We start from the raw sequence: 144179 nt of genomic DNA, 5'->3' as shown, positions 1-144179 counted from the left end.
CATGGGCACTCTACAACAATAGGCGCTCTACAACAAAGGTAGAGCGCCCATTCACGTGCGTGTAACCGGCGCTCGTAGAGTATGACGTCACTGCAACTTTCTCATGCTGCGCGTTCATAAACATCCCGGCGGTCAAACCTCTCCAGTGTTCACTTAGGACTCCTTCCCCTTTTCTCCCCGTATGCATGCGTTCTTCTCGAAAAAACTCGATCCCAGAGTGATGAAATGTTCGGGACTCTTTCCCTCTCGCTCCTTCGATGTCGAGAAAAGAACACCAACGTGGCTCAAACGTTACACGCATCGATCGATCCACCCCCACGGGAGGAGAGCGCCTCGCGAGTGACTACAGCGTTCCGTTAAGCGCAGACTCCGGCAGGCCAACCCCTATTGTCTCCCGCTGATAGCCTACAGCTCTTTCCGGTGTCCCGACGCATCCCCTTCTTCCCCAAACCATTCCCCGGCGTGCCCGCGTGATCGAGCAAAAGGCTCGCTTGTTTGCGCTCGCTTGCGACGACGTCGTGTTGTGTGTGACGAGGAACGCAAGGCGGAGTGTGGGCCAAAGTGTTTCAGCGTGGCGTCTCTCTATCGTATACTGTGCGGTACATGTGTGTGTACTCTTCTGGCAATGAGAGAGAATAGAGAGAGAGTGGTTAGGAAGTGTAGTAAGAGGGTTTCGTAGAACAAGAGGTCGTACAAGCGAGAAAGGCCCGGGGCCGATCAAAGATTAAGTCCCGACCCTGGCTGGCTTCACGGGAATTGCTTCAATATGTTCCCCCCGGTTCGTTCCCCAGGGTGATAGGCCGAGCAGACGTTGACTGGCTCGTCGAAGTCGAGGCGACTGCGCCAACGGTCGAGTTAGACACAGCTAACAGAAAGGAGAAGTACGCGGCCAAAACACTCCTTGTCCGAAGAGCCTGCCGCTGTCAACAGAGCTGCGCAGCCTGTGGACGCGTCCTTCGATTGTAGACGATGGTGTGTGCAGAGGAGTTTGTTGTGCGTGGCTGGGAAGACGCGTGGAAGGTGGCGGTGGCTTGGCCACGTACTGTACATAACGAGACTGTCTTGAGGTGGTGCTTTTTTTTTTCGACAGTGGCCCGATGGCGGTCCTCTGACGCGGCGACGAAGAGGGATGACGCGCCCCGTCTCACTGTTTGAGTGCATGGAGTGCGTGTAAACAGCGCAAACAAATGTTCGGAGAAATGGAAGCAGACAGTTGACAGTTTATGGCTGCAGGAACTATATATGGCTGATTTTGTGACAGCGCAGCTCATTTAGCTAGGCGCAGCTGATTTAACTTGGCAGAGCTCCAGGAAGGGGGGGGGGGGTACAATCTCGGGTGAGTAGCCGAGACTGAAAGCGGGTGTGTACACGTGCTAAGCAAATCCTAGCATAGAGTAGCCCCATATACTTCAGTATAGCAAGCGGCTGAGAAAGGATAGATAAGAGGAGGTGGATTCATTCGAGGGAGAGAAGGAGAAAAAAGGAGGGGAAAGGTTCTAATATGGATATCATTGTACATCAAGAGTGTGAGAAAGGATAGTTATGGGAGCAGGACTGATGTTACGAGAAGGAGGGGAAGGGGGCAGGATAAATCATAGCATACCTTTTTATCATAGAGCAGCAAGAAGGAATAGGGAAGTGAGGGCCAGGAGGAGGGGAGGCGTGTTTCGGCCTCTATTTCCCGACCTTCTTTTGCGGTGGCCTGTCCGCGATTTTCAAGTATGAGGAAAAAAATGGAGCACAGCATAGCTATGTAGGATATACATTAAGGGGGAAACGGCAGCGAGAGCAAGGAGCGTTAATGTAAGGGTGACGACGGAGGAAATGAGCAAAGGGAGAGGGTAAAGCACAGCACTGTCTAGTGCAGCAAAGGGTGGGAAAGAGAATGGAAAGGGAGGAGGAGAAATAAAAGGAGGATGAGAAGGCCGCCACCTCCGCTGTTGCATCAGTTTTGGCATCAGTTTTGGCGTAAGTGCCCCAGCTGCCTTTTTTTTCTGCTTGTATCTCTATCCTCTCTCCGACCCTTTTTCCCCACCCCTGTACAGGGTAGCAAACCAGTTCTTCTAGGTTAACCTCCCGGTCTCTTCCTTTTAGTTAGTTCTCTCTCTCTCTCTCTCTCTCTCTCTCTCTTGAATATGATGTGGTGAAGTTGTCGGCGCGTTCCCAGTAGTAAATTTTGTCACCAACCCGCAAGTTTTCTCAAAATTGCCAGTCTCGGCATCCCGCATGTTTGGCTCTCTCTCTCTTTCCCTCTGTGGAGCCAAGCGCTACCGAGAATATAACAAGAAAACTTTGTCTGAAGATCCTCAGTAGCACAAGTTTCGCAATGACTACCTCTGAAACCCATAGATTATCAAACCTGAATTTCCACGCCGTCCACGACTTTAGGAGTCGTGTCAGGTGCTGAAGACACAAGAGGTACTCTCCACTGTAATCTTAGTGTTCCGGTTCAAGGTAAAATCGTAGTGTGATGCGCCTTCACCTCTGACCCTCGCACCCCTTTTCTGGAACAAATTTTGTAACATTGCGAACTTTTCAGTACTACGCACATGAGAAAGCACGACATACAAAAAAAATGCCAGTGACTAATTTCTCCACGTGTATGTGTATAATCATTCATTCATTCATTCATTCATTCATTCTTTCTTTCTTTCTTTCTTTCTTTCTTTCTTTCTTTCTTTCATTCATTCATTATTTATTTATTTACTTTATTTATTTGATACCCACAGCGCCATAAGGCATTAAAGTGGGGAGAATACAACATGATTTTAAGACAGAACACAAGCTCAATTTGCGGCAAGTACAGCACAGCCTTTCCAGATAGTATTTCTTAATTTATTTATCTATTTATTTATTTATTCATTCATTATAGCTTTCATTCGTCTCTCACTTTCTCTATGTTCTTTATTTCTTGCATATTCTTGTATTGGCTTGTGAAGAAAAGAATGGAAGAGGCAATGAAAACGCATACTATCACGTACTGGAAGCACAACGTAAGACATACTGAGAAGCTCGTGCTCTGTAATATTTGAGCAAGTAGAACATAGCTACCGCTCCGGTTGTATCACGCGCAAAGATCTCACACCCAGCTGCTCACCGGGCGCCGTCAGAACAACGAAGCGCCGACACACAAAATCCACCGCCTTATTCCCCGCCTTCCGCACATTTGCATTCCGCAAAACATTCCTTCCCGGCACACCTTTAAAAGGACAAACACACTCACAGCAAACGACTCGTTCTGCCTTAGTCGCTCAGATCTCGTCGAAAAGTATGCACACTACAAAAGCACCTGCAAGAGCAAATACGCACCCCCCCCCCCCCCACCCCGCATTAAAAATTTCAAGCGCCAACGGCTGCCCCTAACGACATTTACGCATGCCTTCTGGCAAAAAAAAAAAAAACACGCGAAGAAAACGCCGAACCACAAAAGCATGAAACCCTGAATAAACTTCCCAACGCAAAATGCGCATCAGGGTTGTTATACCGGTAGTGTCTCTCGCGTCTCTGGGCTAAATCGTAGAAGAAAGCAAGAAAGAAAGAAAGAAAGAAAGGAAGAAAGAGAGAAAGAAAGAAAGAAACAAAGAAAGAAAGAAACAAAGAAAGAAAGAAACAAGCAAAGAAAGAAAGAAACAACGAAAGGAAGAAAGAAAGCTTACCCTAGCAAGACGAACATCCGCAAACTCGAGTGCTCCCTCGTACCCGCCTCCTACGTCTTAATCGGAACTCAATGGCTCCAAATTGCGTCCGGCCCGGCGCCTCTTCCAATGGGTCTTTGCCGGGCCCATCGTTTAAGCCTCACACAGCACACCACGTTTATTACGCCACGCGTAGAAAAAAAAACCCGCGTGCAAGATTGTTACGCGCTGGTACAAACCTTCTTACTTGTACAACCGCGTCGCTTCTTGCGCCATCATTCTTTCAAAGCGAGTCTAGTTCCACGGATCTCCGCTAGAGGGCGAGCGGGCCACGCACTTCGCCGTGCGTCACAAGCAACTCGTTTTTCGCGCTGTATGCAGTCTACTAATGCGCCTGGCTTTGTTTCTTTTTCTCAACAGCGTAGTCCTTCAATGAAGTGACGAACGGTGCTTCAATAAGGCGCGTCTCTAGCTAAATCATCCCCGCCCGGCCACACACGAATACATCGGCACGCTATCTGCCTATTTGCGTGCGGGCGCGTGGGTAAGCGTGGGCCCGTGCTGATTGATTTAGCCGCAGCCAAATGCGTACGCTCATAGTTGAACCTTTTCTTTCCTCGTTTTTTTTTTTTGGCGTTAAGTTTTGGGTATTGCCTTCTTTTTATCTTTATTTTATTTATTTATTTTTTTCAATTTACTCCTCGTACGGCTGTTCCCAGTGTGTACCTCGAATCATTTGTTTGATTCGAGCGTCGTTACGCATTCAAAGAAATACCGGAGAAGAAGATAAAGCTATGCTAAAAAAAGCACAAGAAAACACAAAGTGCACCGTATTCTTGGAGTGGGTGGAAACGTATTTCATGATGCGTTGCTACAAAATGCATCTTATGGAAGGCGATGTGTGCGTTGAAAGGGAGTTTTTTTTTTCTTCTTTATTAAATGTATATAAGGAGAAATTGGTGACATTAGATATGTATACTACAAGAAGAAGTTGGGGCGAACGTGTAAAGTCGGCTACTCCTCTTCTCTTGCGTAATAGTTGCTGTCGGAAGGATGTGAACAAACGCAAAACTACTCAAGTGTAGACGTGCGCTCATGCACTATGGTACCACTTGTTCCATAAAAGAAAGGTAAAGGTGAACTTTAAGACAAAACAAAACCAAGAAATGAGTTCGAAAAGGTAAATATAGTAATTTCAATGTTAGCATGAAGAAAGTGATGTCAACGAAAAGATAAAGTGCTTTTCACAAGGACCGAAAGTGCTACCTTCGAATAACGCGTCACGCGTTGTTCTAACAACTCAGCTTCAGTGGTGGTCATCTTCCTGCCCAATTAATTGGGTACATATGCGCACTTGATTCGGTCGAAAATTACCAGTAAGTCAGGCATTGTGGAACAAAGTAACTGACGATGCCTATATAGGCAGAAATCTACAGTGGATCCACAGCCACCAAGTCCTCCAAAAAGAAGGCGATGGAGTCCCGATAAAGAAGCATGTGAAGCAGGGAGACACGATCTATTCGATTCTGTCCACCGTGTGTTTGATTGATTGATTTGTGGGGTTTAACGTCCCAAAACCACCATATGATTATGAGAGACGCCGTAGTGGAGGGCTCCGGAAATTTCGACCACCTGGGGTTCTTTAACGTGCGCCCAAATCCACCGTGTGTTTACAGGAGGCTTTCAGAGACCTACACTGGGAAGAGTTATAGGATGAGAGTTATTGGAAAGTATTTTAGGAGCCCGCGACTCACTTATGACATTGCCTTGATGAGTATCTCAGGGGAGAAGTTACGGCTTATGATTGCTGAACTGGACACGGAGAGGAGAAGAATAGGTCTGAGAATGAAGTGACCCAAGATGGAGGCGGCGGAATGTCAACCCCATACATTGACGTAAGGTGGAGGGGCGGGCGGCCGCTGCGACTCGGTTGGGGGAGGAAGAGGGGGAAGACAACTTTATGCATTGAGCTTAGGGGTAGAGGCGCTGCACTGAAATCCCCCCCCCCCTTTTTTTTTGAAGGGAAACCCTGTAACAATATCGTCTGGGGTTTAACGATATGATTCTGAGAAACGGCGTAGTGGATGGAGAGCTCCGGAAATTTGGACCACCTCGGGTAGTTAACGTGCTCCATAATCTAGGTACACAGGCCTGAAACATTTTCATTACACGGGCCTCAGACAGACAGACAGACAGACAGACAGACAGACAGACAGACAGACAGACAGACAGACAGACAGACAGACAGACAGACAGACAGACAGACAGACAGACAGACAGACAGACAGACAGACAGACAGACAGGCAGGCAGGCAGACAGACAGACGGCCAGACAGACAGACAGACAGACAGACAGACAGACAGACAGACAGACAGACAGACAGACAGACAGACAGGCAGCCGGCCAGACAGACAGACAGACAGACAGACAGACAGACAGCCGGCCGGCCAGACAGACAGACAGACAGACAGACAGACAGACAGACAGACAGACAGACAGACAGACACAGACAGACAGACAGACAGACAGACAGACAGACAGACAGCCGGCCAGACAGACAGACAGACACACACACACAGACAGACAGACAGCCGGCCAGACAGACAGACAGACAGACAGACAGACAGACAGATCGATAGATAGATAGATAGATAGATAGATAGATAGATAGATAGATAGATAGATAGATAGATAGATAGATAGATAGATAGATAGATAGATAGATAGATAGATAGATAGACAGGCAGACAGACAGACAGACAGACAGACAGACAGACGCACGGGCGGAAACAAGAACGAATGGTTTGACGGACGCTTCACCCCATTCATCATCATTAACACCATGGATATTCTGTGATGTTTTCTTTAAAGCACATTTTCATGATTCAGGAAACCTGATATAAGCGCTTCACCGGAAGTGCTTGATAAACAACAGTGTCCATCGCTGCTCGAAATAGTTGCTCATGCTACAGCAAAAAAAAAAAACTGTTTACGGAATACAATATTCAACAGACGCAAAAAAATGAATCGTAGATTACTGCATCATTTTGACGAGGCGTCTTCTTGCTCTAGTTGCTAAACAAGAATCGGTGTGCGTATACGAATATAAAGACTCAGCATTTCAACAAGCTGAGATTCAAACTACAGAAAACGTGAAGAAAGCAATGTTCCGGAGTTCCATGGCACTCACTTGTAAGCGCTTCAGTTCCAGGAAGAGTATGTAGGTTTGCGGCCAACAGCTGAATCACTAAAACGTGCACGTACACAACTTTAAAAGTGCCATTGCACTGAAACGCTCGTCAGATTGTGAAATGCTCGTCAGATTCATTGGGACGGCTTTAAGCTCTCCCATAGTAGAGTGCCCGGTACTCTAAATCGTTACCCCCTTTTTCTAGTCCCCCCCCCCCCCCCCGAATGTGCAAGGTTTAACTGTTCGTTTTCTTCTTCGAGCTGTTGTTCCGCGATCCACGGGACTGTTTTCAGCTCTCTCATAGTAGAGTACTAAGTACTCTAAATCGTTAACCACTTAATCTAAACATATATGTTTCCTCTGCTACATCGGATAAGAAACTTAATGCTTATGCCTCTCAACGCAAAACTATGTAGTCATACTGGGGGAGGAGGCTTTCCTCCGACACTGGTCTACGCCATTCATTGTTGTAAAAAACAACAGATTGTCCATGCCTTTCCTCTCCTATTGAGGAGGTGGGCTAGAGCTTATATACCACTGTGAAATTACAGTGTGTATTTATCTTTTCTGCTTTAGAAACATGTCTTTTTTGTGCAATATTGTTCTTGAGCGCGAGAGCAAACTGTCCTCACAGGTGAATGCAAACCACCAGCCTACTGTTTATATAGCCTTATTGTTTAAGTTGAATCATCTCGATGGTCATGAATGTCCTGTCTTTGTTTTACAATTTTTGCATTGTACATTACTGCATACGCAAATAAGTTCTTTTCGCTGTATATAACAGCTTGCATTGTACATACGCATTGATCACCATTGTCCATTTTTCTGTGTGCACATAAGCTACGCAAGATATATCCGGAAATAAAATTCTCTCAAACCATATTGTTCTCTAGGACGAAATATTGTTCTTTAGCAAGAGAGCAAATTTTCCTCACAGGTGAATGCAAAAACGTCGCCTTGCACTGTGAGTGCCCCCCCCCCCCCTTGTTTGTGCATATAGCCTACTGTTTATATAAGTGTACTCATATCGATGTTCACGAATGTTCTGTCCTTGTACAATTTTTGCAGTGTACATCACTGCATACACAAGTAAGTTATTTTCGCTGTATATAACAGCTTGCACTGTACATAGACATAATCATCATTGTCCATCTTTCTGTGTGCACATAAGCTATGTAAGGCATATCTGGAAATAAAATTCCCCTAAACCCTGGACGACATTCAGTACCAAGTATACTCTCGTTCGTTAACCACGTTCACCAAACGAAGCCAAGCAATCCGAATCTACGCGACCCATCACACTTCTCCATGTTGATTATAAACTCTCTCGTTCACGTTCTGGTACGCCGCATAAGTCCGTCTCTTCCATCACTCGTAGCTGCCCACCAAGTCTGTTTCATTTCGGGCCGCGACATTCCCTAACTCACGCGTGACTTAATACAGTACACCACTGCACAGTACACCCAGGGGTTGTTGGTTACCTTATATCAGGAAAAGGCTTTTGACTTCGTTGAACATGGCTATTTGTTCAACGTCTTACGAGCATTCGGTTTTCCTCACAAGTTAGCCCGCCTTGTGCATGCTATATATGATGAGAGCCGCCCATTCCAGGTTACTCGAGGAGCACCGTCATGGTTATCCTCTCTCCCGCAATCCTATTCATCCTAGCCGTAGAACACTTTATTAAGAGCTATCGAACGAGATTCACAGATTCACGGCTTAACTCTCTCTGGTCGCCCTGAAGCAAAAGTAACTGCCTACGCCGATGATATTACTCAGTACATACACAATGAACACTCACTGCAGCACGTCCCGAACACCTTTTCCCAGCATGGCGTGCTTTCCAGTGCTCGCTTTATTTATCAAAAACTCAGAATTTCTTTATTGGAAACACAACTGATTGTCTTAACAAAATGTATACCTTCGCAGTCGTTCCCCATTTTGGAGATACTAGGTGTCACTTACAACGCTTAGTATCTGGGCATGTGTTATACAAGCTCCAGCACAAAACATATATATATATGCTGCTAAGCTCTTATATTCCCCCTTTTAGAACGCCGGTACTTGTTGCAATCGGTTTATTTCGTAGAATTTCGGTACTTGTGTCACACCGTCAAACTCCCCTCTACGCATAACAGAAAGTTCAGAGTTTAATCAGCTCGTTATTTTGGTCTGGTGGTACAGAATTATTATCGCACCACACGTTAGCGCAACTACGCAACCGAGGAGGCTTTGGCTTCCGACGCGGCCGTCTCAGATGCATCTTGTCCCTCAGCACTCTATTGCGTGTTTTAAATAACGATGGTACGCCTGTACAGACACACACGTTACCACCTGTAGGTACATCTTATACACGTGTCTTAGTGCCCGATGGTGTTATCGACTGTGGTCCACGATATAACCATTAACCGACTGTGTATCGTGCCCAGCTGACCTTCCATCGGCGTCTACACACAACATGCCCTGGAATCGATGTAGCCGAAGCGAAAGTGGAGGACACAATGGCCGCCCTTGTGAAGCCTTTGGTACTCCGACACTGTCATGCGGTCATGAGTCGCCCGTGGAACCACATGGTCATAGCAGCCTTACCAGGTCATCTTAGTGACTTCGTTTTGTGATGGGGCAGGAACTTCCTCCCCCCTTGCGATCGGCTAGAACCAGGTGATATCAAGAAGGATAAAAAAATTATTTTTAATCCTCCTTGGGTGATACGCGTGTCCACTAACCCCAACTGCGTCAGGGTTTAAACCAGCTGGCATGCGAAGATCGATTCTGGCGTGCGGCCCATGCGGGTTATCGTGGGCAGCAGGTCCGAGAGTTCGTGTCCGGCGGCCAGTCCCCACGGAGGCGTTTCGCGGCACTCTTAGTGGTTGCCGGCCTGTTGAGCCTTTGGCGTAACCACTGCGAAGCCGTCGCTGGGAATGGCCGTCGACGTGCTTTATGGCCAATATCAGGGCGCATGGGCCGCGAGATGCTCGCGTTCCTCTCAGGGGAGGTCTTCTTGGGAGAGTGCGAGTTCTGCGCCATTGTTCATGTCCTTTTGTCCACGTTGAGCACAAACGGATCAAACTTATTTTCGGCCGGCATGGTGCTAGGGTCCACCCTCAGGTCGCAGTACATGTCATTGTCGCCTTGCCCTTTTGAACTGTGTTCGCCACCTTGGTACCTCATGTCTTGGTGATTCTACGACCACGTTAGTGTATGCTGTGGAAGAGTATGTGTACCTACTCGTTTACCCATTTTACGCACTTAAGCCATACCCTATAGTGCAATTGTGGGTTATATGAATTTGTTATTATGCTGATACGACTTCTATTGTTCGTTATATGTTAACATGTTAGTTTTCGTGCTGTGGTGATGTGATTTACAATTGAGAAAAACGTGAATGTATTCTTGACCGATGATTCATCACGCATGATTTATGCTCTGTACATAGTCTAAATAAACTTTTTTCTAAACAATAGAGTACCATTAAACACATTTTCTAAACACACATTGATTCATCCTAGTGTGAGGTCCACCGAATGGCTTTATGCTCTCCCATAGTAAAGTACCAAGTACTTTAAATAATTAATGACTTTTTCGAAACGCCTCATTTATTTTGCATATTTTCTCTCCTTTTGTGGCGATGTTAATGTACAGCCTATGCAGGGACAGCATATTGCTCTCCAATATATAGTACAGAGTGTTTCGTGCTCTAAATCATTGAACACTTGTCTAAACACATATCTAAATTGTTGAACACTTTTTCTAAACACATCTGTACATTTTAACGATGGCTCATGCTCTCCTATAGTAGAGTACCAAGAACTCTAAATCGTTAAACACTTTTTCTAAAAAAACTTTTAGTCTGTATTCGTGGGAACAGGGACTGCTTACTGCTCTCCCATAGTAGAGTATACTTCGTACTCTAATCTTCAAACATTTGTTCTAAAAAACTGAGTCAGCATATTGATGGCCAATGGCTCTCCCGTAGGAGTACCCAAGGTACTCTAAATCATGAACTAATTCGCCAAACACACAAAATGTCATAAGCTGCCAACTGGCGCAGCAATCCCAATAATAAGCACCGGCATTAAGTCACATAGCCTCCCAAAACCACGACGACCGCCGTAGTGGAAGGCTCTGGAAATGTTGACCACGTGGGTTTATTCACGATGATCATATGAGATATTTTTGTGCGATCTTTAGGTTGGAGCCACGCGGTCACTCACGTTACCGGCACGGCTTAATGGACTTCATATGGCGTCATGATGACGTCACACGTCACCAAAATTCGTGAGTAGCATGAACACGTCATTACACGGCATCGTCACTTGATCGAAGCTGCATTGATCATGGAGGCACTGCAAAATATGATGAGGCGAAGAAAGCTTGCAATGCCCCCGACCTCGGTGGCCGTCCAAAACCACGTTAACAGGGTCGTGACTCGTAAGTGCCTTACTGCACCCCATTGCGTGTCTTACTGGTGGCGCCATCTGCCCTTTGGTTTCGTCACTTTTATGTTAATAAACGAGGCCTCTGAGACGAGCCAGCGATGCCGCAACCTCTGCAGGCTTGGATACCTGTTTTCCCCACTTTATAATTACCTTGTCACCTTTATAGATATCCTTTCAAAGATAAGTGACTACATCTTCCACGCCTAGTGTGTCCAGTATTCTCCACAATTCCTCTTGAACCACGCTATCGTACGCTCCCTTGATATCAGCTCCCTTGACGAAGCTCCTTAAAGTGCCACCTGTTCATCCCTCGTAGTAGCCGTAGTGCGTAATCAGTCCTACGCTTTGACCTGCAAGGTGGTGCCGGTGGGAGATTTCCCCTGTGAATTGTTGAACATTAAAAAATTCGCAGCGTGCGCGTTAACTAAAAGCCGATTTCTCCTGTCTCTCATTCCCAATATAAGCAGCCATCGGCATATACATTAAGCACTATCTGACAAGGAAGGGTTGCTAGGTTATACTCGCTGGGTGTAACCTCTTTGATTTTAGAAAGGTTTAGCCAGCGTTTGGCTGCAGTGCCATGAATACAGTGAACTAGTATATACCATGAACTCAAGGTGGTTAAAGGTGCATGGGAAGTAGACCTTAAGCGCAAGCCGTAAGAAAGTGTACGTGTGCCATCTCTCGTTTAGTCCTTGGAATGTCCGTTGGATGGCGGTGCTTCTAATGCGGAATATATCAGGAAAATATGCGAGATGGTGGTACACGGAGTCACGGTTGACTAGATGGACGAACGGACAGACAGGCAGATGCATGGATGGACGCACGGATGGCTGCATGAACGGATGGACGCACAAAGTTGACGGATGCAGGAACGGACGCATGGATGGACGTGCATACGCACGAACAGACGCACGCATGGACGGGCGAATGGACGCGCGGACGGAAGCAAAAAATGTCCGCAGTTTCCCGAGTGGGAACACTTGTTAGCATGCGGAGCATATATATTGAACTGCGATAAATGTGGTTTGGAATTTGCGACTTGCCTGTGTGTTATGAGTGAACACGAGTGAACACGCACGCACGTATGCTGCGAAAGACGATGTTTATTGATGAGACGCATTGGGTATTTTGAGCAAGATGGATTTATGGCCCGTAAAGTGAAGGGTCAGTGGGTCTGGTTGCAGCGGTCGAAGGTCGAAATTTGCAAAGGCGTGGTCGATGCACGTCTCGCGAACCGTGGTCGAATGATGTTTGCCGTCGTGCGTTGCTCGTTTCAGCGAGTGCCGCGACTCCATGTAGTCGACCACCCAATCGTCATTGATGACGTCGACGTTGAAATCGCGAACTACCACGAAGGGTCGTCGTTGCGGTCGTTGTTTTAGTTATTCTTCCACGGCTTCGTCGACGTACTTCTCCACGGTGGCACGCGATAGGTTGGGCACGGGGTACATCGTCATGACGTCGACTCCGCAGACGCCAGCGACGCAGTGCTCGCCGTTGGCGCGTTGTTGAACGCCGGGCCGCAGTTGGAGGTCTTCGACGGAGTCGACGTCGTCACGCTTGACGTAAATTCCCACGCCGCCCACAGGTCATTCAGCTCGGCCTTGTCCACGGACGAAGTGTATTCGAAATTGCTTGTGGTTCTGCCAACAAATTGGCTGACGCTATTGGAAGGGACGTCAGTGAGTGTGTTTGATTTGTGGGGTTTAACGTCCCAAAACCATCATATGATTATGAGAGACGCCGTAGTGGAGGGCTCCGGAGTAAGTGTGTTTGCGGATTCGTTAGCATACATTTTCACCAGCGACATCGGACGTGGAGCGACTGCATAAACCAACCGACGAAGGACGGCACGCCTCGAGACTCCGTTATTTATAGCGAGCGCCGGCCCCGGCCTGCGCATGCGCGCGTTAGCATACAGCTGGCGTACGTAAAACTAAAGGTCGCGCTGCACGCGGAGGGGAGAAGCGAGAGCAGCGCGCGCTGTGTTGAGAGGAGGAAGGAATGCACAGATGGCTGGCGGAGGAGGAGGGGAGGCTGCGGACGGCAACGGCGCATGACTAGCCCGTAGTATAACATGCTCCGCATGTAAAACGAATGAACGGACGGATGCTTCGCCCCACTCTCTATCATTCGTCCCGTGGATATGCTGCCATTTTTTTTTTTCTTTCATCGCATTGGCCTATACTCTCTGTTAACAGACTCCCTCCTTCCTTTATGCCGGGAATCGGACCTTCCAACTATATACAGTGCTCCTGCAGAAGCGCAGCCCTTCATTTGTTCCGTGCAATGTTCATTGACCACCGTCCCAACAATAATTAAGACATGGGGACGTAGAATCCCGAATTGCTTCAGTAAAATATCAGATTGGCGTACTAAAAAGAGCTGATTGCCAACAAGACCATTATTGAGGTAGTATTAGTTGTTGGAAAACAGCGCATAAGAATGCGCATAAGACCAGCGCACCTTTGAAGGTCTTACTTGTCAACAGTCGCATTTCGCCCATGTAAGTTGTTCGTGAGCCTTGCTCTTTCTAATACTGTTTTCAGCACATTTCTTGCACTGTAAATCACTGCATACTCGAATAAGGTATTTTCGCTGTACATAACAGCTTGCACTCTACATACACATGATCATCATTGTCCATCTTTCTGTGTGCACATAAGCTATGCAAGACATATCTGGAAATAAAATTCTCTTAAACCAGTCTAGACTTGGAGTGACGGCCCAGTGCTATTCCATAGTTGAGCACGGAGTGCTCGAAATCGTTATACATTTTTTTTCTAAACACAGTCATTTGTGTATCAGAGGCACACGGGACAGCCTATAGTGCTCTCTCATAGTAGAGTACCATGTACTCTAAATCGCTCACTAGTTTTTTTTCTTCTTGTTTGCGCTAAAAAATATGATGTCTGGGACACATAACTCGCCTGAGAGGAAGTTTTTTTTTTTTTTGAACGCCTTTCGTAGGAAGGCGGGATAGGATCAATATATCGACTGAGAAGGAAAAAAAAGACTGCTTTAGGTCGTCTTAGGTGAGAGTGCATAAGATAACCTTTGAGGAAGGAGGAAAGAAATAAGCGGAGGGACAAGGAGGTTAGCCATTTTTCAGACCGACTGGCTACCCTGTGCAGGGAAAGAGGGTAAGGGGAATGAAAGATGATAGAAAAGGGAGAGAATACAAAGGATAGCGAAACAGAGGAAAAATAAATAGTATGCGACACTAAAGTCTGTATCTCCGGCCAGTTTCCGAAATAAAAACTTAATAAAGCTTTCAAAGTCTTCTGGGCGGAGGTTGGAGTCGGCCGATAACCCACAATTCTTTGTTCCGACAAAGGGCTATCATCTAATCTAACTAGGGCTTCGGTAAGTTCTTAATTGTCTTGAGGCATTGAAACGGGTACACGCACACAGAATATGGGCGATTGTTTCGTCACTGCTGCCGTTAATTCACGTAGCGGTGATGGCCGTTCCAATAGGAACCTTAGAGCTTCTCTTTATCGCTGAAGAGATACGTCAGAGATGTTAGTGCGTTCGCATGAACGCCCACACCACATAGATTCAAGCTCCCGGTTGTTCTTACAAATCGAAACATTGTGCGGGGAGATTTGATGCTGCTTAGTACGCTAAACCCGTAACTTCGCTATATCCACGTTCTCTGCAAAGGCAGCTGCTACAAGAGTGGTAATTCCGCAACTCTTGCTTATTTCGCGCGCTTTCATCTCTCGACTCTACCCGCATTATCGAACTAACGCGAGCTCGATTAGAGAAGATCCAGAGCAGCTGATTTCGCCATATCTATGTTCGCTTCAGTGGGGGACGCCGCAAAAGTGCTTGTCCTGCGACACATACGCAGGCCCTACACTTTCATCTTCCCCCTCCTCAATCTTCCCGATATCCCTACATTACGAATTAACGCGAGTTCCTTTCCGGAAAGTCAGGTGCTGCTAACTTCGCTATAGCCGTCTCTTCGCAACATCCATGCTCGCCGCTAGGTGAATGCTAACCCTACCACACGTGTGCAAACTGTGCGCCCGGATTACACCGTCACTCCTACACATTAGGGAGTTTTAGAACACCGTTTGCAAGCGCTGAGGGCGTTGCGGGCGTAGCGGGCGCCATATGAGATTTAGAATAGCGTGTGCCCTGCTGCAAACTGCAACGCACGATCGCAGTGACACCGCAGCCTCGAAACCAGCGCTTGCGGGCCGCATGCGGGCCGCGATCGCCGCACGCAATTTTCTGCGTGCGGTCAGCGAACGCAAACGGCGACTCGCGTTAAGACGCATGCGCAGTGGCAGCGACCGTACCGTAAGTGCTCGCGGTGCGCTATTCTAAAACTCCCTATTATCACGCTAACGCATACGGATTCGGGGAAGAGCCGGTGCAGCTGACTTCGGTACAACCGAAAATTCGCTATACGTGGGTTCAGCCAGCGTCCGCACTTGCTCTTCGGTAACGCACCGCCTGTGTGATCAGACGCTTCCGTGTCTTTAACTTCGCGCACGAAGGAAAATGGCGTTTGGGGGAACATTGAGCGCCCATCCATAAACCACAACATTTGGGAAACACACGCCATTTATCCCGTTTTTTTCAATCTCTCCCGTTTTTTACAGCAAGCTCTTTTCTTTTTCTCCGTACGTAACCATCCAGAGTTTAGGTGTATCAGCCCGAACATCGTTGCCAAAGAACAGTATACACGTGGCATGCGTGTTTTCCCTCCATACATCTGCCAAATACTTCCCTCTATAGAAACCACTCGTGGATCACATCCCCTCCCTCCTCTACCTCCTGCTCTGCGTATCATACGTTCACGTCGACCGGTGAGTGATTTGGCAGGCATGCGAGCACGCACATATCCACCGCTCCTTTCCGCATGATGGCAGCTCTGTGTATCCCTAAAATTTAGTTTCCCGCTGCAAGGGTATACGGGGATTTCGACACCTGGTAATTAGGGAGGAGCTGCTGTGTGCCTCAGTTAAAAAAAAAAACAAAAACAAAAGTATTTTTGCTTTATTTTTTTTTCTCATTTCCCACTTCAATCTCTCTCTCCACTAAACACTCCCTTAAAGATTTTATAACACGCACCTCTTGTCTGTGAGCCCGTGTTTTTGTATCAGTAAAAACAACGACATATTAAAGCTTCCCTTCGTAGGTGTCGTCCCTATACAGCTACCTACGTATACCTATTATACCTATATATATATATATATATATATATATATATATATATATATATATATATATATATATATATATATATATATATATTCATGGTGGAAAGCGATTAGGCTGGAATAATGGATTGGACTGGCTCCCTAATTACCCCCCTTCAGCAGAACGCCGAAATGCATATCGGGAATAGATTACGGGACGGGTAATTGTTTTCGTATAGAGAGCGGTCTTTGAAACACCTCATCTGGGTTTTGGAGGTGGAGATGGTGTCCCGTGAAGAAACAAATCCCCAGGTTTAAGCACGCTACGCAGCACTTTACTGTGTCTGCTCGCGCTATCGCCGTTATACTCATGCTCAGTTATTATGCCTTTTTTATTTTTTCGAAGGCCATTGTTTATCGTCTTCTTTTTTTACATCATAGGAGGGGTCGGCGTGGAGTTCTTCAGAAAAGGCGGTTTATAATGTTTTTTTTTATTTTGTCCTAATTCGTGTGGCTTGATTTTTTCTTTGTTAGTTGAAGAGACGGTTGAAGATACAAGCTAACGCACCACGTTACGTTTTTCGTCCGTATGGCTCTAGTGGTCTTTTTTTTTTTGTTCATGAATAAAAATAGGAATAAGAATTTGTCTACGCATCTGACCCTCCTCAGCTACCGCCTGCTTAATAACAGCAATTGTTGGATGTTTACGTTGCTAAACGACGGTATCCTATGAGAGACGCTACGGCTCCACGAAGGGTTCAGGAAGTTTCCAGTATCTGTATGTCTTTACAGTGCTTTAACAGGCTCTAAAACACACGGGCCTCTATAGTAGTAGTTCGCAAACGTCGAAATGCTGATGCTGCTGCCGGAATTCCTGTCCACGACCGCTACCTGCTTCAGAGTATTGTACCGCAGTTGTGGAGAACATTTCAAACATATGTAATTTACGCGACTGCGCGATCTTTCAGTCGAGGATTCATTCTAGTCTAACCTAATTAGCTACACAGACGTTGCCCGATTGCGGGTATGTGCCACAGGTGATAGACATTTTATATCGACCCAGGAAGGGCGAGAACACACATCGGGCAACTTTAACGCTTGAGCGTTCAGAAAAAAAGCTGCAAGCGTTGACCGGACGAATGAAAACAATAAATGTCAGCGTCCCAGCAGGAATCAAACCCGAGCATTCTGAGTGACCATGGAGTATTCTACCACAGAGCCACGCCCCGCCTCGGATATACTTCTCAAATAGGCCCTATAGTGCCTATTTGAGAAGTTACACGAACACTATATGTAGTGTTCGTGTAACGTCAATTGCGGTTGCAGTACCGGCTATCTGATTTTATAAGCATTACGTATATACTGCTAATTACAGCCGTCACGTCGGGTTAACGCAAATTGTAGTTAGCCGCCATCCGCTGAAGCTGATTGGTGCAGCAGTGATGAGGGGTATGCCAACCTCGCGCGCCCCAGCGCAGACACCCGGCGCTTCACATCAGCTGACCGCTTCTGGTGTTGCTCATGTCCCTGCAGCTGTAGGCACTGTTACGCAATGGTAAACAACTGATAACATAAAACATAACGGGGTTGTTCAACGTATATGTGTGTGTGTGCCGCAATTTGCACAATCATTTAGCACCACTTCATAACGTCTCACTCGATGAAAAAAATAAATAAAATAAAACACATTTATCTTCCCTCCGCATGCTTCGCATAACATCGATTCCAGAGGTACGTGGGATCTACCACATTTTTTTTCTCTGGCCCTCTTTTTTCGCTTTTGCAATGTACTGCATTAGGTACTGCGAAAATAAATTTTGCTTGATTGATTGATTGATTGATTGATTGATTGATTGATTGATGTTTTGATTGATTCATTCATTGATCGACATGAGAGCTCCACCTTTCGTTCTTGTCATTTCATTGTCCTTACCCTCCCCCCTTCCCCACATCGAAAGCTTGATGTGCCCAAGGTGGTGCAGCAGTGGCAGCCAATCTTTCATTATTTCCCGTGATGACGTCATGTGATGTCACTTTTCGTTGTCTTGCACAACTGCCAGATGCTACCCAGTTAGCAAGAAAATAATCATCACAAAATAAGCCCAAGGCAAGCTGCGTAACTTTCGCGCGAAAGCCTAAAGAAGCTGATTGAATTCAAGGAATTTTGTTATTCTTGAACAGATATCTTTCATTATAAAAGATAAATGTCACTGAATCAAACGAGCTAGTTACAAAAATAACTTTAATCACTTTGTAAGCGTAAATATGCGCTATAATATGAACGCAAAGACACATTTACGTATTAGCACAGTTTCTACTATAGAGCACTGTCTTTACTTCGTTGAATGCACCTTTGCCAGAGTACGATTAACGTTGCTTGTTGATTTTTCGAACGTACGTTTCCGCAAACACTTATCTACTCGAAAGTATTCCACAAAATCACTAATCGTTCGCGTGATGATCACTAATATAACCATATTTCCTGGGAAAATGTGAAGAGGCCCGAAAACACCTGACAAGTGTCTGGAAAACTCTACAAGTGATTCGGCGACAAAACAAGCCTAAATCCACTTATTTCAAGCGGAACTGGCAACATTAGTTACTTGTGATGTCACAAGATTTCGTGAAACGTGATTCCAACATTACGTCATACGGTGACGTGAACACACAATTATTATTCCTTTGTAACGTGTCGTAGAGGTTGAGGAGATGAAGATGCTATAGTTACAAAAATAGGGCCTTTTTTTGTCCTCAACCAGTCAAGCATGATGCGAAAAAACACAAAAATTTATTCGAATTTTATAATCACGACGACGTCGACATGCGAGAATGTGCGTTGAGTTTTCATAAAAAGAGCTGTAATTAGAACAGGAATATAGTTGTAGCTGTTATATTTCTACAAAAAGGCCGATAACGTATAGGCACAGTCACTATAAGCTATTCCTCGCGCACTGCCATGCTTCCAACCAAGCAAGGCCAAACATATATTGCGTTCTTTCTCTGTTTCTCTCACCCAGAGGGCTCCGACCCTTCCACAAAAGAGTGACAATAAACATAACCGCGACTTATCTGTAGCATGCGGCTCCCTTTACTTGCGAAAACAAAAAGAAATAACCAAGAAATGAAGAAAGTAGACCCGCGCTCCAAACTGGAAGTGACATCACTAAGCTACCAAATTTCCTACTGCGTGCCACTTAAAGGAATAGGAAAAGGCGGGAAGGGGGGGGGAAGGGGTAATTGCTCCCAATCGAACACCTTCTAGGGCACCACCGGTGTTTAGGTCGCGAAACAAGCTCGCCAGTCGGGCACGAGCGGGTCGTGAAAGTAAAACAGACACCACAGTGCGCATTCGTGATGGCGGGTTGCGGTGCCACGCTGTGCGAACCCGTGTCAGCGCTTAATATGCCCGTGGACTTGCAAATGATACTCGCTGACACGACATGGCGAGCCCGATATAGAGCACATGTAACAACCACGCAGCACTTGTATACTGTTGCCGGGTGCAGCCGAGACGGTATAGTACGAAAAACGCGTTTGAATGGTCTCTCTCTCTCTCTCTCTCTCTCTCTGTCTGTCTGTCTGTCTGTCTGTCTGTCTGTCTGTCTGTCTGTCTGTCTATCTATCTATCTATCTATCTATCTATCTATCTATCTATCTATCTATCTATCTATCTATCTATCTATCTATCTATCTATCTATCTATCTATCTATCTATCTATCTATCTATCTATCTGTCCATCTGTCCATCTGTCTGTGTTTGTGTATGTTTGAGCATCCGTGTGTGTTCTGTGTATCTGTGTGCCTGTCCAGTATACGGACGTTTGTTTGTGTGTGCATCTGTCTGGGTATCTGTGTCTGCCTTTCTGTCCGTCTGTTTGTGCATGCGAGTGTTTGTGTGCGCGCCTGTCTGTGTATCTCAGTGTGTGTGTGTGTGTGTGTGTGTGTGTCTGTGCGCGTGCGTGCGTGTGTCTGTGCGCGTGCGTGCGTGTGTGTGTGTGCGCGCGCGCGCGTTTGTGTGTGTCTGTATCAGCGTGTGTCTGTCTGCATGTGCCCGTGCTTTAGTGCATACGAATGTATAAACGCGTGCACGTGTGTTAAGTGAGTGTACAAAGCGCAAACGGCTCGAGTTGTAATACTCGCGCGGGCAAACTGTGCCCGATGCACGCGTATTATAATGGCCCGCTTAAACACGGTTCTCAAGCAAACCTCTCCACCCTCAACCAGCCCGGTGTTGAAAACACGCGATGAGCCTTTGCCGTGACCACCGGGCTCTGGAAGTGTAAAAGAGCAAGATGTAGATGGTTTGCGAGACGGGGTGGTGGTGGGGGAATGAAAAACAGAGGGGGCGTATCGCTACTGCACACATTGTTTGAGGCCTGCTGCAGATCCATTCATTCAATGCTTCTCGAAGAAATGGGAAAAAAAGATACTAAAACGGTTGGTAATGGATTCTAATCACCACTTTCATATATAGAGCGCACGCCGACACCTGAGATGTATAAACACAGTAAGGGGCGTAACATGTGTGCACCGAGAATCGTTTTCGGCTGCCTGGCGTCACTGTTCCATAGATACGGTTATAAGGGGAATTCATTTCGCTTCGGAAACCTTTTTTTTTTTTTGTAAGCACTTGAACGGGGTGTAAAGAATGGGTGTGCATATAAATAATCGCCTATTCAGGTTCCTATCGGGTGCACGTTCTCTATCCGGTTTTCGACAGACAGACCATGTGTGATAGCCCGGGTACTTGGTGCGGCTTTACCCCGAGCTATTATACCCATACATGATGCTCAGCATGGAGTCGTACGGCATACCGTATTGAACTGAAAATGATTATACCCCTACAAAGTGAAAAGAAAAACGAACTTTATTGGCGTTTCGGTACTTGTACAGATTTATCGATCACAATGCAATGTACGCCAATGAACGTGCATAATGCGAGCATAAAAAGGCAACGGTGCTACGTTACCTGTGTTGTGTAGATGGGACCTGTGCAGGCTTTCAAACCTCAGAACTGTTTTTTTTTCTAGATTGGTTAGTTACCGCAATTTTTCGTAAGTGCCACACAGCACTTGAAGAGACGTGTTCCATCCAACTCTTGACTATGAACAAACTGCATTGTCACAACGTTAACCTCGTCTACCAGAAGTTCTGTATCCCTTGTATAGAATTTGAGGTAATGACAAGGACACCCAACAATTGAAGGTTTTCAGGTGAAAATGAAGCCAGACAGCCAATTGTTACTATGTACGTGTAAATAAACTTCTAAGAAATATTTCCAGATAAGACGAGCGGGTTAAGGGGAGACAGAAAGTTTGGTGAGCAGATGAGATTAAGAGGTTTGCGGGTATAAAGTGACAGCAGCAAGCACAGGACCGAGTTGACTGGTGGAACATCGGAGAGGCCTTTGTCCTGCAGAGGACGTAGTCAAGATGCTGATGATGGTGATGATGATGATGATGTTGTTGTTGTTGATGAAGATGATGATGATGACAGTGGAAATAAGTTCAGGAAGTGATCTCATGTAACACATGCATCCCCTCCCCCGCGCTGGCAACCGGGTTTGTGACGCCATGCTCTCCATGGAGCAGAGCCGTCGTCTTCAGCTGAAGTATCAGCCACGGCGAAGCGTTCAATTCCAAGTCGAAGAAAGCCGTAATAGCTTGAATGCATGAGCAGCAAACCAGGGATCAACGTCCTTTATCGAAATGCAGACGCTGCAGCACAGCAAGCAGCTTATGTCCCGGCTTACAAGGCATCCAGTGTTGCCCGACAGACATAACACTTGGGTGCTCATAAAAAGGTTCACTTATAAACTAAATGCCCAGACTCGCTCGCTGGATTTCGTGCGGACTGGTTGTGCCCCCACGATCTGCGACGACAGCGCAGCTCTGGGCGACTGGGTTGGTCCTATACGCCACCTCCTGACGCCGGCAAGAGCTCTCGCTGAGTGGTGCCCCGTCCTCGGACTCCTGCGACCGTGTCCATCTTTCCTATCTCCTCTTTACTTCCGTCGTTCGCTGTCCCTGGGCCTCGCTCTCTCCTTCTCCTATCTATTTATACCTTTTAATCCTATCCTTTTAATCCCTCCTTACCCCCATTCCTTGTGAGCTACTGTTGAGGTGTCGCACTCTGATGCAGACAGTTACGGGGCTCACTTTTCCCTTATTTTCCCTTTAAGAATCACATAAGAAAGAACTAAGTGCCCGACCGAACGCGCCGAAATTTCGCCAGCCTGTCTGTGTATGCGCTCAAGGATTAACACACGTAACGCAGATTACGATCGGAAATTGGGTGTCAAGGCACGTTTATGCGAGTCGTAACTATAAGCCGTATATACATCCACTATTTGCATGCACCGTCTGAACGCTAGCTATGAGAGCCTACACTGACGTATCGGTTCTTTTGTCTCATGTTATCCTAATTTTTCTCTGTTACCGAATTGCTGTTGTCTTAAGATGGCGCTTCATACCTCCATCTCTCATCGTAACTACGCCAGTCTGCTTCGAACAAAACAATAAAATGACGTACTCACACCAAGGTAGGCACCCACCACCACATCTCCACGAAAAAGAAGGGGGAAAAAAGCGGGAGAGGGAAGAATTTGCGTCCACAAACGTTTTAGGCATCACGCTCGTGCGTTGTGTTCATATACGTGTACCTGGCCCGGCAGCAAGTGGGCGTGGCGACGGTACTCGTTTACACGAGTCGTGAGATCACGCGCCCTTGCCTAAAAGTAGAAAAAAATAAAAATAAAATAAAGGAAAGCTGCTTTAACGAACAAACAACACGACGAACTCGGAAATTGAAACCGAGCGTTGGGGAAACAGTGGCAGCCCTCTTGGCGCTCTGCTCCGCTGGCAACATGCACGCCCTCACACGTGATCGCCCGAAATATCGCGCTCGTTTCTTTCTTTACTTTGTTCCTTTTATGTGTGTGCGTGTGTGTGTGTAGTCGGTGGCGGCTTGTTGGATAGAAGAACGCCCAGCTGACTCACACGCGCGGGATCTTCGCCCAGTTTATTGAATATATAGCGCCGCTAGTCACGCTACGTGACGAGCGTTTTGTGCGGCGAGGGAATGCGTAATCATGCCGTATAGTGTGTATATATCGTAGCTTTACATGCCGCTCGCCCAGCGCCCGCATATTTGATTGATTTGTGGGGTTTAACGTCCCAAAACCACCATATGATTATGAGAGACGCCGTAGTGGAGGGCTCCGGAAATTTAGACCACCTGGGGTTCTTTAACGTGCGCCCAAATCTGAGCACACGGGCCTACAGCATTTCCGCCTCCATCGGAAATGCAGCCGCCGCAGCCGGGATTCGAGCCCGCGACCTGCGAGTCAGCAGCCGAGTACCTTAGCCACTAGACCACCGCGGCGGGGCAGCGCCCGCATATTTAAGGAGTACAGAACCATTTTAGACTGCATTCTCGTAAGGTTTATGCATTACTTACGGGTGACTATGCACTATCATCATCATCGTCATCAACATCCTCCTCATCATCATCGGTATCGTCACCATCAGTATCATCATCATCATCATCATCATCATCGGTATCATCATCATCATCATCTACAGTATCATCATCATCAGTATCATCATCAGTATCATCATCATCATCCTCACTACGTCCACTGCAGGTTTTCTCCCATGTTCTCTCATGTTCCGGCCTCTCCCATGTTCCGCCAGTCAACTCGGTCCTGTGCTTGCTGCTGCCAATTCATATCCGCAAACATCTTAATCTCATCTGCTAGTACAGTATACTGTGCAATAGCAGAGTATAGCAGTGCTATAGTACAGTATCCTAGCAACGAAAAACGGCAGACGATTTCGTTTGCTGCTCGTTGTCACGCTACTGTTGGCTTCAGGTGTACTTGATTGCCCCGTTTCGTCCCCACGCATGTTGATGGCGTATGACGAAAATAATTAAATAAATAAAAGGTGCTCTACGAGCGCTCTTCTGAATGGTATTTCGTATTGCGTGTGACAGTGAGGACCCGTCTCTCGAGTCTGTTCCCTTCTTTTTTTTTTTTTGGGGGGGGGGGGGGGATCAGCGGAGAGCCCCACCGCGGTGGTCTAGTGGCTAAGGTACTCGGCTGCTAGCCCGAAGGTGGCGGGATCGAATCCCGGCTGCGGCGGCTGTGTTTCCGATGGAGGCAGGAATGTTGTAGGCCCGTGTGCTCAGATTTGGGTGCACGTTAAAGAACCACAGGTGATCGCAATTTCCGGAGCCCTCCACTACGGCGCTTCTCACAATCATATGGTGGTTTTGCGACGTGAAACATCACATATCAATCAATTAGGAGCAGCTCAGAATTATATATTTCACGCGTCAAAAACTAAAAAATATACACTCGTAACACTCGTAAATGTCACTCGTAACAATATTAAGAGCATGCACAGTTTCAGAATACTAATAAAATAGTTTCCATAGTGAAGAAAAGCGTTTCGCCTTTGTAGATCGAGTGTATACTGCGCCAAAATGAAGGTTTGGATGAACTCAGATTCCTGACTGAAACCAAAAAAAAAGGGGGAAGGCGTAGTTTTCAACGTTTGCTAGGAATAATTCCTACCAACAACGCCGAGAACCAGCGCATCACGATGGAATTAAGAATGCATGGGATACTTGCTCCAAGTATGTTCTTACATGTTTTCAGTACTATATAACAGCAAACGCGCGACATTGAGAAGGTAATATAAGCGCTGACCAGCGGTCGCCTGCAGCTTGTAGTTACATGTGGCCACGCGAATGAAACAGCTGTTGCTGTTAGTAAAAAGAATACGATAAAATTACGGGGGTATTCAGTCGGGACCCTAGTCAAGCCGCTGGTGCGGCTTGCAGTCCCGTCCCCTCCTTTTTGACAAAGGAAATAAAGACGAGCTTCGATTTCAACTTCAGTAGTAAACGTCCAATTAATAACAACTTGAACTTAGACTGAGAGACGTGAGAACGTGCTGTAATTAAAAGTGCAAAGCTCGATTTTTTTTTTTGCGTAATGGAAACCATCCTTTCAAATTGGTCACTCGCTTGTCTGCCAACCAACACTCGCCGCACCAATCGACTGACTTCGTTTCCCATATCTCTGAATGTATACCCGCACAGTCCGCGCGTGGCATGTATACAGTCGCCAGCAAGCTTAATTCAAACGCTCCGCAGCACGTCTTGAAGCGGTTTGATTGACGCCAGTGAATCGTAGCTCTGGTTTCCGTCGCCGAGCTGCATGCCGATATACCATTCAAGCACAGCGAGGTGTTATCTCGCCAACAGCGCCCTGCAGCGCATCACATCGGGCATCAATCGAACCAGTCCAGGCGATACTGCGGAGCGTTCTAGTTATTTTGATGCTGACTGTACGTTGACTTTTTTTCGCCCTAGATGTCTCCTGAAACGCGAGAATTGACCATGGGTAAGACAATCATCATTATTTGATGTCGTCACCGTATCACGTCAGCACGACGTCACAGACCACCAAAATTTGTGACGTCCCCATGACATCACTTAACGTGACTGAGCATAAGTGATCACTGACGTGCTCTCTAGTTTAAATATGGAGCGATCACGGAGGCAGCTCAGACGCCAATTGAGGCGGAAAAAGCTTGCAGTGCTTCCGATCTTTGAGGCAATGCCAAACGAGCAGAAAGCTTTCGGAGGGTTTCAGGAGCGGATTAAGAAAGAACCACTCAGAAGAAAGAGCAAATTGGTTTCGCCTTCGACTCGTCTTCGGCGAATGAATAAGAAACCTTGTGAATGTGCTTTCTTTTTTACAGCAGTGCACTTACGGCATTAAGGCACTTTTCAACGTTCCAAGACCAAAATAAGTGTGACTAGCTTTTTTTTTTTTCTTGTCGAATGTGAAAGCCAGAGAAGAAGCCGTTTCTCGAGAAGAAAAAGAAATAAGCGAACGATTTTAGAGCTCGACATGGCTGGATGATGCACGCAACGTATAAAACACGGGGCGCGTTTTGATAGTTCTCGGGCCGTCACGCAAAGGTGTAACCCGATATCGCCGAGGAAGGGCCCCGTCTCTTCCACGAACAAACCGCGAAGCTCGGAGAATCAGATCCCCGAAGAACGGCTCCGGGGAGCAAAAATAAGCTTTCATTCTTCTCTCTTCCAGACGTCTACACGGCGAGACCTCTCGGAGACCTCTCGTTTCGAAAACGACCACGTGTTCCTCCACCCTCCTCCTCTCGGCATTTCTCAGCTGTCAATCAAGTGGTGTACGTCGCGGTGTCATCCTGTCTGCGGAGACGCGCGCGCAGTTTTCCTACCGGCGTTGTCATATCTTGCATGCGCACTCCTGTCAACCTCCTGTACCAGCTTCGTGGAAGCTCTTTTTTTTTTTTTTCTTTTAGGGGTCGCATTCATCTGGTCTTACGACGCCTAGATATTCGCCGAAAAGAAGCCCCCGCGGTGACATCCCCGCGATGCCGCCCCTTCTTTAGATGCGTAGGACGAGCATTTGGTCCTATTGTGACGTCCAAGATAGGTAAGAAGGTGTGTTCGACCTCAGCCGCGCACGTATTGTCGGGAATGAAGCGTAGAGAGACGTATAGAGAGATGAAAGGAGACGAACATAAACAAAATGGCGGGAACAAGAGAGAGGTTCCCGTTTGTGCTGAGAGGTTATCGTGTTCTCGTTAGACTTACTCTTCGGGCGCGACAAAAGGCACCGCCGCCGCCATGAACGGGGAGTGGAGTGCATTAATCCGTAGGCATCTCCATTGCGGTGGCGGATATGGGGTCCCGTGTGGAGGTCCTGCCTAGTGAGGCTTTGGGAATGGCTAGATTGTGAGTGTGCGAGTCATCCTGCATTCTTGCGAGACGCGGTCGCCGGTTCTCGTAGATGAAATGGAAACAGCTTTTCCTTCGTTCTGTTCATATATAGGGTGGCTGTTCTAGCTAACTAGCACCTGTAAAATCGTTGTGCGATCTGGGCACTCAGCAAGCTTGGGCCTGGAATATTTCGTGCATTCAAAAGAAAATCTAGGAAAACAATAAACAATGTAATTACTTAGCATACATGAAGTAATCCGTCGTTGCTGAAAAAGCTTTACAGCTTTTCTATTGAGTATTTTGTTAGTCACAATTCTAAAAAATAATGAACCAATCTTGGTTATAGAACCAATCCAGACTATTGGCCGTTATGTTGGCATTAAAGAAGTATTCCAACATATCTGAACAAGCGCTGCCACTTTCGCATTCAAGATTTGCTGCTGAGTTACGTATTTAAAAAATAATTCAGCAATATTTGTTGATTACCCCACTAGGAGTATTGGAAAAAATACCCTGGCATGCTTTGTACGGTTCAGAACAATGTAGAACCAATTAAATATTCGTTGGGCTTGTGTTATTTATGTTTTTTAATACCCGGCACAAGTTGGCTGTTACAGATTTATAGTCGTTAGTGAGAATTTCTGGGCTTACATGTTTGGCTTATCAAATCTTCCCTTTGTAGTGTACAGGCAGCTGTGGGCTGACTGTGTTATGACCGAATTTTCGCAGATTGTATTTTTTTCTCTTCAACTTTTGTTGTCACAATGTCGTACTTTTATAACACGTCGACCTTGAAGCATGCATTCGCATTTATCGTTTATTACATAATTTTGCGTATAATGATATTCCTGTGTTACATTTAGCACAGTTGTAATAAATCAGTTAATTGTTTTGCACTATTGTATCATACGACGTTTATTTTGTGTAATATGTTGCGTTGTTGTCTCTTAAGTGTGATGGTCCCACTTTCACGAGAAACTCAATTTGTTGCATTACTGTTCGCACTGTTGGATTGTATATTTTTAATTTTATATAACCCTTGACATTGTTTTCTGCCTAATTTGACCACCAATCGACACCTTGAAGTACAACTTTGAGGCTTTTTCTTTAGTGTGAACATCATCGTAGAATCCTGATATTCAAAATTAAAAAAAAAAATGCTCTGGCGGCACAGAGCACCAACAGCGGTTTTGGGCAGCCATCCATGTTCCTTTTTTGCTTGTCTTTCTCTTTCTGTATTTGCCCATTTCTTTTCTATCTCTATTTTGTCGATGTCCCTTTCTATTTTTTTTTCTATTTCGCGTTGTACTTTTCTTATTTTTCTTTCTTTCCCCTCTCTTTCTGTAAGTCTTGCTTTCTCTTTCAATATATATCTATCACCTTTTCCCTCTCTTCACTTTTCTTTGTTTCCCCTCTTCTGTATTGATTTCTGTTCTATACCTTTCCCTATGTTTCCATGGTTCTTTAGGGGCGAAGCTCCTTATGGCGTGGCTTGTGCGTCCCTCGTAGTATGTAACCACCAGTGGCACATACCCGAAATAGCGGTTCTTGCGATTTTGACCTCCAAAGTGGTTCCGGTGAGAGATTTCTTCTGTGCGTTGTTGAACAATAAAAGATAGTGCTCAATGCACATGTTAATGGCTGCTAAGGGGGAATGAGAGACAGGAGCATTCGGCCTTTAGGTAACGCGCACGCTGCGATCCCCATTAGCAGCTATTGGCATGTACATTGAGCACGATCTGACAAGAAAGGGTTGCTACGTTATACTCGCTGGGCGTAACCTCCTTGGTTTTAGAAAGGTGTAGCGAGCATCGGGCCGCAGTGCCATGAATACAGTGAACTAGTATATACCATGAACTCGAGATGGTTAAAGGTGGGAAGTAAACCCGAAGCGCAAGCCGTAAGAAAGTGTGCATGTGCCACCTCCCGTTTAGTCCTTGAAATGTCCGCTGGATGGCGGTGCTTCTATATGGAGAATATATGATGAAAAGATGCGAGATGGTGGTACTTGGAGTGCTGAATAGATGGACGAATGGACACACAGACAGATGCATGGATGGACGCATGAACGGACGCAGTCGCGGATGCATGGACGAACGCAGGGACGGACGCACGAACAGACGCACGCACGGACGGGTGGATGGACGCATGGACGGTTACACAGACGTACGCAGGAACGAACGGAAAAAAGAACGAATGGACGGACGAATGCTTCGCCCCACTCCCCATCATTCACTCCGTGGATATGCTGCCATTTTTTTCCCCCTTTTCGTGCCTTTCCTCTCTTTCTCCCATTTCTTTCTGTTTCTCTCTCTCTTTCTGTCAGTGATCGCTCTCTCACTCATCCACGTTATAGAACTCCACGGCTCACGAATTGGCGCCATGGTGTAGAGGCGCCGCCGGAGTTGCTATTCTGGACATTCTCGAATCTCTCCATGTTGTCAGATTCCGCCATTGATCGATGCTAATTGGCCAAGGTAAGCTGCTACGACCTCTCTGATTGGCTTAAAATTCCGCCACTACGTAATTCGACAATATGGCGGAATTAGACAGTGTCCAGATTAGCAACCCTGGGGCGCGTGTTCGGGCCGCGAAAAGGCGCGTTCGCATGTGTATGTCGATACTCGCGAAAAGCGAATTGGTGGGGTTTGCTGCGTCTAAACGGTATGTAATAAGCGTTGGGGTTTAACGTCCCGATGCCTTGATATGATTATGAGAGATGCTGTAGTGGAGCACTGCGAAAACTTGAAGGGAATCGAAAATATGCGGCAGCCACTGCCAGGATTCAACACCAGCTGCACGGTCAAGCACTCTGGCACCATAACTACTGGACCAAAGCGGCGGGTGCGCTTCAACAGATTCGTTTTTGTAACTATTCTAACCACCAGATTGTAGAGGTCGCGACCTTAGGGACGACGTCGGGGCAAACTGAACTTCTGACGAAGATAGAAGCCGAAAGGATGAAGATGGTAGCGACAAGGCCAAGAGCTCACTAACGGCAACGATTTTTGTTCTCCGCAGCATAATATATGCCCTTTGGAAAACAAGAAAAAATAAAACATGACGACAAACGTTCCTTTACGGCGCATGCACCAAGATTGCAGTTAGTGGTTAAGATATCCAAGACCTTTCTATACAACAACTATACGGAAGCTATGCTTACGATGAGTCACTGCATCTGCGAATCACGTGGGCCTCGAGTAATCTCTCCGGCGCATTGATTCTTGTATCTTTTCAGAACACATGTTTGACGATCATGTGGCGCAATCACAAGTCGCACAATACAACGCATTGCACAGCAAATACGTTCTATTCTTTACGATTCCCGCATGTTTTCACCATGATCAGTTATTCTATGAGAACTGTTCGCCCGGTGCTTCCCTTTCCGCAAGATAGCGTTACGTCGTACACCATTTCCGATCGGCATTCGACGAAACGCAGTGCCTGCTTCTTGTAGAAGATTGACGTTCGCTTTGCCATGAAACCTATACTAGTTCTTTTTGGTTCCTGTTTTTGCTGGGTGCGAGACAGAATAAAGACCGAGACTGAATTGAGCTGCAGCCTTTTTTAGTAGATTGGATATACGCGTATACGACTGTAATTATTCCATTTAATGGCATTAGGCTTGTTCACGGTTTTTTTTTTTTTCGCAGGAATTTCTTTCGCATTTATGGCTAACCTTCGTGTCCCTCTAATTTTCGTCTCCGCCTCTTTCAGAAGCACAGTCAGAACAAAATAGGTGTGGGAAATGCGGCCTTTTTCAAATACAAACCTGCGCAAAAAAAAAAAACTAACCCAAATTCGGTGTGAGCAGTATCAGTTGAGGGCATTCCTAAGCGTTGATAATGCAATACCCCTCTTGGGGTACAACCTTTGATTTAGCTGGCGAAGACGCTAATAAATTATTTTTTTTTTTGAGTGGGGCGAGTACGTCTAGTACAGGCGTACGTGGAGCACGGTCAGCTAGGCCGAGTAGCCTGAGGCGACCATCGTTGGACTCGTGCGTTAACAATGTAAATCCCTTCGATGTTGATTCAAATGACTTCAGGATGAACTTCACTTGTGCTGGTGCATCGGAAGACGCGGAGCACTCTAAAATAATCAAAATCTTGCCAGCATAAAGAAAGACCCACACAGTAGGACTACCCGCGAAGATGATGGCCAATTCTTTGTGACGTCTTGTCAACAAGTTGCTTTTGACCGAAGGAAGGCAGGTGCCGATACGCCCATCTGTGATCGGGGCAAAGTAATCCCCTTGAATGTATATGCGTATAAAAATTATTTCCTTGGACTTCAACAGTCAAAGGAATATTTTTGTGTCTGTCATAGTAGCATTCTGAAAACTCACCCTTCCGCAGCTTTCTATGCTTTCTTCAACAACGTTTGTGAGCACTTCGAGTCGTAAGGAAAAATAAAGATCCTTGATGTCTATCGAAAATTCACTCACTTCTGCACAGGACTTCGGTGTCAGACGTATTCCGAGAGTTGAGCTGGGCTTCGAGCCATGAAGGGCTCACCTGGGGTGAGCAACGTCAAGAAGATCTGCCGAAATCGTCCGACGTGACGTTTGCCGCGTTCCTCGTTCAGCGATTGTATGAAGGAAAAGGGTTTCGACCGATAAAAATGGTCTCACGCATAACTCTTTGGCATTCTCGACAGACGACGCAAGTCTTTCGAGATCGCTTCTATACTCACTGCTTCAGTGCATCATTTCTGATGTGCCTCAGTGCATGTATACAGTCGACAGCAAAAGTTGGCGGGATGTGCAGAGTGTAGCGGAGCGGCGGCAAACTGCATTGCTGCGCCGTCTACAGTGACACGGCATCGTACGCAGCCTCGGGGACTGCGAATGCTGCATTTAATCTCAGAAGCCATGGCTGATAACCTCAAGAAAATGGTGCAGGTCAGGGTAGGTGGCGCAGCAATGCAGTTTCCCGTGGCGGCGCGCACTACACATCTCGCAAACTTTTACTATCGATACATGCAGGGTGGGAATGAGAGTGTGCTGCCTTTCGTCGCTTTTTCACTCTATCCACTTGGAAGACGCCACAACGAAGCCACCTTATTTACCTGAGAACAGCCATTTTCAGTCAGCTTCAGCGAGTGTAGGAGTGACATGGCTTATACCTTTGTTGCCTTGTTCTTACCCGTTCTGTTAGAGAGGTCATCTGCAGCTTCTAAGATGCATCTTTCAGCTTCCTTTGGCGAGTTCCTTCACCCCACTGTCCTTTTTTTGGCGAGTACATATTTTGCTATGGCGAAATAGATTCGTTGCTAGTCAGCGCGTGCGCTTGTTGCTTCGTTCTGTGTTTTGTCATATAGCGCTGTTTTCAGGAGTTCTCGATAATCTATGCTACGGATAGGTTTCAGTGGCCCATTAATGGGCTCTTCAGATTAACGTTTCCTATCTTGCACATGTCGATTAATCTGCAGAAAACGAAAGTAATGCACAACAACCTCGGAAGAGAACAGCGCTTCGAGATAGGTAGCAGTGCACTGGAAGTCGTAAACGAGTGCGCCTACTTAGGACAGGTAGTAACCGCGGAGCCGAACCACGAGATTGAACTAGAAGAATAAGTATGGGGTGGACAACATTCGGCAAGCATTCTCAAATCATGACTGGTAGATTCCCACTATCCCTCAAGAGGTATAGGCATATACCAGCTGCATCTTGCCGGTACTTACCTGCGGAGCAGAAACCTGGAGGCTTACAAAGAGGGTTCAGCTTAAACTGAAGACGACGCAGCGAGCGATGGAAAGGAAAACATAGGTGTAACCTTAAGAGGCAAGAAGAGAGAGGAGTGGGCCAGGCCGTTTGCCAGGGTTAAGGATATCATAGCTGGAGGAATCCAGAAGAAGAAATGGACATGGGCCGGCCACGTAGCGCGGAGGCAGGATGACCGCTGGTCATTAACCCCCGTATTCACAAACGCTCCTCGACTCGACTTCCACCCTTCACTTGACAGAGTTGAGCAATGCGCCACCGCTCGGCTGAAAATGACGCTGCGCTACTCAAGAATCGCAGCAGATTATCGCTGATATGCAGTGACTTGCCGTGCCCAGAGAAGGCGCTCCCATCGACTTTCTCAAATGAAGGTGAAGCGTTGAGTGAAGGGACGTTCTAGAATACGGGGGTAAGAGTAACCGACTGGATTCCCAGAGAAGGCAAGTGGGTGAGGGGGACACAGAAAGTTCGGTGGGCAGATGATATTGGGAAGTTTGCGGGCATAATTGGCAGCAAAGCACAGGACCAAGTTGACTGGAAGAACATGAGGGAAGCCTTTGTCCTGCAGTGGGCGTAGTCCGGCTGATGATTATCTCGAAGAAATAAACGAAAAGTGCTACGTTGGGCATATACACGTGATAACGATTGGGTTGGTGCATTCGACATTTGCTGACCTCATATCAGTTAATACCTGGAGATGTAAAACTAACATGCGTTTAAAGGGCAAGGTGCTAGCGCCCGTGTACGGCTTGCCTGTATCTGTGCAAAGGGTGACGTGGTTCGACGCGATTAGAACCAAGTTTATCGCGTGACGTAGCTCCTTTTGGCTCGGCACCACCATCAGCGCCAAAGTCGCGCGCGCTCCTCACGTGAACGGTGCAAAGACGATGAGGACGGCTTAAAAGCGCGGCTCAGAACGGCTTTTGTGTCGCAACAGTCGTTGACGGGGCAGAATCTCTACAATGCGCGGGAGACCTTCGCCGAGTGCGGTGGTGCCACTGCTGGCGTCCTGGTGCCTCCTCGCGACTGCACTGGCGAAGCCAGATACACGTTATGATGTGAAGAAGGACATCATCTTCGAAATTACTTACCCCGAGAGTCTGAGGTACACGTTTCGGGCCAGGCCGGCGCTCGAGTTTGGCACGCCGTTCGTAAACAAGTTATCGCACGTGGGCCTGGTGGTGTCCGAGCCGCTGCACGGATGCGACAACCTCATCAACCGTCTCGAGATCCGGAACAACGTGGTGTTCGTCCAGCGCGGCGTCTGTTCGTTCCTCACCAAGTGCGTGGAGGTGCAACGCAACGGAGGGCTGGCCGTCATCGTGGCAGGCAGCGATCTGGGCAACGGCTTCGGTTACGTGGAAATGACGAACGACGGCACGCGGCGCAACTGCAGCATACCTGCGGTGTTCCTGCTGGGCAGGGACGGCTACATGATCCGCGAGGGCCTCCAGTTGCTCGGCCTTCGACGCGCGATCGTCAACATGCCGCTCAACTTTAGCGACGGGACAGTGGTTCACCGGCTCCGTCAGCCGCCGTGGCTTGATTGGGAGCCTGAGTGGTGGAAAGTTATTCTCGATGTCCTGCAAGGCAAGTATTAGCGCGCGGCGGACAACTCCCACGTCGGGACAGTCGGACCAAGCCGATGTGGGCCGCTTCGCGGCCCTGCGGCACGGAGATAGAGTTGGCCCACTGGAAGGAAGTTCCGAATGGCCGCCTCCCACATGGCCGAACACTTGTGTCGGGACTATTGTGCGTTGCCCTGCGCTCCAAGAGCACGTGCGCTAGCCGGACTACGTGCCTTGGTTTGTCTGGTGATGATAAACGCCCCTGCGCACCAAGATTGCCCATAGAACTCGTGCGCCCACGTGCGTTTTTTTTTTACTTTAGCGACGCCACGACGGACGATGGGCACACGTAACGCGACACTTCGACTCAGCTTAAGTGTCAAAAACATGCTCAAAGCCATGTGCCGCAGTTTTATTTGAACTGTCACTTTGGAAGGAATCATCCGCATTCGCTGCCATGGCCCTGTCTGGCATCCTGACAGCATGGCATGCCAACGCCCCATCACGTGGACACATTTTAATGTTTGTGAACCCTTTTCTTGCCTTTTTTTTTCAACGTGACAATAAAACACAAGTGATTTCATTTATTGACTGCTTCATTGATCCACTGATCTGCTTTAGTTTGTACTAAATATCCATGCGAACAAAGTGGCCATCAGTGAACGAAGCTTTTAAATTCAATGGGATAGAAAACGCTCGTACAAAGGCCTCCGATCGATGTTCCGACGAGAGGCAGTAACGAAAACACATTTGGTTCGCTTAAAGGAAACACTTTTTATTTAAATAATAATTATCGTATAACATCTATTTCTCTTCTTTCTTCTTCTGCCCCGCCTTCGTTTTCCTTCATTCCTCGATTTGCGAGTCGCCATTTTGTCACACACACTGGCACACGCGACACACCACGAAGTGAGATGTCACTTAATATACAGAAAAAAAAACGGACACACGAAGTTCAAGACAACAGTTCATCACCGCCGTAGAAAAAAAAAGCAGAGCAAAAAAAGAAGTAAAATTGCAGCGAAATCCAGCATTGACGAAGCACCCGACTCAAAGTACACTCTTGTACAGCGAGTGACATTAATTATGAACCCTTGGAAAAACATTGGCAAATTTCATTTGGTAAATTTGCGCGTACCTCCACGGGACTCTGTTTCGAGAGTCCATTCGATTGCAGCTCCACTTTTCTCTAAAGAAGGCCGTGTTACACCTTTCACAGTTTCTGGTACTACAGTGCATTGAGACCTTCGCAGCAGCACATTCGCGCGGTGTGCACATGCGCTAAGGCAGCATATAATTGAAACCGTTCACGCGCTTTGTATCTTATCGCAGGGAAACTCAAGCCTCGCCCAAGGTGCCGTATACCATGCAAAAGGAAGATTCCTGAAGACGGTTGTATTCTCAAGGACACGGCAGTTATATTTATCCGAGGCGTAACAACTCAAGACAATTACGATTCACTGAGGAAACCTGAGCCGGTCCATATCTTGAAAAGTGAAAATCACACCGCTCCAACGAAATCCCGTGAACGATCAAATACCACGGAAGCGACCATCGGCTGGGACGATTGTCTCCGAGATCGGTACACCCGCACGTACCACAGCATGGATCTCTGAAGACACACTTTAAGCACTATAGCAGTCACTGACAACGAGAGGGGAACACGGTGCCAGGGTCTCCGAGTGTGGACTGTATAGTATACATGTTGTTGAAGCCAGTACGCTCTTTATGAGCAGTATATGTGTACAGTAAAGCTCAATTAGACAGTAATTTACGTAACATAACTACATAGTTCTGGCTATATGTTACAATGCTTTACCTTGTATTTGAATTAGCTTGTATTTGCTTGAATTGTATTGAATTATCTTGTATTTTTTCACGTTAGTACCTTGAGCGCTCCACAAACAATTGTTAACAGAATCAAATAGTCACGAGAAAAACGAATAGTAAATATTGTCGACGTCTCTTCTGACAGGATGGGCAAAACAAAAGCTATAACAAAAGCTGAGACGTACTTTGCTAACAAAGGTGTACCCAATCCACCTGTCAAGCTGTTGATGCATTAGGCTCATTGCCAGATTATCTGAAATGTTTAAGCGAATGCAGTGCGACATTTTCATCGCGACTGTGGCACGGAACTCTAATGAACTTACAGAGAAAGAAATGGCGCCATGAAGGAGGTGCAACTTAATGCACAGTATAAGTCGGTTATCTTAAAGGCCATGCACTTACATGCTGGGAACTACCAAATTCAGTAGTGGACGCCAGCAACACGTCATGGACGCCGTATTTTCGACACCACCTATAAGGTATAACCCACATGCAAGGGAACAAATCGAAACTAGTGCAGCGAAAATAATTGAAACTTCCGCAGAGGATAACTAGCAAACTTCAGTGGATCGTATATACGGGTTCGAAATGTCCGGTGGCGTGGCGTCGCTGGATGACGTCACAAATGCTTCCATACGTGACACTGATTGACCTGAAACCACGCCCCCTTACATGTACTGCCACCTCGTGTAGGCAAACGACAGCGTCGCGCGAGGGAGTTATTTACAGGGCGATATAAAGTCTCATTTCAACGCATTTTTCTTAAAACCGCCAATCACCTATGTTCTACACGCAACTATATTTACACGTGGTGGTGCTTGCGCTGTGTGATCAATTAGTGCCACGCGTCGCGTCATAACATATACGCCCGAGCTTTACACCCACTATCGCAAATCGTGAACCTCATGCCCTGTTTCAGCGTCTTAAAACAGCTGCAAACAAAAAAAAAAGCAAGAACGTTCCGGCCTTACGGCACATGTAATGTGAGTTAGCAACAAACGACACAGAGTGAAATAAACTGAAATGCAGCGCAAGCAGCTATTTAGCTGTCGTCGGAGTTATCGAATGTTCAATGGCGGCAAAGCCTGCAGGCATTAAAGGCTCGTTCACACCGAAGGCGGGGCGGCCGAAGCGCCAAGGCGGCAACTCAGAAAGCGGAACGCGCTCGCCGCTTCGGAAATCCAGACTTCGTTCGCTTGCACGTGACCTCCCACTGGTACAGTGGAACTCAACCGAATTCACAAAACGCGCGCCTGCATAACTTGGATCCCGATCTGCAGCTTCGTCTTCCCTCAAGGATATCTCGGGCTGAGCAGACTCTTCCATGCCGCCTGTGGCTTGGAGTGGCCTTCACAAACGCATACTCCTATCTCATTGGAATGGCCAGCTCTTCTACATGCACTCACTGCAGCTGCGAAGAAACCATCACGCACCTTCTATGTGAGTGGACCTACTTCAACACACTAAGACAAGAACTGATTGCAGCTCTGGATAGACTGGATGATCGGCCTTCGTCGCAACAAAGGATTCTGGGTCATTTGCCGAGCCCATCCTCAGCCAAGAAGGCTTTGAAAGCTTTTCTGCGCTTTTTGCGGACAACTGGCCTCAGAGACCGAATTTAGTGTCTTATACTCTTTGATGTTGCCTTTCCTTTGTCGCTACTTTTTTTGTAATTTCTCTCTCTCTCTCTTCGCAACATTTCTTATTTATTATCTTTTATTCCCCTCACCCCTTTCTCCAGCACATGGTAGCCAGCCGGTCTAAGAACTGGCTAAGCTCCCTGTCCTTCCACTTAAACTTTCCTCCTCCTCCTCCTCCTCTTTGCCGCGCCGCCTTCGGTGTGAATGTGCCTTAACGGTCAACCATTAGAACCGTTTTAACGATCTATATCTTCCGGATAGAAGAAAACGCTTGCTAATTTTAGACATTCCATTGTCATATTGGTATCGCGTTTTGAGCACACCTAATTCGAAAACAACTAGCCAATAACTAACGCGATTTCTCGGGGATCGGCAGACTTTCGAGAGAGCTGCTTTCAGAAAATTTTCAGACATCAGTCCATTAAACATGCTACGCCTTGATCATTGAAGCTCTTTACGAATAATTACCAAAAAAAAAAAGTGGCACGCACGAACGTTTAAAAGACTTTTTTTTTTTATTGAATCATGTCTCTTTAGCGGGCGTAAACTGGTTCAGCAATACAGTGGCCTCGAAAAATAAAACGTAATCATCACCGTTATTTTGACGTCAAGGTGCTATCGAAGGCTCTGCTGTCACACTCGTCCTACGTGGCTTCTAAACTTTTGGCGAAGACTGCATATTGCAAATTCAATTTTATTCCACCCAACGAACCGCAAGCAAGCAAAGCTGTATTCTGACGCTTTGTAAGCATCTATAGAGTATTACAACATCGCCTCACAGCCGACAGCCAATGTATACGCTTATCTATAAAAAATCTTCTGTACAGACACGGCAAGGCCGCTTAGCAACACATTATCCGTGTTTATTGCACTTATCCTATCTGCACTACATAATTTATTGATAAAAAAACAAAAACAAAGGGACAGCATGAGATATGCATTCTCTTCTATTAACCTTGTCATTTTCGCGAAGAACAAAAATGCTCATTCGCTGACATGAGTTAATGTATTCATACCTTCCTAAAACCGGAAATAATCTTTTGGTAAATAATTTTTTTCCTGGGGAAAGTATTCAGATTGCTACGGTGACGATATTACTCCGCTGGTCATTTATCACTTGTGCTAATCTTATCGAGTTTCAAAGCAGGTCCTAAAACCCGCGCACCCCTGCAGACAAAAAAAATTGAAAAACATTATTATAATGAAAGATTTACTTATCAGCACCATCCCCTCCCCGTTCCCACCGGTTCGCATGTTCACTGCAATATAGCGAAACTTTGATACAGATCACAAAAACAAAAACACATTAAATCGGCACGTGCATCACGCGCACAAACACACACTTACGCAAGCAGTTCATTACATCGCAAAACAGCACTCACTGTTCAAAGTTGGCGCTAAAGCTTCGCAACAAGGTTCGCAGGCAAGCGTTCGACGGTGCGGGTGGCCTGCGTGGTTTCGTCGTAAATGTCCACAGAGTCACAAGCCTTTCAAGAGATTGAAAACAAAATCCATTTTAAAGGAACCCTGAAGCAAAAACAATAAACCAGGTCGGACTGATAAAGTGTTCCTCGAAAACTATTTCATCCTTGACTTTGGCATGGTGTAATCGTTAGCAGGTGGGACAACATAAGCCAAAGTTAGAACTTTTTTCATCTCGCGCCAAAATCTCACCGCCTGATTGGCAATGTGACACCTCAGATTTTAGAAGTCCATGTGTTTTCTTAGTTTGGCCATACTGCGTAATATAAGTCCTTCAAAACTCGTTAGTCAAGTCCCTGGCTCCGACAAAAGAAAATGTAATTGATTTATACCGTTAAACAATGCCGTAGGCAGAAGCAGATGGTGTTGAAATGTGTGACGTCACGACAAGTTGCGCGAATTTCGCGGTGGCGTCACCACTTGTTCTGCCTCTTGTCACCTTACCACAAACAGTGGTGATGACGGCAAAAAATAATTCTCTAATAGGAGGAAAGCCTATTTTCTCTTTGGTGTCCCTTTTAATACAGTGCCGCAGGAATTCAGCACGAGAAACTAAAGTTTTCAAGAAGCCCAGAACTCCTGTGAGGCCTTCTGACAAACATTCTGAACAATCGTTCAGCCTCAAACAAACAAACAAAAAAACAAACGAAGAAAATTGCGGCGATTTCCAAAACATTGTCGGCTCCGAGAAGAGGTGCCGCCTTCGTAAACAGACGTGCTGAATTTACACCGGTGTTTTCTTCGGGTGGAAAGTGATCCAGAATCACAGGTATGTAATTGATCCCAAATTACCTAATCAAACTGAATGTGATACAAGATCACTACTCGGCCCTCGGACGAATTCGTCGAAATATTTAAGAAAGAACATTTTAAATAGCATACTTGACAAGAGATGTGCACTTCGGGTATTCAAAAAAAAAAAAAAACTTGCTATATTACCTTATTTCACGCACAAAAAACCCCGAGAACCACTCGGAATCAACTGGCAACACTGGCACCGTAATATATGTGGGATCAGGGCCACCCACAGCGCAAAATACATAGTGTACATAAGAACTTCATGACTATACACGGAAGCCACATAGATTATGATGTGTTGACAAATCGCATCTCGCAAAGTTGCCTTGTTTTTTTTTTTTCATCGGTGGGAGAGGACAACGTTGCCAGGTGTTCCATCGTCCGAGATGTACAAGAAGATGTAGGCTCTTAAGCGGCGAATGTAGGTCTCTTTTCTAAAACCGCTTTCACACAATGACAAGCATGTAGCGTGTTCGCGACAGCTACCGCGTGGATATACACGCACATACAGAGCTGACTGCCTTCACTCCTTGCAAGACTGTTCCTTCCTGTGCGTTGTCCAGCGTAGGCGAAGCGTCTGCGTGTTCACCACTTTCACTTTTGTTCAGTAATAAAATAAAAAGAACAAACGGGATTGCAGATAAGTCGCTTGTCCGGTGAAGCTCCAACGCGAACAGATACACGTCACACGCACGTTTGCTGTCGTCCCACTTTCTAGGGTGCCCGAAAACCGTGACGTCACTCCTGTACACGACTCACGTCTCCGGGAAGATGGGGACGGTGCGATCCTGCTTCATGAGGGGCGAAGGGTGCTACAGATATCACAGCACAGAAGACAAAGACAGGCAGGACCACTCCGAGACTGTGTAGCAGTCCAGAACGCAGAGCCGCTGTTCTCTCGCTCAAGTCAGTCCGCTGTCATGTACTCGGGATAGTAGAACTTTTTTAGAGTATGAAGGTGTTGGTGTGAGGACAGGCAGGGCCGCTTTAATGCTGTGTGACAGTCTAGGACGCAGGCTGATGTCCTGGTGGTCTCAGCCCCAACGTCTGCTGTCATGCACCTTGGATAGTACCATCTTCTGCATTCTAAGCCTGTGGTGAGGGGATTGATCATCTGGGTAAGTACACGTGCAGCCGCATATAACACAGGCGCAGAGAAAAGAAGTCAGCGTAGTAGCCTTCCAGCTGTCCTCGTCTTCTGTCCAGGCTTCTGGTCTCGCTGTAACGACCTGTACGACATGCGTGCGCTGTGAGGACTTCTCACAAGTATATGCGTGTTCGCCGGCATCTCCAACCAATGACTTGTCTCGGATTTCACTTCTCTTCGTCCGACACCGGCTCCGGCGTGGAGGACACGACGTCAACCTTCTCTTCGACCTCGTCCGTCGTCTCGGTCACGGCCGCCTGCTTCTTTAGCAGTTGCTGCTGCTGATGCTGCTCCTGAAGGAACTGCTGCTGCTGATGCGCCGCGGCGGCCGCATAGAACGCCGTCGGCGGCGGCGGCAGGGACATGAACAGATACTGAAGGTACTGCTCGAACGACGGCAAGGCGTCGGCGAGCGGTACGGCCGTCGTGGTAAGCGGCAGTCCTCCGGTCGGGATGGGGACCCCCGGTGCAGCGGGTCCGCCGACGAGGCAGCTGGGGTTCAGCGCGAGCCCACCGCCCGCCCCTGCCATCAGGGCGGGCGGGGCCTCATGTCATTGGGGCCCTTGGCGAGGACTCGGACTCCGGCTAGACTCGGACGTTGTGGACAGCGGCGTCGGAGAGCTCGGAGCTGCCGAGCTGTCGCCGTAGCTGCCGCAGCTGTTGTCGTCGCCGACCCCTGCTGGAGACTTCGGGCCACCACTGATGGACCTCCGGTTGTTGTCCGCGGTCGCGGAGGAAGTGGAAGAGGTCCGATGGTGATGGTGTCCAGTTCCGCCTCCATTTCCTCCACCGCTTGCAGCTGCCGAGGAGCTCTGGTGGTGGTGCGAGCCTCCGGAACCGGCAGTGCCGTTCTTGCTTCCGTGGTGGTTCCGATTGGAGCCGGTCGAGCTGGTGCTGCTCGAGCTGCCGTAGCCCTGCTGGGCGAGCTGCTGTTGCTGTTGCATTTGCTGCTGAAGCAACCTGCGATAAAAATAAAGAAAAAAATGAAGCGTCAGCAAGCTAGTGAGTGCTTGGGGCGGCAACAAAATAATGCACTATTATCACGAGTTTCGAGCAGGCTAGCATAACACAGGAGTACATGATAAGTACACCTCATGTACAAACACGTACGTCAGAATAACGAAACACCCTACAATATACACATCCCACCAGTATATAGGCCTGCTGGGAATCGGGTGTAGTAAGCAGGTATATCCGAGATATCTGGTAAATGAAGGATAGGGATTAAGTTTGGAAGAACTGCTGGTATTTTACTTACGAGAACCATGCCATGAATATAAAGTGCGCTTTATAGAGGCCACACCACACTACCCAGCCTTATTTATTTGCACCTCAACCTGAGTAAATGAATGCTAGTCTATCTTACTCACATCGAAATGAGGCCGCCGAGGCAGAGCTAGGACTCCCGACGAGTGTCGAGTACCGGGACATATATACAACGCTATATGTTTACATTTCAGTCTGTTAAGCCACCGCGGCTGGTTATTGTAGAAAACTTAACTAAAAGAAGTATGGGGCTGCATTATATCATGTCCTTTCAACGACTTCCATCTCTTAAGTGGGTGTTGTTTCGATAATGAACTTAAATTCGTGCTTATTTGTTTTGTACTATTCAGTTAGTTTGGCTCACTCCACCACTATTTGCTTCGGAGAAACTGCAGATCAAACCGTTTCATTTCTGTTTTCCCAATTATCTTGTTCCGGGAAGCGAAGCTAAATCGAAAATTTACGCGATTCCCCGTCTGAAAGGCTATATGAGCCACCAGTAATCGAACACTCTCAGCACGCTCTGCAGTCACAGAATTACCATACCCAATGAGATCAGCGCGTATCTCGCTCCTACCATTTAATCCCTCGTTTCCCGCTTCACCTCGCAACAAAATTAGGCCCACACGAACTCACACTTGAATGTATATACCACGCAAGTTTCCCACCGCAGAAACACCGCCGCGGGACCATGCCCACAGATAACCAATCATTCATGCGCGCACTCAATCAATGGGTTCGCGCCCCGCCGCGGTGGTCTAGTGGCAAAGGTACTCGGCTGCTGACCCGCAGGTCGCGGGTTCCAATCGCGGCTGCGGCGGCTGCATTTCCGATGGAGGCGGAAATGGTGTAGGCCCGTGTGCTCAGATTTGGGTGCACGTTAAAGAACCCCCAGGTGGTCGAAATTTCCGGAGCCCTCCACTACGGCGTCTCTCATAATCATATGGTGGTTTTGGGACGTTAAACCCCACATATCAATCAATCAATCAATCAATCAATCAATCAATCAATCAATCAATCAATCAATGGCTTCGCTAATCTTGATGCTCAGCAAGAGCTGTGCGTACGCCTGCGACAGTTGCGCGGGGTCCGCGCCACGAAACTACAAGACTGGCTGGAAAGTTCAGCTGCTCATTTGCGTGACCGGCTCGGCTCGTCCATTTGGTCTTGTTTTTTTTGTTTGTTTCCTCTTTCCATGACAGGTCTCACGCATGCACACACACGCGTATATCATTTAGCCGTTCCTTTTCCGCAGCTTTCTGTGTCTATACGCGAGCACGGCTGCTACCAAACACAGACGCAGAGCGCGTCCAGCGATTACGCAGATCGGCGAGTGCGATAGGGCACGCGCCACAGATTGCCTCTTCTTCCCCCCCCCTTCCTCTCCCCCCCTTCCTCTTCCACCCCGGTCGGTTTCCGGGTTTCCGCACGATGGATACACCTGCGTTCCGAGGTCGCAGGCGTTCAGTTCTTAACGTGCATATACCTGGACGGGAAGTATATAAGCTCCTATCTACCTGGGGTATCTACCCGAATGCCACATGTGTATACGCGACCTCGGTGTTCACAGACTGCGAACCATTGTAAAGCTGCGCCTACTCATCAACTGCTCACATCCACTGCGCACCTTTCATTCCCCCCCTTTTTTTTTTGGTCAAGAGAGCACAACATTGAAATGGTACGCCTCCTGATGCTGTGTACCACTCCGGTATCGTCAACTTCAATATAATCATGGCAGTAAGTGTCGGGGTCCCATAACCACTATATAGTTATTAGAGACGCCGTAGCGGAGGACATCATCATCATCATCATCATCATCCTCACTACGTCCACTGCAGGACAAAGGCCTCTCCCATGTTCCGCCAGTTAACCCGGTCCTGTGCTTGCTGCTGCCCATTTATACCCGCAAACTTCTTAATCTCATCTGCCCACCTAACCTTCTGTCTCCCCGTAGCGGAGGTAGTAGTAGTGCAAAACTTTATTATATACATAAGCCGGACAAGCAAGAACTCCAGTGCCCCGAGGAATATACAGGGTGAAGAGCGTAGTCTGACGAGATGGTGCCCCTGTTTCAGGGCCCCACTGGGACGAGCCATCCACTCAGCTCTGTGGACCAGTCGCAGCTAATCCACCAGGGCTGGACTCGACACTAGCGCCTCCTATTCCTCCCATGTGCCATTGGTGTCGTGTTCTTCGTCGTGCTCTGCCCACTCCCACGTGATGTGAAAGGTTACGGAAATTTCGATGCCCTGAGATCGTTTGACGTGTGCCCAAAATGCAAGCACACAGGCCTCTACCTTTTCGTCTCCAACGAAGTGCGGTCACCACGGCCGGGATTAAACCCTTATAACCCGCCAAATTCCGGGTCAACAATCAAGCAACACAGCCGTGTCTGGTATCATTGGATCACCGCCTCTGGTAGTATCATCAACTTCAGAGCAAAGACCGACCATATAAACATTGCACACATTGTGGACAGTCCACTCTCAATGTGAAAACCCATTGGTAACCTTTTTGTAGACAGTATATAGAAAAGAGTAATCAGAAAACTTTAGTATGACTCTGTGCTGATCTGCTGCAAAAGCGGCAGTCTCATCACAACGAGAGACACCACCTCCGCAATAACAAGTTTATTATCTTAGTGAACAATTTAATTGCTGGGTTAAGATTGAAAGAATTGATGCTGACGTTGTTAGAAGACGTAGCCAAAAGTAGCCGGAAATCGCCTTCAAAAGAACTATATAGCCAACGTCGGCCATATTCAGCCAACGTATAACCCAGTTAGCCAGGACTATATAGCCGACGTGAGCAATCCTTCAGCCATCGTTGGCGACCACAAGCCAGCATTATTACTTATTAACCATATTTCGGCTAACGACATAGGTAATTAGCCATCGTAAGCCAGCATTAGCCAACACTAGCCAAGCTTGGGGCAACACTGTAGCGGCCGGGCACCAGTTAGTCAATCATGAACACATGTCGCAACAGCTATACCCAATAGCACCTATGTGATCTTCAACAGCGCCCATATAGTCCGTGCATCAGAGCCTTTATTGCTCATTTTATTTTCCCTCCTCCCTAAACCGCATTTATATTCTCCTTTTTGATTCCTTGTAGCCCGCAGGGCATGCATCCAGGCTTGTTTATCGTCCATCTCTTCGTCATCTCTCTCTTAAGTTCTTCCTCCATAGCCTTCAAAACCATTCAGGCACCAGAGGACAAGGAGGCAACGGGAAAAGTAGACACCACAGCGAGCTAACCATACCTTTGCATTGTTAACGTCTCTCTTCGGTACTGAGTTGCTGATGTCATGTATGTTTTAATCCCAAAGCACTCATAAACGGCAGGACAAAGTCTAGTTTACTATATGCAAACTTGTAACTGACGTTGCCCCCATTTTGGCAGTGTCACTCGTCGTCATGAATGAAGTGCACACAGAATCTACATTACAAACAAAACACACACACACGATATATTCATCAATCACTGTTATCTGTTACAAGTAGGCCCTAACGGAAAAATTCAAGTAGACCACATTAAAGAATAAATGTACTCTCCATGCCGGCCCTGCAGAAGTGCATGCTATCGTTGCAGGTCAAAACCCCCGTGCTGCAAATATACTCAGAAGGCTGCGCGGGTGCCATACAGGCAAGGTTGCATGCGCAGCTTTTCAATTTCGGCAACGGGTATACGCTGTTGCGCTTTACGACACGCGCAAGTATAAAGGTAAGCAAGACGCATTTCCCTACAAATCGGAGAGTAACTGTTACCTCCCAAACGCAAGTGGAATGCTTATCAAGAATTATTAGTTATTATATATAGATGCACAGAGAGAAAGAAAGTTCATACTTTCATAGCAAGCGTAAAGATGAATGTTAACCAGCAATAATATATTGCCTAACTATCACCTATTTTTAACAAACGCAAGAGTGACGCTCATCAAGAGTCGATGTAGACCATCATTCTCCCTGGTACATGCGCAGTAGCACGAGGCTCGGGACAATGCATCTCTTTAATGCGCAACTGTCTTCGAGCTTCGTATAATTGAACGCAAATCCCGATTTCACCTTCTCTAATCTCTCTGCGTGTGATTACTTCTGAAAAACAAGAGGAACACTCTTAACGAACAACGTGCGATCAAAACAAATATAACAGACGAGAATAAAAACAAAAAAACAAACCAACAAAAGGAGGAGTGAATTTCGGTGGGCGGGTCACTGGGACTTCCGGCCGGAAATCCTCTGCAGAAGCCGAGATTGTCATCACGTCGACGAGGCGGGCACGGCCGTATAGTGTGTAGTGAGACCGTGCGCTCATACGCGGCTCTGCGTGCGCGCTTGTGTGGTCACGTGACTACACACGGCGCACCATTGTGTGTGCCGCGCATTGTTTGCAGTCGCTCACACGTCACGCAAGTCGCCATCGTCGCTTCTGAGAGATTATCTGCGCATATTTTATGCGCGCGAATCTTTTTTTTTTTTTCTCCCGAATCGCGACGTCGCCAAAGTGTGATGGTGAACTTAGTGACGCTGCAACGACGTATCGTGATTCGGGGCTTTCATTCTCCACCCTTTTACGTCAGTTCTCTTTGTTGGTGACAATGGCATCATATTGGTCTCTACTAAGTGGTGGCTCCTGGCGCCGGACAAACGAAGAGCAAGAAAGATGGCACAGGAGAAAGTGGGAATCCTTCAAAGTAACGAGATTGACTATATTCCAAATTACTGTCATACCATAACCCTGAGTTGAATGCCAGGACATATCATTGCCAGGACATCAACATGAATGCGAGGACATCAACACGATCCTATTGTCTCCTCAGTGCTGTGAGTTGTGACTACCTAAAGTCGTAAGGCAAATGAGTCATCTTACGCAAGCATTCGAAACCAGGTCTGACATAATAGATAAGAAAGAAAAAGCGCGGCATTTAGCGGAGGCAGAAAAAAAAATCTTGAAGGATGATTACATTAGACAGACAGACAGACAGACAGACAGACAGACAGACAGACAGACAGACAGACAGACAGACAGACAGACAGACAGACAGACAGACAGACAGACAGACAGACAGACAGACAGACAGACAGACAGACAGACAGACAGACAGATAGATAGATAGATAGATAGATAGATAGATAGATAGATAGATAGATAGATAGATAGATAGATAGATAGATAGATAGATAGATAGATAGATAGACAGACAGACAGACAGACAGACAGACAGACAGACAGACAGACAGACAGACAGACAGACAGACAGACAGACAGACAGACAGACAGACAGACAGACAGACAGACAGACAGACAGACAGATAGATAGATAGATAGATAGATAGATAGATAGATAGATAGATAGATAGATAGATAGATAGATAGATAGATAGATAGATAGATAGATAGACAGACAGACAGACAGACAGACAGACAGACAGACAGACAGACAGACAGACAGACAGACAGACAGACAGACAGACAGACAGACAGACAGACAGATAGATAGATAGATAGATAGATAGATAGATAGATAGATAGATAGATAGATAGATAGATAGATAGATAGATAGATAGATAGATAGATAGATAGATAGATAGATAGATAGATCTACCCGCGTTACAAAATGGGGCAGAAACGAGCCTCGTGACCAAGCCGCTGGCTCACGACTATGTAGCACCATCAACTGCTGACAGGTACTCGCGGCCGTAGAGTTCCCCACAAAATTTACTATAGAGCACACTCATGTGCTTCGATGGGAACTCTTATGGGAACCACCATGAAAATGATGTGTGCTTTGTGGATTTTCGTGGTCTTTGCACTCGCGGTTTCGAACACACTTGTAGCTTCTTTCATTGTTGTGTTTTGTCTCTAAGTTCGGACGAAAGATTGGATCATTATCAACGTCGTAAGCTGATTCGATTTTGCAAGCCAAAAAGGGTCGAGCTTCATGGTCGAGTGGGAGAACAGAACGTTTTGCCGAACTTCGTCTAACGACAAAGCGATTCAGGGTTGTACATGCAAGTTTCAGGGCTGCACGTGTGGTTGTAGGCCATACGGAGCCAAGCGGCGCCAAAAGAACGAAGCTTGGGCAAACGAACGTACTACCCATCATTCACATGCTGACTGAAGCGCCATGCGCTGCTGCTGCTCCCGCAGACACTAGCGCCAGAGTTGCCTCCGTGTAATATTAGGGGCGCAAAAGCGATGTACACGGACGGCGTACAAAAGGCCACCCGGTCCAACGTTACTGACCCGGCATACATGTACGGCCCCGGGGGGCATTTGCCGCAGCGTTATAGGGAGACGGGAGCGCCGAGAGGTTGTACGGTCGCTCACTCATGGCCGCCTCTATAGATATATTACGAGTGGTCGTCGGCGGCGGCGCTGGCTGCGGCCAGTCAGGCGTGAAGGCACACATTATACGTGCAAACGTGAGCTCGATCGCGCGTCGCGTTTCCGAGAAGAAAGGGAAATGACCCCTGGAGACATTGTCTATAGATGCCCCATCCACCCATACTCACACACACACACACACCCTTTGAACTTAGCTCTTGACTCAATAGCCTGCTGTATCGCATGCACGCGTAGAAGACGCCTCGGGCTGTGGACAGCGGATGCTCTCGCCACTGCAGCCGGGCTGAGCATGTGAGCTCTTATGTACAGCCGCCGGTAATACGGATTGCGTGAAATGGACGGAGTGTTGTTTGCCGTGAACTGCGTGGGTACGTAGGTATATATGAAGAGTCCGGGAGCTGGGTTCGTTCGATATAGGTGTAATCTGCGACGTGGAAACGCACGCACACAGATAGAAAGAGAGAGAGAGAGAGAAACAATGACAATGACAAAAAAGACGAGAAAAAAAATAAAGCGTTTTACATCGTCCCGCCAGAGGACAGCAGCTGGTCCTGATGGGATAACGTGGCCCTAAGAGATCTGGGCCTGCAGTGGCCACAAATACATTGTCAAAATTATTTATTGATGCATGGACAACAGAATGCCTTCCACCCTCCTGGAAAGTTCCAAGGGTGGTCCCAATTCTCAGACCCGGCAAAAAACCTTTAACATAGATTATTTTCCGACCCGTCAGCCTGACTAGCTGTCTGCGTAAACTTATGGAAAAGATCTACGCTAGACTTCAGTTGTATGGAACGTACGAATGTGCTTCCAGAAAGTATGGCAGGCTTCCGTAGGCGCCGGTGCATTATGGATGCCATTCTAGACCTTGCCACTTATGTAGATAATGAGACGAGCTGTGGAATAATCGCTGTTGGAGTATTTCTGGAAATAAAGAGAGTATTTGACACAACCAGCCACGTTCATGTACTACACGGTTTAATGCAGTTGGGAATAGTTAGCCGTACACTATAGATGGATTGCCGAATTCTTAAGAGACGGCAAAATCTTCACTGACACAGCTGACAGCAAAAGTAAAGAGCATGAAGTTACTCAAGGAGTTCTGCAGGTTTGTGTGCTTAGCCCATTTTTACTTATTTGCGTTAAGGACTGAATTATCCCATATCCTACCAGACAATTTGAAATATTCACCATACGCAGATGATCGGAGCATTTGGGGATCAGAAACGGTTTTCCACGCAGTTAAGCAGAAGCTTCAAGATAGTCTGACAATAAATAATGTCTTTTCCCAGAGCAGAGCCACGATTCTTTCTCACGGTAAAACAGCTGTACTTGCATTCACAAGAAAATGCCTTAAGAAATTCGACATTGAGATAGACTCTCAGTGCTTACAACTTGTGCGACAGAACAAACATTTAGGGTTTATTTTAGACAAACGTCTGTCATGGGCTTCACAGATAAATATCATTAGAGGAAAAAGTCAACTTCCTAATCAATATTTTACGTCGACTGGCCGATGTGATACGGAGTAGTACATGTTCTTTTTTTATTGCGTGTAGATTAAGCAATCATTCGACAAAGAATAGCTTATTCTGCCCCGGTTTTACATGGAACATCCAGTAACTTGGAGGAGAGGATTCAAGGATTGCTAGCCAAAAGCCTTCATATGTCTTGGTGTACCGCGAGCTTCTGCAACTCATAGGTAATTGCGGAGTCTCGTAAACTGACTTTCCATGCTCTGAGATTCACAGAAACTTGTCGACATTTTCGGTTGGCAACTCAACACTCTAATCACACTCAGGAGAGATCTGCTGCACGGATACATAAAAACATAGCAAAATTCAAAAGTTTACCGCGTACGCACGAGTATACTGGCCTCTGTGTGCATCCCATCTACCTTGGCAACTCTCTTTTGCAGATATTACAACTTCGACTCCGGGATGAACTTGCGAGAATAATGTTCCCATAATTGAAATAAAGCAAAATAAGCTTTATTGCATCTTTATATCAAATACGAATACTATATTCACGTGTACACCGACGGATCATGTCTGAATCAAAGCTCTACATCAGCATTCTTTATACCTGCATACGAAGAGAAAAAAAAAGTTTAAGCTGAGCCGTTTCACAACATCCACAACGGCAGAGCTTTGTGCAATACTCTATGCTTTACGCTTCATGCATGTGTTTACAGTCAGGTCCTCTTCGATGGGTAGTTATCAGTGACTCCCAATTCACATTAGTTTGTTTAAAAAGAATCACCTTAGGCAACAAAGCTTTAGCATGCTTCCAAATAAAATACAGAGTGACTTATGCTACAGCGAAAGATTTAAACCACACGATAATGTTCCAGTGGGTACCAAGCTCCCGCGAAATCACAGGAAACGACATAGCTTATCGCATGGCATATCAAGAGCATGATGAGAATAATGTATCACTGCTACCTTTATCGATGAGCGGTGCGCCATTCCTAATACATAAGCTGAGCTGCCAATTGTCCAAAGAAAGTTGGTTCGAAAATGGTGCGCTAAACTCCCAGTTACGTAGCAATGATCTCGGTGTAGGATTTAATAATCCATTAAAGGGTAGCCGACCACTAGAAACAGTCATCCACAGGCTTTGACTATATAGGCCCGGCCTATATACTCGAAGGCCTTCCTGTATAGAATAAGAAAAGGTGGAAGCTAGTCCAACCTGCTCATCTGGAGAAGCTGAAGAAGACATTGAGCACATTCTTCCATACAGTGTAAGATTTATGATGGGCCTCAAAGGAAACGTTTTACGAAAACTAGCGAAAATCTTGGGCCCATCCAAAGCGAAACCTACAAGCTGCGCGTGCAGTAGTTCACTTTCTGGAGGAAACAGAAATATCTCAAAAGTACTGAACAAAAAAAAAAGAAAACGTATTCGCGTTATTGTTAACCTGCAAGTTTCACTACAGTATTCATGTGTTTCACTACAATATCTTCGTGAAATCCTCTGTGCAAACAGTTCAGTATTTATTAAACTGCTCCCAAAGGGACATGATCGCCTTTGACAATCTCAGAAAGCTTTCATGTTTTGTGTAGACATTTCAATTGAGTGATTACTCGTGTTTTTCACCCTAATTCTGTGCGTAGTGGAGCGATTTCTGTATTGGAAAACTTGGGCAAAGTGCGTAAGTGTTTTGCGATGTACATATATGGTATACAGCCATGTTTTTTTCATCTGATATGCGATGAGGACTGTTCTCCAAAAGAATACGAGTAGTCGGCACTATGGATTGACCCCAAGCTATCCTTATAAATATTTGATAAAACAAAAAAAGCGTTTTATAAACGCTTGCCCAGGCAGTTTTTTTTCTTATTTTCTTTATTATTCTTTTGAAGACCATGCAAGTCCGAGCTATTTCACCTTCTCGCTCTCCTTTTTCTTTTTAACATGGTTGACTCCGCCATGATGAATCAGTCCTTACGGTGCTCCGCTGCTGATACAATGGTCGCGGGTTCGATTCCGACTGCAGTGGCTGCGTTCCGACGGATGGGAAACGCTGCACCGACCCGTGTACAATACGCGATGTCAGGCCGCGTTAAAGAACGCCAGTATGGCCGAAATTTTCGGGGTCCTCCACTGCGGCGTGCCTCATAATGATATCGTGGTTCTGGCAAGTATAAAGACCCCGGATATCACTTCTGTAACAGGGTATACAGTGTCGACTTCTTGAACCAAACGCAGCTTAATGATATGTGGGGTTAAAGTCCCAAACTCACAATATCATTATGAGAGACGCCGTAGTGGAGGGCTCCGGAAATTTCGACCACATGGGGTTCTTTAACGTGCACCCAAATCTGAGCACACGGGCCTACAACACATCCGTCTCCATCGAAAATGCAGCTTGTGCAGCTCAAGAAGAAGCCTTCCTTAGCTATGCACTAATTGTGCCTTCACCCAATTTAACCTCTTTACAATTATATCCTGTATCCTACACTAAAGTTGAAGATTACAAATAATGTCCTTGATACCTTCCTTGGCTTCCAACAAGACCACTGGCGGACTCCCCTTCTTTCCTTAAGTGCTTTGTGTGTCATGCGAATGGCATTTCTTGTTCTTGTCACGTTTCCTTAGTTCAACTAAAATAAATGGAAGTTCCAACTACAATTGCGGTCCTCGAGAAAAAAAAAAGAAAACCCGCAGAGGGAGTGATGTAACGGGCGCACTATTAATTTATCCCTGTTTGTTCTTTGGCTTGGAGCCCAAACGGAGCGCCTGCACACGAGCGATACACCACGCGTCCATTATATAGCAAGGCAGAGCAGTTAACCCGAATTATCCGTTCGCGCGAGCGTGGCCGCTGATTTGCAAGCGTAATGCGAAAAGCCGGCAACTTATACAGCGGTCGGGGAGGCGGCTCCCTCGCAAAAACCCCGAACGTTCAATTGGATTGCGGAGCTGGTGTTATAGGATATAACAGGTTCAACACACACGAGGCCAACTGCGTAATGAGATTTGTGGCAGGTGGGGATGAGAAGGCGGAATTTTTGCGTATATGGTGCTTGAAACGCCGCGGACTGACTGCGGTCTACCGACAAGGCTTCGAAATGCGATAATAAAGAAGATCTGAACAGGTCAGTAAAATACAGCCACGGGGTAAAAGCCATGTATAGAGTTTCATACATACGAGAGAGACTGGAGACTGCGAGAGAGAGAGAGAGAAACGAGAAAAAAGGAAGGCAGGGAGGTTAACCAGATGCTAGTCTCCGGTATGCTACCCTACACTGGGGTTGGGGAATAAGGGGTTGAAAGAGAAAGGGAGAGTTAAAAAATCAATAAGAGAAAAACACCGACACACACGCACACACGAAATCAGTCCACCCAGAGGCGTTCTGACAGGCCAGTAGTTCGCAAGAAGCCCAGTAGCGCTTGCACGGCTTTCTTCTGTGAAGATGACTGGAGACTGCGAGATAGACTATATACAAGTACATGCAGATTTCACGAGTTGGTGCACAATAAAAACGTATTGCTATTGCTAAAAAGGTTTTAGCACTATATGGTACATGTGAAAGTTGCAACGCACTGTGCTTAAGCCATCCTGGGAATGACGGATAATGCATTTGCGTAAACTTCGCTTCATTTCAGCTGGGTGCGATCAGCATGCACTTTGTCTCAAGACAAAAATCAGCGAGACTATAGAGAGATTCCTCATCACCATCTGAACCCTCTCAGCAGAACAAATCGAATAAGTTCACGAAGTTCCGAACGAGCAGTTTTTTTTTTACCCGATACAAAACGCAAGAACACCACAGTAACCAAAAGCTGTAGGGGTTCGTCGTTTATTTATTTTTATTTATTATACCCTCAGGGCCAGAGGCATTACAGAGGGGAGTGGAGTTTGAAGCCACGAGCGCGAAGACGAGGTAAGTTTATACCATACTCTCCATAAGGTCCTGCTTAAAGGCATAGATATACCCAGGAAGCCGGACGAAGAATGTCCCGTTTCCTGGCTATAGCTAACACCTTAGCATCATTCACATGACAGCTTAACGATCGTGGCGCCACATTTCTCTCTCGAAATAATCGTAGGAAACTCTATATGCTATAACTGCATTTCCCTACGAATTCGGTGCAATGCAAGTGTTAAATGAAAACACCAGTCAATTTCAACCCGAATATTTAGGAACGACACTGAAAACAAAATCATTACTATAGACACTTTCAAGGTTTACAAACACGGCCCCTTTATGACTTCCGGTTTTGTCCACCGATGTGCTTTAATAGCATTCGTGGATAACAAGAGCTTTAGAAAATAGCCCTCTGATTTTCTACACTTTCGTTTCCTTATTCGGCCAAATATATTCAAATACATGTTCTTTTCAGCTACATAAAGTGATAAAACGTTATCTTGTACTTAACGCACGTTTCTTTTATGTTAAAAACAAAAGAAAGAGTTTCCTTACGCTTGAAAAGAAATCGAAAACGTATTTTCAGTTTCGACGTTAGGAGCTGGTAAGTGAGGCGACCGGAAGTTTCTTTGGGTACAACGCTTGTGACCTTGAAACCGTCTTAACATCGTGCCGTTGACTTTGAAGTGTGGCAGCTTGGGCTAGTTCGTATGGCATGACGATAGTTATAGCGCGAGAACAAAACGACGACGCAGAGACAAGAAGCGCTCGTGTCTTTCGTGTCCTTCTTGTCTCTGTGTCGTCGTTTTGTTCTCGCGCTATAACTATCGTCTTGACTTTGAGTGCTGTGCGCTTTTCAAGAACGAAAGAGACGTGCTCAGTGTCTGAAACATTCACATTGCTGTGTAGCAACGAGGCAAAAACGCGCGGAAATATACTCCTATACCCTTTTGCGATAGTCACGGCAACGCGTCCCATATGCGGAGCCTTTTTATATTCGTCGTGAGGATGTGCGCGCCCCTTCTGGTATACATTTGGGAGAGACTGTGCTCCGAAAGCTTCATAGGCATGGGTGTATGTATATAAACGCTTGCGTTAGGTCAACTCCGGCATCTCGTAAGAAGTGTGCGTTTGTTGAACTCGGGTGAGAGCTTTATAGTAGAACTGCGAAAAATACCCCACTTTCCACAGCGAGTGTACGCTTCCGACTAAGCTGTCCTTTTTTTTTTTTTCAGAGGTTAGAGTAATGCCACGAGAATTGTTAGATATGACGTTCGTTGTTGTTCTGGTGGCTACATATAGTGTATACATATATGAACACATAGTTCCGCAGATATATGTGCCCTATAGCTCCGCCGATTTACTGAAGAAGTGCAAGATTTAACATTACACTTCATCAACTATACCTACTTTTAGGCAGGAAAAATCGATCTCACAGTCACGACCGATGGTAGCAGAGAAGGCATCCAAACCCGCCTGTATGTGTCTATACAGTTCGTGCCTATAGACAAGCCTACAGGAGAAGGCTTGTAAGAGGTGTGTTCTCTCGTGACGGAGATACGCCACCACAGAAACCGCGTTTCACTTCTATATGCTTCCAAAGCCAGCCAGCGCCCTCTCGCGCCGCACACTGGTGCGCTAATCCAATTTAAAAGGAACGACAAACTGTGGAAGCGAAAGAAATTCGTGAATCGAAGGTACTCGCCGGCTCGGTTCGCGTAGGTGAGTCGCGCAGGATCCAAGCACCGCTTGTACATAGAGAGAGAGGCACACGGCGAGTCATGTATATGGCCACATAGAAAAAGAGAGAGACTACTGGAAAAAACGGAGACAGAGTTGAACCCTATACGGGTTGACATGGCCTGTAACGGCAGGTTTCTGTAGCTCGCACGGGTATAGACCGTGCGGTATATATAGACCCGCTCCTGTTTCCTCCGGGCGCTTAATTTTCGAGCAAACAGCGCGCTTGGGTTCGCTGCCGATGAGGACTATATATATGCAGAGGCAGGCGAGCAAGCCGCCAAATCCCGTTAGCGACACGGGACGCGTATTTCCATGGAAAAACCAAAACGCGGAGTGTCTACGCTGGGACGCTCCCCTTCCCCAACCCTATACTCGCTTCCATACTACTCTCCTTGCCATCGCACTTCCCCCCAATCCTGCCCTTCTTTCCAACGCCAGTTACCCGATCTCAAGCGCCAATGCCGTACCCCCTTCAGCGCGAGCGTCTAACTCATTTGCATGTGTGATGGGAGTGGAACGGCTCCGCAGGGAGCCTGTCTTCACTCGTTAAGCGTATATCTGCGGTGTAGGCTAACATTTCCCAGCGGGTAACTTTTTATTATTATTTTTTTTACTTTTCTGTTTTCGTCGTTGTTAAAAGGAGTTGAAAAGCTGTTTGAAAAGGAGTTCATTGAGGTCCGTTGTTTCAGCCGTCGTGCGGTGTCGTTTTCTTCGGCAATCCACCCGGTGCGGTGCTGTGAATGATTTTTTTTAGCATGTGGCGAAAAAAAAAATTGGCCGCGTATCTGCGTTGTTAACTACAAATGTCGTCGAACGACGACAGTCTCTTCTGCCGGCTTTCTTTCGAGCAATAACATCGCATTTTCAGCACAGCCTAAGAAACACTAGGGTCTTTAGAATCACGTATATATACATTTTTTAGCAAAAGAACACACCGCCTAATACTTACGTGTTGATACTGCGTCCCAGATATGTGCAATACCTACTTTTTGATCGATAATGTTCACACGTATGAACGCAGCCACCAGTTAAAGAGGGCTGGGCATTCAACAAGGCTTAAACTTGGGCCGGTCGGCTAGATTGTGTCACAGAACGATAGAATACCCAGCGCACGCGGCAACAAGACAATGCAATTATTCTCAAAGACAGGGCGAGCGAACCCGAGACAAGACAGCACAGACGCCGAACAAGTGGAAAGGCACGCAACGTCTGAAAAGAAAGAAGGCACGAGAACTTATCTGCGCAAGTTCGGTCATTCAATAAACGAGCCTATATAACCGGCACGAGCGTAAATGCATGTCGGGAAGAGTCGTGTACACTGGCACACCTCATGCATTTCATTTGCTTTTTCTTTCTCTCCATCTCTCTCTTTTACTTTGACGGACTTGCTGCACAAAACCTTCGTGTTTCTCATACACACCACGGTGCTTCGCACCAAACGTCGCTCCTAGGACGCGGGTGCGATCCCGGTCGCGACAGTCGCATGTCAATGAAGGCGATGCGCAATATAGGCCCGCGCGTCGCTAACGCTTTAGCGCAAAGAAACATGAAGACGTGAAAAAGAAAACGCGAGGACGCAGCGCTGTTGCGACTGAAGTTCATTTCACGTGGTCACAGCACAAATACCACCGCACGAAGATGTATAGGAAAGAGCGTCAGAATCATCACCACAGCATCCATATATCGCTTAACACCAACTGCACGTAAGAAAACCACAGGTGGTCGAAATAATGCGCAGTCTCTCGTAGCCCCGCGTGTGCTGCCGAATGTGCTGTTTCTCTCTTCCCTCTCTGCTCTCTTTCATCTCCCCCATCCCTCTCCCATGCGCAGGGTAGCAAACCGGCTGCCTATAGGCTGGTTAATCTCCTTGCCTTTCTTTTCCCTCTATTTTCCTTCCTTCCTTCCTCTCGTAGCCCGAGTTCTTACGAACCGTAACCACACAACCGTACAAACCATGACCAAACATTGCTCCTGTTAAACGGCAGCTGCAAACCAGCAAAGCTAGTATTTGCCATTACCAGGTAAGGGATGCGCGCGCCACGAGATCAGCTTTCGAACGCCAAACATCCAATAACCTATACGTATATAAGAACAAGAAAAGCCGTGTCCGTATTTGGTCGTCGACAGAAAAACGATCGATTCAGCTCGCGCGCCAGCATTTCGTGTTGCACACGTCGTATACCGATTCCGCGGCTATTGCCCGCCAACTGCGGAGGTGTGCCGCCTCAAATACGGGGCCTCCCGTCTTTCGCTATATACGTCTCCCGCAGGTGCGAATTTGCCGCGAGGAAACACAACACGCCGAGACCAAAGACTGTGAAAATGCGAAGGGGAGATGGGGGGCTTGTGGTATAGTCGGCGGTGAAGGCCGGGACGACCATTTCTCACGCGCCATGATACCGACACGAACCATGAATCCTCGGCGATGGCGTCCTAAGTTATACACTGCATACCTGCAGGCACGACGTGCTTTCGCACGGATACGAATCGCGAAGTAAATGAAGACGTTAGCAGGTGCTAGCAGTTTGTGCCATGCGTGGTATATATACGAACCTGCCTGAGATGGGATGCTGCTCGAGAGAGGTGTATATATGCAAAGACCACGGATGGAATTGCTGATCGTTTATCCTTGGCGAGTGACTGGTCGCGATCTTCGCGGCTTGCACAGTACGCACGCGTGGGTATGTGTGCGTTCGTGATGTGGCCTCATAGGGAATATATATATATCAGATAAACCAGTCACCGCGTAACCGTTATACTACTCCCAGATGCTGGCCCTTGCGCGATAGACGTACTTATAGCTGCTTCAATACACATTGCTTCAGTTGGCCAATCCAATTGACCGAAAGAAGTAAAATCAAGCATCTTATACAGAATTTGACATCGCGAAGACTCTTCAAACAGCGGAGCTGGTGACATCGCATTGCCATATCATCACTTGGCTTTGCGATAAACTGGTTTTGTCCCCATTTGCATTGTTTAACCAGTCTTGGCGACGTCAAGCCAGTGATGCTGCTTGAAATTTCAAATTAAAAAAGAGAAGAACGCTTTGCAAATTCCCAAGTACGTTCAGCGAAAGCCTGTATATAACCATTCGAATGATCATTCGACGTCTTTGTGTGTGTGTGTGTGTGTGTGCGTGTGTGCGTATGTGTGTGTGTGTGTGTGTGTGTGCGTGTGTGCGTGTGTGTGTGTGTGTGTGCGCGCGTGTGTGTGTGTGTGCGCGCGTGTGTGTGTGTGTGCGCGCGTGTGTGTGTGTGTGTGTGTGTGTGTGTGTGTGTGTTTGTGTGCGACTTTCAGTGGAAAGAGAACAAGCGTTCGCCGAACACACATTACAATTTAAAAAGCGTCTTTCAACGTGCACACCGTGCCATCACGTGATTGCTGAGAGAGTGCAAGAATTAGAGACCCCAGTTAGAACCGTCCCAAGGTACGGACGGAGGGACAGACGGACGCGAGTATGAGACATCAAAGGTTTTCGCCTTAATAAAGTTTAGTGAACCGGATATGAGTAGTGGGACTTGTTAGATTGTCGTGACCCACACTAAGAACTGCGTTAAACTCCACAGGGATAAACCTCGACCTGAAAGAGCTTTGATTTTCGAAGAAGCGGCAAATAGAAGATGGTTCTCGCCTTCGAGTAGTCTCGAATGAATGCGTAAGGGACCTCGCGAATTTTTTTTTTCCATAAATGGTTATACGCGTATCAACGAGGTAAATTGGCAAACCCAGTAAGAGGTGCACGTGGTTATCCTCGCGTGATTTACGCGATGGCAAGCGCCCACCGCTTCCAATTCGGAGTCGACTCCAACCCGCTTGCTGCTATAGGCTCTGTATATAGGTCGGTGGTTCGCTATCCCATCGTGGCAGTCGCAATCCGATGGGAGCGATGTTCGAAAATGGTGGCCCTGCACTTAGACCACTCTCTTAATTAGGCCCTGGTTAAGTGCTGGCTATATCCAAGAAACCGGAAGAAAATTGCCTGGTTTTCTGGCTATGTCCTGCACTTCAAGCGGGACCTGCTGAAGAGTGTTAAAGTGAACCGGAAAGTAGTCAGGTAGTCAAACTCTACACAGGTAAAGTCGAACCCAGACATACCGAGCGTGAAGGGACCACAAAAGAGCTTTATATATAGATAATTTTATATATATAATAAACTACATGCCGAAATCATGTTGGAGGGCATAGACCGTTTTCATAATGCACAAGAGCGCTTCCCTGCGCTGGACATCCGCCCAACTAACGTGGGCACCTGTGGTGCTTCCAGCGGAGAGGGGGTCCGAGGTGCACGCGCTGGGGCTTTTATATAATACACGTTTATAACGGAAAGAGACGAGTCAACATTTTCCGCGTCGTATAGTACAAGCAATCTGCAATTCAACACGCCATTTGAAACAGTGACTAGCCGCCATTAAAAGGGTAACTGCATCGCTGGAAAGCTATACCTGTACAATTCTGAAAATGGTCTAAAGTGTAAGACGTATCCAATATTTCGATATATGTGGTTTGCTACATGCAAATTTAACTTTCCCTCGTTACCTCAATAGAGCATGACGTGGGCCTCATAATCAAAGCGTACTTCTGGCACGCATTACAATGCTGAATTTTCGGAGTCGCTTCCAAGACGTGCTAAAACAGACAACGCCTTTACGTTAGCGGCTACCTTGAAAAAGAGCCTCTCGTAAGTGAATATATCGATCGGTCGGAGCCACCCACGTCGAGTTGATCGAGCACCCGAGGCGGTAGCCCGTATACACCTGGTCTTGCACATTATCGGTCCGTATTGTGACACGTTTCCGGGGACTGCCTTAACGCTTAAGATGCCTAGCAAAGCAGCGGAGGTCCGTTTTACGCGTCTCGGCACGTGTTGGGAATGATTTACCAAGTGATAGTGGTCATTAAGTCCCACTCTAAGGCCGAAGACTCTGAGGCTTTAGATAATTAAATCGGCACGTTTAACGTTTGTCCAAGTGTGGTACATTAGATTTGAAATAGTCATGCCTGAGAGGCACACTCACACACATACAATCGTCGAACCACTTCTGAATAATAATAATAATAATAATAATAATAATAATAATAATAATAATAATAATAATAACAGCTGCAAACATGATAACATTAGTGGTGATCTATATAGAAGGCTAAGCACGCGAGGGCGTGGGTTGGCTTCCTGGTTACGACATTTGCCTATTTTGATGGGTGCAAAATGCGAGACGGCCTGGAGATGTACAGTATGGTTCAGTGTGAAAGGTAACACTGCATTCAGCACTGTTCATATTACCGGCACTCCGACAGCAAACGGATAAAAAAAACAATGTTCAGGCACAGTAATAGTTTGTCAAAAGAAGCCAAATCGTCAATGACCGGCAATATTGCGCAAACTTAAGCCGCCACGCTTTTGCAGGAGGGTCAAAAGAGGGGGAGGACGCAATGCGCACAAGTGTTCCCTTTAATAGTGGGCCCGTCTGTACATAAAGATTTTTTTCGTGGTTAAAAGACAAACCATGTGGCCAAAGGTAATACACAGACTCTTACTTAACGACATGACTGATGATGACGTACCTCAAAAGGACGTACCTCATTATGGTTTGAAGATGAAGTTACCGAATTCATTTACTCAGTTCCCGGGCCGACTTCGCGAAAATTCAACTCACACAGGTTCTAATTCTTAACAAGAACAATTGGTGAGTGGGACTTGCCGCCGGAAGTGGTTCTCGCTGCTTCGAGTTTTTGAAAGACACCATTAATATTTTTAACCACCAACAGCAAGTGTTCTTCGCCGTCTAACATAGTAATGCATTGAATTCTGAGAACTTGTACGAGTATTTCTAGGTTCTAGTGGGTGAATTTATACCAAACATTGCAAAAAGTTATATTCATAAACGTAAGTCGAATAATTTCAATTTTCTTTTTCGGTACTCTGTTTTGACGTCTCACTTGGACCTGAAATGCATGCCCTCATCATCAAATAAATAAATATGAAATATGTCGAAATTTCATTTTTCTTTGGAATTCGCTGATTATTCTTATAGAAAGCCACAAGCGCAGGGAGCCCATTGAGTCAAAACATGGCTACATGGGTCGAGAGTTGTCAGGTCACATTTTCAGCGCGTCGTTATAAACATACAGCTGCACACGTGCCCAGCCCACTACACCACCTGCCACTTTCCTCCCAAAGTCACGTGGTCACGCCGTTCCAGTCTCGATTTCAAGGCCCCCATAGTTCTCTGTGCGATCCGCAATAACACTCTCGTACCGAGAACATTGAGACATCCCGTAGAGTGGTGCTTCCTTCTCCCTCTCTCTTTTTATACATACATAGCACCGAGCCATGCCGTGAGAGGTCGTTACGTGCAGAGGAGTCCATTACTCTTGGGTTGCCTTCGTGCCTCTCTTTCCGACGGCCTGGTGAGAAGACGATGATACCGGAGGGCCTCCCACGGCGACATGATATATGCCCGCACTCGAGGCGTCAGAGGACGTGAGAAGGAATCGCTTTCATAGAAGGTGTCCAGCTGCTTATACACCGTTTCGCATTCACCGGATGCAAGGCTATTGAAGCTATGCAAGATGTTCGGTCTGCAAATCGTGCGGACTCGCTTGTTGTATTCCGTACTCAACGGTTTAGTCGTCCACAATCTCCCATAGGCGCCGGCTTATACGCCAGCACCTGTGGGAGATTGTTATGGGAGATCGGCGAGAGCTATAGCTCTCGCCGATCGGCATTTATAGTCCGCGGTCTCCTGACACCGTTTAGCTCTCGTCTATCGGTTGCCCTTCCAGGGACTCCTTCGACCACGATCGAATATTTTATTTTCTCTCAATCTTTGCTTCTCTCTCTATCCCCTTTAATATCTCCTTATTTAATGCCCTCGTGAGGTATACTGCTGAGGTGTCACACTTTGTTGCAGACGGTTGCGAAGCTAAACGTGTTTTCTTTGCAATTTTCCTATTAAAGATCACTGCCCCCCCCCCCCCCCCCACCACATATCGTTCATGTCTACGCCTCTCACACTAAGAGTTCATCCTTGTAAACGTGGCCTCCCCGATTGGCTCCAGCTGTGCACTATCGGAAGCGATCGCGGAGGTCACGGTACGTAAACGGAGACGCTAACCGATGCAGAACAACTTATTGACAATCGTATACGAACAGCGGGAGTTTGTTTACTTCTAAGGAACGAAGCATCGCCGTGTATACTCCCCTCTAAAAGCAAAAAAAAAAGCATATTACGGGTGGTTCGCACTATATACTTTTGGGTGTGAACGCACTTACAGCGCTAGAAGTACTTGCTAACTTTCGTAGCATATATACACCACCTGGTTGCTTTAAATACGATCGCGAAATGTAGAAAAGGACAACTGCAAGACACGCTCCGCTTCTGTGGTTTGGTGGCTAAGGTACTCGGCTGCTAACCCACAGGTCGCGGGATCGTATTTAGGCTGCGGCGGCTGCATTTCCGATGGAGGCGGAAATGTTGTAGGCCCGTGTGCTCAGATTACAGTGCACGTTAAAGAACCCCCAGGTGGTCGAAATTTCCGAAGGCCTCCACTACAACATCTTTCATTATCATATGGTGGTTTTGGGACGTTAAACTCCACATATCAATCAATAAATCAATCAATTATTCAATTAATCAATAAAAAAACTGCGAAACACGGAAAAGCGCTTGCCACCAACTAAAAGTTTAATCGTGCCTTATATAGTTCTCCTTGCCTGCGTTGCGCGCTCGTATATCAAGCAATCAAGAATAGCCAAATCGTCCAATCAGCCATTTAACAAGTTATATATAACACCTGACGTATGAAACGAACCTAATGAGCAATCGAATGAATGAATGAAGAGAAAGCAGCACGTACGTGCAGGTTATATACGAGTGTATTCGGGTAGGAGCATAACAAATTGTCTACACTACACCTGTCTCCGGTGTGTAATAGAGTAGCCCATGGCGAGAGGCCCGGCAGTCACCGCGCCGATTGGGGTGGTGTTTAAGAAAAAAAAAAAAGGTGTGCGATCGTGGTGCGCAACTAACTGCGTGGCGACTTGATTTCGCGGCTGAGACGTTATCCGGGTGCCGACAGAACTACTTGCGGGAAACGAGTGTATATATAGGAAACAGGATGTAACTGCGTTGAGAAGTTATTGGGCGGGGCAGTGTATAGGCTGGAGGCGTCCTTGCATATCAGGAAACGGGACGTAATCTACAGGGCTGACGTCACAGTTGCCAGATTAAACCCAGCTCGCAAGCAACACAAGCCCCACAATATAAGCCCCTTAATCAATCGGCGCGACTTACGCGAAAAGAGTCCTAGGGAAGCAAAGGTTTAACGAATTTTTCTATAGCTGAAAATATGTTTAATTATAACAAAACAAGTCACTAAAATAGAAAAGGGAGTCTGAAAAGTGCTTCAATTATTTCGTACGGCCAAGATATGCGCAACTATGAACGGAATCACATATTTGCTTCTTAAATTTTCTCCAGGGTATACAGTATCTTCATTCGGTTTAATACACGGTTGCCAGTGTATGATTATTATTACTTATTCCCCCAAACTATGTTTGACTTACATTAAACTACCCATGGTCATCGACAAACGCACTATTGCTGAACGTGGTGATCACCAAAATGCCCATAGTTGGTAGGAAAATACAAAGAGGCACCCACAAAAAGCGACAAACGACTAGAGAAGCGACTCCTCGAAAAAAGAAGTCCGAATCTGGGAACTTGGGCTGACACCCATGCATGCAGTGGCATCTTGTGTTCGCTGTTTAATTTAAAGCCACGCTGTAAAATATAGCGTATTATACAGTGACGTGCTTATCTGTCATACGTGATTACGAACAAATGCATTGAAGATCGAACTTCCGCCGACATAAAAAATTGTTGAGATTTTATGCCCAAAATAACGATACGATTATGAGAAACACCATACATAAAGGAGGGCTCCGGAAATTTCGACCACCTTGTGCTATTTAAGGTGCACCGAATTCTAATGCCATCTTTGACCGATCGTTCCCGAGCGCTCGAGAGTGCTCTCCTGAGGGAGAGTGAGATTGCGTCTTTTGCATTCCTCAACATCTCTCCTTCTCTCTCAGAAGAGAGCGTTCTGAAACGACCAGTCAAAGGTGGCATAAGTTCACGCACCTCTAGCATTCCGCCACCACGAATATGGGCCTGCCCCAGCCGGGATTCGATCCAGCGACCTCCAAGTCAGCAGTCAAACATCACAGCCACTAGACTGCAGTGGCTGGTGGATGTCCGCCGAATATAAGCCCGCGAAATCACACCACAGATAGTCTTACATGATTGCTATAGAGACAGTACCGATGGAGGGCGGGAAAGTTAATCAGGCGCACGTTCGGTTTGCTACCCTTCATTGGGAAAGGGGGAGTAAGAGAGAAGAGAGAGTCTAGCGAGGGTGAGCGAGAGAGAGCACTGCATGCGTAAACCACTCGCACACCAAGTCCGCAGGTTGCTTCGAACACCTGTGCACTTCCTGTACACCGTATAGCGATAACGACTCGCGACTTTCTGCGCCATCGAAGAACAAGGCCACGTAAGCTGGGCCAGTGTCGTGTATAGACACCGCCTGGTCACTGCAATGGGTCATTAGGCATTTCGCGCGCCGGGCATTTAACTCCCTTCGCCGCAATAGCAACAGTGTTTCTTCGTTCTCCGTATGGCGAAAGGCGCGTATACGTATACGAAAGGCGGAAAAAGCAAGATCAGGGATGAGAGATAGGGGGTTGCGTGCGGTCTTCCGTTTAAGCTTTTTGTGCTCTCAAAGACCGAGCGACGAAGCTGACAGAACTGTCGTGCATGCGTGCTTTTGTATTATATAGGCTGGCCACCACGAAGCCGCCTTTGCAACCGCTGTGATAGATCCTTCACAGCGGTTGGCAACTCTGCGGGGCTGTGCGCACTTGACGTCGCTTAAAACCTCGATGGAGGCCATAAAGGCAGCGCGAAAGCGGTGCCTGATCAAAAGGTATACATGCCCCTACACATATGACCGTCGCGGCTATACCCGTGGGTATACCATAATATGCATATGTTGATTGATTGATTGATTGATTGATTGATTGATTGCACGTTTATTATCATTTATCACATGAAGTTTACAAACACTGATTGGACCCATAGCCTGAGGCTAGTGTAGGGTCCAATGAGAAAAGTAAAGGACAGAAGCGGGAAATATCAATTACACATAATACATATGTAGCTATACAGACACTGTAAATATACACATATACAGAGTAGAGAAGTCTTTCTCTTCTTAAACAATCTGGTCACACCAAACAAAACTGCATGTGCGCATACAAAAAGAGAGTCCATTGTGTGTTGAGAGTCCATTCGTGTGTGTATATGCATGCATTTCCTCGCAGACGCGCGTCCAGTTCTTCGAACACATTGCTACGCACGGGAACGCTTCACATGGACGGCATGTATAGATTCCCTGACCACCGCGAAAAAAAACACAAGTGGTTTCGTCGTCTGATGCGCGCAACGTGTGAGGCATACGGGTTCGTAATTATGCACGAGGAGTTTAAGTATAAACGCGGTTAGTATAGCGGATTATGTATATGGCAGCGATGCAGCCACAGGGACACTCAATGAGGGTAAAGAGCTAACCTGTAAAGCAACACTGTTATACAGACAGTCGACACCAGGAGCGAGTAGCGATTGTATGTTAATCGTGTGGTGAATATATTACTTGAAACACTTTGCCACGTGCATGCCTCGGATTCGGTCCGTTGCTAACCAGTGAGATTCAAGGCTTCAATTTAAAAAAAATAATAATAAACGAAGAGAGCTGGCGTGTGCACGTAGTAGACGCACAGTATGCTAAGCAATTGGCGCGCTAAACAATAACTATAATCGTTTAGAAGAAGGAGAGGTAGATAACTGCCTGTTTCAGTAGCCGGACCTTTAGGCAGCTGAAATATTTATTCCAAATGAACAAAGAGTGATGCAGACTTAAAACTTGTAAGCAATACTAACAACGAGCCAGGGACGTATCCCAGATGTTATTAATAAGAAAAAAGCGACAGGAGGGGGGGGGGGGGGGGAGGATCCCACTCGTGCAGATAGTTGAATGCGTGTGAATGTATGTAAGTACGCCTAATGCAAATATATACGGGATCTCCCACGTAATTTGAGGCAGAGTTTAAAAATATGGCCGAACACGTAATTACGACGCGACCAAGCGCATGTTGCTCACCGTTGCCAGGAGTTAGACTATTTCTTGTGCTCTCAAGTATTGTTTAATTAGAAACGAAGATAGATAAAAACTTTCAATGAGACAGTTGTACATCGGTTTGCAAAACGTCCGATTAGACAGTTTTGAACTTCGTATCTCTTAGGCATTAGTGTTTTTCTGCTGATTGCAAATCCATCTTCGTTCCTTCAAAAGTTAGCTAATGAAACATATCTAATAAAACGATATTTGAGAGCGCAAAAGATAATGTAACTAACTCCAGGCAACAGTGAGTAACATGCATTTGGTCGCGCCATAGTTACGTGTACCGGCATATTTCTAAACTCTGGCTCAAGTTACGTGGTACACCCTGTATAATAATGCAAAACAAAATATTGAGCAGGAGGATTTCACTCGGTAAATGGAACATCTTAGTAAGTATGACAGCACCTTTGTAAGTATGAAGCTACGTAATACGAGAATGTAAGAGTGCGCGTCACACTCGAAATTCAAACGTTAATGATGTATTCTTCACAAACATATTCAGCAGACACCTTCGTATACTTCCCCATTGGCGTTTATTCAAGGTGTGAAACCTGCAAGGCAACACTTACTGTTTAGAACTCATACTAATCGTTGGGGCATCGCGTCCCGAATCCACGAAATGGTTGATAGACGCAGAAATGTATATAGGTTCGTAAATTTCGACCAACTGCATGGAGTTCTTTAACGTGCACTTAAATCTATAAGCACAGGAGCCTCTAGCTTTAAGCTCTATCGAAAAGCGGTTGCTGCGGCCGGGATTCGAACCCGAAACCTTCGGGTCAGCAATCAAGCGTTCTAACCACTACACCATCGTGGCAGATAATTAAGATTCATAATCGACGCGGAGTAGTATACGACAAGGGCTAAGAATGTGTATGTGTCGTCCTCTCAATCCCTGTGGTGTTGCGCTACTGCGCGGAAATTATGTATTTAAAGGTACCACCCTGTTTAAAGCTTGGAATAATTTATACTTCGTGTACATTTATCAAATCTCTCTAATGCCCGGTTCATGGCCACCGTTCTGCGCATCATCGTCGCGCGTAAAACCACGACGTATAATCGGTATGCAGCGACTTCACGAACGTGTTGGGCATACAGCTTTAAGAAAAAACCACGACAGCTTTTCTCGTACGCGGTGACCGGAAGCGGCAATGATTGAACCAACGTTTTTTTTTCTTTTTTTTTTCTTTTTTTTTAAAGGAATCGTGAGTCCGGGTTGCGCCGGAGTCATTTGCACAAGCGGCTCCGCGCCGAAAAACGCCCGCCCCCACGGGGCGCCGTCGTCGACCGTTGGCGCGCGCTTCTGCCCGACGCGCCGCCTGCCGCCGCCCACGGTCGAGCGCCGCTGAATATGCCGAAGACACCGCCACTCCACTCTTTCGTTTTCCGGCTCCCGCCTCGGAGTGGTATAGATTACGAGAGCGGAGGGGCAGCACAACGCCATTCACATTCTCCGAATGAAATGAATTGAATTAGAGATGCGAGGGGGATAAAGATCGAGATGTTAACGGCCAGATAAAACACAATCGAGTTTGCCGCCCTGCACTGCGAAAGAGGTAAGAGGAGAGAGAAGAGAAAGAAAATAACGAGAGTGGGAGAGCCAGAAAGTATAGATGTCGAGGAACAGAGGGAGATAATTAAAACGCAAAAACACACACGCACGCACACACACGCACACTTGCGCACGCATACACGCACACGCCTACGTCACTAGTTCGACCGTTCCGGTATTCCAATGTCGATTGCTCTGAAAGCAGCTAGTCGTTGAGACGCGCGAACACTGTTGTGCGCGGCTTTCTCTCAGGGCAGAAATACACACGCGCAAACTTTACACATAAGTGGGGGCTTCGCTTGCGTCTTAAATCAACATTTTGCGGTAGCGACAAAGCCCTCAAGTTACTCGTAAACATTAGTTACATACCAGTTTATAGCGATACCTTGTAGTTCTGCTCCGCCAACGCACAGCACTCTTCAAGGAACACCAATAATCATTGCGACTTCTTATCATAACAGAAATGTTGTTCCAAAAGTGATAGTAGCTATTCTGTTGTGTATCTGCTGACATTTTCTTTATGTCTATGCATATGCAGTTAAGACAATAATATGTTACTCGGGAACATTGAAAAAATGAGCACGGTATAAATGAGTGAACGAGTTAAAGCGTCCTTATTGTCACACTTCGCCCTGGCTGAGGGGGAAGGGACAATTAGGTGGCATGCATAAGCTCGGTTTTAGTCACGAACGCCATATATCGACCGCAAAACAACCTTGAGGATGACGTCATGAGATGGTGACGATGACGATTCAAACCCACATACGCTGTCGTTCATAGTCGGTGTGCGAGTCTTACACGAGGTGGAGTATAGTGTTTGTCTGATGTCCTCATGCTATTGTATTCGGCAGGGCGGATAACAGCAAGCTGACTGCTTATAACGAGCGCGTCTTGATGGCGAAGTGCGTCTCCATGTATGTGCCGTCTCTCTGTGACATAGTGAGCCGATGCCCGGCAGGATGCAAAGAAGAATCTGCTGATGCTGGACCGTGATGCTTCTTCAGACCATTCGTGTGTTTAGAAAAAGTGGCTAACTGGATAGAGTACTTCGTACTCTACTATAAAGCCGTCACATGGGCCTAAACGCCGTTGGATATAAAAACTGAGCGGGCAGCCTGTGTTGAGAAAAAGTAGTTGACGATTTAGAGTACTTTGTACTGTACTATAGGCCTCACGCTTGATGAGGTCACATCGACTAAGGGAAAATTACGGTCATTTTAGCCTGCAATCTGAGCAACCCAGCGATTAGTTAGCGTGACCCATATAAGCACAAAAAAGGGTGCGTGTTATCCTGCAAGAATACCAAACCACGTACACTCGACGACTATGCCCCATGGAGGCCACACATTTTCGGTCCCCGCATTTAAAGCGAACCGCCTTTCGCGATACCCTCCTATACCAGTCGCCTTATGCTTTCATCCTTTATCCCCGGATGGGCTCCGTCTCCACTCCCGTTTCAATGAAGTCCGTTTCACGCGATACGAATCCTGCAAAGAAGGACAGCGTATACAGTAGAGGAAGAGGTGCAGTAGCAGTCTTGCAGACTGTTTTGTCACCGGGTTTATCGTTTAACCATATCCTGCCGTGACACAAAACGGACTCGTCCCGCGAGTCACAGCTTCCTCGAGCAAGATGGCGGCGACCGAGGAAGCGCTTCCACGTTTTTGAGCGCCACGCACGCGATACATCTATGCGCGGTGCATAAACCTCGCACGCGCGCCCATTGACGCCCGCGTTATAATACGCCGGTTCCGTGCGCGAGAGGGCGCGACAGTGCGGGAAGTGTGCGATTATGATACGCGTCAGCGCAAAGGGGGCGTCCAAGTCACGGCAGCCGGCTGTCCTGTTAGAAGCCAAACCCAACCAAGCTTGTAGATAACGCTGCCCTTTCTTTCTTTCTTTCTTTCTTTCTTTCTTTCTTTCTTTCTTTCTTTCTTTCTTTCTTTCTTTCTTTCTTTCTTTCTTTCTTTCTTTCTTTTTTGCTTGCTTACTTGCTTGCTAGCTTGCTTTGTTCAGCCCATGTTACGTGCGTCTAGAAAACCAGCTCAGCACATTGTGACGTGAGGAAATGCGAACTGTAAAATCCTCCAAAATCCACGCGTTATATGTTCAAGGAAGTACAACTGCTCACGTCGTTCAAAAATTTGACGCTATAGCCAAGAGAACACTTAAAACCGACGACGTCTGGAAAATAAAAATCTAGCGCAAAGCAACACTGTACAGACAAAAAAAACACCGGAGTAGTGCTAGCCACGTGTTCTTGGTCTGTCCTTGAGTTGCGTAGCGCTACGTCTTTTTTTTTTTTCAGAAGCCACGAAACAACAAGCCAAAGAAAACGTCTGGCGGATACCAGCGGTCGTATTCGTCCCTCTTGACTGGTGTCAAACGTTTGCTCCGCCTGAAGACTTATGCATTACCATCAAGCCCATCTTCATATTGAGCATATAGGGCTGTATAGAGGACTGGTTGTCGCGTAAACTCGGGATTTCGACGGTGTAAAAAAGTACGAACAGGAGCAAGATAGGGTACGTTGTATATCACTCGGAGAAGCCCTAGATTGTCCTACAGTGGACGTCAAACATGTTACCTTAATAATAACTTGTCGTTGGCTGAGTTGGTGATTACATAACATGGTGTCTTCAGAGCTAATTAAGACGAATACAAGTCAGAGACAGGCGCTGTCCTGTCCTGTAGCGCCTGTCCTACCTCTAACATACGGTCATATGTTGGAGTTGACGATGGTGATTATGCCTCTTGCAAAAATCTTAAGCCCTTTCGGGAGTTCTTACACTGAACTTTCAAGCGATTCATTCAACGTTCCGTTCAGAGCATATTGAGATTCCCTTTATTCTATACGCTGAAATTCGGTAAAAATTCACTATGACCGAGATGTGTGCACAGGCTACCCAGTGCACAAAGCCCCGAACTTAACGCGAGCGAATCTACCCATTACGGCTTTCAAAGGGTCCAACCGAAAAATGCCCCCCCCCCTCCGACGTTTCTGGATAAACTTCCAGATCCTTCTTCAGATGTAATGTAACAGCGGAGGCGTCAAAGCGTCCAAACAGACAGGCAACGCTGCCAAAATGTTAGGCGTTGCGAAAACTACTTACACGATGACTTTTCATATTTATTTATATTTATTTATTTATTTATACTGTAACCCCCACTTGAGGGTCATTACAGGGAGGAATATAAACACAAAACAAAAACAATACACAATGACAAAACAGACATTACGTTTCATGTTGCCGGTAGTACAATTCTAGCGAACACTCAAACGCTTTGACATTTGCGCTAGTAACAGCGTACTCTGGAAGTCTATTCCACACTTCTGTACTATACGGAAAAAAAGAATTTTTAAAGCCATCCAGACGCGCCCAAAAAGGCCTTATTGGGTGACTATGGTTCAACCGAGCTCCTCGTTTGGGTGCAGGTTGTATGTATGTGTCTTTATTTATTTTCATTTCGCCTCTTATAATTTGAAACAGGAGTTTTAACCTTTGCTTTTCGCGGCGCACTTGCAGGGGTTCTAGCGCACATGATTTCAACAAATTTGTGACGGATTCTGTCCTCCGGTACCGCGAGCAAATGAAGCGCACTGCTAGCCTTTGAATTTTTTTCTATTTTATCTCTCAGTGACTGCTGATGAGGACTCCATACAGAAGACGCATACTCCAAAATAGGGCGAACAAATGTCTTATATAAAGTAATTTGACATCTCTAGGGGCATGTTCGAGTTTTTTCCTGAAGTAAAACAACTTCCTGTAGGCCTTTGAACACACCTCCTCAACATGAGTGTGCCACCCCAAATCGCTGGTAATAGTCACCCCCAGGTATTTAAAGCTGTGTGTTCTGGTCAGAAGGCTATTTCCGATTTTATAATCATATGCGAGTACGGATTTTTTCTTGGTTATATGGGTGAACGTAGTCTTTGAAAAGTTAATTTCCATCCCCCACTGGGCGCACCAATTATGCAAGGCTTGCAGACAGCGATTAATTTTGATTTGGTCGTTTGCGTTAGTTACAGGAGCGTAAATTAAACAATCGTCTGCATCTTGATATATATCAAGATGCAAACAAACTACAAGATAATCAATCGCGTCTCCATTTCCTATATACAAACTGATATACAAACAGAATGGCATTCTTACATAATATATATTTTTTTCGTATAAGGGGAAGGGACAACTGCATAAATTTCAGGAGAAGAAAACATCAAGTAAACGCTATGCGAGCTGCAAACACATATGCATCTCTGACCATGCAGCTGCAGCTTGGTGCACAGACACGCTAGAAATCGGTTCCAAGCGTTCTAACTTCTTCCTCCTTTCTACTCGAGTCATTTTTATTGCTTTCTAGTGCGCAAAAAAAAAAGCACTATCCGGGTCTCACTCTGAGCAGGATTACACGGTTCCAACGACGCTCTCATGCGATGATCACTTCAAAAACACCTTCGTTTCTTCCTCCTTGTACACCGCTGAGAACACAATACACCCCGCAGAATGAACTGCGCAAGCGGTGCGGTGCGGTGGGCGCACGCACTCGGTGCGACCCTGAACCGCCCCCACGCCGCATCAGCTGCTATAGCGTGGCCTTCCGCGAGGACACGCAACAATATCACGAACACGCGCATAGCGTATACGCACATATAACGCCACGTGAAGTGGCGCTGCAGGAGACACCGACGACGAAAGCCCGATAACGAGACATCGCAAGAAGCGTGATACAGCAACCGTATACTCCTATCAGATACGTAACACAAACGTTATAGTCGGCATTCACAAAGCTCGGCGCTAAAGTCGCGAATACGTATATACACTTGGAGCTATATAGCCGCGCAATTCACGGCATTGCAGTAAGGCGGTAAGTTGGGCCAGTCGGTTAGGATCCATCGTGAACTTATTTACAGCGCAACACCAGAAAACACAGACAGAGAAGGAGCAAAAGAGAAAGATTGATTGTTGATTGATATCTGGGGTTTAACGTCCCAAAACCACCGTATGATTATGAGAGACGCCGTAGTGGAGGGCTCCGGAAATTTAGACCACCTGGGGTTTCTTAACGTGCACTCAAATCTGAGCACACGGGCCTACAACATTTCCGCCTCCATCGGAAATGAAGCCGCCGCAGCCGGGATTCAATCCCGCGACCTGCGGGTCAGCAGCCGAGTACCTTGGCCACTAGATGATTTGGGCGCACGTTAAAGAACCCCAGGTGGTCGAAATTTCCGAAGCCCTCCACTACGGCGTCTCTCATAATCATATGGTGGTTTTGGGACGTTAAACCCCACAAATCAATCAATCAATCTTAGCCACTAGACCACCGCGGTGGGGGCAAGAGAGAAAGAAAAGACGGCGCTTTTCGCCGTCTTTTGTTTCCCCTTTGCTCCTTCCCTGTCTGTGTTTTTTGGTGTTGTGCTGCAAATAAGTTCATGGCATTGCTGCAAGCATGAACCAGAAAAGCGCGTTGAACGAGCATGACGCCTTCATGAATTCGACTTACTTCAACACCAGGGCTCCGTCGTATAGTGTGTCCGAAGGCCGGTTACACAAACAGCATTCGATGTGTTGCACGTTCGACGAAGACAAGTTTTAGCACTGAAACTGTCGTTCACGTGAATGTCCTTGCGATCGTCGTCATCGCTGTTGCTCGTTTCATCCTACTGAGGTGTTGACGAGGACATATGTGGGACATATGTGGGACATAGGTGGGACATAGGTGGGAACAGAGTATACGATGCAGAAGAAATGTACTTTAAGATGACTCTAACTTGAGCTCGTAAGTATACATTTCTTTTGCACCGAGCTCTGTTCCCTCCTATATCCTCCTCAACAACTATAGTGTGTTCAGTTCTTCTCGTTCGTGCTATACGTGCAATGCATGGCAAGCGCGAAGTCCTGTCTGTCTATATTTTCCGGTTTAGCCACGCCGATTCCTGTTATGATGCCTTGCCAACAAGCTCAAGTTCAAATATTATTAATGTGTTGACCAGTGCGTTATATTCGTCAAATCATCTGAACCCCCTATACTAATTTTGTTTCGTGTCAAGTTGATGTGAATGATCACGAGAGCACCCAGACGTATAGGCGGATGGATAGATAGATAGATAGATAGATAGATAGATAGATAGATAGATAGATAGATAGATAGATAGATAGATAGATAGATAGATAGATAGATAGATAGATAGATAGATAGATAGATAGATAGATAGATAGATAGATAGATAGATAGATAGATAGATAGATAGATAGATAGATAGATAGATAGATAGATAGATAGATAGATAGATACCAGAAGTGCTTGCAGTATAGGCAAAGAAATGCTTCGCATTTAATAACATCACCCGCGCGGTTTCTCCCGGAATGGCCTCTCTGAAAACTTTCGAAAGACTGCTTAACAATATTAGCCGCGCCCGTGTCTAAGCATATACCAAAACTCCTTTAGGGCAACGCACATGCTAGAAGTTACCGCGCTATGCGATCAAAACGACCGTGCGGAAAAAAAAGTATACTACGGCAGTTTCGAGGCACCTGCATGGAATTCACCGAGTAACTAATTCAGCGCAGCGCACTCTTTGGACCGCTTGCGAGAACTTCCGAGACCACGTACGTTGCGTTCGCGCGAAAGATGGAGCACAGGGTCTTAACCGCGGGAACACTACAGAAAGCCGTTTCTCGTGGAAACACGCTAATTGAAGCGCACTGGTTTATCAATAGCACGCCACATATTAGAATCGGTAGCGAGTTCGGTGCAGTGTGCGGTCATACAGAAGTCCACGCTTCACGACGATTTCACCCTGCTGATCGTCGCGCTTGTGCGTACTGTAGTCTCCTTGCCGGCGCACATAATTAGATGACGAGGAATTCCAGAGGTCCATCGCTATAGTGCAGGCACTCGCGCTTCAGAGTGAAGCAACTGGGCAACTTGTTCAGTGTCTCCTTCACATCGCAAAAGCCTGGCCACGCGCATAAACTGTTCGCTTCGGACTAATATGGCCGAAAATAAGAGACCGCGGAATAAAAGAGTCCTAGTTCCTTATACAGACCTGTCAGTCAAGTACCCGCGGTTCGCCAAGGACCTCTTCACGATCTGCGGGCACGCTCGCATGGGTTCACAGGCCCACTTCCGAGAAACTTCTCTAGTACCGTACAGCCTCCTTTCCTCTTTCGACGTCGCCTCCCTCCCGTTGTATCCTCCCACTCTCTTCTCTATTTTATCCGGACCCCTCATTCTGCAACCGCCCGCCGTCGCGAAGAATTTTGCGCATCGCTCGACTATACGCGCTCCCAGTTCAGCGACGAGTGTCCAGGAGCTCCGCCGTGCAGGAACCGTCGGAATTCTCAATTGCGCCACTTGGCGGTCACTTCGAGTACTCCGGGTACGAGGACTCGGGAGAAATTATGCGCGCAATTTCGAGAGAAAAAAAGAAGGCGTATATAAGCCTCCGCATAGCGTTCCTCGCCGAAGTTTCTCAAAGTCTGTTGTTGAGACCGCAACATACTTACATTCGCCTTTTCTGTGATGTTTTGATTTAAATACACGTTTACTGACCTATATCGACGTATCCTTAACGAAAATCATGCAGACTCTTTCTTCGCGAAATGTCTTAATAAACTTGTTTAATAGTGTCCTAATACCCTACTTGTCTATTATGGTGTCCTAATATCTTTGTCTAAAAGTGTCAGAGTATTTGACGCGTACAACAGTGTCCTAACATCTCGATTGTCTAACATTGTCCTAACATTTACCTTATCGAACACTCTCCTAATATATTAGTTGTCTAACAATGTTCCAATATCGAACTTGCCTGAAATTGGCCTGAAAAATCAATGCAGCCTAAAATAGACTTTACATTTAACTTTTCTAGCATTGTCCGAACATAGCTTGCACATGACTGGGCGCATGTAGCCGCCCGTTTATTCATGGGCTTAGCCTCCAATTTTCTTCGATGGGGCGGAGGGAGGGGGGAACAGAGCACCCAAAACCACGACCATGGCTACCTCGCCACTACGTTTGAAAAAATCATGTGCACAATTCTTTAGCTCGCTCTTAATACCTTTCAACTGCAGTACAGCCGTTGTCTTTGGAGGCAAAGTGATTAGCAAATATTCAGGCTCTGATGAATAAAACAGTTTCAATATGCCTGGCAAGTATACTTTGTGGGTGGCTTACAGAAAGATTACATTGGCAGACGTATAGAAGCATGGGAGTGTATTATCATTCAGGGTATCGGAAGTGTCATCATCGCTGCCATATGAAGGTCAGTCTCTCAAAGTGAGATGAAAGCTATAAGGACCATTTTTCACATGCTTCCATATCATGCTTATCAAAATAACAGCGCATGCTTTTCGCTGGATCCATCGAATCCCTGGCTGAAGAGCTTCATGAAAGACGTGATAGAAAACAATGATTATAATTTTCGGTCACTACTACTGCATATAATTTTCAAGAAGGTCTTTAAAGGTATAACCAATGGCAACGCTGCACTTGTTCTGGCCGATTACTTATCAATTGAAACTAGATTTTATATAAAATTCCGCCATAATTGGCTCATTGCGAAAAGAGTCAACGAAGGTCAAGGAATCACTCTTGAATTTCGAGCCGCAGCAACAGTACTCTCTCCACTGCTGCTGTCCTCCTTCATATTTCCTTCCTTCGATGCGTTGCTAGGCGACGCGTGCATGGTGACGTCATCGCTTGGTGGGATGGGGTTTTTTGATTGATATGTGGGGTTTAACGTCCCAAAACCACCATATGATTATGAGAGACGCCGTAGTGGAGGGCTCCGGAAATTTCGACCACCTGGGGTTCTTTAACGTGCACCGAAATCTGAGCACACGGGCCTACAACATTTCCGCCTCCATCGGAAATGCAGCCGTCGCAGCCGGGATTCGAACCCGCGACCTGCGGGTCAGCAGCCGAGTACCTTAGCCACTAGACCACCGCGGCGGGGCGAATGGGGTTTTTCTGCCAATACCTGACGGTAAACCTGTACGGTTTGAACAGCTTCCCTGTTAGAGAAGACTGAAGGCTCTGATACAATACAAAGTCTCTCAGGTGAGAATCCAGGTCTATCACCGGGCGATAGCGTTTCTCACAGTATACACCGAAAGCTGTACAGCTAAGCAGAACATGCGTGACGCCGCACTAGCAATCCTTAAACTCACGCCTCCAAAAAAAAAAAAAATCGTCGTTTTCAACACTATGACCCTGTCTGTACATTTAGCTCGCGCTTAAAGCGACAAGGCAAAAAGTATATACATTAAGTTGCACTTCTGAGAGACACAGGAAACTTCAAAGTCACTGAAACCAACAAACAAACAAACAAAGACCGGGGGCCACGATTCGTCTCACGATCGAGGCCCGGCTTCCTTCGCATGCCGGAACATACACAGAAGAACAACCGTTTTTCGCACGACTGCCCACTGTGTATAGTCTTCCCCAATCAGCACGTTTTGTCAGCGGCGTCGTGTCAACGACACGCCGACTATTCACTATAGCTTCGCTCGCTCTCTCATCAGCTTCACGCCGCAGACGAGGCATCCGAAAAGACGACGTCACTCCCAGAAAAGGCACCACCATGTCACGTAGGAGACGATCCACCGCAAAGTACGCCTGTCGTTCCAAAGATACGTACATGACACAGCGAGAGACGTACGCCAGTAAAGAGTCAGGAGCAGTATACATATAGGATGGATGCCTCCGTCTCTGCTTTCTTCGATACTCTCAAGAAAGGCACAGCGGTCAAGTCAGAGTCAGGGCGATGAGCGAGGAGAGGGGTATGTTTATTCTTCGGTCTAAACCACGCGTGCAAAGCAGACGGGAAAGAGGAGAGAGAGAGAGCACGGCCACGAACGGTTCTACACACACACACACACTCACACGGCTTGCCCCTCTCCGACAATGGTCCTCTAGGAGCGGTCGTCTCTGTTTCAGCGCCGACTCCCAATCCCCGTATTAGTGCGCCGGCTTCTCGCTAATGAACTTTTGACATGCGAAGCGTCGGCGTGCATGTGCATCTTCCACGTGCATAAACGCGCACGATTGTTTGTGTGTTTAGAACAGCGTTCATTCTGCGCCAACGTCTGTACCCCCTAATAGTTCCAAGCACGGCTACGACGGCGCTGCTGCTGCGAGAACCACCTCCCGGCTATCCTCCCAACACCCTCCTCCCCTTACCCCCCTACAAGTCATCGTTTCCACTCCGCGCTACTTTCCACCGCCATTACGTTTTCATTGAACGCACCAGAGAACTCCCAGTGTGGTCACTTCGTCACCGCAGCGCAACACAACAAACGCGCGCTACTAGATGTTCTGTATGTAGACTTCGTACACTTTCACTCCCCCTCCCCCCCCCCCCCCCCCTTATTCGCTCGCCGGTTTAACCTCTCTAGCGGACGGCGGAGAGCGCTTTCCCAAGGCGCGACTGGAACGCCGCCTTGCGGAGAGACTCCGCGCGCGACAAAACCTGGCATTAGCGTGCGCAGATCGTTAACTCCTCTTTATTTCTTTTCTCTTTCGTCTCGGGTTTCTCGCAGTGACTCTCAACTCCCCATGCGAAGAGCGGCGCCACTTAGGAGCTCGTTTTCTCTCCTCGAGATGCCTTATTAGCGGGGGGGGGGGGGGGGGGGGGCTGCAAGCTTCATCTCTATCATGCCCCCCCCCCCCCACCTTTTTTTTTTTACACAAATGTCCAGTCTTTAATATGAAAGTAACGAAACGTCACCAACTTCTCTCGGAAAGTTGGATGTTCAAGTCATAAAGGCGGCAGACCAGATAAAATTATCAACCTTTCTTCTTATTTATGACGACAGTTTTCCCTTTATTGAGACGGAACTGTGGCACTGTCAATCTTCAGCCAACCCGGGAATTTGCCAAGTCTTCATTTACTTACGACTTAGAAATCACATGCGAGTTTGTTTATTGCCACATTTTGGCTTTTCTTTCCAATAAAATAATGAACATCCTGAGCCGATCTGAATTGGTAAGCCTCAAGGTGGTTGAGAGGAGCGGCTTAACTTTTGCTTAACATTGTGAGTACTGTCTCGCGTCAAAGGGGTTGCACGAAATGGATCCGAAAAAGCGAAGGTTCCGGAAATCCACGTAGTAACCATCATTCCCGATTGATATGTGGGGTTTAACGTGCCAAAACCACAATATATGATTATGAGAGACGCCGTATAGTGGGGGGCTCCGTAAATTTCGACCACCCGGGGTTCTTTAACGTGCACCCAAATCTGAGCACACGGGCCTACAACATTTCCGCCTCCATCGGAAATGCAGCCGCCACAGCCGGGATTTGATCCCGCGACCTGTGGGTCAGCAGCCGAGTACCTTAGCCACTAGACCACCGCGGTGGGGTTAACAATAATTTCCGTGCTCGCTGAAGCGTCATGCGTTGTAGCTCCCGTAGTCACTTGCGCCAGATTTCCTGCTATTGCGAAACTATGTCTCGTTGAGCACGCGGACAGTAGAGAGACAAATACGTGCTTTGGTCGCCGAGTAACAACAGCACGAAATGGTTAACGTATAACCCGCCGAGTTGAAAGCTTCCATCTCACTTCCTTTTTCTCTTTCCCGTATGCGCTCACTCTCTGAACCCTCCTAGATATGCGAAATCTGCGAGCAAATGCACGCACTTTGTAGTCTTCTACAACGGGAATTGTTCTCTACAGAAAAAAAAAGAAAACAGAATGCGAAAACATTGCTGGATTCGCAGTCTATAGCGATTGACCATTGTGTATAGCACACACGACACGGTACAGACCGTCGTGCGTCGTCTGCTACAATTCGAAATGTCATCTTCCAGCAGACGGGAGGAAGGAGCTAGCGCCTCGAGTCAACTATACATATACGCCTATCCCGGTCGTACGTGCAGCTCCCTCTTCAGCAGCGAGCGATATATTATTCCCGGTTACGTCTTTGTTTGTTTCCCATTCTTTCGTTTCTCTTCCGTGTACTTCGAAGGGCCGGCTTTTGAACCTGAAAGCCGCGTATAGTGTTAGTACTCGCATCGACTCATCCTCGACGGTCGCGCAGTCTTCTCGGACTCAAAAGTAAACGGACGAGAGACGAAACAGTCCCCGTCTTGAAAACCGAATCGGCGTCTTGCTCTTCCGATGTAGAAGCGCACCCATTGTAGTATACTGCACTCGCGTCCGCTTTTGAAACAGCATTTCTGTCTGCGCAACCCCCCCCCCCCCCCACATTTCTTATAGCTTGCTCCGACTGGACAAATGTGTGCCGACGCGCCTCACAGACCTGTCATATTGTGTTTCTGCGCCCACTCCCAAAACGAATAACACCATAAGCCTCCCCCTGTCGCGAAAAAAAAGAACACGAAAAACACCCCCAAAAAACTGGCACACAGGAAAAAAATAAAGCCGAAACAAACAAGCAAACAATGCAACGATGCGACACAACAGCGTACTTCGGGGCGCGACCACTAGGTGGCGTGTTTGGCGCTACGGGCAGCCCCCAGGAAGTGCGTCTGCACGCGATGTGCCCCATCACACCGGAAACGAGTCGTCTGGTTTCGTTTTCTGTTTGGCGCGCCGCCATTGTTTGGTTGATTCCCGCAGTGCGTTTGTGCGGGCCTAAGAGAGAACCTCGCGTTAATATACTGCATCGCCGCGTGATGGCGCCGAGTGTAACACACGCGTGCGAGAGGGTCGACTTGTATCTGTCGTGTCGCCGTTATTGAGTGCTGCGCTGTTATGTGGTCGTGTTTGTACAAGAGACCGCGGGAGCCGTTCGGAAGCCATTTGTTTGTTTCTTTCTTTCTTTCTTACGTGCGAAGCTATACATCTCGCGAAATGGCGTGGTTGGCGCGAATGCCAACATATACCGTATTGTTAGAGCAGGGACGGCACACCAGCGTCATTTCTCTTTCGCGTGTACGAACTTTGTGTGTGTGTCTGTGTTGTTGTTGCTCTGTTCGCGTGCTCGGAGCCCCGTCCAAATTGTGCGTAAAACAGACAGCTTAGAGGTGTAAAAAAACAGGGGTCCTACTATGTGGGCTAAACGAGCCACGGTACAGGAAGGTATCAATTTTGTGACCAGGTGTTTGGCAACCTCTAATCATGGCGAGGAGATGGCAGAGAAGCCAAGACGGTGTCCACGACATGCAACCTATCTCCGCACAGCAAAGGGAACTTTTACCAGAGTAGTACATTAATAGCACAAATAGCGCTGAGGATTACCTTAAAAAAGAACGAGTAATTCCTGTCCTGACATTCATAACGAATGAGATGAGGTTTCGAGAAAGTCCTGTATATAGGCTGCTTTCTTCGATATATGAAGGTCCGAACGCCAAGCGAATCGGGTTAATGCAATTTTTTTTTTACCTCTGCTTGTTTTTGACATCGCTCTGACTATAGAATCATCATAAGGAGTTAGGTGCTTAATAATCTAGTATGCTGCCCCAACTCTGTGCTAACGTGCTTGTACAATGCACGATATACACCGATGTACTTATACATGTTCGACACCAGCCACGCAGAGCGAACAATAGGTGATTTTGTAACTCGGGCAACTCTCTCGACCATTAATTACACGAACTAACTACACCGCCATCTGAAAGCGTGGGCTCGTTAGTATCGTTGAGAGCGCCGCCACGATATTGTTCTACAGAGCGTATATCCGGAAAAAAATTTAAGAGCTGAGGACTCCAGGACTAATATAAAAGAACAGTCTAATCGAAGCCAGTCGAGTGCTAATTGGATTCGGCAGTTCTGATGCATGCACTAGAAGAAGCAGCAGTTTGATTCGCCACTTTGAATAAGGGAACCGTGAGATACCAATGGATTATACATAAACCCAATTTTTATACTGTCAGCTCGGGGACAGTGTTCAGCCCAACGTTAGGCGCCAATTGTTGTTGCCGGGCCAGTGGTGGCCCGGAGGTCTCAGAGAGAGGGCAAGGAATGAGCAAGAAGCAACAAAAAAAAAAGAAACAAACCTATATAACAGTCGGTTACAACCAAAGAAAACATTTCAGCTCCACCCACATCTATCGCTGTTCTTCCCATAGAAAACTTTCGTTTTTAGAAGTAGCTGACGATTTTGAGTACTGTGCACCATAAATAGTAAAGAAAAGGATGAGGGGTATCGACGTTGCTCCTTTAGGGGAGTAACCAACTTGGTACATTCATTCTTTCCTCTTGGGGGTAACAGTGAAGTTACCGCCCCCCCCCCCCTGACGCTCTTTAATGGCAGCAACAATTAATTTTTCGCACAAAGAAAAAAAATTAAGACTCAACCAAAATTTTAGTGCAAGTTAGTGCAAGCAGGTAATTAGATGTACTGTCGTTATACAGGCATATCACATACGGAAATAATTTTCACAAAATTTACACACATACACGGGATTCCAACTCACGACCACTGAGTCAGCATGCGCGTGAACTACACAACGTCACGTTACGGCACCGTCTGATAAGGAAAAGCGTTTATGTATAGACTCCGATGAGTTGTTCACACAGGGCGAGAATATTTCAGCAGAGCGCCTCCCCCGCTCTCCTTCCCCTTAAATAAAGGGTGCTTTCTTTTATGAAGGGAGTGAGGCGCCCTTCTATATTCGTGCCACGTGCAAACTTTTGCTCGCACTTTTACGTTCGGGGGAGCGAAGCGCACCATTTTCGGGATAACTGCGCAGTTACTCCTGAAAAGTCTCAATAATGTATACTGTACATCGAGCAGCCGCAAGTTCTCCCTGGCAGCCGAATGTCTTTAGAAAAAGTTGTTACCCCGCCGCGGTGGTCTAGTGGCTAAGGTACTCGGCTGCTGACCCGCAGGGCGCGGGTTCGAATCCCGGCTGCGGCGGCTGCATTTCCGATGGAGGCGGAAATGTTGTAGGCCCGTGTGCTCAGATTTCGGTGCACGTTAAAGAACCCCAGGTGGTCTAAATTTCCGGAGCCCTCCACTACGGCGTCTCTCATAATCATATAGTGGTTTTGGGACGTTAAACCCCACATATCAATCATCAATCAAAAGTGGTTAACTATTTGGCCATTTGGTACACTGAAGCACTAAAGCCGTCTCGTATAGGCCTCACACTTGATGAGGCCGCGTCGACGAAAATTGCAGGCTTTACAAAGCAAAAATGTGTTTAGGAAAAAAAAAACGGGTTAACGATTTAGAGTTAACTCTACTATGATTGATTGATATGTGGGGTTTAACGTCCCAAAACCACCACATGATTATGAGAGACGCCGTAGTGGAGGGCTCCGGAAATTTTGACCACCTGGGGTTCTTTAACGTGCGCCCAAATCTCTACTAACTCTACTATGGGAGAGCATAAAGCCGTCCCGTTCAAGGCACACAAGGTCTACGCAAAAATGTATACATTCAACGGCACTTACTTGCGTTGCGTGAAGTTGCCTAGGCAGTTGAGTTTACCATGCACACACACGTTATAGTGTTGCTGGTTTTAGGTGAGAACCTTGAACGCCCTGGTAAATTTGGTCCGCGATTGTGACATTGCTGCATAGTTCAATGTGATGTTTTACGTACTAGCAACGAACCTATATACCTATTAATATGCGAGGTGTTTACATTACCCGAAGAAAGGTGTTCACTATTCGAGCGAAAACCACCTATAGCCCGATGGTCGTTCACGTGTGAATCGCAGGCGCTCCGTGACTCCTTGTGCGGAGTTTACATTCTTTCTTAGGTTGTAACCATGGCATAGCTGAAGATCCAGGCTTGATTGATTGATTGATATGTTGGGTTTAACGTCCCAAAGCCACCATATGATTTTGAAAGACGCCGTAGTGGAGGGCTCCGGAAATCTCGACCACCTGGGGTTCTTTAACGTGCACCCAAATCTGAGCACACGGCCCCTACAACATTTCCACCTCCATCGAAAATGCAGCCGCCGCAGCCGGGATTCGATCACTGGATTTGCGGGTCAGCAGCAACCTTAGCCACAAGACCCCCGCGGCGGGGCGAAGGTCCAGACTTGACTTATCGGCTGTTATGGAAAGGGAAGCGCTGAAAGGGAGTGCGCCCCGAATTGTTATTTCATATCTTTACGTTGGCAGCTTGGCGGCCGCCAGCGTCCTAACAGTACAGTGGTTCGTAAAGTCTCGAACATTCGCGCATTCTATATACAGCTGAATCTTAGAGATTGACTAACGAAGAACGCAACGTCCAATATGAGCGAAGATGCTCAACAAACGAAAACCGCAAACAACCACACAGGCACGTCGCAAATGACAGTGTCCACTTTTTGGTCGACAGACAACCAGTCCCCCACATGTACACAAACTAAAAAAGTCAACAAAAAAAAAACAAGGTAAACGCCAACCGTGGTAATCGACCCCTTAAGCGACCACCGATCGTATACACGCAACATGCGACAAAACACGAACCTACCCCGTAGTTTACGCGTTGCAATGCCTCCGGCACTTATATAATGACAATCTTGGGTCTCCACGCAAGAACCTCCCATGTACGCCACAGACGACTCGGTGTGTATATATATATATATATATATATATATATATATATATATATATATATATATATATATATATATATATATATATATATATATATATATATATATATAGGGTGTGCTCTCGCCCGCAAATTGTCAAGCGCATTTGCACGCTTCGTAAAAAAAAAAGGAAGGGAAGACACACGCGACAATTGTATGGCATAGAGAGAAAGAAACTATACACACCTATGTTTTTCTCTCCGTATAAACACACACATGTATACTCGTCGGTGTGGCCGAGCTTCGCTTCCGTATTGACTTGGCTGCGTAACGCCGGAGGCAACTCGAGACATTATACGTATCCACCTCATTAAGATCTGGACGGACTGTTTTTAGTGGGGATAATTCGATTCCTTTAGCTTTCCTTTCTTTCTGTTCCGTCCGCTTCGTTTGTTTATTTTTTATTGTTTTGGGTATTCAAACCTTTCGTTTCGTCTTTCCCGACTGCATGCGATGAGGGAAGCGTGGCAATTAAAAAAAAAAGGAAGAAACACAGCGCCACGACGCGGGAAAAGCGCAAATTAGGTATCTCTAGAGGGGCGTCTGTCTGTGGGGTTTACGCGAGCAGAGCCATACAATTAGGCGTCCCTCTCTTCTCTCCGATTCCCACCCCCCCCCCCCTCATTTACATGGTGATGACACAGCGTTCAAAGTTGTGCACGTGGTACGGCTACATTTTGACTAAACAGGCGCACCAAATCGCTCAAACACAATTCCGAGAGAGAAAAAAAAAGGCCTTAATTATTACTACGTTCCGTAACATTTTGAATCGGTGGCTGCTGCTGTAAACTTCAACGTGTTTAGCCAAATGATATTGAAATGAAACGCTGTAAACGTTTTTTAAAGCTGTGTTGGCGTGTTATATATCTGCCTTGTTGCTAATAAAATGTTTAACATTTCATTTTATCGACATTTTTCTTGTGAAAAAAAAATGTGCGTTTTTTTTTTTTACAGTTGTCATCGCTTTGCACCGTATACTAACCACCGCGGGTGTATTTTTGAGATTGCCGTTATAGTTTGTATATTATTGCTTAATTATATATGTCTTTCAATAATTGTATGATTGGTCCACTGCACTGAACTTGTTGCGACTGGTAGTGGATTCAGTCGAGGGAAGGGGGGGGGGATGATGCTACTTGCCAGGCAATCAAAGAAGCCTGTTTCCTAAGGCAACACCTGAATTAAACAGAACTGAATTGAGTGCACATGCGTAAACACTATATAGCGCGCACCACCACATATACATTCCGATTCTGTCTTCCTTTAACACAAAAACATTTTGCACGCACGTGTACGAAAACGTGCGCACACTCTTTCTCGATAATTATGAATTCGTGGCGTTTTTTTTCTTCTCTTTTGTCCGGTACATGCGTTATTATGAAATAATTTGCTATGTCGCTCCTTGTGTTCACTGTGAGTGTATGAAACGCACACCCCAAGAAATCTTTATGCCACGTATTGTTTCGACTATGTCTCCTAGTAGCTGCCCACCTGCTTGGACCTAAGGGTCTGCAATATGTAATAAATAAATAATAAATAAATAAATAACTATAGCACGCGTGAAACCAAACACACCGCTCTCTTCTTTCCCGCACAAACACACGTGAAGGCGCACATCATGCCGAAACACACGCGCAAATACACGCCCGACGACCCCGCCCGTGTGTTTGTGCAACCGCGGACGTGGTGTGTGTTTAGCGACGCCCGCAGGTGAGGTTAAATGTCCTCCTCCAGCGCGAGCCGCGGTCACCCGATCCGGCCACTTTCTCGAAAAGGAGTCCGAGCGGCTAAATACAGGCCTGCCGCCTGTGCACCTAAGGCTAATGGGAGGATGCTCGCCAAGAAACAGAGAAAACAAACGTAAATGAAGATAAAGGTGGAAATTAGTCGTTCCGCCGTGTGCCTGCCATTGAGACTATACGGCATGCGCGAAGGCGAAGTGCCGGGTTGGCGCGCCCGGGGGGATATTTGAAGCTGGGATGAGAAGCACTGTGAGAAAAAAAGAAAAAAAAAATCAAGAAAAATAAAAGAAAGCAAAGTAGAAGGAACAACGCGACTAATGAAGATGACAAGGGCAAACAAGATGTTAATAATAGCCGTCTCATTTCCGCGGCTTCGTTGTCGTATTTTTTAACTTTGCAGCTTGGGTAAACTGCCCTATCTTGTTCTTTGTTTCTTTCAGTTTCGGACCGGGGAATTCTCCGATGACCAGACTTGAGAAAGGAGCGTCCCGGTTGGGTGTGTGCGGGTGTGTATACGTGCGAGCACGCGGTGACTTGTGGCCTAAACGCGGCATCACGTGACGTCGATAAGGCGGCGCGTACAATCCTGCAACAAAAGTTGACATCAAGTTTAACGCCTCGAAATAGTCTGCTGGTGACGTAGTTGAATATGTCCCCCATAGGACAAGCCGCACAGGTCTTTAATTTCTGTACGTGAATGCAACGAGAATGACGTATTACAGAAAATGTACATCCCCAGCTTTGGATCCAATGTTCATCCCGGTTGCTCGTTTTTTTTTAAGGGCGGATCGCCTTAGGGGCCCGGGATGACGTGCGCTGTGACATCATGTCGTGTTCTGTCGTCTTTGCTTGATTGATATGATTTGATTGATATGTGGGGTTTAACGTCCCAAAACCACCGTAAGATTACGATACGAGAGACGCCGTAGTGGAGGACTCCGGAGATTTCGACCACCTGGGGTTCTTTAACGTGCGTCTAAATCTGAGCACGCGGGCCTACATCATTTCCGCCTCCATCGAGAAATGCAGCCGCCGCAGCCGGGATTCGATCCCGCGACCTGCGGGTCAGCAGCCGAGTACCTTAGCCACTAGACCACCACGGCGAAGCTCCGTCGGCTTTCCTAGGCATAACGCAGCAGAACCAGGTTTATAGCATAGCCATGTGTATACATAGGCGTGTTCACGGGGGGGGGGGGGGGGGGCTTAACATCATAGGGAGGGGGGCACTGCGATGTACCTTTGCTTATAGGGTGCCTCGATGCGCGCGCCCCCGCTCAAGGTGCTGCCACCTTTTGTACTGCTCCATCCGCCATTGTTGTGCCTGCAGCGTGTTCGCAAAGCTGCAGAGCTCACGTGTCAGCTTTCTTCGGCACGTTCTGCCTAGATGTTGAGTTCGTCAGAGCTATACAATCATTCGCGTTAAGCCAGTGGGCCACTACACGCAAGAACGAAACCTGTATGCAGCGGTAGTGATAATGGCGGCCCGCAGATGTCTTCACTCGTAGCGGAGGAGCCGGCATCGAGGCACTCTACCTTTGCCCCCCTCCCCACCCCTTGAAGAAAACCCTGATAACACCTATGCATCTGTAGTGTATACTGAGCGCGCGTTCACGCCGAAAGGAAGGCTGCATATCCTCTTCTTGTTCTTCGAGTGCCTTAGTTGTGGCATGAAGCGCGGAGCACTTTGGGGGCCCGGGTTGCCGTGAACTCATTTGGCGTAAGGTAGTCGAAACCACGCATAAAAATAGAAAAAGTGATAAACCAGGCGCGAAACAGGAAGAGAAATAAAGCAAAAAAGTTTAGGGTGACTTCTTTCTGTTTATTTTTCTTTACCTTTCTGCATCTATTACCTTCTCTCTCTCTCTCTCTCTCTCTCTCTCTCTCTCTTTGCATATATATATATATATATATATATATATATATATATATATATATATATATATATATATATATATATATATATATATATATATATATATATATATATATATATCCTGATGAACTCATCCCCTGATGAAGGGAGGACCCCTCCCGAAACTGTTGAACTGTTGGGAAATAAATATATTTATCCTTGTTGACAACGCTCCCGTTGTGCCAAATCCCATATATATATATATATATATATATATATATATATATATATATATATATATATATATATATATATATATATATATATATATATATATATATATATATATATATATATATATATATATATATATATATATATGAGCGGAAGCACAAGCTAAGGACATACAGATAGATACACCGTAACAGAGTCGCGGTGACGACTGGTGATAAAGACGTGAGTCGAGATGTAGCGAAATTTCAAAGGTCAGTGGTTACCCTGTATCCACAACGGTTACTTCTCTGCAGCTGCACGAACCCGTCCCACAAACTAAGAGCATATTCGTTAAAGCTAGGTCTCCTTTCGCCGAGTTTCTTCTTGACAACGTGCAAGACTAAAACGTGGAATCGTGTGGCTCCGGAAAGACACCGGAACCCATTCCGTGGAAACTTTGATCTGCAATGCTTGGCCACCGAGCATGAACTCAGAGACGGCCATTTCGCAGGTTCTGCGGCTCAACGTTATTGCGGCCCCTAGGCGCTGCGAACAAGACACGTAAACATCGCTTCACTAAAGCGCCATCTCGCGGACGTTCGTTAAGCCTTGTTACGGAATATTACCCCTCGCGCCACCCGCACTCGCTTCAATGGCTGACATGTACGCGGTGGCAGACGATTATTTTCCGGGAGTCGTCGTCGTCTGCTACACACAGCACGCAGAAATGGAGCGCGTGCCTCTTGCAAGTGGACCCACACACGCAAGTCATCGAATACGCTAAAAGCGATTCCGCAACACCGACTGCGCGTTATTTAGGCTTAAGGTTGAAAGGCAGAACGCCCCCTGGCGACAAGCCGACGAGAGCTTGGCAAAAACGAGTACCAAATCGTGTGGAGCCCCACGTGCAACCTCTTGCCCATAGAAGAAAGGAATGCGTGTTATAGGTGCAAGGCTGTGTACACGCCACTAGGGGGCGGTCGCGATGAGGCATTAATTTGGGGTTTCGAGAAGTGCAAATTGGCGCCGATGAGGCGGTTCCACCACCGTTTGAATTACGGCGGCGGTTGTGTTGGGCATATACGACTTTGCGCGTGCCCCAAGCTACACCGAGATGTCTTTTAGACCACTAACGACGACCAGTCAACATGCGTGACATCTGGCAGTCGTCTGGCAAGGAACGTCTCGTAGAGCCTGATAGCAGACGACTAGTTCGTCGGTAGCAGACGGCAGAGATGTTGATGGTGCGACTGACTTGGCGACAGTCGCGGCGCTACGGCGCCCCGATTTTGTTAGTGTTTTTGCTACGGATGTCATGATGTTCTCTCCGTCGGTCGCCATATACACAACTGAGATTGCAGTGTACGGCAGGTATACACTCACATATAGGAAAGCGAACCTCCCGCTGCGGAGTTAACGACCTTTCGACCGTGTTGTTAGGGAAATAAGCTGACGCTGACAACAAGAATAACGGGACTGTTCTTCAGCCATAACATCATCGAAGTGTTCAGCCTTTCAACGAGTCATACGTTATTTAAATAAGAAGCGAACATTTGGTGGCGAATTACCGAGTTCAAAACCGCTGCCGTCTGGCTCTAAGCTATAGAAGCTCGACATAACAAAACCGATGACATATCTTTGAAAGCTAAACATGGTCGATAGGACAGAAAAGCGCAAAATAAGTGATAGCGAAACTGAAAGGTCACAACACAGATTCGTGGGCTTAGTCGTACAGAATATGCGCTGTCCTGGGGGCTTAGTCGTACAAGACACAACGCTGTCCTGTAGGTTTAATCGTGCAGGACGACGCCGTCCTGTGTACGGCCAACTGCGTACGAGACAGACATGATCAGCGTTACGTTCTGTTTTTCACTGTCCAGTGTTTCGTGCTGTTCTTCACACGAACCAACTATAGTTCACAGAAACCCTCGTGCAAAAATGTGTCTTTGCATTGTTTTACGCCTACCGGACGGTCGTATTTACTGCGCTATCACCGTGTACAAGACAAGCAGCCCGGTCCGAAACCAAGACACCGTAGAATACGAGACTTGGCCCGGTTCGCCGAGGGAAACGTGATCTTGTCTTCAACGGCGGACCGACGACGTGCGTGACGACTGGAGAAGCGCGTCTTCGAGCCATGGGAAAAAAAGAGAGACCCTTCAATATAGCTACGACTGCTGCAAGAGATCTCTGTCCACGATCTCCTTCCATGGTTCCTAAGCTTGCGCGTCGTTACTTCCATCAGGGTCTATGCAGAGTGGCGTGCAGGGAAGCATAGCGCACGTCATACACCCAGCCACGTATACGTACTTGGCGTATACGGGGCTCTAGCCTTGTCTGATGTCGGCTAATGATACTTCGTGCCCACGTATCTCCTCTCCCACCCGCTGCTAGAAGCAGTGGTAATCAAGGCAGGCTTGATTGCAGACACGGCAACATTATTGAGTCAACGGAGGAAGGAATGGTATGCGAGCAACAAGTGGGCCTCTGGAGCGGCACGCTTGCGTCGAAAACAAGAGAACGGGTTAATTGGTGAGGCGTATACTTTGAGACTGTAATGAGACTTGGGAGGACAGAGATCGTATAAAAGGGTCGAGAGGAGGATGTAGTTGCAGCGGGAGTTGCTGTATCGAAAAGAAGATGCAGTCTCCACTAATGTCAACATTCACGCCGCATTATGGAAACGCTGGCTTGCATTGTTTGTACGAGTATTCTCTATCTAGGCGTTGCATGGATAGGTAATACTTGTCCAGTAACACGTGCGATACGCTTCTGTCAAAAACGAGAAAACTGAAGGTACAGGTATATAGGGTCAAGGCGAGGTAGAAGGCCAAGTCATGCACTGTGTAATGAGATGACCCCTTACGAAGTTTTATAGTATACAGCGATGCAGCCGCCACTTCGTCAAACATTGAAGCAGCTCACACTATAGCGTTATGCCAACATTGGTCCAACGTTATGAACAACGCTGGTCTCGATCATGATTAGAGAGACAGGGCAAAGACAAATCACAAACGGCTTGACCTACGAAGCAATGTTTCACTACACTTTTGCAACGGTAAACTTCTGTACAAAACCTGTGATTTCAAGCAAGGATGGCCGTCTGATTTGGGACAACATTGGCTTTACGTTTCAGACAATACTGGGGCCCACTTAGTTCTCCTATAGAATCTCGTACGCGTTAATTCTTTGCGATACGGTTTTGCTTTTGTCACCTCTACCTTAATCCACCCTAATCCACTTAAACTTAATCCACCTCAAGCTCGGCCTGCCCTTTTTGCTCTCTTAGTTATTCTCTTCGGACACTCCTACTGTAACAATAGATAAAAAAAATTGGAAATAAATCGGAAATGAACATATCCTATACCAAATCAATCCTACACACCATAGCGATTTGAAACACCCGAAGCAGTTTCGTGCGTGTATGGCGTACACCGCGACGTAGCAACGCAAGGTCACCAGACGGGGAAGAAAGAAGGAAAGCCCTCTCACATTCTGCAGACGTGCGGCGTCGTTTGGAAACGAGCTTGCCAATTACCGTCGCGTCGTCTTGGGAGGTCACGTGCTTACAAGCTATCCGGAGCCGGAGATATACGAACGTTATACCATGACCAAGTGCATGTACGTAGCTATATATATCACTTCGTGATCATACTATGGGGCCCAATTACACCGAGAGTGCGTGCACGTATGCATATGAGCAACGATCTGCCTGAATACAAAGCACGAAAGATGTCACGGGTATATTGTGCTTGATCGGAGACTGAAGGTTACTTCTTTTTTCCACTGCCATTATTGCTGTTGCTGCTATTGTTTTCGCCGAATAACAACGCCGGAGGTCGCGGAGGCTATATAGTTTATTTATATGTAAAGTACATAGGGCTCCCCCATAATATCGAGGTACTCCGTATATAGTTGTAGGCTATACGGATCAGTTTCAATTCCGTGGTGTTCTGTAACATGCACCGCAACCTACACTTTTACGCTTAACATGTCCCGCTCAAGGTCCCGCTTAAAGGTCCTGAAAGCCAGGAGACACAGAATTGGTTATACCGGTTTCCAGGACATAGCTGCAGCATTTAACCAGGACCTGACTAAGAATGTACACGGGTGTCCTTTCGTTTCGCCCTAACTGAATCGTGACAATTATGACCAACAATCGAAGCTGCGTCCTTGGGATTCGCCGCGTTGTACCTCAGCCACTAAGCCGTATAAGAGGGCACGTGCCCCAGCATATACACCCTTAAGAAATGCACGCGTTCAATGCACGCTTTTGCTTGAATAAAATATCGACTGGCGCACTGCCGAGAACTCGATGTTTTCCTCATACATTACTACAAAAAAATAATAATAAAAGCAGCGTACCAGCATCTAAAGAAAGCATCGATACCTTTAGCTTCGAATTTATCAGCGTCATCGTCGAGAAAAATAAATTGTACAAATAATAAAGAACTTATGCAACACCAGTCAATCGCGTTGGCCGATTTTCTTGACTCTGTCAGTCATTGGGACTGTTAACTTTGCCCTGTCAGGCATCATTAACAGTAGCTAGTTTAAGTTTGAAACACGAGCTTTCTGCAAGTTTATCCAGTTGGTAGTTCGTCAACGATGCGTTGAAGAACTGTTCCAGCGAGGCTATGGATTGAGGTCCCTAACAGATAGCAAATTGAAAAGTTCTTTATTCAAGTTCTGCCATTGGTTTGGAATGAAGTCACTCTCCATCTCTCTCGCTGCTGTGCTAGAGTTCAACGCGTTACATGTTTAAAATGTCAAGGTCACCTTACTCGCCCAGCTGCAGGACAGTATTGGTGAGCTCCATGATTCGTCGTAAAGGTCTCGCTAGCTTTTCAAGTATTTGCATACGGTTATCACAACTTACAACGGTACTTATCTACAGGGCTATACTTATCTACAGGCCGACACTTATCTACAGGGCGGAAACATGGATTCTTAGGAGATGGGTTGAACTTATGTTCACGACGACACAGCTAGGCATTGAAGCAAAATACTTACAGGTGTAACGTTCTGGGACAAGAAGAGTACCGCGTTAGAGAACAAACCGTTGCTAAGGACATCTTAGTCAAAATCAAGAAGAATGAAGCAGCAGGGACAGGGCTTGTGGCACGTAGCAAGATAACCGCTGGTCACTAAGAGTCGCAGACTATAGCATCCACGAAGAGGCAAGCATGCCAGGTGAAGGCAGAAAGTCGGGTGGCCAGATGAGATGAGCTTTGCCGGTACCACGTGGTCACAGCAAGCACATGACCGCGGAAGTAATTGGCAAAAGTGGGGAGAGGCTTTGGCCTTGCAGTGAGCATAGTCAAGCTGACGACGATAATAACGACCGCAACTAAGGCCGCCAAGCACACCAACATCGCCTACAGCCTCATTATCGGATTCAAAATACTCGCCGTTAATCACATTCGAACGCCGACCACAGAGCACCACGCCCATGCGATACACTTTGAAGACGACGCACCCAAAAAAAGGTTTCAAGTTCGAGAGTGTATGCACCGTATAATTACGCGTAATATGGTAGTGCCAGCGGCAACAATTTTTTTTTCCGCAAGGGAGCGCATTGAGGCAACGCAAATGTACAGTTTAATCCGGAAAGTGATCAAAGTACACTGAAAGAAAATGAAACAAACAAAAACAAGATGGACGTCTATAGGTATGCCTTTTTGAGCGAGGCGCAGAGAACCCTTATACCCCCGCATTCTAGAACGTCTCTCCACTCAACGCTTCACCTTGCCCCGCCGCGGTGGTCTAGTGGCTAAGGTACTCGGCTGCTGACCCGCAGGGCGCGGGTTCGAATCCCGGCTGCGGCGGCTGCATTTCCGATGGAGGCGGAAATGTTGTAGGCCCGTGTGCTCAGATTTGGGCGCACGTTAAAGAACCCCAGGTGGTCAAAATTTCCGGAGCCCTCCACTACGGCGTCTCTCATAATCATATCGTGGTTTTGGGACGTTAAATCCCACAAATCAATCAATCAATCAACGCTTCACCTTCTCTTGAGAAGGCCGATGGGAGCGCCATCTGTAGGCAGGGAAAGTCGCTGCGTATCAGCGATAATCTGCTGCGATTCTCGAGTAGCGCAGCGCCACTGTCAGCCGAGCGGCGGCGCAGTGCTCAACTCTGTCAAGTGAGGGGGGACAGTCGAGTCGAGGAGCGTTTGTGAATACGGTGGTTACACGCGAAGGCGTGCGGTATCATACACGGCAACATGCTCCCGGTCACTTAATAAAGACGATGCTCCCATCATTTCCTTCCTTCTTTCTTTCTTTCTTTCTTTCTTTCTTTCTTTCTTTCTTTCTTTCTTTCTTTCTCCTTTTCTTTCTTTCCTCCTCGTTTTACAAGTGAAAATTAAAATAACCGCGAACGCGGCGCACACACTGCGCATTAGCCCCGACCAAATAATTATACGATGCCAGGGTGACGCCTGGTAGAGCTGACAGTGCACTTCTGGTTTCAGCTTATCATCGTATAAATATCTTTCTTTCACGCGCGCGACGCTCGAAGCAAAAAAAAAAAAAAAAAGCCTAATGGCGACGAGCTGCTATCGTCATTAGCGAATCATGGGTCCGTGGAGTGGCTCCCCCAGCGCCCGGAGATTCCAGCGCCCGATAAGCGAGGGAGGGGGTGACGTCAATTTCGGCTTCGACCGCGCGCTTCTTTCTTAATCGGTGGGCGTGCACGCGAACCGAGCCAAGCCAAGCCGAAGCCGAGGCGAGCCGAAAAAACGAACACGAACGCGTATACACGCAGTAATATATGTATACTTGCGCAGCAGATGACGCGCTTGTGTATACGCAGCAGACGACGGAAAACTGGAAACCGACAAGAGCGGTTGACAGTAGATTTAATTCACTAAGTTAGGAGAGAAAGGAAGAAACAAAAAAGGAAAGTGGCAACCACTGGCTTGGACTGTGCAGGCCTATAGATATATGCCATAGTTGCTGATAGCGAATCACTGCACAGCCGCAAGTGAGTCGAAAATCGATACCTGTTCAACACACATAAGCGCAGCAGTTCACGTAAAACCGAAAACCAGAAGAAAGAAAAGCTGTTGATAGTGTATGTAATCACTGCGTAAGGCAAAAAGAAGTGCACAACGAAAAAGCCTCCGATATCGAAAGTGGCTTGGCTTATCTATCATTACGTATACGAGCTGGTTTCAGCAAATGAGTGCAGCTCAGCCACTGAGACGAGAATTGGCACGCATCCAAAAAAAAAAAAAACGTAGTAGTAGGGAAAAAGTTGTAGGGGAAAAAAAAACAGTGGTAAAATAAGTAATCTTTTTTTGTCACTGTACTCATCTCGTTGCTATTGTTTACATTACAAAACTCCCAGCCCATAAACATTCATCAAATTCAATAAACAGTTTGTTAAATAATTCATTAAATAACTCATTACAGTAGGAATCAATTTCGTTATTGCAATGTCATCATTGTCAAGTCTGGTCGGCATGCAGCGACCAACCACGTTCACAACCCATCCAGAAGGAATACGAGAGAGAGAGAGAGAGAGAGAAAATGGTCCCATGAAAAGCAGATGTTGGCCGGGTATACGACAACCATGCATGCACTACCGTAATACTGCACAGTTTTAGAACCCGACCATGCTCAAGCAGCCTCAGATGATGCTTTCTGTCGTGGATCGGTTGCCACTTCGCAGGATCGGACAACATGCATTTACTATGCGGAGGTGATCTTTAATACAGGGGAAAAACGAAAGTGAAAAACCTCCGAAGCGAGATTGCGACATCCGATAGCTGCACAGCTTAACACTCTAAAAAGCTGCACCATAGCCTATGGCTGCACTCGGCAGCTCTTCCGTGCAATAATTACACCGGTGAGATCCGCAGAGGCGCATGTGTGGTTCGCGACCACAGCGCCGAATATCAACGAGGCGGCGGTGGGCGACGACGCACGCTGGATCAACTGGTCGGTGTGATTGCCCCAGCTGTTGCTGGCCCGTGAAACTTGCCCCCATAGGGCTTCTTAATGAGACGCCAGAGAGAAATCTGGCAATACTGTCTATGGGAGCTGAAACGCATGAAACTTGATGAGCCAGCATGAGACGGTGAGAATGATAGCTAGACGGACGGACAGACAGACAGACAGACAGACAGACAGACAGACAGACAGACAGACAGACAGACAGACAGACAGACAGACAGACAGACAGACAGACAGACAGACAGACAGACATGATTGATGATTGATATGTGGGGTTTAACGTCCCAAAACCACTATATGATTATGAGAGACGCCGTAGTGGAGGGCTCCGGAAATTTAGACCACCTGGGGTTCTTTAACGTGCACCAAAATCTGAGCACACGGGCCTACAACATTTCCGCCTTCATCGGAAATGCAGCCGCCACAGCCGGGATTCGAACCCGCGCCCTGCGGGTCAGCAGCCGTGTACCTTAGCCACTAGACCACCGCGGCGGGGCGCAGACAGACAGACAGACAGACAGACAGACAGACACACAGACAGACAGACAGACAGACAGACATAGATAGACAGATAGATAGATAGATAGATAGATAGATAGATAGATAGATAGATAGATAGATAGATAGATAGATAGATAGATAGATAGATAGATAGATAGATAGATAGATAGATAGATAGATAGTACATGAATCTACCTATGATTCACAATTCATAAGAGTGTGAAGTTGGGCATGTTGATAATTCCTAATTGATCACGACGTAGCTGAAATAAAGTTGACATTTAACAAAAAAAAAAAAACTTGACGAAACATTTCTCCTGTTCTGTGTAAAGTTTTCGCACAGCGTGGTCTGTATGTCTTGAAGCCTCTTTGTAGCAGGGTCCTTAACCATGATTAGGCACGTCGATTAGAATCAGGTTCGCAAGTATCAGTTCTATCCGAGATAGGAGCCAAAACAAAATAATAAACACAGCCACAAGTGTGATAGAAGCCGCAGGCACAAGTATTAGGCAAATCCGTGTACTATACCTACCTGTCATTCCCACGGTGACTGAACGACCACAGCGCCAAAGTACCCTCAAGTGAACACTGTAGGAATCTTTACGGCATTGTCCTTCACACGTGCGGTGCTGTACTTCTCAACGTTGGTTCCAAGTACAAGCCATTCGATGCGCATGTGCTGCGCCATGTAACTTGAATTTAAGTGCGACATAACCGTTCATGGGGCAAGTCACATAATATTCCTATTTGTGCTTCGTATATACGTGTACGCAAATAGTCGTCGTTAATTGTTCACTTTTTCATAAACGATATAGTAAGGGAGAAAGTACCGGTGCGGAAAACTGCATGCCACCTTGAAAAATTCCTAATCAACTTTTTTTAGTGGTTCTGCACGCGCTACACAAATGTGTTTGTTTATTTTTTTTTTTGGCTTGATTTTAGCTTGCGCGTGACACAATGCCCGCTGAATGCCGAAAAACTTACGTGCAACCACGACATCTCAACTTGTTAACATCATCTGAGCTTTAGTAAAAGCTTATACCTGGGTGAGTGAGTGAGTGAGTGAGTGAGAGGGAGTGAGCAGACTTGCGTGCACGCTGAATACGCTTCGCATTAGCCTAAAGGTCGTATGCACTGTATAGGGGCAAAGCGATCTGAGGCCTGTCTCCTTTCCATTAGCACTATCCTATTTGATTCTCGCTGTTGCCACGAGAGAGAGACAAAAATCTGAAAAGTCTCGCGAGTGGGGAGAGAGCGAATCAAGCGAGGGAGGAAAAATGAGAGAGGGAAGCGTATAGATGATTGCAAATGGAGAACCGCGCATCGCGAGGCGAAACTGGTTTTTTTTTTTTTCGCGCCGTCGGAAGCCTCGCGCGCATCTGCAGCGGGAATACGCGGCGAAGGATTTGTCGAGCATCTGCAGGAAGGCGTCTTCCTTCTTTGCGTGCGACCGCTGCAAGCCACGTCGATCGAAGTCGAGTTCACTTCGAATTGCCTCGACGTCGCAAAGCCAGCTTCTCTATAGTCTCCTTCTCTGACCATATATTACGTGTTCGCGTAATAAAACTCCCTGTAGGAATTCAGAGCGCGTGTGGTCTACTCTCGGTGTACAGTATCTGCGTTTATGAAGACAAAAAAAAAAAATGATTCCGTACCAACAAGCCCCGCTGAACGACCATCTTGAAGTCCCAACGTTAATTTCGCAGATGTAGATGTATCCCAAAAGCGCTATAAAAAGTGCTTGAAACAACCCCAATTTTGATAATAAAAAATGTGGCAGAAGTTCAGGGGACCATGGAAGCTTGAACTGATCAATATTTTTTATTTGACCAAGGGGTGTCGCTGGAGCCAAGGCTTGAACAACTAGCCTTGTCTTTACAGTTACTGTCTTCAAAAAGACAACGCATGTTGTCAAAACGTTGTCCCCGACGATTTCCAACAATTTTTATCATCCAAATATTTCCAAAAGTTTCATCACGGCCAACTTTGAAAAGTTCACAGGGTCCGTTATCCAATCGCCTAAGACAAACGCCAAAGCCTTCATCCACTACTTCTTGGTCGATTGCATTGATCCTCTGGAACTCCGTCTGGTGACTTGTAACGGGAACTTTGTCGCTGCGAAAATTGACGCGACCGGCGTATATAAAACCACGCACTTATACAGTATAAATAGAGTCTTAACATTTTCTTTTGTCTCAACATTTTCTTTCTCTATCTTTCACTCTTTCTTTGTTTGTTTGTTTCTTTCTTCTTTTCTTTCTGTTTCAGTATAGCCAAGGCTCGACAGGCCCAAAGATATATCAAAGGGAAGCCCCATCTGTCATCATGGCCATCGGGTGTGAAATTCGGCGTACATCCTGCCCACTACTGAGAGGGTCAACGGAGAGAACCGACGCCAGCCGGTTTTCCTTCTGCACGCACGTCCAAGCCAAGTTCGCAAGCTGCGGAGCGTTTTGAAGGTCTCTCGCGAGGAGCTGTGTCTATAGACAGAGCGACCCGCCGCTCACGGTTTGACAGCGCGGTTGCTGTCTTCATTAAAAAGCCAACCAGTGCGTACGTGTGCACAAGTACATTCGCACATAGATACGTATATAGAGACGGACGTCTCTATCCGCTGGATGCAGCAGAGCGTGCATGCGTCTATATATAAGGCATCCTTATACGCACCGCGTATAGCAGACGCCTCCACTAGCGCACGCATGAGTGTTTTGTGTGCTCAAGATCACCAGCCCGTCATAAGTGCTGTAGGCGAGAGACCGTCGCCTCGCACAGAGATCAACATACGCGCAGACAGACTCACTTTTTTCTCAAGCACTGCGCCAGCAGACATTAAAGGAACCCGCACGGCGTCCAGTGGTTCTCAAAAATAAGACAAAGAGAGAGAGAAAAATAACAAAGAAAAACCAAACGAAAAGCAAGTATAGCCGGATAGCAAGATGGAGTGCGAGTTCCGAGAACGGACAATGGCGATCGAAGGACAAAAACGACTCTTGCGTCATTGCCACAGACGCTGCGAGCATATATGACGCTTGTACCATGGCGCGTCGTCTGCTGCAGCAGTGTGTATAAGTGTTATAGCCGGTCGGCCGTGTTTCCAGACGACAAGGCTTAGTTCAAATAAAGAAGAAGGAGACGGTGAGGGGGCCTTAAGTCGACGTCCATTGTTTTTTTTTTTTTCATTTCTTTCGCGCATGCGACTCTGTCTGGACTCTGTAGTCTGGACTCTGTAGGACTCTGCAGTCTGGACTCTGTAGACTCTGTGACGACATGGCAGCTTCGGTGTGATCGGTGTGATCGGTGTGTGTGTGTGTGCGTGTGCGTGTGTGTGCGTGCGTGCGTGCGTGCGTGCGTGTGTGCGTGCGTGCGTGCGTGCGTGTGTGTGTGTGCGTGTGTGCGTGTGCGTGCGTGTGTGTGTGTGTGCGTGCGTGCGTGCGTGCGTTCGTGCGTGCGTGTGTGTGTGTGTGTGCGTGTGTGTGTGTGTGAGTGAGTGTGTGTGTGTGTGTGTGTGTGTGTGTGTGTGTGTGTGTGTGTGTGAGTGAGTGAGTGAGTGAGTGAGTGAGTGAGTGAGTGAGTGAAAGAGAGAGAGTTTTGCGAGTGCGATCCCTCAGATCTCAAACAAGTATAAATGAATGAATTGATGCGCGATGTTGACGTCGAGAGAGATTATCGTTTGAAGATGAAAAATGGATTCGGTGTCAATGGAGTCAAGTCACACCGTTCCCTCCCTGTACTCCATGCTGTGGCAACAATTCGCAAGATTCGTGTTGCGCGCCTGTTCGTATGATGCAGCTGAATTTAGTTAACGACATTTTGAAGCACTAAAAAAAATAAGACCTGCACTTCGAAAGTGAGAAAATGTATGTGGATGTCAGCCAGCGAAAATGGAGAAGCAAGCGACTCTAGAAGCCAAGTCATTTATTCGGTTCAAATTGGGCGCAAACAGGCTGTTACTATGACCACAGGCAGAAAACATTAAGCAACGTGATACATACCACGATTCAAGTAAACGCTATAACCTGCAGACAACGCTGACAGATATTCGTGAATAGTTAATGCTGTTGTATCAATACTTTATGCACCTCAAGACAAAACCAGCATTACAGACATCATATAGCCAAGGCCAGACGAAATTAGACAGTGCTAAACATTGTTGGTTGCACGTGACTAAATGCGGTAGTAGTTGCCCCGCCGCGAAGGCCTATTGGCTAAGGTACTCGGCTGCTGACCCGCAGGTCACTGGATGGAATCCTGGCTGCGGCGGCTGCATTTTCGATGGAGGCGAAAATGCTGTAAGCTCGTGTGCTCAGACTTGGGTGTCCATTAAAGAACACCAGGTAGGTGGTCGAAATTTCCGGAGCCCTCCACTACGGCATCAATCATCATATGGTGGTTTTGGGACGTTGAACCCCACGTAAGAGCCAACAAAATCAAGCAAGCAAATACGGTAGCAACATTCGGCCTGAAATATTCTTCGTAACACGTTACGAAATGCGAGGGAAGTGCCAAAAAGGCATGAAAATACAAAAAAATAACTTTTTAAGCGCGAGCTTCAAGAAATACATGTATGCAACAGATGTTGATAGATAGATAGATAGATAGATAGATAGATAGATAGATAGATAGATAGATAGATAGATAGATAGATAGATAGATAGATAGATAGATAGATAGATAGATAGATAGATAGATAGATAGATAGATAGATAGATAGATAGATAGATAGATAGATAGATAGATAGATAGATAGATAGATAGATAGATAGATAGATAGATAGATAGATAGATAGATAGACATCTCACTCTCTCTCTCTTCCCAGGATATTTAACTCAAACAGCACGGACACACAGAGCGCCAATGTCGGCCCACTTAACGTCACAGCAAAGCCGCACCGTTATTCGCGCCAGAAGGTGACGCAGACTTCCACATTCGGGTCCATTTGTTCGCGTTCAGAGAGCTCTAGAAAAAAAAAAAACAAGACATTTACGGGGACAAACGAAACGAGCGAGGAAAAACACAAATAAGCAAAGTCATCTTATACAAACCATCCGGCAGCTATAAAGCACAATATGTACTACACGACATTTAATAGCGATGAGGCCCCGCACATATCCTGTGTAAGCGTATGCGCGCGCCCGGTCAAGAGACCCCTCGCGACGGCTTCGAAGCGTACTCGGCTTGGCTAGATTCGGTACGTATACGCAGGAAGGGAGAAAGCGGTCAGGATGAGAACGAGCGAGCTCTTTGAGCTTCTACGCAGCCAAGGCGGGCTCGAGTCAGAAATTGAGTTTGACGTTAAAAAGCGGCCCCGCAAACCTTTTTCCCCGACACCCGACTCGGCTCGGCGAATGGATATTTTGCGACGGTGCCGCCACTTTTGGAAGTGCTCAGTATATGCTCGCAGACTGTGGGTGAAATGGCCGGGTATGAGCCTTCACTTTAGAACGCCTCTTTTTCCCCTCCGCCCCTCCTTTCCAGGTCTTGTTCATGTACAGATATACATACACACAGACTGTCACGGAATAAAAGAAGCTCTCAGCGAGCTAGCTCCATAGCGTAACTACATGCACCAGCGTTCGCGCGTCGTAAAGCGTCGGGATGCGTATGAGTGTCGGAAGCGAGACACAGGGCGTAATTGAGTTTTCAAGCGATGCCGGGCGGCGCAAAGAGACACGATTGCGTCCGGGTGCTCGGGCAAAAGGTTGGCAGGAAAAACGAAGTATAACGAAGCGAAGTTGAAAGCCGTAGACTCAAAGCAGAGCCCCCGCTGCTTCGATCAATACCACTCGCGCTACGTATATACACCAACACCATTTGTCACGGGTCTGATCTTTTCGCAGCCATTGCTCCTCAGGTACGTGCGAGACTCCAGAAAGCAGCGAATTCAATATCGGCGTACCTTAGAGAACAAGGCCTCGAGATTTCTCCTGAGAAATCGGCGCTGGTCGCGTTCACGCGGAAGGCAATGACGTCATATCCCATCGCCATCAATGGACACAGTGTCTGCTACGCCAGGACCCACAGGTTTTTGGGGGTCACGATCGATCGAAATCTCTGCTGGAGTCCCCATGTGGCCACTCTAAAGAAGCGCCTAACGGCCATCGCACAACTTTTCAAGTTCCTCGGAGGCAAAACGTGGGGCACATCAGTGCACGCGATGTTGCATTTGTACAAAACGCTGTTTCTGGGGTACCTGCGGTATAGCTTGCCGGTTCTGACGAACGCTTGCAAAAGCAGTATACGCACAATAGAAAACGCCCAGGGCCAGGCACTCAGAGTTTGTCTTGGATTACCACGCTGTACATCAACAGCGGAAACCATCGCAATCGCCAAAGATCATCCGGCCACAGTGCACATTACTTTGGAGGTGCTTAGAGCTCATATTAGACACCTAGCTCGCGCCCCTGCCCACCACCTAGCTTCGCTTCCAGAAGATCGACCGAGTGCCTCCTTCTGTAAGAGAGTATTGACTTTCCGTGAGTGCCTTCCAACAGTCTACACACCTCCGGAACGGATACTAACACCTCCTTGGTGCTTGGACCGACCAAAACTGCGCTTGACAGTGCCGGGGATTCGCAAGAAGGCGGAGCTCTCGGCGCCAGCTTTAAAGCAGATGATTCTACTCATGCTACACGAAGAATACAAAGATCATGTCAAACTTTACACGGATGGCTCGACAACTGTTGGAGGATCTGCAGGAGCTGTGATCTTCCCAGCAAGAGCCGAAACCATCCAGTTCAGAACGTCACACAAGACGACATCGACAGCCGTGGAGCTCGCGGCACTCCGCAGCGCACTCCGCAGGATTGACCAATAGACACCACAAAAATGGAGCATTTTTACTGATTCGAAACCAGCTCTCCAATGTCTACACAATACTCTACGTCGTGGACCTCAAGATCAATTGGCGCTCGAAATACGACAACTGTACCATCACCTAATAGACGAAGGACATGACATATCTTTTCAGTGGTTACCAGGCCATTGCGGCATCATCGGTAACGAGCATGCCGACAATGCAGCTAAGAATGCTCACGAAAATGGAGTGATGGAACCTATTCCACTATCAAGAAGCGAAGCAGCAGCAAAGATTAATACGCTTGCGCAGGATGTCGCAAGGTCTATGCGGAATACGCCCGGTTTTCTCCACACCCGTCTTCACCGCCTGGACCCATGCCTACGACTTACTATTCCATCTGGCCTACCCCGATCCGAGACGACCCTTCTCTGCCGTATGTGGCTTGGGGTGTCTTTCACGAACGCTTTTGCCTGCCGCATCGGAATGAGAGACAGCGCTACATGCGACCATTGCGACAATGACGAAACAATTGAACATATTTTATGTCAGTGCCCCCAGTACAGCTCTCAGCGACAGTCCCTCTCAGCAGTGTTTGCTCGCCTCGACGACCAGCCATTTTCTGAGCAGTCAATCTTGGAATGTCGGAAAGATCGAGCTTCATGCCAGAAAGCAACGAAGGCGCTGATGAAGTTTCTGCGAGCGACCCGCCTCGTAGAACGATTGTGACACTACTGTGTGCGAGTGTGTGTATGTGTGTTTGTGCTTCTCTTCCTCCCTTTCCCCTTACCCTTTCCCCAGTGCAGGGTAGCAAACCGGATATGTTTTCTGGTTAACCTCCCTGCCTTTCCGCATTAAAATTTTCTCTCTCTCTCTCCCCCCTCTCACCCTCTCCCAAGATGCCCTTTACATTCTGCCACTACTTAGGTTTGTTCGGCTTGCTTCTTTGTTTTTCTTTCCTTTCAAGCTCTAAACGCAGCTGATGGCAAAAGAACGTCTCGTTCGTTGCATGATTAATTACGCTTAACGTCTCAGAGCGACTCGGGCTATGAAAGAAGCCGTAGTGGAGGGCCCTGGATGATTTCAGCTACCTATAGTTTTTTTGTTTTGTTTTTTAACTCAAGTTGGGTACACGAGCTTATTATGCAGACATTCGACGTCCATCAAAATGCCACCGTCCAGCAGGAATCGAACCCGCGACCTTCAGACTAGCAGTCGATCCAGTAGCCAATCACCGCAATGGAAGACGATGTAGGAACGTGTGTGTATATAAGATTAAATATATTATGTGTCTTGCGATTCGACGCAGAAGCGATAAATCAGAGATCACCGTTAAGAAGTTACGAAGCGTTTCCATTCCCACAGTTTAACTTCAACGCTATCACGCAGTACAGATTATGCATGCTTGAGTATTCATCGTTTAATATCTAGAGTATCCCCGGAACAAATTACGTCAGACGCACATGTTAACTCCTCGGCACAGTTGGCGATCTACATCAACAACAAATCTCATCTTCAACGTTTCTATGGCTATACAGTGGCAGTTGCTTTGAACGCACTCGGCATGTCGATCCATATCAGCCACGTTAAGGTCGCCAAAAAATACATATAGGCGTGCAGAGTACAAATCACAACACGATTGTTATTGTTGGAATAACTGTTGTTGTTGTTATATTGCTGCCATCATTGCTATGATTGTCATTTAGAATTGTTTCTGTTGTGACTGTCCTGATTGGCATCAACCGCTAGCGAATACGAAACTATAGGCTGGTCTCATAATAAGTCTACAGTTTCAACGGTCATACCTATGAAATGACATATTAAACATATTTATCCTGCATCTCTTGCCTACAATCTGTCTTCATTATTCAATACTACCTATGATATATATATATATATATATATATATATATATATATATATATATATATATATATATATATATATATATATATATATATATATATATATATATATATATATAAATGAGATCTAACAGGCAATAATGCCAAGGAATGTACAGGGGAAGTTATTAGAACCAATTGAATGTAAATAAGAAAGAAAAGTGGGTGAAAAATAACCGGCCGTGAGCAGTAATCGAACCTACGACCTTCTAATAACGCGTTCGATGCTCTAACCACTGAGCTACCCCAGCAGCCTTCCCTCCATCCACTTTTGGGGCTTATATGGAAATTCAGAAGTAGGAGTGTCAGTCAGCGCCATCTATAAGCCAAGCGACGAGTGCATGTTTGGCGTCACGCAGCACGTGAACTTATTATGAGCAGCCAGCTGATTAATAGTCTCTCGTGTACAACCTAATGGCACCAAGTCTGCCAGTACGAGACCCTCATTTAATGAAATAAGGGAAAGAAGTGTATACATAAGGGCTCGTTTTTCCGTGTTTTGACACAATATTAAAAAGATCTAACAGACAGTAATGCCAAGGAATGTACAGGGGAAGTTATTAGAACCAATGGAATGTAAATAAGAAGAAAGAAAAGTGGATGAAAAAATAACCAGCCGTGAGCAGGAATCAAATTTACGACCTTCGAATAACGCGTTCGATGCTCTAACCACTGAGCTACCACAGCAGCCTTCCCTCCATCCACTTTTTTTGGTTTATATGTGAATTTAGAAGTATAGGAGTGTCAGTCAGCGCCATCTATAAGCCTCGTAGATGGCGCTGACTTACACCCCTACTTCTAAATTCACATATAAACCCAAGAAAGTGGATGGAGGGAAGGCCGCTGTGGTAGCTCAGTGGTTAGAGCATCGAACGCGTTATTCGAAGGTCGTAGGTCTTTCTTTTCGTATACAAAAGCAACGAAGTTCGGTATGTCTCCATTTTGTCTTCCTTTCCTCAATCTCGTCCTTTCCAACTCCATCGACACTCAGCAGCAGGCGCTGGCGTCATGCACTTTGGCCAGTCACTTCTTCCGTTTCAAAGAAAAGAAAAACTAGAAAGAAACAGACGTGCCTGATCCTCTACGTATACCTGAGTATAGGCCTTAACTTGACCCTAATGCGACACTGAGCTGAGACGCTGCTTGTATCATCAGCCCACGCACTTCAACGATACCTTTTTTTTCCTCCAGACACATACAAAGTGATAGCGTCACTATACACTCTTCGGTAAAAGCCATCAGACACACCTCACCTCCATGGCGCCGGTAACGAAACGAAGTTTTGCCATTAGACGGTCGCGCGGGGCTCGAATGGGGCCGATATACGAGGAGTCGGCGTCGCATGTAGAAAGTGAATCTGTACCTGTACCTGTATAGACACACACACACACACACACACACACACACACACACACACACACACACACACACACACACACACACACACACACACACACACACACACACACACACACACACACACACACACACACACACACACACACACACACACACACACACACACACACACACAGAGAGAGAGAGACAGACAGACAGACAGACAGACAGACAGACAGACAGACAGACAGATAGATAGATAGATAGATAGATAGATAGATAGATAGATAGATAGACAGACAGACAGACAGACAGACAGACAGACAGACAGACAGACAGACAGACAGACAGACAGACAGACAGACAGACAGATAGATAGATAGATAGATAGATAGATAGATAGATAGATAGATAGATAGATAGATAGACAGACAGACAGACAGACAGACAGACAGACAGACAGACAGACAGACAGACAGACAGACAGACAGACAGATAGATAGATAGATAGATAGATAGATAGATAGATAGATAGATAGATAGATAGATAGATACTGCTTTTGTTTTTGCTTAGTGGATCGATTCTTTCCGCGCAATCATTTCGAGTACACTGCAGCTGATACACTTCCAAGAAAAATGGCTTCTTTTTTTGCTATCCTCCGTCTCGGAACCGCACTCTCTTGAAAGACAACACACGCGATACTTCCCTGGTTCATACGTACTGTACACGCTGAACAGCAGCACACATCATGACGTCGATCACGATGTGACGACTTTTTAGGGGCGAAGCTCCTATAAAGCCGTGGGTCAGTACATGCTTCTCTCTCTGTCGTGGTACGTGACCGCCTATAGTTCTATGACTCACTCAGCAGGTGGCGCTATAATGTGGATGTACGGACGGATGTACGGACGGATGTACGGACGGATGGACAGACCAATGAACAGACAGACAGACAGATATACAGAGAGACGGACGGACAGACGGACAGATGGACGGATGGGGGGACGAACGGACGGACGGAGGGACGTACGGATGGAGGACGTTTGGTTTGCCCATAAAACCCTCCGAAGCTTCGCCCCACATCACCATCAGTGACTCCGTGGATATGATATATTTTTTTCTTTTTTTGCATTACTCGTCCCTGACGCCGTCAACGCGGGACGCCGGCGGTGAAATTTAGCCTTGAATGAGGCATCTAAGGTTTTCTTTTTGAAAACAACAGGCTTTGAAGCGTGCTGTTTGGGGTCTGTATAAGCCTTAAAGTAAAAAAAAACTGCTTTAACGTATGCATACGATATAATGGAAAGTCTCAACCGATAGGTGCGAATATACGTGTCCGACGAGTCTTAAGCTGCAATTCATAAAATCCAGTGAGGTCTAAAGGAGAACAACTTGTTTTAATATTGACGTGTGTCCATGCCTTTATATACTGCAGTTACATGATGAACATCGCATATCATTTTAGTTTTCAAAATGTCCTGACGCAATAGCTTTCAGAAGGGCTACGCTAGGACATGATTTGTGGGATTTAACGTCCCAAAACCACCATATGATTATGAGAGACGCCGTAGTGGAGGGCTCCGGAAATTTTGACCACCTGGGGTTTTTGAACGCGTACCCAAATCTGAGTACACGGGTTTACAACATTTCCGCCTCCATCGGAAATGCAGCCGCCACAGCCGGGATTTGAACCCGCGACCTGCGGGTCAGCAGCCGAGTACCTTAGCCACTATAGACCATCGTGGCAGGGCAATGGCTACGCTAGGACAAATGTTTCCCTTGAAGGCCATCATCTCTTCGTCATCATCTCTTCGCCAGATAACAGTAAACTCGAAAGCTGGCGTTTATAGGCATTGACAAATTTATAGCAAAATTTATTTAGAAATAACTGGCTCGCGTACTGTGGTATATATATGCGAACAATATGAGTATATAGGTACACGAACAGGAAAGACGGCAGCACTTATCACACAGAAAAACATCACATAAAGCATGCACGCACAATCCTATACTTGAACAGAGGACCACAAAGCAGGCACCATCATTCCAGCTTTGAACATATAGCTTTTTTTACCTTTTTTTAACTCTCCCTTTCTCTTTCAACCCACTATTCCCCAACCCCAGTGTAGGGTAGCATACCGGATACTAGCATCTGGTTAACCTCCCTGCCTTCCTTTTTTCTCGTCTCCCTCTCTCTTGAGCATATACGCAGCCAATTTCGCAACACTTTCTAAGCGATCATACAGTGCGTTTAGCCTTGACTGCAAAGCAATGTGGACACAGACGATCGGCGCGATTGTTGTGTGGAAGAGTTACGCTCTGGTAAAGAAAGAAAGGGGCGGGGGTTCGGAGGTCGTACAACGCTAAGGCAACCTGGCGTCACGCTAAGACTTCACGGCAGCACAGCAATACACTATACGTGTTTTCTCTATGTCTTCCACGGTGCACTGATGGATACAGTCTCTTGTTTGATTAACGCAAACAACTCTCGCTTTTCACGGAGCCGTGCCAACACGGCCCAGTTTCTTCATCTCCGCAGTGAGGCATCCACAACGCCGAACAAACACAAGAGGAACGCGCGGGAGAGTTCAAGGGCAGCCGTATTCATCTGCGATTCTCGTATAAGCCCCGTGACCCAAACGTGTTAAGGGTTGCACGCGTGATCAGCGTTGACTGATCACGTCGCGTACTGTACTGATGATGTGCGTTTAGTGTATACTGGTAATGACGCACGTATACCGATGGTGCGAACAATAACGGTGTTGCGTGCAGAGTCAAGACAGCTATATCATCCCGACTTCCGGGTTGAATTTTGATCTACAGATTTTCCTGAAACTTTCACAACTGGGTGTGTAGATGACGAAGATAAAAAGTGAAGCTTATTATTTCCGTGATGCCTGTGGTTTTGGTATGGCGCGATGTCCAAATAATTGGACGCTGAACCTTAATTAAAAGCGTTACGTAGTGGGCCTGAAGCAACCCAAAGCAAGGTTACTGAACGAAATTGTGACAATTTCTGGAATAACTGCTAGTAATTATTCAATATTGAACAAATATTAAAAAACTGCAAAAAAAGTGGACCTTAATTTTTGCCGTTAAACTTCTAAAACACTGGTCTGTTAAGGACATTGTGTTTTCTTCGTTGTTTCGAGATCTCGTGACGCGATTTCGACAAAACTTTGTAGAGGGCACTAGTTGATGTCCGAAAATATTGGACAACTGGTTGTCAGTAAAAAAAAAACATGCTAAAATCTTTGTAGTGATGAAGTACTTGATGTCCAATATATTAGACAAATCGCCATAGCTGGAACTCAGGAGGATATAGACCACCGCCTCCATTGTAACTATACAAACGGACGTCCCAAATTGTACGCTATGTAGATTACATACACATCCCCGTGCCGTTAATTTCACGCAATCGCTTATAAGTCGCTTCTTAAGCCTGTGTACCTTCGTTAAACCTCGCTCATATGCTCAAGTTTATGGGGGATGTTATTGAGCAGAAATCTGCTCATGGGGTGGGGGGGGGGGGGAGGGCAGGGTCTCTTATGCTCGGGAATATTTAAACACGTTTTATGTATATATTATTGTTTCTTGCTACGGCACGCAGTTACAGAAAATTCCAAAGCTGCGGTATATACCTCCTCGTCCCGTGGCAAGCAGTTCTGTCTTGGAAGTTCCAAATCAGGACTTGTCGAACAGTTCAGGACAACGGGGCACGCTTTGGACTTCAGTAATTCGACGACGCTTGCTCAGGAATGGAGGTGAGAAAAGAGAAAGCAATTCTCGAGTCGTGGTTCATCCATCGCCGAAAATCGGCGTGCGACGGCAATCGTGGTCCCCTGCCGGATGCGTACAGGAACACACGATACAAGCAGTATATATAGACTGGGCGACCTCCGCTCATTTGGTGACAATGCATATTGCAGGATGCCACCCACTAGGTGGCAAAACGTCTATGCAGTTTTTGTTATATTTCGTTGTTTTAAATCAGAATAGCTAGAGATAGACCCTCTCAAGGTTTACAAACACAGCGCCTGTGTTTAGAAAAAAATGTTTAACGATTTCGAGTACTTCGTACTAAACTATGTGAGAGCACTGAGCCGTCCCACTGAAAGCAATTAGTGGCCGCAAAGTGCCATAGAACCTCTTTAGAAATATAGATTCTATCCCGTTTTGTACACCGATACGCTGTAATAGCATTGGTGGACCGTAAGAGCTTCTTCGGAAAATAGCCCGCTGACTATCTAGTTTCATTCCCATAATTGGCAAAATATATTCAAATAAATATTTTCGAGCTAGATAAAAAATATAAAATATTCCCCTTGTACTTTACGCACGTTTCTTTTGCGTGAAAAACAAAAAAAAAGATATTTTCCTTACGCTTCAAAAGAAATTGAAAACTTGCTTTCAGTTTCGACGTTATAGGCGCTGGTAAATAAGGTGACCGGAAGTTTTTTTGATTACAATTAATTAACGCTTGTGACCTCTAAACTGTCCGTAGCGTTTCAAACGTGCAACCTGCTCGGTTTATCCGCAATAAACGTGCCACTTGCGTGACAACAACGTCAGATGAATGATATAACAACCCTAACACTGCTCCACAGTTAAAAAAGAAAATACGGAGACCCTTATAAGCTTCGCCTTTAAGAGTTGAACGCGATAGCGAAACCCTGCCTCTGTAGTGTGCATACTTTTTTTATTGTATGATGTTATTGGAGAAGTTTAAATTGTGCATTACTACAAAGTGATCGATAAAGCTGGAAGTGGCTTGTGCCAGTGATGCTTTCGCGTAACTGCATTCTGACGAATGAATAGCAACTGCAAGCGATTATGCAAGTCAAATATTTTCGATCTTGCCGTCCACCCAATACGTGGTCTCAAGGAAATACGCGCAGTAACTCGTGTGCCTTGTGAAATGGGTGGACGGCTTCAGACAATGGAAATCGTTACGATGACCGAATCTTCTGACATGCGATGCCAACGCATATACGCTTGTACACCACACAATGTTACAGCAATATTACACGTTGTGTTTTGAAGCCATGCATAGCAGACGCGTGTGTTTGTATAAAGCACGAGTTATTTTCACTGCCTTTCCAAGCAGAGAAAATTATTTTCACGGTATTTCCCAAGCGGACGCGTGGGTGCGTGGTATAGAACATATGCTTGCCATCGCAAACGGCTCGGATTGGATCCTCACTCAGAGCCGCAAATTTTTATTTATTTTGTTTACATCTTTTCTCGTTTTTTTTTCGGGCACCGACAAGATGACTGTTTCTCGCTCACAGCCAACGACGCCGATGGCAGAAATTTCTGCGAAACAAACTCTCTAACGCCCTCGCGTTAGTATTTTAGATGCCTATACCTTATAGCCACTATAGGGTGGCAAACCCAAGGAGGATACAAATTCCCCATTGCCGTCACACCGCGGCCTTGATGTCAACTCATCCACCCACCGGACGGTCGAGGGGACGCGCATTCTTGGAGGCGCCACTCAAAACGTGTGTCATCGCGCTGACAGCGTACATTATGTACATGCACGTACAGTGTGCGCACGTGACTGAGCAAATCCTCGCGTGTAGTTTATGGTCTTCGATGTGACAGCTTAATTGCGCGGCTTTTTGTAGACTATACAAGTGTCCGGAGAACGGTTTCATGGCGTGATGACGTGGCACGGCGCCGCATGTGTCTGTCTGCGTGCAAGACGTGCGTTGATGAGGCACGTACGGGCGCAGTTGTTTTCCCGCTTGAGGTTGACGCTGGGCGCAGTATTTGAAGAACTATTCTTACGGAAGAAAAAAAAAATACTCGAGCTATACAATTTCCTGCACGAGTGATTTTATATCATACATTCTTAATCAGGTCCCGCTAGATTGACTTATAAGTGTGGTTTAACGTCCCAAGACCACCATATGATTATGAGAGACGCCGTAGTGGAGGGCTCAGAAAATTTCGACCACCTGGGGTTCTTATTACCGTGCACCCAAAGCCTACAACATTTCCGCCTCCATCGGAAATGCAGTCGCCGTAGCTGGGATTCGATCCCGCGACCTGCGGGTCCGCAGCCGAGTACCGGTCTTAGCCACTAGACCACCGCAGCGGAGCAATCAGGTCGCGGTTGAAGTGCTCGATGTAGCAGGAAATCGGATATTTTTCGTCTGATTTACTGGATATAACCAGAGTTTATAAACGCTGGTTATATATGGTATATATATGGTATATATATGTTATATATGTTATATATGTTATATATGTTATATATGTTATACATGTTATATGTGTTATATATGTTATATATGTTATATATGTTATATATGTTATATGTGTTATATATGGCGTGGCCGTGCCTTATTAAGGCCGGATTTGACTCCTTATACAGGGCCAACCACGTCATATATGGCTGTATATAACCCCATACATGAACCGACTCCGCCAGGTATACATCCATATATGGTAAATGGAAGCCACATATGCTGACATATATGTTTATATGTGGCCACATATGCTGACATATATGCTTGTATGTAGCCACATATAACCTATGTAAGAGCCATGTATGGCTTTCCGTAAGGGTATCCAGGAACTGATAAACAGTGGTATATATTAGGCTGCATATTAGGCTGTATAGGGCTGCACATTAGTCTGTAGATCGTCACGTGGTCGTAACGTTGACGAATGCAGTGGTCGGCGTGTTCAACATGAAACTCTTTGTTTTGGGCAAACCTTGTACCTGGGAAACGAAAATCAGGCGAAAATCTTCTGGAATATTTTACGCCTAGATGGTTAAAATCGCACAGAACTTTAAGCAGTGCAGTAGATACTTTTCTATTGCGTACCAGGATATCGAACAAACTTATATTCACTAGCTTTGTGTACGTATGAAAAACTTTGTTTATGATGGGTGTGATGTTTGTCTTAATTAGGATGTTATTGAATACCGTTCTGTTAAAACCCTACAGGTGACCTGTGTTTGGTTTTTAACACTGGACCGGAAACTAGCCTTCCCCGGATATCGGTTCAGATGATTGTATAGGTGTGTTTGTGCGAAGAAAAATAAAGCACTTCACTTCAAACACAAAAGAATACACCCTGTACACTGAAAGCGGCGAACAGAGAGTCTGCCGTCGATAAAACCAATCTCCGAGTCGGAAATATCACACGCGGCAAGAAACATTCGAGGATTATCACACGTGCTTGAGTAAGCTCTCGAGTAAACTTGACTGTTCCCACCCCGAATGATATTAACAGCTCTAAAACGATCATGAAGCTTCCCGAACATTTTATCGTGGTTAGCGCTGAGCAGCGATAACACCTTCTGTGGTCGAAACACGAATGCATCAAAATTCAATCAATAAACGTGCATTTGAATATGATGTGAATAACGCACTATGTAAAAGTTGCGCAACATCCACAAACATTTCTTCCTGCAGAAGAGGCACGACTAAACACTTGAAATGTTTGCTGTTGCTCGAGAATGCATTTGACGGTGGAAAAAAAAAATTCGTTATTGTTGTTCCTTGGGGTATGAAGATTAGAATATAAATGACTTAATTTCTCAATACCTTGATGAAATGTGTAAGCATCCAGTTGAACAGCATTACGGCGTGTTAAATGTGCAACGGTTGGCTTTCCATGAAGTTTTACTTTATTTAAACTCTTGTTTAGGTCTTACGTTTGGAGTCTTGTACGACAATGCCACCGTGCACTGCATCATTCCGAGTTGTTTACAAACAATAGCAGTGTTTCAAAGAAGCCTTCAGGCATGTGCGTACGTAATTTTAACGGGTTAGAGAATTTATATAAGTGAAAAAACTAAGCTGAAGGTGATCGCTAAACAAAATCGTAAAGCCATCTTTGTTTTCATTGCGCTTGTCAGTAATCTCGTCAGCCCACATTATTGTAATTCTTAGAGTGCTTATATTAAAGAGATAATGCTGACAAAAAAAAAGATATGGGAACTAAAAGTGCACAAGCGTATCCTGAAGACACAACGGCACTGCTATACTTAAGCGACTCTTTCAAATAGTGCCGCAAAAATAAATAGAACAAGAAAACGGCACAAATATATATTCCGGACCCCTCGTACATCCACCCAACCTGCTCTAGCTTTGGTTGAAATTAGTAAAGGAAATGCGAGGACATTCTGAATGAGGAATAATTCATGGCGATGATGTTGATGAAGACTATGAAGAGTAGAAGGATAATGATGAGAATGTTGTAGGCTGCCGGCGAATCTATATATATATATATATATATATATATATATATATATATATATATATATATATATATATATATATATATATATATATATATATATATATATATATATATATATATATATGCGATGTTCAAAAGCTGTATATTTGTGAACGCGGGATCGAGTAGTCATTCCACAGGCGGTCTTGTTTACTACAAGCCGACAACAGCTTAGCTTACCGCATGCATATCAATACTTCGTATAGACTATTTTACCTGAGACATCTTGTTCTTTCAAGCCGATGTTTTTTTTTTCTGTTTTGTATATTGAGACTCGAATTCAGAGTGTCAGCAGACACCGTATGCACCTACCGAACCATTCTCATGTGCATGCGATTAGCCGTAAAACGGTTCGTTAACGTTAGTAAATATATAAAACACAAAGGATGACAGCTCAGTGCGATGGATCTGAAACCGAGACGTAAAATAGCCCATATACATTGCAGTGCATTCTTTGACCCCCAAAAGTGTACGAGAGATAAGGGTAATGTGTCTTGCGCATGTACAGGTGTACACACTTTCCGCACTGATTTGCAAGCCTGAAGAGGAAAGGACATTTAAAAGTGTGTGCATAATAGATAGCAAAACTCACAGTGACATCACTACTTTATGCCCACATCTATGCGTACTTTTCCTTGGGAAAACTTAACAACACCAGCTTTCTGCAAATGAAAGCCTGAATATCTATTTTTTTTGTGTACAACGAAAAAATAAAGGTTCCACAATGCTCAACTCTCCTCTTAAGCCCTAAAAGCTTTCTTTTTGTCATTTGTTCTTTTTCATTCTCTACGCGAAAACGAAGAGTGGCATAATGGAGTAAAATCTATGCATCTCATTCGCTTCTACGCACTCGACATTTCTGACAAATCTGAATGTGAAAGGGAAAAAATGGAAAGGAAACAAGCAGCCTGCATATCGGAGAACTTGAATTTTTTGTATTATGCAAATTATAAAAAAAAATCCGCTTTTTGAGCAGGAAACGGTTCGTCATATCTTTTTTTTTGTATAAGCATGCGTGTAAAAGTGTCGATGACACTCGAACACACACGCTATATCGTGGGATGCATTCGAAGTTTTCGCGCGAGGTGGCACGAGTGTCGTTTAGATATATACATGAAGACATCTATATGTATAGGCGTCGGGCGAAGCAGCAGAGACTCTGCCGACCCGTATCACGAGCCTGCGTGCATACATATTCAGGAATACCAAAAGCCTGGATATCTGAGGGTCGAAAGAAACGCTACGTCTATACGAATATTCGTGGAGTCGCGTTCGGGTCACTGCCGTGGGGCACACACCGCTCAAACACTCGGGCTAACCCGGCGTGCACCTGGGTACCCATTAAGAATACACCGGTGCCCGGTAATTCCAGAAGAGGTGCGACTCAATGGAAACCTCCCGTCTGCGCGCGCATTTCAGTTTTTGACCTACTATAGAAAAAGGCGGAGAAATAGACGATGTATATGCATTGAATAGAGTGTGTCTGAACACATATCGGTTTTAAATAAAAAAAAACAGAAATAGGTAAAACGATTTTTATTTTGTATCTGCATCTGGAAGCGTCATATTTTTAAAAAAGACACTGAAGCGCAGGCGTCACGCATAACATAGACCCAGCAATGCTATGCGTTACGCAGCGTGGTTTTTATAGCACTATATATCCATGGTTGGAGCACCTGGAATGTTCAGTTCATTTACTTATTTATCCTAATCCCAAACTTCGGCCTAGAGCTGCTTTTTTCCGTGAAATGACGGTTCAATTTACTCGCTAATGCATCGATTCAACTTTGTGTCTATTAATTCGTTTATTTGTTTTATTGCATTGCACCTTCAAGACCAAGGTATACCAATGAGAAAGTGTAGGCAAAAAGAAAACACGAAAAAATGAAAAGAAAAACAGATGCAGCCAAAGTGGTTGGTTTTGTCCGCCTAAAGATCTTATCTGCCACTGGCTGAAAGGAACTTGGAGTATACAGATAGAGAACAGATATACAGATAGAGATCTGTATACAGATAGAGAACCCGCAAAATTTCGCATTAAGAGCAGTCGAACTGAACATTACCTCACCGAGTTCTTACGACACATCACTCGGATAATTAAATGAGTCACTTCATCGTAACTGAGAAGTGACGCGCGTGTCGATCACACCACATGTATGTGGGTCTTGTCACACCATCCAGCTTTATGTATACGGCTTAGCGTATAAAGGTCTAAGCGCAGCACACGCATGCAATCCAGCTTAGTATACGAATCGTTACGAAGCTGTCATACGCCGCCACCGTGTGGTTGGACGCGTGGCATGGCACGAAAGGGGCGCAATCACGTGAGGAAGCGAAAATCCGTTGGCGGAGATGGCAAAACGCGTGATGCTTATACACACGCGTGCGTTTACGCAGAGAGCGCTGCTTACGTTCATAAAACCGAACTGCAGAAAGTATAGACAAGGATAGAGAGATGACGGAACGTAAAATAGAAAAGCGGCACGACACGCTCCAGAGTGGACGGAACACGACACAAAGGAACCGGAGGATTGAGAGGAGGATAAACGAGAGAAGCGGGAGAGGGAATGCGTGGATGACAGGCCTGCAGTGGTGTGAGGGAGGTATAGGGACGGTACACGTTATTACAGGTAACGACAATGCCAGCTGAAAAGTGAAGCCCCGCTGGCTTAGGAGGCCCTGGGGGAGGTTAAAAGGGGTGTAGAGGGGAGCATGGGAAGGGGAACGTATTAATGGGGTGGGCTTATGTTCGGTTCGCGGGGCGTCGTAATGAACAGCGAATTGAGCGTAATTCGGCGACGATGATGTTGAAAAGAGAATGAGAAGAGAGAGAGAGAGAGGGATGACATGCGATGAGTGAGCGAGGAAGAGCGCGAGGGTTATGCGATTCTCTTTCGTGCTTGATAATATCCATGTGTGCGCCCCATAGGTATGCTTTTGAATGACTCCTGTTTGTGTGCGTGCGTGCGTGCGTGTGCGTATGTGTGTTTTGATGATGCGCGCGTTGCTTTGTCTCGTCGTTATACATGCCACATGAACAGAACCTTGTTTCCCTATTCGCTGTGGTTGTACATTTTGATATGTACTGACTATTTTATATTTGGGATTTTATGTCCTAAAATTCAGATATGATTATGAGAGGCGCCATAAAACAGAGCTCCGATTGATTGATATGTAGTGTTTAACGTCCCAAAACCACCATATGATTATGAGAGACGCCGTAGTGCAGGGCTCCGCGGAAATTTCAACCACCCGGGGTTCTTTAACGTGCACCCAAATCTGAGCACACGGGATTCGAGCCGGGATTCGATCCCCCGACCTGCGGGTCACCTGCCAAGCCCCACAACCACTATTTAGACCACCACGGCGGGTTGACATCGAAGGTCTTACATTACGAGATGTGCGTGTTAAGACACGTCTGGAGCGTACAATGTGGCGCGTTACATCTTACATTTCTCCGCATGCCCCTTTCACATGACAATAGCACTGTTCCAGTGGCAAATGAAACGGTATATCGATTTGGGAGAGAAAGACGGGACCCACCAAAGAAAGACGCCAAGTACAGGTAATGATGCGGTATAGCGCAGTAATAAGACACCGAGAGGGAATTGGGGGGTCTCCGTTCCACCACGCAGATTCATACAACCCAGACCAGACGAGGCCGCGATTGTCCATTGTTGCAGCCGGCACACACGGCCTTATAAGCTCGTTCGTGGCAGCGCTGCTCTATGCCAGCAGGAGGCGCTGCTGACAATGCGAGGGCGCATATAATACGCATGGAGAGATAAAAGAGAGGGCAGGTGGTAGCAATGGTGGGGGCGATATTATGGACGCCGTTTTCGTCCTCTATGTGTTATGCATTTCATGTCCCGTGTTCGTGTAATACAAGGCGAGGAGAATACGCGATGGAAAGTCGATGGGGATAGGGAGTTGTATGGTGGAAAGTATGGCATAATCTTGATTTTATCGCCTTATACTTACACAACTAAAGAAACCTTTGTTTTTTTTTTGATACCTTTTGTGAGTTACTTTTTGTGTCTAACGAAGAAAAACGAGCCCCTACATTTGCACTTCCTTTCTACATTAACCATCATGCAAGAACACAATAGCCAGTGAAACCAACCAATTAGTCGTATTTAGGCTGCATTCTTTGGCATTATCCGGTAGTTCGACCATCCTTTAGGCGGCATCAAACATCAATATAGCCAAGAACAGACAACGATGTCCCGTGCTGACGTGCCCTGATATGCGCACGACTTTGCACAGAACTTGAGGATGCTGCATTCGTTAATTGGATACGCTCTCAATCTGATTCCGGGTGAAGCACCGCTTCTTATAGCCAGAAAACTAGGCCACAGTGGTCTAGTTTTCTGGCTGCTTCTAGCAATTTAAACAGGGCATGACCTAGAGGAGCTGCTCACCTCGGCGAGCGTATTTTCATCGTCTCCGCGCAGTTATACCCTTATAGTAAAATTCATAACAAGCAGAAAAAGGTATCAGAACAGACCAAAGGAACAATTACTCGTGTCAGGAATGGCGTCCAAAAAAAAAAAAAAACCCTTTGCTTATATATAACACGCAACGTTCGTGCCAATGTATACGCGTACCCAGGGAACCTCGATGATATGCCACCTCCACAGGAATCAAAAATTTGAAACGTATACATATATATTAATTCGAAAAGCGTACGTATTATCCACAGAAAACCTCCAGTAAGTGTGAAAATTGATGTATACTCTCTTTGATTATGTCCTGCGTAATGTGATGCTCATGGCTAGGACAATATAGACGTTTTTTGGTGTAGTTTGCTGGACATATATCCACCACGTTAAGTGGAGCCTCACTATAAGAGTGCGTACATATTGGTCAGAAGCGCTCCAGATGTTCCTTCTGAGAAGAGTGATACTGCCCCGCAATACATCTATAGTATACGTATACGCGGTTGCTCGCATATACTCCATTGTTCGTGGACGTCGGGACGCCGATTTTGAGCAGTATTTACAGTGTGGTGTCACGAGGTGTTGGTATGCATCACACACATGGCATGGACGTGCCCACAGTATACGCTGACACTTCTCACACAGAAGATACCAGGGAGTCCCTTCTGCAGCGTATCACTGACTCGGCACAGCAACGCCGGGTAATCTCACGGCCATTGGAGGCCGCGGTGTCCCAAGGGATCCCTGCTGACCTCCTCTAAGCAGCGTAACCGACCTCTCAACCGGTGTTCTCTTTTGGGAGTAATAAAGTTTTGATCATCATCATCGGGACGACGCGTTCAAGTCTGCAGTACAGTGACACAAACTCTGCAGAGTTTGTATCCTGTACCCTATAGTGTATTTCTAAAGCTTACACGTAAGCTTTAGAAATGCCGGTGATGCATCGCTTCTACATACCTATCTCGTTTCAGTGAAAAACGCGATTGTGTTCGATATATCACTAAAATTCATTGATCTTACCAGACATTGGCCGCGGGAAGTAGAAATTCAGCGCCCTCTCACTATTTGTGAATACGAAAGTCGCAGCGAAGCTGCGACTATATATATACACGGTTGGTTTGGTGCAGTTATTATTTCCGTAGTGAATTTGAATATTATCGTTAATGACAAAGCTGAGTGAACAATGGCATATACAGTCGAAATCCACGACGTTCCTTCGACACAATCGCGTTATCTCGTCGATTGTATATAGTCACAAAATGAAACCACGTATACTATAGCAGACTGGCGTTTCCCCTGTCGTTTCGAAATATACAAAAATTACATTACAGAAACATGTTATATGCAACCGGTCTCGCGAATGAGGCAAAATTGTTCGTAGTTCTGACACCTCGGCGAAATCACGCACCTGCAAGTCTACTATTACGCCACGGCGAGCTTTTTGTTTTTTTTTTCTTTGTCGGCGCAAGAATGCTGGACTATACTCGAGTCAATCGGTTCACCGAAAATCATTGCTCTGCGCGTCTATTGTCGGCGGGCGTGATCTTCCCGAATCGTACCGAGCAACACTCTAAAAAAAAAAAAAAAACATTGGCTGGTATCTCCCTGTTTCGCTGCAAATGACATCCAAATGCCATAGCCGTCTGTGCGGAGGCGCTGCACGAGATGTGGCGCCATCTGGCAGTTGTTGGAAGAAGAGAGTTTATTTAAAACGCCAAGCCACTGCGAGGCAGCACCGCGGGTCACTTTACAGTTGAAGCCCCTGAATTTTTTAGCGAAGCGTATACAGACATTTTCAAGGTTTCCAGCCCCTTGATGACTTCCGATTTTGTCCACCGATGTGGCTTCATAGCATTGGTGGATCACAAGAGCTATGGAAAATAGCCCGCCGATTTTCTACTGTTTTCTTCCCTTATTTGGCCAAATATATTCAAATGAATGTTCTTTTGAGCTACACAAAAAATGATAAAACATTCTTTCGTACATTACGCACGTTTCGTTTATGTGAAAAACAAAAGAGATAGTTTCCTTACACTTGAAAAGAAATCGAAAACGTGATTTCAGTTTCGACGTTATATATATGAGCTGGTAAGTTAGGTGACCGGACATTTTTTTGGGGGTACAATACATGTCACCTTGAACCCGTCTATATATAGGTAATACCAGCTTTTTTTTTTGTTCATATTGCGTCGTATTGCCAGTGTGACGTAATAAACACTTCGGTCTTTAGAACTACGTATATATGCATTTTCCAAATAAAAACACCCCCCCCCCCCCCCCTTTTTAACCTTTACGTAATGATGCTGCGCCTCAAATATGCGTAATATTTGCTTTTAAATTGACAATGCTCGCAAGTATCAACGAATGCCACCGGATCAAGATGGGTGGGCTTTGAGCACGGGCAACTTTCACGAGGTGATCAACTGAATCGTTGGACATACACCAACAGACAGACATATACAGGCCAAAATTTTTGCGTTAAAGAGACTATCGTCTTTATCGATTATTACTCCGGTCGACATATTACGCGTCATCTTAAGAACGCATATTGAGTTTAGTTTCCCGGTCTACTTGAACACTTCTTCGCTAATGCTTTCACTGGCGTGGGTGAGTAATGATCTTCCCGGTCGAACATATATATGCATATGCTGGAGACGACTGTCTGCAGCTTTTCGGCTGACATGCTATATACGCCAGGTGCTCAGCGAGTACTACGACATATACAGTGATTAACGCATAAGGCTCACAGTCTCGCACAAAGGCTATACTCTACTTAAAAAGTATCTTTCAGGCTTGTGGCCCGCAAGAAAGTCAGCAGCGCTTCTGTGTATAGCGTGTACGTATACGTCATACCAATTATGAAGAGTGCCTTGGAAAGGGGAATGAAATTTAATAGCTTCTGAAATATTTCTTTCTCTTTCCAGTATTGAGCATCCATCTTTGAAATAATGTAAAACGATACTCGCGTCCTCGTATACAAGAACTTTAGCATTAAAGCACAAATGAAGATTCGGCCGTGAAATATTAGGATCTCTCTCTCTTTTTTTTTTCATATGTACAACACTATTACATTTGAAAGGAATGCGAATGATATTTGTATAAACATTCGTTAAGCACCGAGACCCGCACTCAAAAAAAAAAAAAAAAGTCTTGCGCTGAGAAAGTTTTTGAAAACGTCTCAGCCAATCCCGATGCGGGACTCGTTATTAGCGAAGCCCGCCGACCAATGAGGGAACTGCACTTGAGAAATAAGTTTTGTGAACACGGCATCAATTTTTCGAGCCTTGCGTATACCGCTATACTTGCAAACTGTATAAGAAATCATTTTTTGATGCTCCACTGGAATGAAATTCATTGCGCTATTGGCTCAACTTTGTGATATAATACACTTTGCTTGGAGTTATTTGCGGACAAGCCTCATCCCAAAATGCATGCTCTATAAACGCGAGCCTAACAGAGTCCTGTTATTCTCGATGTTAGTGGTTATTATAGTCAGTTAAACAAATTACCGGTCGCATCCTTCGTCTCGCTTGGCAAACCGTGGTTGTTAATTAACCATCCGACTTCTCTCAATATAGTGGGAAAGTGTACGTACTAAATAAACGATGCTCATCTTCAGCGTGTTCTTCCCACACTATCGAGTGTACATTCTTCAAACCATGCATGTATACAGAAACGGGCTGGCGTATAGGTAGACACGCTTATTCCTGCGTTATGAATATGTATTTAAGGGAATCCAAACGTAAAACGATACAAGGGCATGGACCGATGAAACGTTGAAGGATTCTTTGTTGCTAAAATCCTCCATCGTAGGTGCATTATTATTAAACAAAACGAAGGAGATGATTTTGTTATTATTATTAATATTATTATTTTTCATTTCGCATCCAAAGCTTCAGCCCATGGATCTGAAAGCCTTTTTTTTTCTTATACTGTGGCTGCATCGGCTACAATAGGATATCCCGAAACTTGCCATGTAAATCACCGGCTATATACCTTAAAACCCCATACAATTAATTTTTTACCTATGACCCGTCATGCGCAGGTATAGAAGCCATCGAAAAATAGGCCACGGCGGGTTGGTGCGGAAAGTCATGGGAGGCGCGGCCAACCACTTCTACTTTTGCGAGTTTTTTTTTTTTCTATACCGAAGAACATCCCCACGTAGTGGCAAGAGTATAGCGCTTCTGGTATATTGTCTAAGGATACAATTTAATGGTACGCATCCGCAACGATTTCCGTATTGTACATCGGTTTGATTTCGGAAGAGAAATATACTCTTATAGTCTCCCATATAGTTTCTCTATTCGTCAATAAAGTTCATCACGCGATCCTCTTTCATATATGAAAGTATACCACACTATGATAGCGTAACGCATTAACCCGTATTTCTATTTAGAGCGCTCATATATAAATGAGAGAGAAACTGAACGACATTATGAATAATACATTCCACAAAACTGTATACGTATGTTTGCGCTGCTGAGGTGACCCACACGAGCACAATGGCACCTGACCAAGAAACGGACTTTAATGCATATCAAGCATGGATAGATGTGTATCTTCGTAACCCTTAAACAGATATGGCAAGAGTGAGTCGTTACATCTCGAATCCTAAATGTCTGAGTTTGTTTTACATTCATGTAGCCCATGCATAACCTATAATAAAGTACTGAGTTCATCCAAAGGAACAACATTGTCATGGCTTACTAAATATAGCGCGTTGACCTATATAAAACGTTTGGTTCAATCTATAGTCTTAAAGCTCCATGACGTATTGCGGCGAAAGCTACACATTTGGGTGTGTATACAAACGTTTTGAATTGCCTGCTACCAAAAGCTGATACGGTGCATAACCTCAAAGAGCCTTACTGAAGACTCTTAATCCCGCTCTTGCATGGAAAAATCTATGATGCATGTTTGATTCTCAATACTGCCGTCAACAAGTTACTCTATATGGAATGGCTGCGTTTGAATAGTCACTGTTACCCGGTAGGCGTTAACAGGCTAAGCGTGTTTATTATTAGGTATTCAGTGTTACATAACAACAAGCAAGCGAACAGAAATTTAAATTCAACGAACACAACTTTACGTACGGGTATGAAGAGAACCTTCATTTAAGCATATTATAGTTTCACAGTTCGAACGTAACAGCTGGCTATAGTATTTTCTTCTCCTCGTTTCAAGTTAAAAATATTATATGTGCAGTTTCAGTGGAAATATACATATTTTTAAGAGAGCAGCAAAACTATGACCACAGAAGTTGCCGTATATTGGAACATTCTTCTTGACAATTCCACGGGAGTCATTTAGGTTTTTTCTCATAAGTACAAGCACAAGCAAGTCAGAATTATATTTAATGATTGGGAAAAAAATGTTGAATAAAGTATACATCCTGCATGCTGTTTATAGATATGCTTATCATAAAATTGCAGCATGTTTAAATCCTCTGCTGACCATAATTCATTTCCATTACCTTTGTGAAAGAGTCATTAACTCCCTGAGTGAATGAGTAAACACGAATAAATGTAACACGAGATTTAGTATCGCTATACTTAATTCTGTGACGTACCATCACGTGGACGCACTTAAATGCGACGTCCAATGCAAGCTTTCGATGTCTGCTTAACATTCTCGTCTGGTTTTACTCCGCTTGACAGATCGTGTAACTCCCGTGATACGAAGTGCTTCATTTTTGTTCGTCCCGACAACGCCAAACCTCAGAAGAAAACACGAATGCCGGAGTTAATTTAGTTGTTTCATTTAAACGTAGCGTTAAGGAAAACTACTGTTCGCAAGAATGTGACAAGCAAGTTATTTTTTTCGGCATTACGCGTACGACACTTCAACTACGCACGGCGGCTTAAAAAGTACTTTATCTCAAAGAAGAGACGTGTGCCTTGACTTTCTGGATTTTTAGGCGTTTCTATATGAAGCTGTTCATGCGACTTGAAATTAGCTAAAAGAATAACTATTGGAGCGTTTAAACACATTCGGCGGACATTCTTGCGTGCAATAGAGCGTTGTTCTGTGAATCGATGGTGGTGCAACTATCTACATCATCGACGCGATCAACGGTGGCGAGAGTCGGCCAACAGGCTCAAGAATCAGCTCGGCGTGAACACAACTAATCCGCAGAAATCAAAACACACACGTCGACTCACCGGTTCTTTGCGGCCGCCGCCCTGTCCCTCTGGCGCCGGTTCTTGAACCAGTTGCCCACCTGGGTAGGCGTCAGCCCCGTAGCTTGCGCCAGCTCCCGCTTCTTGGTCGGGTTCGGGTACGGGTCCTGGAGGTACCACTCCCGGAGCAGCGACCGGGTGCGCTCCTTGAAGCAGTGCGTCTTCTGCTCGCCGTCCCAGATGGTGCGCGGCAGCGGGAACTTCTTGCGCACCCGGTACTTGTCCACGGGTCCCAGAGGCCTGCCGCGCAGCTTCTCGGCTTCTTGGTAGTGCGCCTCGAGCCACATAGCCTGCAGCTTGGCGTGCGAGCCTCTGGCGAACCGGTGGCCCTCCAGGATCCGGTAGAGCTCGCGGAAGTTGCCCGCGTGGAAGGCTACCAGCGCCCGGGCGCGCAGCACCGCCTCGCTCTTGTTCAGCTCGGCGCAGTTCGGGTGCGCCACGGGCAGCGACCACAGGAAGCGGCCCAGACGCTCCACGTCGCCGCTCTCCTCGAGCGTCTCGCAGACGGCCGCCACTTGGCCGACGGAGAAGTTGAGCGTCGGCAGCATCAGCATCGGCGCAGCGGCCGACGCGGGAAACACGGCCGCTGGAGCGGGCGCGGGCCCAAGCGCCATCGCCGGGAACGCGAAACACAAGAGATATACAAGTTCACAAGCGCAGTAAACAAACACGTCGTCTGCTCCAGCGATGGGGAGCAGCCAGACCGTTGGCTACTCTCGGGAGTGGCAGAGTCAGCGTCGTGTGCCCTCGATGACAACTCGGGAGCAGAGTACACGAGTCAAACGACGTCGTCTGCTTCCTGCGAGGATCGGTAGTAGCACAGAATAACGGTGTGTCGTTGTCAGCACCAGCGAGAGGAAATGACCTGGCCGTTTGGCTATACACGCGAAAGCGGCAAAGTCAGCGCGTCGTCTGCTCTTGACTGCTACCCGGGAGCGGCGCACACAAGTCGACGACGTCGCCTGCTTCTGGTGAGGATCGGGAGCAGCACGGAATCGCGGTACGTCTCGTCTGCTCCCGGATTGCGGAATAGCGGTGCATTCCAAACGATATAGACAGCCGGCAGAAGCGGGTGCACAGAGTCGTCTCACTGCGGAAGGCTTCGTCTGCTGCCACAAAACGAGCAGACGGGACGAAGAAACCAAACGGCGAGCCGGCTCACTCACTCACTCGCGGAATGCGCAGCGCGCGCGCGCGCGTGCACACAGTGTGCGTTGTCGAACCGACTGGAGGAGTCCGAGGCGGCTCAGTTGCGGAATCGACGGCGCAGGGGGGGAACCATATTTTTTTTTTTTTTTCTTTACGGGCGGGGCCAATCAGCTCATGGCCGGCTCGACGCGCAGGCGGCCCGCTCGCTGGCTCGCGCTCCACTGTGCCGGTGATGATAGGGCCGGGCTTGGGGGTAGGCGAGCCGGCTCATCGAGGCATCGGTGGCGCCGCCCCTCTTCTCGGGCGCGTACAACCAGCGTCGCCGTGGATACCGGTCCCCCTCCTCCTCCTACCGCCAATGGCATATCACACTGCGTAGCGAGATGACCCCCCTCCGGTGTGCCTTCTTTCCACGCGTCTCTCTTTCCAGCGCCGCCGAACCGGCGTACGCCCTCCTCGAGGCAACGCAGGCCGCTGCCTCGAAAACGGCTGCGCCGTTCCGTACCGGCCATGCGTACCGGAATGCGAGACGCGTACTGCGCCTGCGCGGCGCGGCGCTCTCCGCGCGTGCGCAGTAGAGCCCGGAGATGCTCCGCTCTGCGTTTTCGATGAGGCGCGCGCACCGAGAACGCAGACGGCTCAGTGCCGGCGGCCAGTGTGGGTCACGCGTGTTGTGTTCCGCGTTCGCCATAGCATGTTTCCGTATGTGGAGCCTCACCTCCGAAGTGAGTGATGAGAACGCTCGTCCAACGGCAACTCGTCTGTCGACATTGCTCAACTACCCGGGAAAAGAGCAGGTAGGCAACAGTTTGTGAACTCTGCATGGAACCTCTTGAGTTCATTGTTTTCTTTAGTGTTCTTAACGGCAACTTTAGGTCAGCGTTCCTTCTGACAGTACGAGCACGCCACCGAGGACCCTATAGTTGTCCTCAAATCAGATTCGCGTCTCATAATTAATGCTAAAAATCCATTTTGCAATTATACGTCAAGCATCTGTTTAAGAAGACGGTACCCGTTTCAACCATTTGTCCACTTCGGGAGCAACGCTGACTTGTGACGCGAGTTCTGCGCGACGGTGGCTTGCACAAAAGTCGTGACTTGAAATTTTCCACGGCCCAAGTTCCTGCTTTCTCCTTAACTTATGTGACTAGTGTCACTATATAGTTTACCTTAGTTTGTCCTCACGCATCATTTAGGTATCCACGCTGATGCATGCATAGTGAACGCGCTAGCGAATACGCTTACTAGTATAGTCCATGAAGTTCGTGTAGGATCTTTCTTGAGGTAGTTGGTGAAGTATAGCAGCTCTGTGAAAGTTTTCTTGATGAGTTCGTGTGCTACACACAATCTACTGCATATGTTGGCTGATCGTGGGATGAAAGGAATTTGCTATTCATGCACACAGCCTCGCTACTGAGCACGTTAATTAGTATATAGCCCGTACATAGCACATGCGAACCGCGCATATATAATGTGGCTTATATGAGGCCACAAACTCACTGCAACGTCAACAGTGCTCGATTGTGTGGTCTGCAAATAAGACTTTGAGGGTAAGTGTATACATACGCAGCAGACCATGTATATATATATTGATCAGGTTGTGCCTAACAAAAGAAAGGACTCTTTGAAACCGCTCTTTTTCGTTCTTGACTATACCGATTGCATATACATACAGAACACTATTTTGAACATTATAGGCTATCGTTGAGCATTACTAATGTTTTATGAAGACTAAGAAGTGCATACATAGCAAATATATGCGAGTATTCTTCATCGCCTTACTTGCATCAATTTCGACATGCGTATAGAACTCTTACGGCAAAGTAAGCAAACAATTGTGAGACCGTGTTATTCAGCGCTTCGAGTCGTATAGGTTGAAGCTCACTTGAAGTTGTATCCCTTCGAAGACCATTGCCTATGCATGTGTGGACGTAACTTGTTTAACCGGTTCTTTGGAGTGGTGGCCGAGAAAGAGTATACGATACATTGCGCATATAGCATAAATTTAACCATCTTGCATAATCAGTGTGTCTTGACGTAAGCTAAGCGTGCTGTCTGTAGCCGATCACTTTGGGGAATGTATGGCACGATCTTTGATGAGCCAACTTCAAAACTATTACTCTTCTTTACACTCTAAATGCATACAACAACAAAAAAGTGTGCCTGTTATTTGACATTTCTTGTGTAAAAAAAAATTAAGCACGACTGCCTGCAAAATAAACAAACCTCTAACTACACGCTAATTAGGATTTCTAACTGAAAGTCGCAGAAAATGACGCACTATATACCTGATTTGATTTCTCGGAATGTAATGTCGAGTGCGTTAGAATCATGTTGCGCTAATTTGACGCATTTGCAGACAGCTTATCATAACTTGCGCCTGAATGAAGTGTACCATCACCCATCACTCTTCTTCTTGCATGAACAGTGTGTATATATATATATATATATATATATATATATGTATACGCGTTATTCGAAGGTCGTAGGTTTGATTCCTGCTCACGGCTGGTTATTTTTTACTCCACTTTTCTTTCTTCTTTCTTCTTATTTACATTCCATTGGTTCTAATAACTTCCCCTGTACATTCCTTGGCATTACTGTCTGTTATATCTCATATATATATATATATATATATATATATATATATATATATATATATATATATATATATATATATATATATAGGCGCGATCGGTAAACGTGGAGAAATATCACGCATACCGTAGGCGTGTAAAAAACGTAATACGCACGCTTAAGTAAGCATGACATTTTTTTAGAATGTAGTATACGGCGTCTTTTGATGCCATTTTCGGAAGCATCGGCATCAGAATCGTGTAGTCTATATATATATACGACAAAGTTTGTATGATGTAAGTCTAATATGAAGTGAGGACAGTCTATAGACGATTACCACGGAACACACGTCCCGAAAATACGGTGGCGCTGTCGTCGGGCGTTTGGTTGCGCGTGGAAGCCGCTGCGAAAAATATCATGGTTGCTGTGTTTTTGCTGGTGCGTGCGCTGTAGAAAAAAACGGTGTCCTGACGAGAAGTCACTATATTATTTGCGAGGGAAAATACAAGAAAGATGGGCACTGCTTTTTTTTTTAATTTTCTGTCTACGAAAACCTTCGCAGAAGATTAGCTGCAGCTTTGAAACGCGAGAACTCACCTTCGATCTACATCGCTTTATCGGTTATGTTTTGGAGCGGCTTACCCAGCGAAAATGAGTAGCTCTGTCAAGCGTTTGTCATTGTAATGTGCTGACAGCATTTTTTTTTAATAAGCCTTGTGTGCCATGAAGCATAGCGAGCCTGTTTTATCTTAAAGCACGTGAATGTTGTGGATAGCAATGCCAGATGCAAAGAAATTCGAAGAATGTTTTGCGGTTGCCCTTGTTGCAAGATGTAAACAGCAAAAGTCTTAGACGCTTCTCAACGATTTCGTTATATACTCGCGTCAACTAAATCTGTCACTCGGTCATGGAGCGGTCGTTTCTTTCTCCGTGAAAATGGGTAATTAAAGCAGCAGCGAACGAAAGGATATGCTTCGTTGTTTATATGTGGCTGCGGTTGACACGCCATGTATCCGGGAGGGCTCTTCCGACTGCATGCGGTGCGCTTCACAAGTTCTTCGCGTCTGTGAGAATTCACAAAAAAAAAAAAACAGTAATCGAGAATCTTGCTATATGTTTACGGTCTGTACACGCATTTCGAGGCCTCGACCTGAAGCGTACGAATTCAGCCCCTTACCTGACAGGTGTACGTAACCGCATTTTCGCAGCATGTAGTTTAAGCATCATTCCAATTGGCGCATGCATTGAAGATGAGTGTCGTGCTTCTCCTGTATACTTTTTGTCTTGTCTTGTCTCCTAGGAGATTTTGGCTCATACCCACATGGGGGATTGGCCACACTGTACCTCTTGATAGATCATTTTTTATTACGCTTGCTAAAAAAAATAAAGAGAAATTAGATAGAAACAATAATAATGTTCCTTTGAAAAACGTGAAAAAGTTGCAGAAGAATACGATAAACCAGAATATATAAAACAAATTAACAAGAATAAGGAAGGGGAAGAAATAATTGGATATATCTGGCAGTACCACTAGCAGCGTATCCTTCCCCCTATATAGCCCAGCATATATGCTTTTTTTTTTCCTTCTTAATCTGTTGCTGCGCATACACGGTTATGTTGCGTCAAACGATTTGCGAGAACGAAACTTCGTGTGTGGCAGATTCTTATCCGGTCCACTTATCACCCTCTGCAACACGCATCATGATAGACTGCATATATATGTGTGAAATCCACATAATGTGATGACAAGGTTCTGGCAAAAGAAAATTTGAAGCAAATGAACATGTTAGAATAAATAGGCGTATATTTCAGTGTCTAGTTTAACTTTTTATGTAACTAATTATCAAATATTTGACGGAGGCCATACAGAGTATATACGTGCATTCCCCCGCCTTTTTCACACCTTTTGGTGTCCATTGTATGAAATCCAGAGACAGTCACTGGCGTCCGCTTTTGCGCGCATCGACAACAGCCAAATGTCTGTGGACACTATTCTGTCAAATGGCCGAGAGAAGACATTGCAACAGAAGGCGACGAAAGCTCTGTTGAAATTGCTACGCGACACCGACTTGAACAAGCGACTGTAACAGCAATGTCACACACCGCGAAAGACAAGACTGGACTATGACTGAGTGTGCGCGCGTGTGCTGCCCAATGTGCTGTTTCTCTCTTCCCTCTCTGCTCTCTTTCATCTCCCCCATCCCTCTCTCATGCACAGGGTAGCAAACCGGCTGCCTATAGGCTGGTTAACCTCCTTGCCTTTCTTCTCCCTCTATTTTCCTTGGATGGAGGCACGTGCAGTGAAACCTTGGTGACATGAATCTAAAGCGGGTCGCAAATGATATTTGCATCATCCGGAATTCATGTCACCGGAAAACATAGAAAATTAGTATGCGACAGAAGACAGCTGGTGTAGAATTTCATTTACTGTATTTTTTTCCCTCAGGGCCGCATCAAATCTTGAGCAGCTCTGAATAAATGCCGGTAATGTGATTTTGACATCAACGATCACGCCAGCTCTCGTAAATGTACGGCGCGGAATTAATGAACCGGATGAGTTTTGACCCGTGACAACTATTGACCCCTTCCAAACCTTCGTATGCTTTTCCGCACTGCCGTACAGTACTGCGGCGAAAACAACAAAAAGGTTGCTTTGCACACAAGAGATGGCGGACAGAAAGTTTTAGAGCTGCTGCCCTTTGTTTATACAATTTTCTGATCGCGGTGACGTCGGGGATGTTTTTTTTTTTCGAGAGATTCACGGTCATGTCTGCACAATCGAAAGGTTTGCCCGAAATTCGGGCGCCTCCGAATCGGAGAGTTGGCAGGCTTGATCGTCCCCAACAATCGTGCACGTCGACGTTGCGAAGCCTATAGCTCCTTCGCCAGGATCGTCCATCTCTTTTTTTCGGTGCTCGTCCACCTTTCACAGGATGTCCGATTGCGAGGAAATGGCTTGCATAGACTTGGATGCGTGTGTGAGCCCAGTATACGACGTCGCTAGTTCGAGCAGATCGGCAAGCGTCGATGCGACGGAGAACAAGTTGTCCCGTGCACGACTGTAATTGATGAGCGAAGCTTCTTACCCCCGCATTCAGGAACGCTCCTCCACTCGAATTCCACCCTTCACTTGGCTGAGTTGAGCACTGCGTCGCTGCTCGACTGTAATCGATGCTGCGCTTCTCAAGAATCGCTGCAGAATATTGCCGACATGCAATGACTTGTTCTGCCAAGAGACGGCGCTCCCATCGACTTTTTTCAAGTCGCGAGGAGAGTCCTTGAGTGAAGGAGCGTTTGTGAATACGGGGGGTTAGAAAAACAACGCGCCCGTCTCGCTGCTGGCTGTCACGAAAGCGGTAGAGTTGTGAGCGTGTGGGTAGAGTGTGGGTAGAGTGGAGTGTGGGTAGAGCGTGTGGGTAGAGTTGTGAGCGTCTTGTGCGCTCGGTGGCGGGAGCGAGTGAGCGTGCGATGCGCGCGGCGCAGCCATCCGCCGCAGCTGCCTGCGCTCCCGCTGCGCCATTAGCGCGCGCGCACCCGTTGCTTCGCTCGGCGCGCTTGCCCGGCGCAAGGACTTTCGACGGTGGAGGGCGGAGCTTCACTCCTATGTATAATGAAAAAGAGAACGTGACACCAACGCCATCTGTAATCTAGGCGCGAAGGTTTTCGAAGGCGCAATAAGGGCTCCAAGGTTCGCGCGCTCAATATTGGAGGTTATACGGTGTGCCGCTCATTTGACAAACTGGCGGCGTGAAGTGCGTCGCCCTAGCTGCGTCTCAGGTTCTCGTGTCCACGTGCGATTGCAGCGCCTTCCGCGAGAGCGCTGGCAGCACCTGTGCGTACCTGCGCGGCAGCGTATACTTTCGTGTTAAATGTCACGGGGGGCAAATCGGTTCGCAACAACTGTATACAGCACTATACTCTGCAGGGCCTTAATTGGCCGGGATCACAAAAATGCGTATCATCCTGAAATTCACACGAACCGTGATCATATGAATGAATTTTTTACTGTATTGGCATCTCTTGGAGTTTGTATAGGCCAGTCTTCTCATCGCGTTGGTGCCCACGTGATTTAACGGAAATTCACGTGAAACGGCGTCTATCATCAAACATTCCAATGACCATTATGCCATGGAGTAATTCATTATACCATGGAGTAATCCAATGGTAATTATGCCATGGACTAAAGAGCTCTTGCCGTTTTTCTCAGACTGTAGAGCACTTCTCGTGCAAAGATGGCAACGTCCGGGTTTCTGGACGTGTCCGTCCAGAAAGGCGGCGGGCATGCTTAACGGCGTGTCTCGGTCCAGAGTGTGGTCAGCGTGCAATTAGAACGCATGCAGTCCAGCGAAGAGCAGCATTATAATCGCCGAGTTGCGCGTTTAACACGCATGCGACAGCGCTACAAGTGGTGTCCATCGCGCCGTCTGAATATTCCTCTTGTATACACGTCTTCGAGCCATAGTAACATTGGTTGCATATGAACTAAGAGCGTTTGTTCTATTTACATTTTGGTTGTTGCGTTATTTGGGGAGAGGGGCGCATGAGCCCATCACGTGCTCGAAGGTGACATCCTTGCGGCAAGTTTTTGATCGACCATGCATGTGCACGGTCCTATCGGAGGACAAACAGGCGACGATTCATCGAGAGTTGTGTAATAAGGGTGGATCACCGATGAAATAAGAAGAGGCCCCTGGAGCTCTGCCAGGCGGCGTTCTGAACCGGGCTTGCAGTGTTAAGCACGTGCCATCGGCTCTGCCGAATCACGTATACGGTCGGAGAATCGGTTCATTTCCAAAGTGTTTCTTCTTTTTCTTCGTAACTTTGATGTCTGTTCTTATGTAAATTCTGTAGAGCTTGTAAATATAAGTTTTTCTCAGCCTATATACTGGAACGTCTACAGCGTGTATACTCCTTCTTCAAGCGATAAGCAATTAAGTCAATCGCCGCTATTCGCACAGCGGCGCGGCACTTTTCCGCCTCCCACTTTATTATGCCACCTCAGGTGGTGCGTCTCGAACGTCGAGTGGCCAGAGTTGGCTTCTACAACATCGCAAAGAACCTGGTTTTCACTGGCGTTCTCCACTGTTCCCTATTTCAACTATACTGCAAGTGTGCACGCAGTTATACACTAAACCATCCACTTTAGTACAGAGTGACTGCATACATTTATATATATATATATATATATATATATATATATATATATATATATATATATATATATATATATATATATATATATATATATATATATATATATATATATATAGTATATAAATATATAGTAAATATATACTATATTGAAGTATATAGCGACAGATAGATGTGTCCAACATATTATACATGCATCCCCAATGTCTTCCCTGCTACGGGTGAGAGTGCGAAGCGTGTGTCTATGTATACCCATATATAGCATCGTATACACGTTCTGAATCGGCAGCCCCTTTTATTGTATCGTATGTGTGTTTTGTTAAAATTATATAGTGTTTAGAAGTTGTTAGCGCTCCTTTAAAGCACGAGATGTTTCTTTCTCAGGTAATCTAATTCGCGGAATTTACACAAGTGAAAAAAAAAAAACGTGAAAGAGCACCAATGGGGAGAGTTAATGTAAATTTGTTTTGTTCTGTGCAGCTTGCTTCATATGGGGAGATTGAGGTTATTATCACCTCAGCAACGCCGATTCTATAAGTTGTACTGCGCAAAAAAAATACAACCAAATAGTTAAGCCGTAAGGATTATCACATGTTGACGAAATACATTGACGTATACGCGACGCGCCTTCGTTATGCCACATCGCGATTCCCTCGTGAAATTAGTAAAAACGTGTACACGTTGCTATACATGCATGATAAACTAGTGAACAATATTGCATATTACCTACGCTATAATCTGGACCGGCGTAGTGGAATGGCAACGCCGCGAGCAAAGTCAGGCGCCAAACTCAGTACCATGTTCATTCTGTGAGGAAATAATTGAACATATCGATTATCGAAGCGTGCATACGTCACGCCCGGTACAATAAAGCAACCTCCGTTCGCAATTATTTATGCATTTTTTTTCGATTGCTTACACACATTTGAAATCGTCCAAACTTCTCAATTGAACTCGTATAACTGGCGCAAATATTTATGTATACAACATACCTCATGCCTGCATGAAGGCGGGCGTGCTAATAAGTCATCAATACGGATGGACTTATGCACATCAATATTTTACGGATGGACCTATGCGCCTAAATATTGGGCTGTTAAACTTGCCATTTTGTATCGGTAAGAATTAAACGAACAGTGTCACACTGTTAATGAGATCGGTGGTTAAATGATGGCTACATCCAGGAAACTACACGAAGAATGCCCAGTCTCCTGGCTATATCTAGCTAAAGCGAGATCTGATTAAGAGTGTATACGGTAGACGCATATGCACGAAACCAGTTGCGTCGGTTCACTCGACGTTTTGTGACATCGTATTAATTCATAGAAAATATTATTAAGAAATAATAAGAAAACATTTGTTTAACTGACTGAGGTGGCGGATCGTGTGCGCGCATTAACGTGAAATCTTAGTAAGCACAGAATCAAACCATGAAGTTGGAGCTGTAGTTTGTATTCCGCAGCAAATTAAAATTTGTGCTTAGTTCAACGAGCCAACTTTAAAGCCATATATATATATATATATATATAGAGAGAGAGAGAGAGAGAATCATCATTTGCACTATGTCTGAAGAGTTATCCGTATATACGCGGGAAATCTGCTTATTGGTTCCCAATGCTCAGTTTCTACTTTTGTCACACAATGTGTATACAAATTCCTAAATGGGAAGTTTTTTTTTTTTTTGCGCTAATCAGATCGTCGATATAGAAAAAAAAAAGATTTCACTCAATTCGCTGCAACTGCGGTTTGATTAGTATCTTTCAACAAATCAATATTGGCGTCTCGACGTATACATGTCATTAATTCTCTCATTAGCTTCTGACAACAGTGATAATAGCAAATACATATCTAGTTTTACGTTTCATAACCACAATATGATGATGGGGGCAGGCCCTATTGCAGCGCTCTAAAAATTTACACCGTATGATATATTCTTATAACGTGGCCTTGCAAACGCACCCTTCTGACAACACTCCCGCAAAGGAATACTATAGTTGAGGCTATACAATTTTGTACATTGTTAATTTTTTTTTCTTTCTGAAGAAAGAAGTTAGTAATAGCGTTAAAGAAACCGGCAGCCATGTCTGCCACAGCATGCGATGGTTAATTAACTGGGAGCCGTTTTAATTACCTCCACGCAGATCTTTGTCAGTTCTGAATATATACTAAGTGTATTTGCGCTTTGTTTTTTTGTTTTTGTCGGGTCTTTATACAGTAGAATTTTCAAGCCGCTTGTCGTGTTTTTTTTTGGGGGGGGGGGGGGATTCTTTGGATTCTCGATCAAATTTAGTTACTTCATCATCATCGAGTTCACCGATAACGCACTTCTCAGTTATATAGAGTGGCTGAGTGTTGAAGACAAACATATTTGTTGGGGAACAAAAAAAAATGAACGTTTATCATGTATTAGCAAAAGCGTGCACTCACTCATCCTGACGAAGATATATCCCAGAGACAACGTTTGAAACAAAATATGTCCTTTCGCTGATATATAGTTGCGTATATTTCTGCCGTACAAAATAATTACTGTGATGTCTTTCCAACTGTTCGTTGCATATGAATGGCTTTATTATTATTATAACAATATATTTTCAAGACTGGGACGACGAAGTTAGTTTCCGCCTAATGTATACGCTTTCTTCGCGGAATTCGCGCTGGTTCTTTTGGGCCTTCTTTTGTGATAATTATTCGTTTGTTAGTTCGGTAGTCTCTGGAGACTCTGCTCTCAAGTGCATGGTATACCTTACACCCATTAACACCGTTTTGCACCCGTTAGAGGGTCTGGCAGAGCCTATAACGAGCACGCTCGTGACTGAAAAAAAAACAAAGGTTGTCATTGTCAGCAAACATCCAGTTGCTTCAGCGTCGAAGGACGTAATGTCACAGGTAGCACGCCCAATCGTACAGTTAAACATAGAAAAGTAAAACTCCCCATAGAGAGACCGCTCGCGCTAAACAGCCATGCAACGACCATCTATCTCACAGTGCTCATACCCTGATCAGCCACTCAGTGCCGGAGTAGTCTTCCAGTTTTCCATGATTAATCAACAAACACGTACGGAATGGGCGTAAACTTATGGTGGGCTTATAGGTATAACTGTGAAACACACTACGTATTCGTTATGCAAAGCGCAATGCTCATTAAGGGAACTATATGGGCTCATGTGTGCCACCCTGGACGAATGCCTGTTTTCGGAAGCGTGCGCTAGCGTTACCAGGCCTATTGAGCCTTGTTACCTTTTCAACAAAACTGATTTGGCCTCGCACGTATAACCGTTTTGTCCTGTTACTATACTTATATGCCTCCATGTCTGTGTTTTTGTTTACTTACCTTTTTTCTTTTATCTTCCCTTACACTTATTTCTCTTCCCTCTGTGCACTCTTCATCGCGTCGTCGTTCGTGAAGTGATACATATATCCAGGAAACCATGCAGATGAAGATGCTCTGCTTTCCCGGCTATATCTATAGCAGTTTACGCGGGACGTTGTTAGGCGTATATTCGCGCTTCTCGAAGGCGTCGCGCTCCCACTTGGCGACAGTTTTCAGCCATGCTCCCACCACATTTTCCCGGTGTTCTTGTGTTCGTGTATCCAAACCAAATAATACGGCTGCTAACAATAATAATTCACGCTTTATCTCGCTTTGAAAACTTTATGTAATCTCGAAACAACTTGGCGAACTGTCTGGTTTTTTTTTTTCTTCGATGCGTCATTTCAGTAGCACGCAGAATTGAATATGATCATAAAGTTATTCGTCTAACTTTATATGCTTATTCGTTTTTTTTTTGTTGTTGCTTGCAGGTATACACAGTCTGCAAGATACACCAAACTCGAGGAAGGAGCACTCCGCAGTCCAAGTGCGGTACCCTGTGCGCTAATGAGAAGACATATATACAGCGTTGATTGCACAGCGTCACCACAAATAAACATTCTTTACGCGTTTTGTCGCTCTCAATATTCCTCGCGTATTTTCGTCGGCAGCCGCTTGACACTTTCGCCGACTCTGAAAACTAAAAGGACGCTTGCTCAAGAACATAAAGCGTGGTGATACCAGTTTAATTCGGCAAAGCCTTGGTACTCGAGCGATCGATGAATCATATAGCAGTGGTATACTCAGCCATGGACGTTTCATGGGACCGCATGTGGAGGGATGACCGACCCGGCGTAGTATTCGAGTGATCGATGAATTGGAGAAGTCGTATACCCAGCCATGGACGTTTTAGGGACCGTTTGTGTAATAGAGGAAGTGATGACCGACTCCTATAGTATTAGAGCGATCGAAGAATTAAAACAGTGGTACTCGTCCATGGACGTTTCAGGCGCCGCTTGTGTAGTAGAGGTATAGTAATAACCGACCACTATAGTATTTGAGCGTTCGATCAATTAAAGCAGTGGTACTCAGCTAAAATCGTTTCAGGGAACGTTAATAATAATAATAATAATAATAATAATAATAATAATAATAATAATAATAATAATAAAGTTATTATTTCTTTAGTTGCAACAGGAAACTTCTATACAGCCATGCTAGCCGTGCTATAGTGGCGCAAGAGTAGAACCAACCACGGAGCTGGGCAGCCTTCCTCGTTTCTCTCTCCTCTTTCCCTCTCGTTCTCAGTTTTCTTTTTCATCTATGATTTGTCCCTGCTTCTTTGCATTTCTTTCTTTTTTTCTGCATCTATTTGTTTTTCTTTCTTTCCTCCCTCCTTTTCGTACTTTCCTTTCCCTCTACGTTTTTCGCTCCCTCTTCCCATATTTCTCTCTCTATCTCTGTATGACTTGCTTTCTCTCCTTTCTTCCATCTATCTGTACTCGTTCTATCGCCCATCGAAGTTATTTCGTCCCACGCCGGACAAATCGGCCCAGCGGGAGAACTTTCCTTTCCCTCTACGTTTTTCGCTTCCTCTTCCTATATTTATCTCTCTATCTCTGTATGACTTGCTTTCTCTCCTTTCTTCCATCTCTCTGTACTCGTTCTATCGCCAATCGAAGTTATTTCGTCCCACGCCGGACAAATCGGCCCAGCGGGAGAACTTTCCTTTCCCTGTACGTTTTTCGCTTCCTCTTCCCATATTTATATCTCTATCTCTGTATGTCTTGCTTTCTCTCCTTTCTTCTATCTCTCTGTACTCGTTCTATCGACAATTGAAGTTATTTCGTCCCACGCCGGACAAATCGGCCAAGCGGGAGAACACCGTAGGCGGGCGCACTTGTTCGGGGAGCGAACGGAAGAGGGGGACAAAGCGAGAGCGAGCCGGCCGGCCGAGTCTTAGAGAAACGTATAAAGAGTAGCCACTCGAGCCTCTTCGCGGCCCAGCAATACGGGCTCTGACCAACCGCTAGACGGCGCGCCCATCCTCGCTTCTACTTTTTCCATCACGGCATGCAATAGCCCCCTCACGAGGTCAATGGAAACGTAAGTTTGGCATCAAATTTTTGCAAAGAAGAAACTTTATTGATTATTGCACTTCTGCACATCCACTTTAAAGGGTGTCCCACTGAGGACGTTTAATGTATCACCACGAAAATCGGTAAAGTTTGACTAAAAAGTGTTGTTTTTCTGTATTTATTTTGCACAAAAGAACAAATTCGTGTGGTTTAGATGTGCTGCATGTAGATGTATTCCTTTCGTGCATGGATAGATGTGTAGCCTAGCTGCAATAAAGAAGAAAAGGATGTGTAGCCTAGTGGTAAAGACACTCGTTTTCAAAGCATGAGGGCACGGATTCAAGTCCCAGCATAGGAAAGAAAAAAGTGTTGTTACATTGTTACGTTAATTATGCAAAAGACTTTATTGGGTCTGACCAGCCACTCGTGGCGCTGAAAGCAGCGCAGCCCGCAGGGCCCTACGGGGGTGTCCGCTCTTTATGTAAGTGTGTTTCTCTATATACGGCCGAATCGTTCTTGGCCAACGCCCTAGCCTGGGTATTCGATTAAGATAATTTTTTTCCGGATGTATCTTACACAGCTTATGTGCACACAGAAAAATGGACAATGGTGATCAATGCGTATGTACAATGCAAGCTGTTATATACAGCGAAAAGAACTTATTTGCGTATGCAGTGACGTACAATGCAAAAATTGTACAACAAAGACAGGACATTCATGACCATCGATATGATTAAACTTAAATAAACAGTAAGGCTATATGAACAAACAAGGAGGGGTCATTCACAGTGTAGGGTGATGTTTTGCATTCACCTGTGAGGACAGTTCGCTCTCGCGCTCAAGAACAATATTACACAGAAAAGACTTGTTTTTAAAGGAGAAAAGGAAAATACACACTGTAATGTCGCAGTGGTACAAGCTCTAGCCCACCTCCTCAATAGGGGAGGAAAGGCATGGACACTCGAGGCTCTGTTCAGAAAAAAAACTCCCAAGCATTTCCCCGAGGGTGAACATGTTTAAGTGCGAATACACGGGGTGATGCTATGAGGGGTATTTATTAATTCGCACTATTATATTTATTAATCACACTATGGTGCCTTTATGGTGTAATGGTTCCTGGGAATCGCAATTTGATCACACGGGGGAGTTTACGTTAACTCACTGGCGAATGCCAACGGATTTTAACTTTACTCCCCTCACGACCCGCTCTCGACGGGAGACTGAGAGAGAAGGCGGGCGCGCGAGAGAGAGAGGTGCACCCGCAGCTGCAGCGAGCGAGGAGAGCGGAGGAGCGAGCGAAAGGGGGAGGTGGTATAAGGCACGTTACTGACACCGGTATCAGCGCCGCGTCCGTGGCTTATTCGGTAGAGCGTCGCGCTGCGGCCCGCCAAGTCCTCTTTCTTTTAAAGATAGAGAGAAGACTGCGGACGCCGCCGACGGCGGTGGATGGTTTGGGGTCGCTTATAAAGTGTATTCACACTTAAAAATGTTTGACGATTTCGAGTACATCGTACTCAACTATGGGAAAGTATATATACTGAGCCGTCCCGCATGAACATCACGTTTAGGTAATTTGAAAAAAAAAAAAAGCAACGAGCAACAGCTGCTGAAGCCCTTCATTACGTTGCACGTTCTTGGCGCACATGTGCCAGCTATTACATGCGACGCAAGGTGCCATATAAACTGAACCAGGCAGGCAAATTGACCGGGTGGTGAGGTCGAACAAAGCGCTCAACTTGCAACTGCCGGAACTTGAAATTTGCGACTGGCGCCGCGTGCATCTCGTCTTTCTTTCGCGGCATCGCTCTTTTATATTTTTTACCATGCCATATAAGGCAGTGACCGTTCACGTCGATCATATGGAAGTGATTGATTGTTGTGTGGGGTTTCACGTCCCAAAACTACCACACGATCATGAAAGACACCGTAGTGGAGGGCTCTGGAAATTTCGACCACCTCCACGGGGTTCTTTAACGTGCACCCAAATCTGAGCACACGGGCCTACAGCATTTTCGCCTCCATCGAAAATGCAACCGCCGCAGCCGGGATTCGATCCCGCGACCTGCTGGCCAGCAGCCGAGTACCTTATAGCTACTAAACCACCGCGGCGTAGCATCGTATGGAATTAAAAAGAACACACCGATCGTAAAGATCAAATACGCAGAAACCCGCTTGGGCTCGCATGTATAAATGAAACCTGGTTATGTGAAGAGAGCCATGGGAACGTCTTCTTCCGCATCCCATTTTGATGGTTGGCGAGCTTCATTCAATTCCGTTATCCTCCTGACGGGCTTCCACCAAAACCTCGCCTTCACGATGATGACGAGCTATATCGAGACGAACCAGTGGTTTGGAATGCTAAGCAGCCCCGTCGTTGAAACAATACGTACACCCAACAACAAACGTTTGCGGGGCGTTCAATCGACAACAAATGCGGATTCCTGTTATATCAGTGCTTAATTCTTGGAATTATCCCGCCGCAGTGGCCTAGTGGCTCAGGTACTCGGCTGCTGACCCGCAGGTCGCGGGATCGAATCCCGGCTGCGGCGGCTGCATTTTTGATGGAGGTGAAAGCGCTGTAGGCCCGTGTGCTCAGATTTGGGCGCACGTTAAAGAGCCCCAGGCGGTCGAAATTTCCGGAGCCCTCCAGCACGGCATCTCTCATATTTATATGGTGGTTTCGGGACGTTAAACCCCACATATCAATCAATCAATTATTTTAATCAAGGTGATGGTATAGGTAGGAATGCATATTGCAGTATGGAACATTTACTTGAAGGTTATGATCGCAGGCAAAGTGAAAATCGGACGTTTCGCGTCCCGCAAACGTTTTGCTGTTGACTGTACATATGATTAGGCCTACCAAAGCATACGGTGACAAGAGCGGAAGAGCTTGGCAGCTGCCGCAAACAACAACAACAACATCGACAACAACAGCAACAACAACAACAAAACCGAGCACCTGTCGAACGCTGCGCACGGTCACGCTCCTGAGCAGCTTCGGTAAAAACTGCAGCTTAGAGTCACCGCGAAACGGGTTCTATAGAGGAACCTGAATACAAGACCCAACCACTCCTTTCCGTTTCCCAACATGCCCCGCGGTCAACAGAGTCGGTGAAAGAGACGCACAGCCCATCAAAACTAGTGGGCGACACACGCAGTGCCTGCGACTCGCTCTCTGGATTTCGTGCCGACCAGTTGTGCCCCTGCGATCTCCGATGACAGCGCTGCTCTGGCCGACTGGCTCGCCCTACGCCATCTTCTGACGCCGACAAGAGCTCTCGCCGAGT

At 46.2% G+C, this 144179-nt stretch overlaps 2 protein-coding genes and 1 long non-coding RNA gene across 3 annotated transcripts; 2 read left to right on the top strand and 1 right to left on the bottom strand.

Annotated features, from left to right (window-relative positions):
• Window positions 1-33705: 33705 nt before the first annotated feature.
• On the top strand, window positions 33706-35086 carry LOC119167905 (protease-associated domain-containing protein 1). Its single transcript, XM_037419384.2, has one exon. It carries the CDS (start codon window positions 33894-33896, stop codon window positions 34530-34532), a length of 639 nt encoding a protein of 212 aa, XP_037275281.2. The 5' UTR covers window positions 33706-33893; the 3' UTR covers window positions 34533-35086.
• Window positions 35087-41938: 6852 nt separating this feature from the next.
• Window positions 41939-127402, bottom strand: LOC119167904 (homeobox protein SIX6). The gene is made up of 2 exons (XM_037419383.2): window positions 126607-127402; window positions 41939-42356 (listed from the first exon to the last, which is right to left on the bottom strand). Exons 1-2 carry the CDS (start codon window positions 127236-127238, stop codon window positions 41948-41950), a joined length of 1041 nt encoding a protein of 346 aa, XP_037275280.2. The 5' UTR covers window positions 127239-127402; the 3' UTR covers window positions 41939-41947.
• An 894-nt stretch (window positions 127403-128296) lies between these two features.
• LOC142765065 (uncharacterized) lies at window positions 128297-139456 on the top strand. The gene is made up of 2 exons (XR_012884045.1): window positions 128297-128570; window positions 139303-139456. It is a non-coding gene; the product is annotated as an uncharacterized LOC142765065 (long non-coding RNA).
• The last annotated feature ends 4723 nt before the right edge of the window (window positions 139457-144179 follow it).

The sequence above is a fragment of the Rhipicephalus microplus genome, chromosome 6, assembly GCF_043290135.1.
Source record: "Rhipicephalus microplus isolate Deutch F79 chromosome 6, USDA_Rmic, whole genome shotgun sequence".
NCBI lineage: Eukaryota > Metazoa > Arthropoda > Arachnida > Ixodida > Ixodidae > Rhipicephalus > Rhipicephalus microplus.
Note: the sequence above shows the minus strand (reverse complement) of the source record. Positions and strands in the feature narration are given on the sequence as shown.

Excerpts from the sequence above, each read along its gene's own strand:
- LOC119167905 (XM_037419384.2), top strand. The coding sequence starts at position 33,894 with ATGCGCGGGAGACCTTCGCCGAGTGCGGTGGTGCCACTGCTGGCGTCC.
- LOC119167904 (XM_037419383.2), bottom strand. The coding sequence starts at position 127,238 with ATGGCGCTTGGGCCCGCGCCCGCTCCAGCGGCCGTGTTTCCCGCGTCG. Across the intron at positions 42,357-126,606 it reads GCGGCGGCCGCAAAGAACCG|GTTGCTTCAGCAGCAAATGC; the intron begins GTGAGTCGACGT and ends TTTTTATCGCAG.